General features: G+C 44.8%; 5 protein-coding genes and 1 long non-coding RNA gene across 15 annotated transcripts; 2 read left to right on the top strand and 4 right to left on the bottom strand.

Annotated features, from left to right (window-relative positions):
* Positions 1-1,721: 1,721 nt before the first annotated feature.
* On the top strand, positions 1,722-56,469 carry TPX2 (TPX2 microtubule nucleation factor). 6 transcript variants are annotated; one of them, XM_063106669.1, is made up of 18 exons: positions 1,722-1,794; positions 4,791-4,948; positions 14,637-14,811; positions 17,472-17,594; positions 23,037-23,163; positions 29,471-29,596; positions 30,704-30,832; positions 33,323-33,444; positions 34,324-34,475; positions 35,791-35,962; positions 40,495-40,636; positions 41,319-41,535; positions 49,004-49,099; positions 50,165-50,341; positions 50,927-51,073; positions 53,327-53,438; positions 54,119-54,306; positions 55,706-56,469. In XM_063106669.1, the coding sequence occupies exons 3-18, from the start codon at positions 14,706-14,708 to the stop codon at positions 55,814-55,816; spliced, it is 2,247 nt and encodes a 748-aa protein (XP_062962739.1). In that variant the 5' UTR covers positions 1,722-1,794; positions 4,791-4,948; positions 14,637-14,705; the 3' UTR covers positions 55,817-56,469. The 6 variants fall into 6 exon arrangements, with proteins under 6 accessions (XP_062962739.1, XP_062962733.1, XP_062962772.1 ...); XM_063106663.1 differs by having other exon boundaries at positions 1,733-1,809; XM_063106702.1 differs by having other exon boundaries at positions 1,733-1,809; positions 54,140-54,306.
* LOC134384904 (uncharacterized) lies at positions 33,589-71,635 on the bottom strand. Its single transcript, XR_010024267.1, has 4 exons — positions 71,262-71,635; positions 58,895-58,984; positions 36,787-36,865; positions 33,589-33,765 (listed from the first exon to the last, which is right to left on the bottom strand). It is a non-coding gene; the product is annotated as an uncharacterized LOC134384904 (long non-coding RNA).
* Positions 71,636-71,641: 6 nt separating this feature from the next.
* On the top strand, positions 71,642-86,123 carry MYLK2 (myosin light chain kinase 2). 2 transcript variants are annotated; one of them, XM_063106650.1, is made up of 13 exons: positions 71,644-71,822; positions 71,927-72,026; positions 72,506-73,115; positions 74,065-74,363; positions 75,927-76,032; positions 76,703-76,796; positions 79,174-79,283; positions 79,368-79,509; positions 82,711-82,781; positions 82,905-83,033; positions 83,618-83,770; positions 83,921-84,053; positions 85,169-86,123. In XM_063106650.1, exons 1-13 carry the CDS (start codon positions 71,658-71,660, stop codon positions 85,247-85,249), a joined length of 2,193 nt encoding a protein of 730 aa, XP_062962720.1. In that variant the 5' UTR covers positions 71,644-71,657; the 3' UTR covers positions 85,250-86,123. The 2 variants fall into 2 exon arrangements, 1 of the variants encoding a protein (XP_062962720.1); XR_010024266.1 differs by lacking the exons at positions 83,921-84,053; positions 85,169-86,123 and adding an exon at positions 83,410-83,477 and having other exon boundaries at positions 71,642-71,822; positions 83,618-83,707.
* A 9,097-nt stretch (positions 86,124-95,220) lies between these two features.
* On the bottom strand, positions 95,221-96,408 carry FOXS1 (forkhead box S1). The gene has a single exon (XM_063108356.1). The coding sequence runs from the start codon at positions 96,355-96,357 to the stop codon at positions 95,365-95,367; it is 993 nt and encodes a 330-aa protein (XP_062964426.1). The 5' UTR covers positions 96,358-96,408; the 3' UTR covers positions 95,221-95,364.
* Positions 96,409-99,012: 2,604 nt separating this feature from the next.
* On the bottom strand, positions 99,013-108,231 carry LOC134372322 (interferon regulatory factor 4-like). The gene is made up of 8 exons (XM_063089821.1): positions 108,058-108,231; positions 102,845-103,034; positions 102,430-102,527; positions 101,430-101,541; positions 101,263-101,328; positions 100,135-100,509; positions 99,381-99,499; positions 99,013-99,141 (listed from the first exon to the last, which is right to left on the bottom strand). Exons 1-8 carry the CDS (start codon positions 108,229-108,231, stop codon positions 99,013-99,015), a joined length of 1,263 nt encoding a protein of 420 aa, XP_062945891.1.
* Positions 108,232-111,306: 3,075 nt separating this feature from the next.
* Positions 111,307-119,949, bottom strand: LOC134385184 (dual specificity protein phosphatase 15). Of its 4 annotated transcripts, none has more exons than XM_063107104.1 (7): positions 119,784-119,949; positions 117,064-117,146; positions 114,987-115,036; positions 114,294-114,405; positions 113,976-114,050; positions 112,612-112,783; positions 111,307-111,795 (listed from the first exon to the last, which is right to left on the bottom strand). In XM_063107104.1, the coding sequence occupies exons 1-7, from the start codon at positions 119,802-119,804 to the stop codon at positions 111,523-111,525; spliced, it is 786 nt and encodes a 261-aa protein (XP_062963174.1). In that variant the 5' UTR covers positions 119,805-119,949; the 3' UTR covers positions 111,307-111,522. The 4 variants fall into 4 exon arrangements, with proteins under 4 accessions (XP_062963174.1, XP_062963182.1, XP_062963190.1 ...); XM_063107112.1 differs by lacking the exon at positions 114,294-114,405 and adding an exon at positions 118,985-119,018; XM_063107120.1 differs by lacking the exons at positions 113,976-114,050; positions 114,294-114,405 and adding an exon at positions 118,985-119,018.
* Positions 119,950-123,831: the final 3,882 nt, after the last annotated feature.

Below are 123,831 nucleotides of genomic sequence, written 5' to 3' on the forward strand. Positions count from 1 at the left end.
AAGAGTTCAGATCCCCTTACTCGCCAGCCACAAACAAAACAAAACAAAACAAAGTTAAAAAACATCTTTAGGGTTTTAAATTCCATCTGAAATTTGTGTTTGTAAATGGTGTGGGATAAAAATAGAACATTTTCCCCAAAAGATAAACAAATGCCTCAACTCCATTACTTAATTGTCTCTTTCCATCTGATTTGAAATTCTACTCAGCATTTACTAAGTTCTAATATACATGAGTCTGTTATTAAACTTTGTACTGATTTTTCCCCTTTCAACTTCTACAGCAATACCACAGTTTTAAAAAAAACCCAAACCTTTTAATTGTGGAAAATTCAAACGCACACGAGAGTATATGTATGTACTTATGCATCATGAAGCCATCACTCAGCTTCAACACTTACCAACTTGTGACTAATTTTATTTCATCTAAACTCCCACCTACTTCCCCCCACTGCCTATTCCCAATTATTTTCAAGTAGGTTCCAGAGCCATTTCATCTCTACCATTTCTATATGTATCTTTCAAACGCAAGGACTTTAAAAAACAAAACAAAGCCCTAGCAGTTTACTTTTTGAAGAAGCTAGATCTTTCATCTTGTAGAGTTTAGATCTTTCATCATGTAGAGTTTTCTTGTCTGGATTTTGCTGATTTCTTCAAATGGTGTGAATTACCCAAACCATAATTTTAAAAACACTATATATGTTACTATGTACAAACTTAATTATTTTTCAAAATTCAGATCCCACTTTTTGTGCCCTTCTTCTTCTATGTGAAGTTTAGAATCAACTTGGCAAGTTCCATGACAAAATGTATTACTATTTTAATTGGAATTGCCTTGAACTTTTAATTTTGAGAATTAATATCTTTAAAATATTTTCTCTCCATCCGTTAACAAGGTATGTAACCTCATTTAATTTTTTAAATAGTTATTCAAGGAAGTTTTACAGTTTTTAATTTTCCGATAAAGGTCTTAGGCTTAATTTTTGAAACTTTGTAGATTTTGTTGCTATTATGTACGGGATCTTTTTGTTGTTCTCGTTGCTATTATTTTCTAATTGATTATTGATGATGCATAAAGACAAACTCTTCATTCAAACCCCATCTTCTCTACTTATGTTACTCAACTTCTCCGAAACTTTGTTTTCTCTTTTACAACATGATGATAAAGCCAGGGATGCAGTTGGGATTAAAAGGGAAGGACGAAGCACCCAAAAAACCGCGGCTTTCAGCCAATAAGATCAGGGCAGGAACTTGATAAAGAGTTTGACTGTTCCACGATTGGGAGGGAAGCTGGGAGCGAGTCTATGTTGCATGTAGGAGACTCCATGTTAAAAAGAAGTGAATTCCTGTGAGCATTTAAAGCACAATGCACAACCACAGCGATAATAATTTTTTAAAAGTAAGAGTTTTCTTCCGTGAAAGTTTTGTGAGGTCCAGGACGTACTCCATTCTGTGATATAAATCGACTCCCCACCTCTTCAGTTGATACCACCTTTCCTAAATAGTTTGAAGCAGAGTATTCTGGGCTTTGTAGTAATGCACTTGTAAGAGTTGTTCAATAGGCTCCTGTAGGCTCATGAGACTACATTTCCCGAGAGCCTCCCGGGCCGGTTGTACACTTGTCCCGCCTACTGGCTTCCGGCGTCCCTGCGATCTCTGGGGCCAATCGGGAGGCTGGGATTGTTTGTTTCCGGCGCTCTGATTGGTGTATTTACTAAGGTACCTGGGTTCAAATTTTCAACGGTACTGAAATGAATCCCGCGGCTGGTTAGCTGCTGCTTGGTTGTCAGAGCCGAGGTGAGGCGAGCCGAGGTGAGCCATGGGAAGAAAATGGGGAACAGCTGGAGTGCAGGGCTCCCTTTTCCCTGATTTTCGAACGTCTAGAGGTCGCCTCCCAGCCGCTAGCGCTGTTCGCGCCTCTAGGCCCGGCCTGTGAGGCGGTCGGTAGTGGTGCTGGGACGCCGCCTAGGCGAGGCAGAGTGGGAGCGGGGGCTTCGGGCCCACCTTTCTCTTCGTGACAGGATTTTACCGTGAAGTCTGTCCGGGAAATAGGGGGAAAACGGAGTTGCGGGAGGCTGTCGGCTAATAACAACGGTATTGTCGTAACCGTGCTAACACATAATTAGCACTGTCGGCTAAGCATTCTGCGTACGCTTTTTCTTTTACTTTCCTTTCTTCTTGGGGGGGGGGGTCGGGGTGGGGGGCTGACCGGTACGGGGTCTTGTAATTTTCGCACTAAGCCAGTGAAGGAGGTGTTATTCTTAGCTGCACTTTACAGAGGAAGAAACTGAGGCCCAGAACCTAGATAAATTGCGAGAAATGGGTGAAATTGTAGCCCGTTCTCAGGAAGTGTGGCGTTTGGTGGAGGAAAACAGACGTGGTCACAACTATATTTCAAAACTATTATGTAAGATAGCACGGTAAATTAGGTGGTGTGAGAACATACTACAAGGAGAGTTTAAGTCCTTTTGGAGTTGTCTTCTATTTGGGATTTGAGATTCATTCTCTGTTACCTGTATTTCCCCAGCCCTCCCTCTTTGTATCGAATCACTAGGTATTATTGCCTTTCTAATATCCTTAGAACAGTTACAGATTGGAGGGGGAAGGAAAACGGTGAACCAGGTTATAATATTGTAGGATTGGTTTACCCCCTATTTTCTTGATATATGGTTTCTTTTTCTCACATATAATTTTCTTTCTACTACTTCATGAGTAAGAACTCCCCCAAATCAGTACCGTCTTTTTTTTTTTTTTTTTTTTTAAAGATGACCGGTAAGGGGATCTCAACCCTTGGCTTGGTGTTGTCAACACCACGCTCTGCTAGTGAGCCAACCGGCCATCCCTATATAGGATCCGGACCCGTGGCCTTGGTGTTATCAGCACCGCACTCTCCCGAGTGAGCCACGGGCCGGCCCCAAATCAGTACTGTTAAGGCTAGAAGAGGATTTTTGACTCGCGGATTTTGCTGTAAGTTCGTTCCTTGGTGTACTCCCTGGTTCAGCCTTACCTTGTTTTGACATCCTATGTCCTTTCTTTGAATTTCTCTCACTTATCAGATGTCAAAAATGGGACTATTTGCTACTGTAATAAGGATATTCTTGTGATGTGCCTTGAGTGTATCACACCACCTATCAAGCCACCCCCAAATCATACTCGAATACCCGTGGTTGGTTTGGATGTGACAGTTCAGTGTTAAGTTGTCATTCTTGGATCAAAATTTTTGTGGCTGCCAGCTAACTTAGCCAGTTAGACCTTTGAGGGTGTAGTGCATGCACAGATTGGTGTTAGATACTGTGGGTATACACATGTGTGAGGTACTCAAGGGTTTTCTGGTGTGTTTGGAGACAAAAAGATTGATTCAGATCGACAAGTGACAACCAGAACAAGACATGACAGCATCTGATTGCTCTGTGTTTTTTTTGTTGTAAGTGTCCTGGTGATTTAGAGGTGAGGGAGATCAATGATGCTTAAAACAGGCAAAAGTGGCTTTGTGAAGCAGGTGGGATATAAACTGGCTCTTGATGAGCAGTTTGATTAAACTAGGGACTAGAACAGTGCTGGTGCATAGGAATTACCCACTAAAAATCTGATTAATTGGGTAGGCAGGAGGGCACTATCTAAATAGACTACAGAATTGCAGGTATGAAAAACATGATCTTATTCACCTAGGTTGGTAAATTTGTTCAAACTTTCAAATTATTTAAATAAAATAGGGTGTTTTTGTAGTCAGCCTTTTGCTTAAATCTGTGTTCCAACCTCAATAAAATTAATTTATCCTACACAGTTGCAATTAAGCTTGTCCAGGAGAAAGGATTTTGTGGGAAAGTCCTTCATTTCTTGTGTAGGTACCAAGAGAGGTTCAGAGTTCTTTTTTTTTTTTTCCCTTAACTTTTTATTTTACCTCTTTGGCAGCTGGCTGGTACAGGGATTGAACCCTGGACTTTGGTGTTATCAACACCCTGCTCTAACCAACTGAGCTAACTGGCCAGCCCCCAAGGTTCTATATTTTTCCTTCAGCCTTTCCTGGGACTCTTCCCTAATTCTTTTTGAATTGCAGGGTTAGAAAGGAATAGGAAAGATTTAAATGTCCTTTGATAAACTTAATTTTCTTTGCCATGGGTAAAGTTAGGAAACAGGAATATTGAACAGCCCAAGTGATTATGTGACTAGATCTGTATTTGAGACAGCAACAAGAGATCAGCAGCCCAAGGTATTTTGTGAAAAAAGGATAGATAACTGAGGAAGGATTCTGTTTTTGTTTGTTTTTCTAGGGAAACTTTGTAAAGGGGAAAGATTAAAGATTAGTGAGAAAGGTGTAAAATTGTATCAAGTCTCCATACTGGCTAGCCACCAAAAAAAAGAAAAAAAAAGAAAATTGTATTTAGGAGGTTACTTTAGAAATTAAAAAAACATGCTATTTGTACTTTTCTTTTAAGTAAGAGAAAGTAGTAAAAGTTTGTTCATATTTTAAGTGAGCTTACCGTTTGTCCTGATGTTTGAATAAGGGAGAAGTGCACACTACCATAACTTGGTTTCAGTGTTCGTAAATTGCAGGCTTTGGAGAGGTTGTTTTAAAGTGAGAGTATGTAATATCAAAGACACCAGGAGACAGCAAATGTACAATAAAAAATTTAGGAATACTTTCACACTGATGCGACAACAATCTGTTAAGAAGTTTGGAATGTTGGGGATCCATGCTATTTAGCTTTCAGAAGCACCCTTTGGTTTTGAGGGTGGGTATCATTGGTCTTTTATGGCTTCTTCCTATTTTCTATTCACCTTTTTTACTACAGGGACCTTGAACCTGTCTCATCACCTTTCTGCTTCTTCCTGGTTCTTGAGAAGAAGTATCTGCCTGATATCAATATTTCAGAAAAGAGATGCAAGAGTATATTTACAATTTTGAGTCAAGCCTATAGGCAAGTGGACTGACAGACTGATTAAACCACAGGTAAACCTGGGTCCACAGTGAGTCACATGAAAAAGGGGTGGGGGGGGCCGGCCCGTGGCTCACTCGGGAGAGTGCGGTGCTGATAACACCAGGGCCATGGGTTTGGATCCCATATAGGGATGGCTGGTTTGCTCACTGGGTGAGCATGGTGCTGACAACACCAAGTCAAGGGTTAAGATCCCCTTACCAGTCATCTTTTAAAAAAAAAAAAAAAAAAAAAGGGGGGTGGGGGGCTGGCTGGTTAGAGCGCAGTGTTATAATACCAAGGTCAGGGGTTGAGATCCTGTACTGGCCAGCCCCCCCCAAAAAAAAGGGGGGAGTATAGGGGAACATTCATATGTCAGCTTCATAAGTGTTTAAATAACTTAATGTATTTTTTTTTTTTTTTTTTTTTTTTTTTAAAAGATGACCGGTAAGGGGATCTTAACCCTTGACTTGGTGTTGTCAGCACCACACTCAGCCAGTGAGCGAACCGGCCATCTGTATATGGGATCCAAACCCGGGGCCTTGGTGTTATCAACACCGCACTCTACCGAGTGAGCCACGGGCCGGCCCAACTTTAATGTATTTTTATAAAGTAACATATTTTGGAAGGAAATTTATTTATTTATTTATTTATTTAGGCAGCTGGCCAGTATGGGGATCCAAAAGGAAATTTATTTAATACAGAAAAGCAAATAATAATAATAATAATAATAATAATCAGTCATTATCCCACCTCTCAGATAAATTATGGGTAACATTTTGACAGATTTCTCTATAGTTTTTTTTTCTCTGCCTATAACGTTTAAGAAATCATATACTAAAAATGAGAAGAGATAGAAAATATTTGCTTGAGGTTTCTGGACAGTGATGAATTAGAACATGTGTCCATTTGTCCTTGCTGACTTCTGAATGTTTGGACAGTGAGGGATTGTCATTGGATTTTAAATTGACCCAATTCTGGAAGCTTCATAGATCTGTTTCTGTAAACAGATCTGATTTCAACATAAAAGTTAGCAACATAAATGTGGAAACACAAGGTCCATTAAACTTTTTTCAGACTTAGTTTGTGACTTTGATTAACAGTTAAAATTGCATGCTGGATTATGTTGCCATTTACTGACTCCCGCTAATCCCTTATGTACAAGAAAAAAAAGTAGGTGTTTTCTCCCTGAGTAAGATGAAAATAACTCCACTCTATTTTACTTGCAGTAATGTAACAGGATCTCTTATCCCTTGTGAAAGTAGGAGACGGTGTTCCTGGGGAAATGGCACTGCCTGGGATGGGACCATCTTAACTAACTATACTTCTAACGAAGTCTTGACTTACTCTGTTTATTCTATTGCATTACCAATTGTTTAATTCATGATTTTCTCTCTAATAGAAATAGACAAGGCACATCTCACAAGCTGGATAGTGAAGTGCTTGCAAGCATCTATCACACCAATGTCTTTGTTTTGTTTAGGAGCTGCTAGTCCACTATTTCAGCCCTGCTTAGAATGCACCCTCTTGCAGCTTTTCCCCCACCCCCACTGAACCTGCACCTTTTGATTTATAGAGCTTGTCAAGGCTAGTTATTTTTGGTTTGAGAATGAAGAGAGACAGGAGGCAATGGGAGGTTAATTTCAGATGAATGTGGAAACAGGTTACATTGCTGCTTCTGCAATCTTCCTCATGTGTACTTGACCCCACTGGTATCCCCTTTCCAGGGTTTATCTATTCTTTCAGAAAAAGTCAACATTCATTCTTATCCTGTAGAACTCGGCAAGACTGTATCTGTTAGGTTTCACTTCCAACAGGAAGCCTTCTCTGGCCCTCCTTCACTCTATTCTTCTCTCCACTTCCAGAGTGTCCTCTGTTTATGCCCTATAACAGCAAGGATCACCCTCTATCATAATTATTTGTCTATATTCACCTTTCAACTGCAAGTTCCTTAGGGAAAGGGGTTGTTTTAGGTCTTTGTTTTATGGAAACAAAAATGGGCTATATGATATGGTGGATGGTATTTAATAGGCAGTTTTGAAAGGAACCTAAGTAGCTCATAGTATATGGGATAGGCTTTTTCCTCAGATTTTTTGCAGGATTATTGGTCATTAATAGCTATTTCTCCATCCAGAATGTTTCTAGTTCTGTAGGAGTCTGAAGATGTGGTGGATTCAGATAATTTTGAAATGTGAAGCTGATTCTCTTGCTTGGCAGCTTGGTGTGTTTGGGGGAATGTGATTGACGCATGTGCTTTTTTTTATTTCCCCTTTCAGTGAGACCTGTTGACAGAAATTTAATCTTGATTAAGGGGTGCAGGAAGGCATCCAGTTCCCACCGTGCCTGAGGCTCTCATTTAAACAGTTGCCTTTGGCTCTGGCCTGTTCCATTTCCCATTAGTCCCTGTGGACTTTAATTTTTGAAGGTTTTAGATCCTGGTACGAGGGTACTTCAAAAAGTTCCTAGAAAAATAGAAGCAAAAGATAATATGAATCCTTCCATGAATTTTTTTTTTTTTTTTTTTTTTTTAAAGATGACTGGTAAGGGGATCTTAACCCTTGACTTGGTGTTGTCAGCACCACCCTCACCCAGTGAGCTAACCGGCCATCCCTATATAGGGATCTGAACCCATGGCCTTGGTGTTATCAGCACCATACTCTCCTGAGTGAGCCATGGGCCGGACTCTTCCATGAATTTTTTGAAGACCCCTCATATTTATTATTTCTTGGAGAGGCAGTGTGGTGGAACTGGTATGACCCAATAGTTACTTTGGTTTTCTTCATGTACTTGTGCTGTCAGCCTTCACTGAAGAGAATCAGACTTCTCAATGGATACGTATTTGTGTATTTGTTCCCATTTTTCAGGGAGGTGGGTATAGTCTCCTGAGCTGACCAAAAGATAGCTCAAAAGAAGCTTCTTTAAAAAGAGGTCATAAGGCCGGCCCGTGGCTCACTCGGTAGAGTGCGGTGCTGATAACACCAAGGCCACGGGTTTGGATCCTATATAGGGATGGCCGGTTTGCTCACTGGCTGAGCGTGGTGCTGACAACACCAAGCCAAGGGTTGAGATCCCCTTACCGGTCATCTTTTTTTAAAAAAAATAAATAAATAAAAAGAGGTCATATTAGAAAAATAATATTTTGGTTTTGAAATTTTACCTAAATAAAGATTAGGTGTACTTAGGTTTGTGCCCCTCACCTTTTACCCCCTACTAATCAAGTGCAGTCCTAGACCTCAGAGGACAGCCCTTCTTCTTCTTCTTCTTTTTTTTAAAAAAATTTTTATTGAATCAAAATTGATTATACAAATTTTGGGTGTTCAACATTGAGATGTGTTGATCAAATCAGTATTACTAGTATATATATTGTTGCAAATCATAATTATTATTTATGCCCCTTATCCACTCCTTCCCCATACCCCTTTCCTTCCCCCCTCTAATCACCCTAGATTTCTTCTCACCCTCTGAAAGAATAATGGTTACTCTGTTGATTTGCTGCCCAAATAATCTGTCCAATGCTGAGAGGTATGATCAGGTCCCCCAATACTATCATAGAGCAGGTGTCTCTTCCATCACTCTGAAATGGGCTCTGTAGAGGGAGACATCCTCCTCCTTTCTTTACCTCTGCTGGTGACTCTCCTTGTGTTAATGCACTCCAGTGCCTGGCAGACCATCTGCATGGTTGTTGTGGTGTCTAGCTGCCTTGGCGGCAGCCATGGTCATTGTGGTGGCTCTGGTGGGCCACCCACATGGAGGAGATGTTTTTGGCATGCTCCTTGGTGCTGGTAGTGTGCCTGGTTATGGAGAGTGTCCGATCCCCAGCTCCATATCCCAGGTCCCTGAGTGGGTCTCGAGGCACTGGCATGGTGTGCCTGGTTGTGGGAGGGGGGTCCGGTCCCCTTCTCCATGCCTCGGGTCCCCGGGTGGGCCCCAAGGCACTGGGAGGACAGCCCTTCTGATGTTTGAAAACCCTCTTCATAGTTTCTTTTATTCTAGAATATCAGCCGAGAGGTTCTCACTAACCTACATCTTTCTTTTATTTATCTATTACTTATTTTTTATTTTATTTTTTTTACTTTTTGGTTTGTTTTGCTTTGTCTTTGTTTTTGGCGGCTGGCCAGTACAAGGATCGAACCCTGGACCTTGGTGTTATCAGCACCATGCTCTAACCAAGTGAGTTAATTGGCCAGCCCAAATCTCCGTCTTATATAAAGCAAAAACTTTATATGCAAAAGTACACATTTGGAAAAAGAAGAATTAAGGGATGATGTTTTACTTTATGGGAAGATTCAACTCAGAGCTTTCCCAATATATTTAGGATAGGATTTGTAATTTACCAAAATTTTCTTTATGAGTAGCTTGTCAGGGGTGCTTAGTTTTTGTATAGAGCAGAATTTATTTGCATTTGTCTAACAGGCTAGTATGATTTGGTTACCTATCTCCTTTTTGAAGGAATGTTTGTAGAACAACCCTGTGCATTAGAGTAAAAAAAAGACCCCAGATTTTGGAATCCTACAGACCTGGTCTTTTCAAAGACTACCACCTATTAAATGGTGATCTTGGAGTAGCTTAACTTATCTGAGCCTATTTATTTATAGATATCTACCTTCTATATTTTTAATGCAGTTTAAATGAGATGATTTATGTGTAGTGTCTGGTAAGGTGTTTGACCTGCAGTAGATAGTATTTAGAAGTTATTATTTATAAATGGTTTTGTCTCTTGCATTTGTTATTTATCTACTTAAGTATCCATTTTTAAATAAATATGGGAGGCAGTAGATAAGAACACAACCTTTAGTGCCTTTCTAGATTCAAATCCTGCCTCTATTACTTCTTAACTATGTGACCATGAACAAATAGTCTCTCTGTGCCTCAGTTTCTTCATCTGTAAAATGAAGATAATAACAGTACTTACTTTATAGGATTATTGTGAGGATTTAGTGAGTTAATACATGTAAAATACTGCCAACAGTGTCTGGCAAGTCATAGCTACTCAGTAATTAATAGCTCTTATTTTAAAATTTTTTCATGTTTATATACCTTTTTATTAAGTTGATGCTGAGGAATCATTTTTATTTCTATATAGAAATATTAGAAAGAGAATATGTAACATTTGGTTAAGTTAGTAGCCAATTTATAGACCATGTAAATGGGAAGGAAGCAATATATCCAAAGATAGAGATTTGACAATTATAGCTGGATTATCAAGAATATTTAATAAAAATTCCAGAAAGCCCAGTACAAGCACAGATTTATGGGGAGATAAATACTGCTTAACTAGCTTTTTGAACTGAAAAGATGCATTTAAATAATAATAAAACATATTCAAAGAGTATAAAAGTTCATATAGGAAGTCTTCCCCTAACCCAGACCTCCCAGTTCCCTTCACAGACCAACTACTGTTAACATTTGTGTCTCCTTCCGCAAATCCACAAATAATCTATGAATATATATATGAACATTTACCTAACATTGAAATTACTTGGCTGGCTGGTTACTCAGTTGGTTAGAGCATGGTGCTGATAACATCAGGTCCAGGGTTCAATCCCTGTACTGGCCAGCAAAAATAAATAAATAAATAAATAAAATTACTTAATATTTTATTATATAGTTGTGCCTTAATTTATTCAACCAATCTCCTATTGGTGGGATTTGAGTTTTCAGTATTTTTGGCTTTTATGAACAATGCTATAGTGAACTTTCTTACACTTACACATGCATTAGTACATGTCTGTAAGATAAATTTGTGCATTTGGCAAGATCTATCAAAAGGAAAAATGCAAATTGCCCTACAAAGAGGTAGGCAGTGTAGTTTCATAATTAAAAGAAAAAAAAAAGAGTGTGAGGGGTTAAATTTGAACACTTTCTAGGTGGTTTTCAGCAGCATGCTTGGTGGAATCATGGTTTTTAGAAGGCTAAATGGGTTACTGCACATTACATTCTTGCCTCTTTCCTCCCCCAGCTTTAGTTGTATTCATTACATTCCTGCCTGGAAAGTATTCACAGTGACCTGGGTTAGGCATTAAGATCATGGGAATCCAATATTTTCCCATGTCTTCCAGCATGTTTGTTCACAAGAACAGGAAAACTTGCTCCTTGCACCAAGGGAATTTTAGTCAGTCACTAAGGAATCTTTCACTAAGGGTCCTTTGGATAGAAATGTGGTCAAGGAGAGGAAAGATATCAGTAGGTCAAATGGCAATTATAATACCAAAGTGTATTTTATAACACTTGAAATACCTTCTCATTTGTTTATGGGAAGTAGGTAGTCAGAAAAGTAGAGTGACTTGCTCATTGTTATATACATGTAGTAAATGCCAGAGAGAGGGCTAGAATTCTGGCCTTCTGTGCTAGTTGGGATTGTTTTTGTCTATAAGCTACAGAAAATGTGACTGTAATGGCTTATACAAAGAGTATTATTTTTCTTATAGGAAGTCTGAAGGTAGATGGTTGCTGATATTTGATCATCAATGATTAGTAGCTCAGTGATGTCAGGGCTTATGTCAGTTATTCTCTTGGCCATCCACTCATATACACAAGATGGCTGTTATAGCTCTAGCCATTACATCTGCCTTCAGGGTAAAAAGAAAGGTGAAGGTGGGCTGGCTGGTTCGCTCAGTTGGTTATAGCACTGCCTTGTAACACCATGGTCAAGATCCCCATTCTGGCCAGCTGCTGAAAAACAAACAATTTTTTTTTTTTTTTTGTCTTTTTCGTGACCAGTACTCAGCCAGTGAGTGCACTGGCCATCCCTATATAGGATCCGAACCCGTGGCCTTGGTGTTATCAGCACCGCACTCTACCAAGTGAGCCACGGGCCGGCCTTCCTATGTCAATTTTAAGTTCCTTTGTGTCTGGGACTGGATCTTCTAGTTTTTGTGTGAGGACATAGTCTTATCCTTGAATATTAGTGAGGAAGGGACTCAGATATCATCAAGCCCACATCTTATGGCACCTAGGCAGCACACAATGTAAGTGAACCATTAACAAAAAGCTTATTGAGTTAAATTGAATAATGAAAGTAGAAATGAGAGTGAAAAATTTAGAAAAGGGATAATAAATAGCCCTCTATTCAGGGCAAAAGGCTATGGAGAGTGGATCTTCCTGGAAATAAATACAGTACTATTTCTATGCAAATAGAGACTTAAACTATTTTAACATGCTTCTCTAATTCACCAGGTGAGAGGGTGTAGGATGTGGAAAGAGCATTGTACTGAAGTCAGGAGCCTCAGTTCTGGATCTAGTTCTGTCTTCACATAACTGTGATATTGGGCAAGTCATTTAATCTCTCCGATCTTCAGCCTCCTCTTCTAGAATGAGGATAACAGTTGGTGTTTTACAGGGTTGTTAATGAGCTTTAGAAAGAATATGTATTTAGTTCTTCACAGTGCCTGGCATGTAATGAGCACCTCTGGTAACTTTTTTTTTTTTAACCATGATAATTAGTATTATTCTCATGTGATCTTGGAGAACCCCTTTTTGCTTTAATTAATCCTTATCTACAAACCACAAAAGTTAGGTGTTATCTAAGATTCTTCCCAATTTTGAGATGTTATGTTTCTGCACTAAGCACTTCATTCATTTCAAGCAGCATTATAATGGTATTTGTGGAATTCTGGCTGCAGTGAGTTCATAGGAGAGACCATGGGACGATGAAGTTCTCTGGTGTGTGGATCGATGTCACTGTATAAACCAAATATTTGTTATAACAAATGTTTCTGAGACACTGTGTAAGCCTAGAAGAACTTTCTGCATTACCCCAGTCCACTGAGAGAAGCTAATGAAATTCTGGCCAAACGAATGAGTTAGCAATGTAGGTTGGGTGTGACTAACCTCATGATATATCTCAGAGTATAGCTATAGTGATATTTTAAAGAAAATAAGCACTGAAGGCTACTAGTGCTCAGGGTTTGTGAGGTTTTGGGGAACTGGCACACTCCTCTGGTAATGTAAGTGGTTATTGTTCTTCGGAGGAACATTTTCACAGTATGTATCAAGGGCCTTTTACACAGCAATTCCAACTCTTAGGCTTTATCTTAAGGGAAGAATTATGGGTGTGTACAGAAACACAGCTATAAGAATGTTCTTCTAGCAGTATCTTTAAAGTGAAAATATTGGAAAAAGGCCAAAAATAGGCGATCAGTAATTATGGTACTGCCATTAATTGATGATATATCTACATTTATTGACATAGAAAAATGCTCACAATATGTGAAGCAGATTCAGAATGTCAATGATCATTTATTAAAAATAAAATAATAGTTTGTATATATATGTAGGATAAGAAGTCTGGAATAGTGTGGCATTACTGGTTTTTAGCAAAAGCTTTTTTATTTTATTTTTTAATGAGCATGTATTTTATAATAAAATAAGGGTTTAAATAAACGTATTAATTTAATAAATGTTTATGTAAGTGATTACTGGTATCTACTTCCTTTCAAAGATACAGAATATATATATATATATATATATATATATATATATATATATATATATATATATATATATATATATATATTTTTTTTTTTTTTTTTTTTAAGATGACCGGTAAGGGGATCTTAACCCTTGGCTTGGTGTTGTTAGCACCACGCTCAGCCAGTGAGCTAACCGGCCATCCCTATATAGGATCCGAACCTGTGGCCTTGGTGTTATCAGCACTGCACTCCCGAGTGAGCCACAGGCCGGCCCAAGATACAGAATATTTTAAGTACATGTTGTTCCTTGGATAAAGAGAAATGGCTTATTGGGTTTCATAGGCAAATTATTTGTCACTGAGTGTGGACTTTAGGCTATTTTTCAGACTACTTTTAGCTATTTTATTAACTAGATAGGGCTGGAGTGGGGGCTGACTTTAACCCTGCATGGGTTTCCACAGGGTAGAATCCAAAATTAATACATTGGAATAGGGGTGGGCCCATATTTTTGACTTGTTCCTTTTACTTATTCTGCATGTTGTCCTTTCTATGTGTATTTCAAAGTCATTTTCTTCATGTCCAGGAATAGTACTTTTTGAAAATATTTCTAAGGAAAGAAAACTTGTACTTGGCAAAATCGTATTGAACTCTTGCTATGTGTAAGGTACTGGGCAACTTGATTTATGGATGAGGTATACACAAGTGAGTAAAATCTAGCTTTGTCTTTAGGAACTTAGAGTCTACAGGGAGAGACATTTGCATAATTAACTAATATAAAATTAGATGTAATATAAAATTTTATAGTGAAGATATAAACAAAGTACTGTGGCTTTGTAGAGGCAACAATTACGTATGGTAGGTGGAAATTGGGAGTTTGTGGAGATATGAATTGGACTTTGAATGATGAGTAAGATTTTGGTTGGTAGGTATAACAGTTTTATGCTGTGTTTTAGGAACTGGGTTATTCAGGGCAGAGAGAGAGAGAGAGAGAGTAAATTTGGTGGGGGAGGCTAGAAATGAGAAAATGGTAGATTGAGGGGAAATAATAAAATAATGAATGAAATATACTTAGCACAATACCTACCGTATTGTAGGTACTCATCAAACTTTGCCTGTTTCTAATTCCAAACATATTTCAAGGAGTGTCTTCAAATTACCAAAAAAAGAAAAAAACCTAACTTTTAGGTTGATTTAACAAAGTAGGGCATATTGTCTAGGTGATTTTCAAAAATGTAGTGGCAAGATAATAATAAATGCTAAGGAATCAGTACCCTAATGTGCCACCAAGTTTCTGAACTGTTTCTTTCCTCAGAAGGTGACCTGTTGAGAAAAGTGATAAAAGTATTGGGAAGAACTTGCTCTTCTGGATAAGAGGGTGACAATGTCACGAGTTAAAACTTCTTATTCCTATGATGCCCCCACGGACTTCATCAATTTTACATCTTTGGATGATGAGGAAGATACTCAAAACATAGACTCATGGTTTGGTAAGTGTCAGCTTTCTCTGGCTATTGTAAAGTTTAGTTGCTTGCTTTGTGCTGAGGACTTTTCAAAAATAGAAAGGGTTGTAAGAAAATATCTAAAATGTAAACTTCTAGGGCTGTCTCGTGGCTCACTTGGGAGAGTGCAGTGCTGATAACACCAAGGCTGCGGGTTTGGATCCTATATAGGGATGGCCGGTTAGCTCACTGGCTGAGCGTGGTACTGACAACACCAAGCTAAGGGTTAAGATCCCCTAACCGGTCATCTTTTAAAAAAATAAATAAATAAAATAAAATAAAATATAAGCTTCTAGGGCCGGCCCGTGGCTCATTTGAGAGAGTGTGGTGCTGATAACACCAAGGCCATGGGTTCGGATCCCTATATAGGGATGGCTGGTTGGCTCACTTGCGAGAGCTTGGTGTTGACAATACCAAGTCAAGGGTTAAGATCCCCTTACCTGTCATCTCTTAAAAAAAAAAATAATAATAATAAAATAAAATATAAACTTCTTTTTGTACCTTTGTCATCCATGATATGATAGAAATCATTGAAATGTCTGATATTTTAGGAATGGACTATAAGTACAAATCAATGTTATTTTGCAGTTCAGAATGACAAATATTTAGGCATTAGGGACATATGGGAAAATCCAGATGAAACAATGTATAGTGAAACTCCAGGACTCGAACATGTTTGTAGTGATGACAGCCACATAAAAACTTGCTGTATGGGCCGGCCCGTGGCTCACTCGGGAGAGTGTGGTGCTGATAACACCAAGGCCCCGGGTTCGGATCCCATATAGGGATGGCCGGTTTGCTCACTGGCTGAGCGTGGTGCTGACAACAGCAAGTCAAGGGTTAAGATCCCCTTACCAGTCATCTTTAAAAAAAAAAAAAAAAAAAAAAACTTGCTGTATTATCATTGGAAATAGAGTATAAAATCACAATTAAGATATTGACATTGATAAAATCCACCCGTCTTGCCTAGATTTCCCCAGTTTTACTTGTACTCATTTTGTGTGTGTATATGTGTATTTTCCTTGCAATTTTATTACCTGTGTAGGTTGGTATCTCTACCACCACAGTTAAGATATTGAACAGTTCTAACATCACAGGATCCCTTGTTGTTGCCTTTTTTTTGGATACACTCACTTCCCTCCTGCCACCCTTCCCCCCAGTTCTTTTTTTTTTGGCAGCTTTTCAGTACAGGGATCCAAACCCTTGACCTTGGTGTTATCAGCACTCCCAATTCATTTTTATTTATTATTTATTTATTTATTTATTTGCTGACTGGCCAGTATGGGGATCTGATCCCTTGACCTTGGCATTACAACACTGCACTCTCACCAACTGAGCTAACTGGCCAGCACCCCCAGTTCATTTATAAATGGAGGAATTATTCTACTAAAAGAACCCAGTCTACAAACAGATAGAATTGCCTGATGTTGGATCATGTGACATGGCACAAATCCTGAAACCAGGCCAATAATAAATGAGGATGTGGTTATGTTTTTACATTACTTTGGAATAATATATGAGACCAGTGAGTGATATGTCAGGCTAGTTGTTAATGGAACCTCTTCATTTTATTTTTCTCATGTCTCCATCCTCCTTATTAAGAGAAATCAACATCAATATGTGATAGGGGACAGAAATGAGTCTATGACAGCTGCATTTATCATTTATAAAGCTGTCTCCAAATATGATGGCTTAGGCCATTCTCTTGGAAAATGACTTTAATGGTATCTGGTAGGGATCCTGAGAGGAGGGGTATATTGGAATGGTTTGAGAGGAAGGGTAGATAAGAGGGCCATCTGTCCTGTAGGGGTCTTCCCCATGCCCTTGCTTCACTGGAACCTGGAGGAAATGGCTGGGCTGTCTGAGGATTTCTTTTTCCATGTTTTTCTTTAAAACAAAAAAATAGGAATATTAGCATAACAATACTATTAAGTACAGTTTGGAGGAAAAAATTAATCCCACTATTTTTCAAAACTGCCTTAGTTCTAAAATATAGCTTTTAAATGTTCCTCCACATAATCACATCTTTTTACACAGTTGCAATCAGAGTGTACTTGCATAGAGTAGTTATTGCTGGGACTCACTACATTCCTGAAGCTCTATCAATAGACTGTTGGTAGAATAGACCTTTCACAGCTTTCTGCGACTTTCGGGCACAGCCGAACCTAAGGTAAAATTCCTTGAGAACCTAGCTCTGCTCCACTCTCACACGCCTCTGCTCCACTCTCACACGCCTCACACTCCCCTATCACCAGGAGGTTTTATAAAACTGTAAAATGTCCCTTGTGAGCTCTACAGATCCTGGTGGCTACAGTTTTCTTTAAGAGGAACATGATGTATTTAAGTGGTAGATAAAGCGAGTTCATAGTTGTATGTCCCTAAATGTTTATTAAGCAAAGATAAGGAACTGTACACAATGCAGAATCTGTACTTTTCCTTTTCTATAATACATTGTTCAATGTTGCCAGGTTTTTAGTGATAGCTTTTATAGCCTCTCTCTCATGTGTAATGTGTACTCATTTCCTTTTGATTGCTAGAATTTTGTAGTTGCCAAATGAGTTGGGAGTCTACTGGTAGGGGGCTTTAGTCCCCATTTTAAAGGGATTTTAAAATGCTGATTGGATGATGATGATCTTACTGTTTCACAGAGGAGAAGGCCAATTTGGAAAATAAGTTTCCTGGGAAGAATGGGACAGGAGGGCTTTTTCAGGGCAAAACTCCTTTGAGAAAAGCTGATCTTCAGCAAGCTATTGTTACACCTTTGAGACCAGGTAAGAAAGCATATCTTCGAAAAAAGCGCATTGACAGAATGGTGGAACAGTGTTTTAGGAGCGTGAAAATCTGGGGAAATTATCTAAATGCTGTATCCTTTGTTATCAGTGAAATGGGCTAATTCATTTCATGATGAATGTAAAACTAATGATGTGCTACACTTAAAAAAAAATATTTTGTAATTTAAGCTAACATAGAATTTTATTGTCAGATATGTAACTGTTTTCTTTTTATGACAAGATTTAATGTAACCTAACGTGGGGCTGGCTGGGAAACAAAACAGGAGAGAAGAGTGTACTTCTTGCCATTGTACAAGAATTCTTTGAGTCATGTATCTTATTTTAAAAGATGATTGACATTGAAATCGGTGGTTACTAAATCTGCAGAATATTATCTATTTGATCAGAACATGAAAAGCATTCTTTAAGAGGTCATAAATCCCTCTTGAAAATGATTCTTTTTTTTTAAAAAAAAAGCTCTGTTTAGATACAGCTCACATATGTAACTTACCTACTTAAAATGTACACTTCAGTGTTTTTGTAGTGTATTCACAAAGTTGTGTGACCATCACCATAATCAATTTAGAACATTTGAAAATTACTCTATGGGTAAATCTGAAACTGGCCTCAATCACACTATTAACTAGAAGGGCCATATCAGAGAAATAACTATTTTCTTTCTTTCTTCCTTTTTTTTTTTTTGTCTTTTTTGTTTTGTGTTTTGTCTTCTCTTTTTTCCTTTCTCTGAAATAACTGTATTTTCAGTGAACTTTTTAGTTTGCAGAGTCTAAGCTGCTAGGCTGATTTTCAAATAATTCATGAGTACAGGTGACATCTGATGAATTTGGGATCTGGACAAGGATCCTGAACTCCGGCATCTATCTTTCTTGAACATGGGGTTAGAACTATTTGGCATGTTTCACCTGACATCCTTGGAAAAGCTGGTGGCCTGAATGCCATATCTTCAAGTGAATTTCATTAGTTCAGTATGGCAGGTTTTCTGTTCTGATGATCTTTGTGCTCTTCTTGAATTGAAGGACGATACAATATTACCTAGTCTGGTCCACTTTTAGTTTAAGACTATTTTATATCCAGAGGTTTGTATCAGCAATTAGAACAGTAAACTCCAAAGCAAGAGACCTCTGCTGAATCCACTATGTGGCAAAGGTCATACATACTACTTACATGCATGCCCCTTAGGCCACTCATGGTCTTTGTATTCTTTCCCATTACACATTCTCACTTCTCTATTAATGCTGTTCCTCTGTTTAGAATACCCTTATCTGACTGAGAAGTTCCTACTCACCTTTCTTTTTTAATTTTATTTATTTATTTATTTAAAAAAGATGACTGGTAAGGGGATCTTAATGCTTGACTTGGTGTTGTCAGCACCATACTCTCCCAAGCGAGCTAACCAGCCATCCCTATATAGGGATCCGAACCCATGGCCTTGGTGTTCTCAGCACCACACTCTCCCAAGTGAGCCACGGGCTGGCCCTTCTACTCATCTTTCAAGGTCCAACTCAAATATCCTTTTTTCTGTAACTGGTTCCCCTTATCTGTGATCTTAAAGCACTTTTCATGCCTGTATTTTAATTTCAATATCTCATTGTGTAGCTAGTACATAGAAATATAATTAATTTTTATATATTGATCTTTTATCCTACAACCTTCTAAACTCAATTATTAGTTTTGGTAGCTTTTTTGTAAATTCCATCAGATTTCTCCATAGATGATCATGCCACCTGCAAATACGCCTTTCATTTCTTTTTCTTTAATATTGATCTGGCTAGGAACTCTAGTAGGATGTCGAATAGGAGTGGAGAGAATAAATGTGCTTCTTACTCCTAATCTTAGGATGAAAGCGTTCAGGCCTTCACCATTAAGTATGATCTTAACTGTAGTTTTTTCATAGATGCCCTTTATCAAGCTGAGGAAGTTCCCTTATATGCTTGTTTTACTGATATTTATCAGCAGTGGATGGTGGATTTTATCAAATTTTGGGGGGGCATATATGGAGTTGGTGATGTGATTTTTTTCTTTTTAATTTTGTTTTTTGGTTTTTTGGTTTTTTTGGCATCTGGCCAGTAAGAGGATCTGAACCCTTGATCTTGGTGTTATAACATAGTTCTCTAACCAGCTGAGCTAATTGGCCAGCCTGTTTTTTTCTTTTTTTAGTCTGTTAATATGGTACTGTTAGTTTGGCTGGTTAGTTCACTCAGTTAGAGCTGGTGCTGGTAACACCAAGATGAAAGGTTCAGATCCCCATATTGGCCAGCTGTGCAAAAAAAAAAAAAAAAATCATCTATTTGATCTAAGTTGTAGAGTTTATAGGCAAAAAGTTGTTTATAATATTTCCTTATCCTTTTAATATTTGTAGATTCTGCAGTGATGTCACCTTTCTCATTCCTGATATTGGTAATTCACGTATTCTTTATTTTCCTGATCAGTCTGGCTAGAGATTTATCATTGTTATTGATCTTTTCAAAGAATCAGCTTTTGGCTTCATTAACTTTTTTTCTGTTTTTCTGATTTCCATTTTGATCTCTATTATTTCCCTTCTGCTTACTTTGGGTTCAGTGTGTTCTTTTTTTAGTTTCTTAAGGTGGCAGCTAAAGTTATTGATTCGAGATCTTCCTTTTTTAATTTAAATGTTTAGTGCTGTAAATTTCCCCTTAGTACTATTTTGGCAGCATCTGACAAATTTTATAAGTGTTTCCACTTTCATTCCATTCAAAATATTTTAAATTTTCTTTTGATATCTTCTTTGACTCAGGTGTTATTGAGAAGTTGTTATTTAGTGTCTGTATATTAGAGAGGTTTCCAGAAATCTTTTCTATCATTGATTTCTAAGGAATTTAATTCCAATGTGGTCACAGAATATACTCTGTGTGACTTGAATCCTTTGAAATATATTGAGACTTATTCCATGGCTCAGACTATGGTCTGTCTTGATAAATGTTCTATATGCACTTCAAAATAATGTGTATTCTGCTGTCTTTGGGTGGAGAGTTATATGTCAGTTAGGTCAAGGTGGTTGATAGTGTTGTTCAAGTTTTCTATTTCCTTATTGATCTTCTTCTATCTAGTTCTATCTGTTAATGAAAGTGGGGTATTGAAGTCTGCTACACATATTGTTGATCTAGTTCTTCCTTCAGTTCTGTCAGTTTTTTCTTCATTTATCTGGGGCTCTTGTTAGGTGCATATAATGTTTATAGTTGTTATATCTTTTTGATGGGTTGATCGCCACATATTTTTGTATATTGTTTTATTGTAATACAAACATCCCATTTGTTTATATATTATTTGTGGCTATTATGTTCTTATTAATTTTTCTGTCATTTTATTTCATCAGTTAAAGAGAAAGGTATTGAAATCTCAGACTATAATTATGGATTTGTCTATTTCTCCTTGTAATTTTTGCTTCATGTATTTTGAAGCTGTTTTTAGGTATATAAATGTTTAGGATTGTTATGTCATCTTGATGAATTGACCACTTTACCATTTTGAAATGATCTTTTTTACCTCTGGTGATATTCTTTGCTCTCAAACCTACTTTGTCTGATATTAATATAGCCACTCCAGCTTTCTTTGGATTAGTGTTAAAATGGTGTGTCTTTATATTTAAAGTGTATTTTTTGTAGTCAGCATTAGTTGGGTCTTGCTTTTTTATTCAGTATAATTATATCTGCCTGTTTCTTTCTTTCCTTTTTTTTTTTTTTGGTGGCTGGCCAGTAGGGGATCCAGACTCTTGACCTTGGTGTTATAACATCGTGCTCTAACTGACTTAACCAGCTAGCCCCTATCTCTGCCTTTTAGTTGGAATAAATGCCTCTATTTTATCCTTGACATAATATTCTGTCCTTTTTGTTTGTTTGTTTGTTTTCTCTGCTCTCCCCCCAAAAAAAATTTCTTTAGAGGGTGAACCCAGTGATTGTTCTCTGAAATGGATAATTCATGAAATGTGTTTTCATGGCCTGTCTTTTCTTTCCTGTCACCTTGTTGCTGTTTAATTTCTTTATCAAGGCTAAGTTCATATGCTGTGCTATCAAATGCTATTTCTTCCATGTAGCCTTTACTTGATTGTTCCTTTCTCAGTATTCTCATAGCGCTTTTTTCTGTTTTCAAAGTAATATATGGTCATGGTAATATCAGAATACTTCATGTTTACGATAAAATAGAGTTTATGTTAAAATCCTCCTTCCACTTCCCACCCTTACACCCAGTCCCTTTTCTCAAATGTTACATCTTTTAAGTCTTACTGTTTTAAATTGTGCTGGTGATTATATTCATAATGCCTGATGATATCAGCAATATTTATGATATATGATTATGTAAATATTGTTAGATAACAGGTAGTTAGTGTGATGCAACTGCATTCCTTCTTGGTTCTCCTTTGTTCTCTTCAGTTCCATTGTCACAACCCCTGGGCCACATAAAGTTGATTCTGACATCAAGATCAGATGGATTTTCTTTTCTTTAAACTTTATCAATTACATAAATTTTTGTCACACTTTAGTTTGCTCCATATTGGACAATGATCCTTGGAAATTGTATCTGCTTTTTGGGGAGGTTGTTATTTTTCTTAACATTTTCACTGCCTTGTTTTCTGGATCTTATATCTTCTTTCTTGATATACTTGTTCATTTTGCAGGAGTATATTTTTAAGGAACTTCCTTGGATTAGGTGCAGGAAAGGAAGACTTTGAGTTCTCAGATGTCTGAAAAGATCATTGTTCCACCTTCATATACAATTAAAAGTTTGACTTAATAAGAATTAATAATTGTGGTTGAAAATTATTTTTCTTCACTACTCCAAAGACATTGTTTCTTTATCTTGTATCATCCTGTATTGCTGGTCAGGAATTCAGTGCTTATCCTACTCTCCTTGCTTCTTGTGTGATTTCTTTTCTATGGAAGCTTTCAGAATTTTATCTTTATTAGTATTCTGAGATGGCTTGAGGATGTGTTTGGGATGCTTTTTTCTGAGGTGGTGCCTTAGGTTGGCAAGAGGCTGGCAAATAGGCAGAGCCCTGGATACTTCATTTCTGCTTCAATTGAAGTAGATTTTATAAATTGGCCTTCTGAATAAAATTTTGCTGGAACTAAGGGTTCCATTGTTTAGGAGGGACACACACGCAAGGGGTCACCAGAAGTTCATGAGGGCTGGCTGGTTAGCTCAGTTGGTTAGAATGTGGTGCCGATATCACCAAGATCCAGAGTTTGATCCCTGTACTGGCCAGCTGCTAAAAAAAAAAAAGTTCATGGAAGGAGTCTAGTTATCTTTTAATTTAGTTTTTCCACAAACTTTTTGAAGTGTGTGTATATATATGAGCATACGAGAATACTCATATGTATGAGAGTGTATATGTATATCTTAATCTCCTATCTCTAACTCATTTCCTTGGGATTTGAGTGCTGACTAGTTTTTGTTCTCCTGCAGTTGACAATACTTATTACAAAGACGCAGACAAAGAAAATCTTTTGGAACAATCCATTTCATCAAATGCTTGTTCTTCCCTGGAAGTCAAGGGAACCATATCAAGAAATACTCCAGCCCAGCCTCAGAGGTAAGACTGTTTTGGGGGCTCAAAAGTGGTGGTTATAACAACAGTGTTCAGAGAGTAGTTACTGGATAGAGTACCTAGTATGTGTCTATTCTGCATTAGACTCTTTATGTTACCTTATTTAATCCTCATAACATTTATGAGTTGAAGGTAATATGTTTAATTTGTACATAAGAGCTCAGAGACATTAAATTGTTTGCCCAAGGCAAGCTTCAGAGCTGTGCCAAACCCTGATCAGTCTGGTACCAAAAGCCTTGTATGGGGGCCGAGTCCGTGGTGCACTCGGCGCGCTCCCGCCGCGGGTTCGGATCCTATATAGGAATGGCCAGTACACTCACTGGCTGAGTACTGGTCACGAAAAAGACAAAAAAAAAAAAAAAAAAAAAAAAAAAAAAAAACCAAAGCCTTGTATGGTATAATTGTTATTACATTATCTTGATGTCAAATGTCTCTCTTTGTTCTTCAGTATTACTTAAGCTTTCTTATGGTTATGTTTGCATAATATCTTTTTTCTGTCCTGTTACTTTCAACCTTTGATTTAAAAGTGTGTCTATTGTAGAAAGCACTTAGCTGGGTCTTGCTTTTTTTATCTGATAATTTTTGCTTTTTGCTTGGAATGTTTACAATTTGTGTTTACTATACTTACTGATTTGGTTAGATAAGATCTGCCATTATATTCTTTGTTTTGTATTCATCTCATCATCTTTTTGTTATTATTCCTATGTTTTTCCTTTCCTGGTTTTGTATCATTCAAATATTTTTTAGTATTTTATTTTAATTCATCTATTGGCTTTTAAAATATATTTCTTTGCTTTTTTCTTTTAAATAATTATTGCAGAGATTATAGTATGCGTATTTTAACTTCTCACAATTTATTTAAAGTTAATATTGAATTAATTACTTTGAGTAGAATATAGGAAACTTGCAATGCAAGAGTATATAGTCCCCCTCCTACCCTTCCTTTGTGCTACTTTAAATATTTATATGTCTTTTGAAGAAATTAAGAGAAGTGTATTTATATATATAAATGCACTTACTGCATATCTGATCATTTCTGGTGCTCTTTATTCCTTCCTATATGTCCAAGTTATCATCTGGTGTCCTTTTCCTTCAGCCCAAAGACCTTTTAGCATTTTTGGTAGTGCAGATCTGCTGGTAGTAGATTCTCAGAGTTTTTGTTTATGGAAATGTCTTTATTTCACCTTCATTTTATTTTATTTTTTTATTGAGGTGAAATTTACATAACAAAATTATTTTATTTTATTATTTTACTGAGTCATAATTGGTTATACATATTTTTGGGATTCAGTGTTGACATATGTTGATCAAAGCAACATTACTAGTGTGTATACTGTTACAAATTGTACTTATTCTTTATGCCCCTTATCCAATCTCTCCCTGTCCCCCTCTCCCTCCCCACTCCCACCACTGATAACCCTAGATTTCTTCTCTTCTTCTGAAAGAGTAATGGTTATTCTGTTGATTTGTTGCCTAGATGATTTGTCCAATGATGAAAGGTGTGTTCAGGTCCCCCAATATTATCATAGAGCAGATGCTTCTTCTGTCACTCTGGAATGGGCTTTGTGGAGAGAGACATCCTCTTCTTTTCTTTATCTCTGCTGGTGACTCTCCTTGTGTCAATGCGCTCCAGTGGCTGGCGGACCATTTTCGTGGTGGTTGTGACGTCTAGGCACATTTGTGGCATCCGTGGTTACTGTGGTGGCTGTGGTGGGCCTCCTACATGGAGGTGATGTTTTGGGCATGCTCCTTGGTGCTGGTGGTGTGCCTGGTTGTGGGTGGGGGGGTCTAGTCCCCTGCTTGATGCCCTGGGGACCCCTGGGCGGGGCCCCAAGGCGCAGGTGGTGTGCCTGGTTAAAATTAACTATTTTAAAGTGAGCAATTCAGACACTTAGTGCATTTACAGTGTTGTGCAACCACCACCTCTTTCTAGTCTCAAGACATTTCCATCACTGCAAGAGAAAACTTCACACCCATTAAGCAGTCACTCCCCATTTCCCCCTCTCGCTCAGCCCTAGGCAACCATCAATTTGCTTTACATCTCTAGGGATTTACCAATTGTAGATGTTTCGTATAAATGGGAATCATACAATGTGTGACCTTTTGTGTCAGGCTTCTTTCACTTGGCATAATGGTTTTGAGGTTCACCCACATTGTAGCATGTATTAGTGCTTCATTCCTTTTTATGGCTGAAAAATATTCCATTGCATGTACTAGAGTACTTCAAAAAATTTATAGAAAAATAGAATTCAAAGATATCATGAATCTTCCCATGAACTTTTTGAAGTACCCTTGTATATGGCATATTTTGTTTATCTATTCAGTTTTATTGGTGGATACTTGTTTTTTCTTGTATTTTGACAAGGTCATCTCAGTGTCTTATGGCTTCCATTATTTCTGGTGAGAAGTCAGACATTCATCTTATTTTTGTTTCCTTGTAAGTAATGTACCATTTCTATTTCTGGTTGCTTTTGAGATTTTCTCTTGATCTTTGATTTTCAGCAGTTTGGCTATCATGTGCCAAAATACAGTTTTCCTTGCATATGTCTTGCTTGAGGTTCATTGGCTTCTTTATACATTAATGTTTTTCACCAAATTTTGGTTGTTTTTCCCATTCTTCAATTAGTTTTCTGCTTCTTCCCCCCACCCCCCAAAATCTGGGCCTCCCATTACTTTGTGGGACTGCTTGATATTGTCCCATAGGACTTTAAGTTTCTGCTTTTTTTTTTTTTTTTCCAATTTTTTTATTTCTTTTCTTTGGATTGGGTGATTTCTATTGATTTATTTTCAAATTCCCTGATACTTTCTTTTGCTGTCTCTATTCTGCTGTTGAACCCACCTAGTGAATTTTTCATTTCTTTTATTTAGCTCCTGAACTTCTGTTTGGTTCTTTTTTTTATGGTTTCCATTTCACTGTTGAGAATCCCTAGCTGGTTACTCATTGAGACTGTATTTTCATTTAATTCTTTGAACATGTTTGTGATGACTGAAATCTTTAGCGCAACCAATATCTAGGCCCACACAAAACCAGTTTTCACTGACATATGTGTCATAGTTTCTTGGGTTTTTTTTGCATGTCTTTAAAGCGTTTGTTGGAAGACTTGGATACTACATTGTAGCAAGTCAGGATTCACTTACATTATGAAGGAGGTGATGATTGTTTTGGCTAGCAGGTATTTAAGTTGCCTGGATTCAAATACAAACTCTTGCCCCTCAGTTGTACAGCAGCTGATTTCTGCTCTCTCTCTTTTTAAGCTTCTAGCTGCTGCTTTTTTAGTTGGCTCACTAGAATCTCCTCTGTCCCTGCAGAGGTTAGTGGGTGAGCCAAGACTCTGAGTAGAGTTTATTCTTAAGTCTTAGAGTTCACCCTCTCTCCAGTTCTCTTAATTCCGGAGTTTTACTCCAAAATTTTCAGCTGTTCTGTCAACCCTAAGGTTTGTCTAATAATACCTCAAACTAGCAAGACTTCAGTTTTGTGCCATCCTGTTATATACTTGTTGAGGAATGCACTTAATCAAAAGAGCAGGAAACTCATCAGACTTATCTAGTGCCATAAGTCTTTTAAGGATGGGTATTTTGTTAGTTTCTGCCTTTTTTTTTTTGCTGGGCCCCCTCAATCTCCCCTAAACATGCATAGTTTAGTAGTCATGCAGGGATATGTGCAGAGTTTTTGTTCAAATTTTGGGTAGCACCTTTTCTGCAGCTTTCTCACTTCAGATTTCCCCCCTAAATTTCCAGCTGCTCTATTGGCCTTGATTTCTGTCTTCTGTTATCTCTAGCCAGGAGACTGCTGTTTGTGCTGCTGGAGCTGCTGTGTTTGAGGAGTGCCCTCAGGCAAAAAAGCTATTAACTCGTAATTCATACTCTTTGCAGTTACTGTTTTTCATGGATAAATGCTCCTCTATTTTCTGCCTGCTTTTGGTCACTATCCAGTACCTTCAAAGAGTTGTCTTTTTGTGTTGTCTACGTTTTACAGTAATCTGCAGGAAGATTTGCCTGATAAATTCACTCAGCATTACTCCATGTATGTTTTTTATGAGTAATTCCTTCTAGAGACTAATGTTACAGATGAAAGATTCAAAATTTGGGATTTGCTTCAAAATTTAGGGAGGTGGATGGAGGGAAATTTGATACAAGATTGGCTATAAGTTGATAATTTTTGAAGCTGAATGATATGTACCTAGAAATTCATTGAATTATTTTCTTCAATTTTGAATATGTTTGAAATTCTTCTTTGTAAAGATTTAAATATTGAATATATAATAATGTTTTACAGTATTTAGGACTTTTACATAGAAAGTGTTGAGAGAAATTAAAATCTAAATAAATGGCAGGACATACCACATTAATGGATTGGGGGACTCAATATTATAAATGATGGTCAATTTTCCCTAACTGATCTGTGGATTCATTGCAATCCGAATAAAAATCCCAATGGTTTTTATTTTGCATATTGACAAGTTGATGCTAAAATTTATACAGAAATGCAAAGATCCAAGAATAGCCAAGATACTTTTGAAGGGTTTAGTGGATAGCAGGGCATATTACCCAAGATAGCAACAAGACCAGTGAAATCAAATAGAAACTCACTCTCACATATATGGAACGATATATGTCAAAAGTGGTACTGTAGACCTATGATGAAAGGTTGTTTTTTTTTCCTTCAATAAACAATGCTTGGGCTGGAACTTGGTTCCTTCCTCCCTCAGTATAAAACAGTCAGTTCTGTGTAAATTATAGATCTAAATGTGAAAGCTAAAGCTATAAAGTTCATGTAAGTAAATATAGAATATCTTCATGACCTTGGAATGAGGGAAGATTTCTTAAATAGTACACACACAGAAAAGCACTGACCATAATGGAGGTAGAGGAGGTTGATAAATTCTAGCACATTTACCTAATCAAAAGATATAAAGTGGGCCGGCCCGTGGCTCACTCGGGAGAGTGTGGTGCTGATAACACCAAGGCCACGGGTTCGGATCCCATATAGGGATGGCCGGTTGCTCTCTGGCTGAGCGTGGTGCTGACAACACCAAATCAAGGGTTAAGATCCCCTTACCGGTCATCTTTAAAAAAAAAAAAAAAAAAAAGATATAAAGTGAAAAGCCACTCCCCAGAGTGGGAGAAACTGTTTGTAACACATAAAACCCACAAAGGGCTCATATCCACAGTACATAAAGAATTCCTACTAATGAATTAGAAAAGAATTGACAGCCCAGTAGAAAACAGGCAGAAAATTTGAACTCACACTTCATGAAAGAGGATGACCAAATGTCCAAAAAACATGTGAAAAAGTACCCAATCTGATTATCAGAGAAAAACAAATTAATGTCCTATGCCCCAGCAATCTTATGACTTGATATACCAAACAGCAGTGTAAGAACATGTGTACCTAGAGACATGAAAATTATAGCAGTACTATTTATAAAGCTAAAATCAGGAAATAGTCTGTCAACAGCACACTGAATAAATACTGGCACGTTCCTATAATGATTATACAGCAATAGAAATCAGTGAATTAGAACTATGTGAATCAATGTGGTTGAATCTCACAAATGTGTGTTGAAAGAAATAAACCAGACAGAAAAGAAGGCTTGCAGTAATATGATTATATTATATAGTTTTTGGTTTTCCTTCAAAACTAACATACCATTTTTGTGGAATGCATGTTTATTTGGTAAAACTATAAAGGAAAGGTAATGATTATTGTAAAAGTCAAGATAGCTGTTGTCAGGGTTCTGTTTCTTGGCCTAGGAAGCGATTTCATGAGTCTTTACTTTGTAATCATTTAACTACTTACTTTTGTGTAATTTTTGGTATGTGTTATATTTTACAAAAAAAAGGGGGAGCAATTAAAAAAAAATAAAAAAATAAATACTACCTTGGTCAATTTCCAGGAGATCTGATCTCTAAATTTACATCTGACAGTAACTATCTATGACTAGTTGCTAGGGTGTCTAATAAAAGTCAAGTCACCATCTCTATTTTGACTTTTACCTATCAAAGGAGGGAGTTTTACTAGGTGATTGACAGGAATTTTTTTTTTTTTTTTAAAGCTTTATTGATTGAGGTCTGATTTACAAACACTGGTGTATTTAAGTACCAAAATGTTATGGTTGAATTTCAAAAACAATCAGCAAGACAAGAGAGATTAGATTGTTAGAGTGGAGATAATAACACTAAACTTTTTTTATAGCCCTTTGTAGTTTGATATACAGTTCTGCGAAATATCTGCATATCTGTGGTAGATGTATCCATTATAAATAAATTTTTGTCAATTCCTCTACTATAGAAGATCTGTTAGACTCTCTGCTCAGAAGGATTTGGAACAGAAAGAAAAACATGTAAAAATGAAAGCCAAGAGGTGTGCCACTCCTGTAATCACCAGTGAAATTCCACCCTCCAAAAAAATGAAAGTGTAAGTAGCCACAGCTTCTTACTGTCAAGGGCAAACATACTATGCCTTATATACCACTTGTAAGGTAAGATTCTTTCCTGAGTTTAAATTTTAGTGTGAATCAAGTAAACTTACGAATGGGTACATTTGCAGCCTGTTTGGTGCATCTGGAGCTTGGGAAACTCCTAAAGCTGTGACCATGATGAGGTGAATTGTTTGTTACTTGTGTCTTGGAGGGTACTCAAATCTTAGTTGGCATAGGTTTTACCTCTCTTTGCTTCAGTTGTTAATAATGTGCTGAATGTGTGGTGCTCATTCTTATATTTATTAATTAGGAATTATTTTGCTGCAATAGTTGATTCAACTAGAGTAGTTAAAGAATAATGATTTATTTTCTTCAAAGAGGGCTAAAAGTTGTTTGCTGCTGGCTTTGGTTCAGTGGCTGAACAATGCCAGGACTAATATCTCTGTGATTCTTAGCTGTTTTTTAATAGATAGCCCAAGATGGCTGTTCTTTGTCTCTTAACTTTTTTCTTTTGCTTGTTGCCTCATTGTCACAACATAGCTGTTGTATCTCTAGGCATTGCATCCATGTTCAAAAGAAGGAGGGTATAGTAAAGGAAGGGAGGCAGCACCCATATCAGGAAAGTGAAATCTTTCCCCATAACCCTTAAATTATATCTCAGTTGCCTAGACTGTGTCACTTGGATTCCCCTAGTTGCAGTAAAGTCTGTTGAAGTAAGTACAGTACTTACTGTAGCTTGGTACATTGCTGCTTCCCTCCAAATTGGGATTCTACTAATAAGAAAGAGATAGAATAGATATTGGGAAGGCAGTTAGCCTTCTGCCATTTGTTCATTTGATGATGAGCAGATAGACTCCCTCCTCACCCTCCTAAACAATCCCTGGACAACTCTTGACTTCTTTTGGCTTTCTCAAAGTTTACTCATTTGAACCATTGATACATATGATCTGATGATACTATTAAAAGAATGTTGTTGTTGAAGCATGCCTGTTATCCTAAAGAATGAGAAAATATAAACTGTATGTGGTAGATTTGGGGAGTGGGTGGTGTGGATATGCTTTAGGGAACTGAGAGATATTTTTTTGGGTCCTTTTGAACTCAAGTTCTAACAATGAAAAGAAGCCAAAGGAAGAGGAAGAAAGCAGTGCTCATCAAGATACTTCCGAAAAGAATGAATGTTTCCCAGAGAAAGCCAAGGGCAGACATACTGTTTCTTGTATACCACCTGTAAGGTAAGTTTCTTTCCTGAGTTTAAACTTTACTGTGAATAGAGTAAAATTACAAGTGGGTACATCTACAATCTGGTGCACTCGTGCACCTGGAGCTTGGGAAACTCCTAATGTTGTGACCATGGTGAGGTGAATTGTTATGTGTGTCCTGGAGGATGCTCAAATCTGAAACAGAAAAACATACCATTAAAGCAAATTTAAAAGATATTAAAGGAAAAAGTAAAGGTTCTTGCTACCTAAATCAAGCAGTTTTTATTTTTCCAAGCTCCCTTCTGGCCTTTACCTAGGAAAACATACACATTTTCACAATTAATTAATAAACAACCTTTGGGTCATGTTTTATTCATCTGCCATGAGACTATTTCTTTTTTTCTTTTTTCTTTTCTGTGCTACCACAAAATCTTCACATTTATCCTTTTTTTGATAGATTGTTAATATTTTACCAAGTTATATTTAACCCTTTTCTTTTGAAAATATAGTTTCCAATTTTTCACTGTATCAGTGAACAACATATAGGCAGAGCCATTTCTTTGAGTAGTCTCCTTGAATAAGGAAAGACATTCCTTGATCAAAGGGTATTACTGATTTTATGGGTGTTGGTATTTATTGCCAGTTTTATTTCTGAAATGAAAGTATCAGTTTACAGTGCCATCAGCTTTTTTTTTTTTTTTTTTTTTCTCTCTTCCAAAAAAAATGACCGGTAAGGGGATCTTAACCCTTGCCTTGGTATTGTCAGCACCATGCTCTCCCAAGTGAGCTAACCAGCCATCCCTATATAGGGATCTGAAACCGTGGCCTTGGTGTTCTCAGCACCACACTCTCCCAAGTGAACCACGGGCTGGCCCTACTGCCATCAGCTTTGAATTAATTCTTTTTTTAATTTTGGCAGCTGGCTGGTACAGGGATTGAACCCTGGACCTTGGTGTTATTGTTATTGGTACCATGCTCTAACTGAGATAACTGGCCAGCCCCTGAATGAAGATTTTTATTTTATTATAGTCTCATCTGCATTGTTTGTTATTGTTGTTGTTTTTACTTTTAAAGTTGCTTTAAATGTAATTGATATAATGTTGATGTCATCAAATTGTTTTTAAAAATTTTATTATAAATTGATTATTTATAATTGTATATATTTATGGGATAAAAAGTGATGTTACGATTTAGGACTGTAGTGTGGAATTATTAAGTCAAGGTAATTAATATCCATCAACTTAAATACTTACTTCTGTGGTGAGAATATTTGAAATTTATTCTCTTAAGCAATTTTAAAATTTACAATACACTGTTATTAACTATATTCACTGTGCTGTGTAATTGATTTTTTTGAGAAAAACTTATTCCTCCTGTCTGTGATTTTGTACCTTTTGACCATCATATCTCCGTTTCTTCCAGCCCCCAGCATCAAATTATATTAGTGTTTATTTATTTGCTGGCAAGATTGTATTACTGTTATTATAAAACATCTTTTCCATATTTCCTGGGTGAATTGTCTATTTTTTATAAGTGGTCTTAGTGATACTCTCATTATTGAGAATGGCTACTCTATGTTGAACTTTACTATATGTCAAGCACTTCAGAAACATTATCTGATTTAACAGACACAAGTATCTTGTGAGCATGAGTACAGTTGTTCCTTGGTTTCTATGCGGGATTGGTTCCAGGACCTCCCACAGATAGCCAAATCCATGGATGCTCAAGTCCCTTATATAAAATGGCATAGTATTTGCATATAACCTATGCACATCCTGCTCTATAGTTTAAATTATCTCTAGATTACTTATAATACCTAATATAATGTAAGTGTTATGTAAAGAGTTGTTATACTATATTAGTTAGGGAATAATGACAAGAAGAAAATGTCTGTACATGTTCTGTACAGATGCAATTATTTTTTTCCTGAACATTTTTGATCTGTTGGTTAAATCCACAGATGTAGAACCCATGAATACAGAAGGCTGTCTACATTTATATTCCTCATTTTACAGTGGAGAAAACAGGCTCAGAGAGGTTAAATAGTTTTCTCAAGATCATATAGGCAAAGAATGAAATGACAGGTTGGGATTTCAACTCTAGTTTGCTTTACTTCTAAGTCTGTCCTTTCCAAGACACTTATTTTATATATATTAGTTCTTTGCCATATTTGTCGCAAATATTTTCTCCATTCTTCTGGCCTTTTTAGTTTTTCCTGTGGTGTAAAAGCAAATCACGTAGTTAAATTTGTGGGTCTTTTGTAATTTCTTTTATAGTTTGCTTAGCTATTTTTTTTCCTGAAAAATTTTCAATATTTTGATAATAAAGTATTTTGATTTTTCTGATTTTTTTAATAGTGTTATCTAATTAAGTTAGTATCTGTTTATTAGATAATACTTTTTGGTTTTTACTGGTTATTTTATAACAGATTAAAAACATATTGTATGTAATGCCTTTAGATTCCTTTGAATCACTGAGCCCCTTTCTTCTCCATTCTCTCATCTCCTTTATTTTGCCTTTTAGGCAGAAGGTTCTAAAAAGTACTGAGGAACAAGAGTTGGAGAAGAGAATGAAAATGCAGCAGGAGGTGGTGGAGATGCGGAAAAAGAATGAAGAATTCAAGAAACTTGCTCTTGCAGGAGCAGGTCAGCTTGGCTCTGGTTGAGTCTGATTTATGAAGGTTGCTTTTTGTAATCTTGGTAGGGTTTTTTTTGAAGTCTCTAAGGCAAAAAAAAAAGGCTTTCTCAGTTAATAGTCAGCATAAAAAAAGTATTTATTTAGAAGCCTGGATGTGGATTCCACTTATATACTAATAATCATTCCCTAGAACATTTTACATACATTGGCTTTTTCTTAGAGCATGCTGTTCCTCTCTTTTCTATCAGAAAAAGAAGGAACTAGGGTTGAGATGGAAGACAAAGCAATTGGGCAGTCCTGTTTGTTGTTGTTGTTCTCCCAATTTTATCCTAAAGGCAGAAGAAAAGAAAGTTGAGTCAAATTTAGTTGCAACTATGGAAGAAAAGTAAGACTGAGGGAGCTGAAGGAGGGGGTCACAGTTCCGTTTTGCTCTGGCATAGAGTTGTAATTGGTAGAGTCAAAGCTATAAAGCCCTGCTTACTAGGTTCAAAAAGCAGCCCTGGAGTTTATAGGGTTTCCCTCTTAGAGATGCTGAGTTAAGTGTGCTTTTGAAGTCAATCTACAGCTTTTCCTATCAAAAGTATTCTAGTTACTCTCTCTCTCCAAAACTATGACCACACCTGGGAAATAGGATTCTTCTTTCCTGTGCTACCTCTTTATAGTGTGTATCTGACTGAAGGGCTTTAAACCCAATAATACTCAATGAATATGACACATATATTTATGTCCCTGAAGACTGTTTCAAGTTTTGGATTACATGTGGATAGTGAACAAAGTTAAAGTTAGATCCATGGTTATAGAGATACCAAAAGGACTGGAGTAAAGGGATTTACTAATAATCTCTATTCTTAATATCAAATATGTGTTTTACTCTGCTTCTCGTTCAGGGCAACCTGTGAAGAAAACAGTGAGCCAGGTAACCAAATCAGTGGACTTCCACTTCCGCACAGATGAGCGAATCAAACAACATCCTAAGAACCAGGAGGAGTATAAGGAAGTGAACTTTACGTCTGAACTACGAAAGCATCCTCCGTCTCCTGTAGGTTGATGGACTAAATGAATATTCCCATTACTAATTCAGTTAGGATTTCAAGTGTAGCATTTGTGGTCACTTTATAATAGTGTAGTTGAGAGAAGCATATGTTTCAAATTAAAATAGATCTAAATCCTCACTTTGCCTCCTGCTAACTGTGTGATCTTGGACAAATCACTCTACCTCTGTGGGAACCATCTTACCAAGTTGCTGTGAAAACTGAATAGAGAATGTACATAAAACATAGAATTATGTATGGCAAATTATAGGTATAGGCATTTCTGCTGTTAAAAAAAATTCTTTTAAAAAACCTTATGTTTGCAAAGTTGTGCACAAAATATAATAGGGCTTATGGGAAAAATGGGGTTGGGTCAGACCACTCAAATCCTGTACATTTATGTTCCAGAGCACCAACAAAAACAATAACAACCCTAAATAAAAGTCCTAATACTAATAATCTCTAATAGTATTTGTAGGTAGCATCATCATTTTTTGAAGTTAGTTCTTCACAGTCTTAAACCATAGCATTGTGCTTTGTCCTTTGAGATACAGGTCCTTGAAGAGTTTTACTTTCAGTAAGGATGTTTTATTAAAATTAATGATTCAAGTAGGCTTCTTTATCAGTCAGTTGGGAGATATATAGATTCTGATTTAGGCAGCTGCCTGATCTGATGCAGACCCGGAAGTTCAATCAATTTTATTTGTTTGTTTTGGTTTTTGTTTTGGTGGCTAACTGGTATGGGGATCTGAAACCTTGACCTTGGTGTTACAACACCGTGCTCTAACCAATCAAATGGGCTTCGTGGTAGGATACCTTTGCAGCTTTTTTTTTTTTAATTCTAAGAAAGCTTGTTCTTGATTGCTTCAAAACATTGACATTCTTGGGAAAAACCACCTACATATTTTGTCAGAACAAATAATTTAAGTGCTAGATCCTTTTATTTATTTTTTAAAAAGATGCGACGAAGGGCTGGCCCGTGGCTCACTCGGGAGAGTGCAGTGCTGATAACACCAAGGCCACGGGTTCGGATCCTATATAGGGATGGCCAGTTTGCTCACTGGCTGAGCATGGTGCTGACAACACCAAGCCAAGGGTTAAGATCCCCTTACCGGTTATCTTTAAAAAATAAAAATAAAAAAATAAATAAAATAAAAAGATGGGACCAGACTTCCTTGCTTAAGGACTGACAAACTTCAGAATAATAATCTTGGCTTTACACAGGCCCTTTTCATTTTGATCTTCTGTGCTAAATATATGTCTTGTAGTAGATCTAAGCTCTTTCATAACATTTCTTTTGTGGAACAACTTTTTTCTTTACAGGCCCGAGTGACTAAAGGATGTACCATTATTAAGCCTTTCAACCTATCCCAAGGAAAGAAAAGAACATTTGATGAAACAGCTTCTACGTATGTGCCCCTTGCAGAGCAGATCGAAGCCTTCCATAAACGAACACCTAACAGATATCATTTGCGGAGCAAGAAGGATGATACTAGTAAGTGTCCTACCAGTTTCATACTTGGCTGGAGACTCCCCTAGAATTCTCTTTGTCTACATCTTAGGCACAAATTTGTCTTTAGTTGAAATCCTAGGTTTTAAACTAAAGTATAGCATGTGAGTATATGTAGCCAACAGATAGACAGTTCAGAATTTCTCACACCACCTTGCTATCTGTCCACTTACACCTGTCAACCATCTTGATCCTCCATCATTGGATCCTTGGTCCATTAATTGGCCAAGGGGAATAAATCAAGATAACCTGAGATGTCATTGCCCATTAAACATATCCGTTAAGGATATCTTTGCCCTTGTGTGTCACAGTGTCACGGTGCATTTACTTACCTGTGAAAATGAAGGCATTTCATTCATTCAAGGTCGTATGCTTTTTGTTCAGCAATTGAACACATTTTTTTTGACTACTACAAACGAGGCACTGTGTTGAGTGTGGAGGATATAGGTGAACAAAATGGACTTAGTGCTACTCGACATTAAGTTTCTAATTCAGTGAGAGAGATAAATTGGTCATTAAAAATTATGGGCCGACCCCATGGCGCACTCGGGAGAGTGCGGCGCTGGGAGCACAGCGATGCTCCCCGCAGGTTCGGATCCTATATAGGAATGGCCGGTGCGCTCTCTGGCTGAGCGCGTTGCGGCCGACACCAAGCCAAGGGTTGCGATCTCCTTACCGGTCACGAAAAAGACAAAAAAAAAAAAAATTATGGTAAGTGCTGTGGATGTTGTATTAGTCTGTTTATGTTGCTTATAACAAAATACCTGAAATTGGGTGACTTATAAAGAAAAATGACATTTATTGCTTACAGTTTCTGAGGCTGGGAGGTCCAAAGTCCATCTGGTGGTGGCGACAATGACTCGGGGGTCGGTCTCACATTGCAAGATGCTGGAAGCAGAGAGTGCAGAAAGAGAGAAAGACAGACTCTCCTCTTCTTTTAAAGCCCTCAGAACCACACACCTGATGACCATTTTTAATCCATTCACTACTGCATGGTCCTACAATCCAATCACCTCTTTAAGGCTCCACCTTTCAGTTACCATAATAGGATTTCCCACTCTCTTAACAGTCACAGTGGGGGCTAAGTTTCTAATACATAAAACTTGGGGGACAAAATTCAAGCTTCAGGGAGTTTTGGGGGGACATAATTCAATCCACTACATTCTACCCCTGGCCCCCCCAAACTCATGTCCTTTTCACATGCAAATACATTCATTTCATCCCCAAAGTCTTAACTTGTTTCAACTCAAGACTCCAAAGTTCAAATTCCTATCTGTGAAATCAATACAAGTTATCTATTTCCAAGATACAACAGTGGAACAAACATAGGGTACATATTCCCATTCCAAAAAGGAGAAATAGACCAAAAGAGGTAACAGGTTCCAAACAAGTCTGAAACCCAGCAGGACATGCACTGAATATCAAAGCTGGTGAATCTTGTAACTTGACTCCATGTTCAATGTCCCCTGCACACTGGTGTGGGGGTTGGGTCCCCTAGACCTCTGGCAGCTCTCTTCCTATAGTTTTCCTGGTCTCGGGTGATGCTTTAGCTCTCTCAGGCTGGCGTTGCACACGGGTAGCTCCACAGGTCTGGGGTCTCCAATGGTGGTCCCACTCTCACAGCTCCACTAGACATGGCGCTGATGGGGTTTCTCAGCTGACACTCCAACCCCACATTTCCACTCAGCATTTCTCCAGCAAAGGTTGTATGCAGTGACTCTGCCCCTGCGGCAGATCTGTTCCTGGGCCCACAGACTTTTCCATTCATCCTCTGAAATCAGGGTGGAGGCTCCCAAGCCTCCACAGCTCTAGCATTCTGCAAGCCTGCAGACCTAACATCACGTGGATGCCTCCAAGGCTTCCAGCTTGTATTTTCCAAAGCTGCATGTCCAGCCACACCTGGGCCTATTTATCCACAGCTGGAGTAGCCAAAGCAGCTGGGGTGCTGGTGCTGGAGACAGCTTCCCGAGGTGGTCCTGAGCAGTAAGCCCATGGAAGGCTCCTCAAACCTGTTCCCTAAGACTATTCTGTCTCCCTAGGTCTTTGGGCCTGAAATGGAGGGGTTGGTCCGAGAGACTTCTTCAATGCCTTCAGGGCCTTTTCCCCCTTCTCTTGATAATCCCGTTCTTTTGTGTTAATCTTAGTACCATTGCATTTTCCTTCTTAAAATACTCTCTACTTCTTTACCATGTGGCCAGGCTGCAAATTTTCCAAATCTTTATGCTCTGCCTCCCTTTTATTTAAATCCTGGTATTACATCATGCCTTTGCTGCCATAACTCAGCACAGGCTGTTGCAGGTAGTAGCCATGCAGCTTCCTTAATGCTTTGCTGCTTAAACATTTCTTACGCCAAATGCTCTGGTTCACAACTCCTAAGTTCCAACTTCCACAAAGTCCCAGGGCATGGACACAACCAGCCGAGTTCCTTTCCAGTTGATAGCAAGGGTGATCTTTGCCCAAGTTTCTGAAAAACTCCTTCTTATTTCTATCTGAGACTTCCTTAGAATGGTCTTTACAGTCCATATTTCTGTCAGCATTCTGCTCGCCACCATGTAACCAGTCTCTAAGACATTCTAAACTTTCCCTCGTCTTTTTGTCTTCTAAGTCCTCCAAATTCCTCCAACCTTTGCCTAACACTCAGTTCCAAAGCTGCATCCACATTTTCAAGTACTTGTTATAAGCAACACCCCACTCCTAGTACCAATTTTCTGTATTAGTCTGTTTATGTTGCTTATAACAAAATACCAGCAACTGGGTGACTTATAAAGAAAAGTGACATTTATTGCTTACAGTTCCTAAGGCTGTGAGGTCCAAAGTCCATCTGGTGGTGGCAATAGTGACTCAAGGATCTTACATTGCAAGATGGTGGAAGCAGAGAGAGAGAGAAAGACTCTCCTCTTTTTCAAAAGCCCTCAGAACCACACCGCTGACCACCATTTTTAATCCATTCACTACTGCATGATCATACAATCCAATCACCTCGTTAAGGCTCCACCTTTCAGTTACCATAATAGGATTTCCCACCCTCTTAACAGTCACCGTGGGGCTAAGTTTCTAATACATAAAATTTGGGGGACACAATTCAAGCTTTATGGAGTTTTGAGGGGACATAATTCAATCCACTTCAGATGTGGAGAGAGATGCAAGAGTCAGATGAGGTGGGAGATAGGTAGAGCATGTCTGAATGCTGAGAATTCCCTGGTAGAGATAAAGGCATTGAAAAAACAGGTGAGAGAGGAGATAACCAATAGATTAAGTACCTGAGCAAGCAGGTGGGGTAGGATACTTAGCACAGGGGGAGTGATTGTTCTTTGAAAGGAGGATGAAAGAGTGAGAGGAGTGAGTGTAAATGCTGGTGGGTTTGTAGATTTGGTGGTGAACAGATAAGGAGATTCTAATCTAATAATTTCTATCTTTCTGAAAATAATTTCTATAAGAGGTAGATAAAGAAGTCTGAGGAGTGGAGTTGATATAAAATATTTGTGGAGAGTATAGGGCTAGTATTTGGGATAAAGCAGAATCTGGCTGTTTTGCCTTTGAGAGTCTCTACATTTTTTTCTACCCTTGCATAGGCATTGTTTAGTACTGTGTTAGCTAGCCAGAGAAGTTCCTTTAAGTATAGCATTTCTTAATGTTATTATGTTCTAATAGCCAAAATGGTTTTGTGAGATTTTATGAAAATAATGAGATCTTTTTGATCCTAATGGAAATTTAAATATTAAATATGACTTTTAAATAATATAAGATTCTTAGATATGTCCTGCTTTTAGAATCCTAGTTTGGCAAATAGAAAGAAAAATTCTCTTACGCAAATTTTTATTTAAAACTTTGTACAATTACAGTTAAATAGTGATTATATATATATCTGAAGCATGGCTTATTTCTAAAATAAATATATTTTGTTTGATCTCCCACTGTTATGTGATAAGATCAAAACTGAAGGACTCATTCTATATAATTATGAAAATTGACAATATTACCCCTGGTCAGATAAGTCTTTACTTTCTATGAGTGGTGGTGATGGTCTTAATATTGATGCTTTCGCATAGTTTTTTTACTTTCTCCATTTGACTTTCTTTGAGAGGTGGTTGATGCTTTGGTGTGGATACTTTCAGGAAATTCATAGAACAGGAAGTTATTACTTGGTCTTTAGAAAGGCCTTAAATTTTAAAGCTAAAATAAGCAAAAATCTTATCAGTAAGAAGCAAAATAGTTTGCATTGTCAAGAGAAAGTATGGGCCTGTGCAATGATAAGGCACCTGTCAGACATGGATAGATTTTAAGTTCAGAAGATTTTAAGGTATCTAAAGGCTACTTTAATTATACCCCTCAGTAAAGAGTGATAGGGAAGTAGGAACTGAATGTTTGTCAGGTTAACTGATGTTAGCTGAGCTGATTGTGGAGGCCAGCTACTCCGTAGTTTGTTTATCCATCTCTGGGCTGCCTAGTTGAGTCGGCACTTAGAGGTAAACTAGATCTCGGGGAGCTAGGTAAATGTCTGTGTTCTTGGTTTACAGGCCTGTTACCCTCCAAATCTTCTGTGACCAAGATCTGCAGAGACCCACAGACTCCTGTACTGCAAACCAAACAGCGCTCAAGGCCTGTGACCTGCAAAAGTGCAGTAGATCAGGAGGCTGAGGAGCTTGAGAAACTACAGCAGTAAGTCCTACTGGCAGTGTCTCAGGAAGAGTTTAAAGATTTTGCCTACTCTCTTTTCCAGTTCTATATGGGTGACAATTGCTATTTTTCCTTCCATGAAAATTTACAGCATTTGAATTGTAGGTCCTGTATGCTGTGCCCCTGCCTCAGTGGTTAAAGGACTGAAAGTAGGAATATGGAGATGTCCTAGAGTATAAACAGAGTTGAAGTGGGAGAACTTACTTAAAATTCCAATTAAGGAAGAGTCCTCTGAGGTTAATTTAGGTAGATCCTACCTTTTTATGGCTACCTAAGCCATTTATAGCCATTATCAGTGGGAGAAACCAAAACTTAATGTGCTTAGCATTGGAATTTGTTTTGTAAGTACTTGTTCCATTCTTTTTTGTGTTTCTTTCGAGAAGGGAAAGCTTCCTCTGTTAAGAGAAGCCCCAGTCTTTAAAATGGTGGGATCATCTCTAAGAGGTCTGAGCAAAAAAAATAAAGTGGTTGGGATGTTAGAGCTGTCTCATTCTTTGTTCTAGAGGTAAAGATAATGGCTATAGAGAAAGTTGAAATTTTACTGTGTATGATGGGTAATCTTAAATGATTATTATTTTTTATTTTTGGCCCACTTCGTTGTTTGTGTAGTTTTCATTTTAATTAAAATTTTTTTGTGGTTATCATTTAAATTCCCACCTTACAGATACAAATTCAAAGCACGAGAACTTGATCCCAGAATTCTTGAAGGTGGGCCCATCTTGCCCAAGAAACCGCCTGTGAAACCACCCACTCAGCCTATTGGTTTTGATTTGGAAATTGAGAAAAGAATCCATGAGAGAGAGTCAAAGAAGAAATCAGAGGATGAACACTTTGAATTTCATTCCAGACCTTGCCCTACTAAGATCCTAGAAGATGTTGTGGTAAGAATAGTTGAGGCTCTGCATACTGGCACAAGTGTCCTGCTCATGACCAAATCTCCACCCATGCACAAATGTTTGAGTAGATACTATGAACAGGGCATCATGTTAGGAGCTATAGGTGATAAGGAGACATATCAGAAGTAGATTTTGCTCTCAGACTACTGAAAGTCCAGTAAGGGAGACAACATATTTGTAAATAATATAAAAGTGTGTTTCTTTCAGAAGTGTTCTGAGAGAGATGACAGTTAAAAGTACTATAGGAATTCAGAGGAGAGCATGATTTCTTCCAGATAGAAGGTTCAGGGAGTGCTTTGTGGAGGAGGCAGCATTTGATCTGAGCCTTGACAATGTGTTGTAGTACTTGTCATGATGGTGTCATTGTTGTTGTCATAGTACCTGACAGTCTTGTTATGTGCCAGACACTGCTCTGAGCCCTTTACATAATATTAGCTCGTTATTTTTGACAACAGCCCCTTCAGGCAGGTTACTTTAATTATCACCCATTTAATTAATTAATTTATTTATTTTAATTTTATTTTATTTTGTCAATATACAATGTGGTTGATTATTGTGGCCCATTACCGAAACCTCCCTCCCTAATTATCACCCATTTTAGATGAGGTAATTGAGGCACAAAGAGGTAAATGTAACTTTCCTAGGGCATTCAGCTAGTACACTGTAGAGCAAGTATAAGAATTCAGGCACTCTGGCTCCATAGTCTGTGATTTTAATACTTAATTATATTGCCTCTCCATTATGTAATAGAATTAGGACTTGCAGAGATGCAAATGAAATGGACTGGCAGAGCATTCCAGACAATGAGAGTAATAAGAAAAAATCCTGAAGTTGGAAAACATGGGGCATAACTAGAAGCTCTGAGTGGGTCAGTTAAGCTAGAGAAAAGAAACTTAAGAACAAATGGAAACTAGATTATAAAGTGAATTGTGTAGTTTTTATGGTAGTCTCACAACCATGATTTTAGAGAAAATATGCAATCAGGAAGAGAAGCCACAGTCAAAGAATAAGTAAAATAATTAAGCACCTGCATAAGTGCAAAGGTGGTATGCAAATGGAGACCCCCCCCCCATTTGGATTGACTTATTTCCAGGTTAACACTAGAAGAACTGTACTTTCCTGTCCTCTTTCCTCTTTTCGCTTGTTTTAGGTGAAACAACACCAAAAATTACCTTCACCTAAGTACCTAGTTTTATTTATTCTGTTTTCTTAGCACCAAGTCAGAAGCAACTTGAAGTTAAATTTTCCAGGCTTTACAAGAACTATGCCCTTTTTCTTTTTCTTTTGCTATGTTGCATGTGTACTCTAGGCCAAATTCTGTTACAACAAACATTAAGAAACCTCCCCTATTCAAGCAATTAGTCTCCAAGAGCTGTGCCTTCTTTGTCATTACCTGCTAAGGAAACAGTGTTCTGATAGAACAGGGGAAATGTAGCTATATGCAATCCTCAGAATTCTAGAGCCAGAAGAGCTCAACTTTTTTCATTTTACATATAAGGAAACTGAAGCCCAGAGAAGAGAAATGATTTCCTCAAGGCTTCTATAGCAGTCATTTGACACCTTGCTTTTAATAACTTTTTTTTGTCCAAGCTCCTGCTTTTCTCCCTCTTTAAGTTTTTGTTTTTTTATTTAATTCACATACTGCCCTCTCAATTTTTACTATATCCTTGTATCTTATACACAGATAGTGACTTTATATATGTTTAAAGTCAACTCACTTTGTAATTTAAAGTAATTTAATGAGAACTTTTAAATAAAAACATAAATGAAAACCCATACTTTTGCCATGAATAACACAACAATAGTAAATACTTATATAAAGCTTGTTATATACAAGGTTTTCTAAGCTACCTACTTTTATATAATAACTTAATTGTAACAACAACCCTATGAGGTAAGCACTTGTAGGTACTTTTATCAACCCATTTTACAGTTGGGAAACATAGAGGTTAAATAACATCCCCAAGATCAAAAACTAGCCAATGGCAGAGCTGAGATACAAATCTTAGGTAGTATGGTTCTAGGGTCCATGCTCTTGTAGGTTTAAAATAGAAGATTCTTAGAAAATATATAATTATTTTTTAAAAAAAATCTACGTCCCACCTAATCTTCCATATCACCAGTCATGTCAGAATTCCAGTTTTGGAAACACTGATTAGGAAATTGGTTTGTCAGTTTGTTGTACTCTGAAAATGCTAGGCTGAAGTGGTAAGTGGGGAAGGGTGACTAGAGTTACATTAAGACTTAGTTAAGTGAGATCTTATAGAGTAGCACTGTACCAGATTATGCCTGTTGAGAATTCTGTATAAACAGATCTGCAGATCACTAGGTAAGTAAGGTGTGACTGAATCGGTGTGGTATGCTGAAGGGAAGTGTTTGCCAAATCCATCTCATTCTCAGAATCCTCTGGGGCTCTTATTACACAAACAGATTACTGGGCCCCAGCACTGGAGTTTTAGTTTGTTGGGTGCAAGGTAGAGGGAGCCCAGGTAAAGAACTTAGTATAGTGCCTGACACACAGTAAGCAGTCATATTAATAGTAATGACTATTTTGTTGAGTGCTTACATTGTCCTGAGCACTTTATGTAGATTATTTCATTTATTTCTCATAGCAACTCTAAGATGTAGTTTCTATTCTTATCCCTATTTTTCAGACAAGGAAATAAACACTAAGAGGTGTCTAGTATGCAGAACCAGGATTTGAGCCCATCATCTCCTTAAATACTATATTATTCTACCCCATAATGCTTACTGTTAACATTGTTTGTTTTGGCAGATGCAGTTTTTGAGTTTGACACTGGCTGTTTGCAGCTCTACCTACTAAAATTTTAGTGATTTCATGTCAACTCTTGATTTCTAGATAAGCAAAGCATGGAAGGAGACGTTAGATGTCTCTTCCACCCTCTTCATTTTTAAGAAAGGGAGGCTTTGAAAGGAGAATGTGGCTTGCCCATAGAAACATTTTCCAAAGTTGGTGGCAGAACCTGAGATTAGGTCTTTTAACTTTAGTTTTGGACTGTTACTGCAGAACTGAAAAGCCTGACTCCCAGAGTCTAATGCATCTTGTCTCTCTGCCACTATTGTTCCCCATCCTTGTCCCTCTAGTGCTGAAGTTCTGTTTCCATGTGTTGTTACAGTGTTTTTTGTGCTCTCCCACTTGTGGTTGATAGGTGGCAAGGAGACAACAGGGCTGATGAGAGATGGGCTTGGGCAGCAGTGGGCCATGAGGCAGAGATGAAAAGAGGGCTCTTGGGGCAGAGGTGGAGTGATGAAAGCCTTGAGCGTGAGGGTGTGAAATGTGAACTTGGTGCCGACATCTAATGGGGAGCTGGGGCACCAGAGAGGTGGATGTGGTGTTGGTGAGTAATTTTAGCAGAGATATTTTAGGGATTACTTGGGGAGACCAGAAGGCTTTTTTTTCTCTCCTACACACTCTTTGAAATAACATTTCTTCACAGTAATTTCCTAACCTGCTCTGGGACAGGCCTGAGAGCTTGTCTTAGGACATTTGGGGGCATATCCTGTCTTAGAAGTGTTCACCCCCAACATTCCCATCCCCCATACTGGCTGCTTTTCCTAAATGCATCATTTGTCCACCCACATTGTCCACTTGTAATCACACATCACCTCTTTAGAGAGACCTTCCTCAAATGTTCTCATTGAAGGATTTTCCTCCTAATAGACTTTAGCTCCACATTCTGCTGCGTTTCTTGAGAGCACTTGTGAAAATTAGGAAGTATTTGATTTGTTGTTTATTCATTGTCTCTTTCCACCACTAGAATGTGAGCTCCCTGAGAACAGTGACTGGGTATATTACATCTATTTGTTTATTCTGTATCCCGGCACCTAGCATAGTGACTGTCATGACACAGACACTCTGATGCTGGTTAACTGAGTGAGTGATGGTACAAGCTGAAATGGACCAGCCTGTGTTTCTAGCCTCTGTTAGACACTGGGAATTCAAAGACAGAATAAGACGTAGCCCTTGTCCTCAAAACCTCCACAGTCTTGTAGAGCAGATCAGCACGTAAACAAATGATGTCAGCCAACATATATTCATTGAACAGTTACTACCAGATCTTGTAGGTGCTGTGGAGAAGGAGGCAAGGGAATGCAAATGGCAGTGTTCTGGCCCTCAAGGAGCTTATAATTTAAGAAACTTAAAATAGCAAAACAAGAAACCTTTTGTTTCTGGAAACCAAATTTCCTTCTTTTTAATTTCTAATTGGGCCCCCATTTAGCTTTGATTGCTGCGATGATGGGGTGTGGGTAGATAGTTGCTGCAGAGATGATTTTCATAAATCATCTTTTCCTTTCCCCCAACTAATTATGAGAGTTGATCCCCCTCAAATACCTCCTTCATGGCCTACTTATTACAGACTTCCATTGCTTCTCTTTTAAAATGCAGATCTCTGCTGGGTAGAGGCAGAGAGAGGGGGAAAAATAGGAAAAGAGGGATTATTTTAGAACTAAATGAGTCCTCAGATATTTATTTCGATTATTTTATGAAAAAACGCTGAGGCCTAGAAGACCACCTGACATGCCTAAGGTTATACAGATTGGAAACAGAGCTGGGCTAGCACAGACCCCTTCTCCTTGCTCACTGTTCTTTCCACTTCCACATACCCCTGGTGCATTCAAGCAAGATGCTAGTGTCTACCTGTCCAGGATATTGTAGAACACCAGATTTTTGTTGTTGCTGTTTTATGGTAAGCATCGTTTAAAAGCTCATTTCTTGGACTTTTGTCACTCTCTTTACAAGATCTGCTATATTTCATTATGCCAGTGATTCTAGTATTCTTTTAAAAATACATGAGAAATTTCATAGCAGAATGAGCATTCTCTTCACAGTGGTCACCTTGAGAGGCTATAAATCCTTTTCAGTGATTGTGATACTGCACAAAAAGCATTTTGGAAAAACCACTTGTCTTGGATCCTGAGCCACAGTCTTTTGGATCCCTTCAGTGATGGCAAATCTTCATATTTTAAAAATTAATTTGCTTTTAAAAGCTAGTCTGAAGTTACTTGGAGCTAAAACTACTGAGTAGTCCAAGATAATAGAGGCGGAAACAATTTTGTTAAATCAAAAGTAAAGATTGAGCAACTGCCTTGCCTGGTCCAAAAAGTGTCTTTGAAAGCCACTCCAAGAAAGACATTCTGAACATATTTTGAGCAGTTGCAGCATTGTTGGGATTAAGGAGAAGTCTCCCAAGGTATCCTCTTAGAGTCCAGGATATAAATTCTGTTACTCATGTGTTCATTCATTCTTACTGCATTCATTCGACAAACATTTACTGAATGCCTTATACTTGCCAAGGTCTATGTTAGGTGTGGGGATTGATGGAATAAAATAGTCTCCACCTTCAAAGCATTCATAGGCTAGCAGGCGGAGATGAACATCTAAATTAGTGAGTAAATAAAATTTTGTATGTACTGTGATAGAATATAGGTCCTGGGAGTGGAGAGATATATTGAAAGGCTTTAATGGAGGCTTAAAAAGATTAGTTGGGTGCTTTCAAACATCTGGGGCATTTCAGACATAGAGAATACAAATGAAGGTATTGAGATAAGAACCAGTAGTACATTTGGGGAGCTGCCAGTAGTTAATTGTGGTTGGAAGGTGAGGTCTAAGGAGGGGTGAGAGGTGCGCTGGAGAGTCAGGCAGGGTGTCAGGTTATAAAGTGCCTTACATTTCATGACAAGAAATTTGTCTGTTGTAGGTAGGCAGTAGGAGTCACCAAAGAATTTTAAGTCAGAAGTAACATGATCAGATGTGTTTTAGAAAAATAATTCTGACTAAATGCAGAAGATTAATTGGAGGAATTAGAGGAGAAGCTGAAAGACTATTAGGAGACTAGTGGAATAGTGCAGGCAATGTGGATAGTGAAAACTTAGAGAGAAAGCAGAATGTGGATGTGAGTGTGACAAATATAAATAATATGTAAAAATAAGGAGTTCCTGAGGATATCTTAGGATTGTTTATTTTTAATTGATCTGGTTATACATTTTATTCAAAACAACAGCCCAAGAGATACCATTTTGCAGTTAAGATTAATTGCCAGATTTGTGATGGAGTATAAATTCTATGAGAATCAGAAAATGCTTGTGGAACAACTTTGTAAAATGTATTAGTTTTGAATTTGTGCATAGTGTGGTGTATGTAATTCATTCCACAATGATTTAAAGTGTTAGCAGTGTTTTGAACTCATTAAGGGAAAATCTTCAGAGTAGTTGAATGTATTAGAATTATGGGATATGAAACTTAAATTCCCTTCTTAATCCACTTTCAAAGAGATGTGAGAGTTAGCAGTTTGCTGTTCTTTCCAGTTTTGGTGTTCCCTTATTTTCTGTACTTAGATTAATTATATGTACTTTTAAAAAATACACAAAAATGATTTCATTGTATTTCAGCAACTTGTTCCTTTCCCCCAATATTATGAACACTGTTTTATGTCAGTAATAAAGATTTATTTTGTTTTTGGTGGCTGTATAATATTCTATTGTGTGGGTGTACCACAATTTTTGAAAGGCTGTACTTGATCCTTTCTTGATAATAATTGAATTATTTGCTATTTTTTACTCTTTTGAAAAATGTATTGACTGTATACTTCAACGAAACTAAACCCAACAAGATCAAATACTAGAAGTGTAATATTGGGTGAAAGTGTATGACCATTAAAAAATTTAATAGATAATTCCCAAAACATTATGCCAGTTTATATCCTGTACACTCATTCAACTGTATGTGAATGCCCACTTCTCTTCATGCATGCCAAATACTGATATTAATCAGTCTTTTAAGTATTAGTCTTATCGATTAAAAAGATCTTGTTTTAATTTATATTTTAAAAAATTATTAGTGAGATTGAGCCTCTCTGTATCTTTGTGAACTGCTTGTTCTTATTCTTTGCCCATCCATTTATTTGGCTAAAGTGAATAAAACTAACCCAATACATTTTCCCATTTGCCCTTTGAGATGTTTGTGAATATAAATTCTCATTGTAGCACTGTATACAGAATAGGGTTAAGATAAGAGAATAGTCAGAATCTGTTCTGATCCTAGACATGGTTGCAAATCTTTTTTATGTTGTTTTGAGGGACTGGGGATAGAAAGGGAGAGAAACAGTAAACTATTGACATTAGTTTGTTTTCTGTTGTGGTATGTGTTTTTCCTAATACCAAAAAAGACTTTTGGTAAATCATATTTTTACTGAATATACAACTCTACCTATATTCTTGTTATTTGCTGCTCTTATGTCATGATAATCTACCTTTGGAGTACTACTACATACCAGATTTCCCTTTGTCCTGCTTGGCTAACCCACATACTAAACTACTAGCCTTTTTTGAATCCTGACACATGAACTTCTCTGTAAGAGAGGGATTTAATCTTTTCACACAGCCTATTGGTGGTTGTTCTGGGAATTTTAATTGACTTGCTTACTCCTTGCAGGGTGTTCCTGAAAAGAAGGTACTTCCAATCACAGTTCCCAGGTCACCAGCTTTTGCATTGAAGAACAGAATCCGAATGCCCACCAAAGAAGATGAGGTGATTCCCTGGGAGTAAGGGGTTTCTTTTTCCTTCTGCATAGACAATATAAGCCTTATCATTTAAAAAAAATTAATGGAGTTCAAAGGCAACCACTCTTATCTGAAGTTGTCTTTAAGAATGGGTATGAACATTTGATCATGTTTTTTTGCTCCTCTAATAATGTAGACCAAAATAGTTGGTAAGGGTATGAATCTTCTGGCTTTCAGTAACCACTGGTTACAATTTATGGAAGCAACGAGGAGGACTTAGGCATCGGAGGCTTGTGTGTTTCTATGGCAATCAGCTTGTGTTTGTAACATGGATCAAAAGTTGCCAAGCCCTGCATTTTATTTTGCCTGAGTTACTGTCACTATTCAGTGAGTGACTTTTAAAAATTCATACTAAGCAGTTACATCCACCTTGTCCTATCTCTCATAACCCAAGGATTGCAAAAGTGACTTTGTAGTGATGGCTCATGGAATTGTAATATATAAACTGTCATTGATCAGGCTAGTTTCTTGTTACATCTCCTATTTTATCTATAAATATCCAGAGTTAGGGTAATTTTATAGCAGATCTCAAGCATAAGCCTTTTTATAGGTTCATTTGACACTAAAATACACAGTAATCTTATGTTACCAACTTGAACCCAAACAGTTTACTTGGTCCTATTCTGGGTTTGGCAACCATTAACTACCAGTCACATGTTTTAGTGTAGTCTGGAGGCTGGGTCAAAGGAGAGGTTAAGGTATATGCTTGGTTAGTACCTTTCCTCTGGTCTTCATTTTATTCATACCTTTTGATCTCATTTTGTTTTTATAACATTCCTGTGAAAAACCTTAGATCTTGTAAGAGTAGTTGCATTAGTCCTTTACCAAATGCTTTCACATTGGTCTCATCCCTGTGAGGTAGTAGATGACTTAGGTATTATCCCTCTTTGATAGAAAAGGAGGCTAAGACATCTAAGAGGCTGAGTTACTGGCCTTAATTAACGACTTGCCTCATAATGTCTTCTGACTCCACATTCTGAGGAGATGGGAGAGAATGAGGAGTCTTATTTCTAAACTGCAATTTTTCCGTTAGGAAGAGGATGAACCGGTGGTGATAAGAGCTCAACCTGTGCCACATTTTGGGGTGCCTTTTAAGCCCCAAATCCCAGAGGCAAGAACTGTGGAAATATGCCCTTTTTCCTTTGATTCTCGGGACAAAGAACGTCAGTTACAAAAAGAGAAGAAAATAAAAGAACTGCAGAAAGGGGAGGTAGGTGTTTTCATTTCTGCAAGTAGTATAATGCTAGTCTTTGATCCCTCAAAGGTAATCTTTTATGTAGCACTTTTCACAGTAAAATCACTAACTTGCTTTGATACCTCTAAGAACCCTATGAAATATAAATATGGCAAGTAATTTAAATCTTCTGGCACAAGGATATTAAGGGGTTTGCCCCAATCACGCTGCCAGTTATTGGCAATACTGGAAGGAATACCTAGATTTACTTTTGAGCCCATTACTCTTTTCCGACAGATTGTGCTGCTTTGAAAACTGACTGGCCTTCTCTATTTTTCAGATTTTTCCAAATATTTTGGAGCAGCTATTGATTTTTTGTTGTTGTTGTTTAAAAGATGACCGGTAAGGGGATCTTAACCCTTGACTTGGTGTTGTCAGCACCACACTATCCAAGTGAGCTAACCGGCCATCCCTATATCGCTATATAGGGATCCGAACCCATGGCCTTGGTGTTATCAGCACCACACTCTCCCAACTGAGCCATGGGCCAGCCCTGGAGCAGCTATTGCTTTCTGGCTAGAGAGGACTTTATCTTAAATATCATGTTTTCTTTTCCATTAGGTGCCCAAGTTCAAGGCACTTCCCTTGCCTCATTTTGACACCATTAATCTGCCAGAGAAAAAGGTAAAGAATGTGACCCAGATTGAGCCTTTCTGCTTGGAAACTGACAAAAGAGGAGCTCTGAAGGCACAGACTTGGAAGTACCAGGTGAGGGATGTGGCGAGCAGCCAAAATGTGACTTGCTTGATTGATTGATTAGACAGGCAGAACCCACTACACTGAAATCATTTGGTATAACATACTAGATTATTTCAGGGGCTCTCATGCTAAATCAGGGGTTAGCACATTTTTTCTGTAAAGGGCCAGATACTAAACATTTTAGTTTTTTTAAGTTACATATGGTCTCTGTCACATAGTCTGCATATGTGTGTGTGTGTTTGTTTTTCAGCCCTTTGAAAATGTAAAAGCCATTCTTAGCTCAAGGGCTGTACAAAAACATATTGCAAGCTGGATCTGGCCTATAGGCCAAAGTTTGATGACACCTACTCTAGGTGATCACCTGGGAAATGTGAGAACTAATAGACTTTTTTTTGAGTTAGGACTCTCTTTAAGATCTCATCTATTCCATCTATTAGTCTCATTTATTAAGCGTTCACTCCTTTCTGTTGGTGCTTTCGTAGGAAACAGTATGGGAGAATAAATTCTCAATATGGCATGCTATTTTTCTTAGCATGGGAAACTATTTGCTCTTTATAGGTGACAGGTGATTAAAAGCAATTACAGGGCTGGCTGGTTGCTTACTTGGTTAAAGAGTGGTGTTATAACACCAAAGTCAAGTGTTCAAAACCTTCTACTGGCCAGCCACCAAAAAATAAAAATAAAAAACAATTATAGTTGGCCCTCCATGTCAACCAACTGTGGATCAAAAATATACAAAAAAAGGTTGCATCTGTATTGAACATGTGCAGACTTTTTTCTTGTCATTATTCCCTAAACAGTACAATATAACAGCTATTTACATAGCATTTACATTGTGTTAGGTATTATAAGTAATCTAGAGATGATTTAAAGTATATGGGAGGATATGCATAGGTTATATGCAAATATTATGCCATTTTATATCAGAGACTTTAGCATACGTGGATTTTGGTATCTGTGAGAGGTCCTTGGTATCCCTCAGGGGTACCAAGGAACAACTATAATTGGTTATTGGCTGGTTTAATTGAGATCTAATTCTGCCAAGCTGGAAAAATATTACCTTGAATCTGTAAGTTTCTCAGTATTTTTGTGTCATCACTTATCCCGGACTCTGTCCAAAAAGGAGCTCTGAGGTAATCTTTGTTGGTAGGCATCACCCCTCTTGAAAGATGTGATCGCTTACATGACTGAACAAAGGTTTCCAGTTGGCATTGTTCTCTAGGAAACCTTAGGATTGTTGGTTTGAAAGTAGTCGTGCATCTCCCCTCCTTAAGGACCAAGATACATGTCTGTCTAGGCATTTTCCATAAAAAAAATTTTTTTTAAAGTTTTTCAGACATGTGCAAAAGTAGAATGAATAGTATAATGAACTTCCATGAACCATTACCTGGTTATATATACACGGAAGATCTTATTTCATCTGTACTTCTACTTACATATCCCTGCACTGGATACTTCTATCCTATGCCAGACTACTTTGAAATAAATCCTAAGTAACATCTCTTTTCATCCAAAAATACTTGTGTGTGGATATTTAAAATATTAAGGACTTAAAAAAAAAAAAACACAATAATATTATCACACTTAAAAAGATTAACAGTAATCCCTTAATAGTGACAAATAGTCAGCATTTAAATATACCCAACTTTTCTCATAATTTTTTTGAGTTGTTCAAATCAAGAACCAAATAAGGTCCACATTAGTACATTTGTTTGATAAATCTCTAAATCTCTTTCCATTTATAGGCTCCTCTCTTTGAATTTTATTTGTGGAGTAAACTGAATTATTTATCCTGTAGATTTTTCACAATCTGGATTTTGCTGATTGCATTCCCGTGGTGATGTTTAACATGGTCCTCTATCTCCTATACATCCTATAAATGAGTAGTTAGGGACTTGATTAAATTCTGGTTAGATTTTTTTTTTTTAGGGGGTGGGAACAAGAGTACTTTATTAGGGATATTGTGAGTTTTTAATAAATCACATTTAGAGGCATGTAATGTCGAGTTGTTTATTTTTGTGGTATTAAGATAGGTCTTAAAAGTATCTTAAAGATACTTTTCTAGTTCTCAGTGGGTTCAGATACTGTCAGACTGATCTGTTCATTGTAAAGTTTGTGTGAAGGCTTTTAACTGGGGTTTATTTTAAATCATCTGCTGTCTTTATTGATAAAGTCATTCAGAAACATTAGAACTTGAGTTATTGAGGTGATAGTCATGGAAAGTTGTATAGTTCCTTATCTGACAGACTTTCTTTCTAATAGCTGGAAGAAGAACTGAAACAGCAGAAAGAAGCAGCTTGCTTCAAGGCTCGCCCAAATACCATCAGTTCCCAGGAGCCCTTTGTTCCCAAGAAAGAGAAAAAATCAGTTGCTGGTAGTATTATATGAATTCTTGGGGGTTGGGGCAGAATTGTTATACTTCCCATGGGGGTGCTGGGACTCAGTTGTGTCAGTACAATGCTGTGTCATCTAGAGCATTTAATTTTAGAGGATGGTAGCTTTCCTTCCCCCAGACTCAGTCTTTTGCCTTTGTGGAACCCAGCAGCTGTGTTGAGTTGCAGAATGTGTTGAGGCCAGATTCATATAACACAAGCTTTGGCATGAGCAGCTGGCATTTCAACAACAGTTGTAAGCTTTCCCCACCCATACAGTAGCAAGTAAATGAGGGGGTGAGAGCCAGGATGTCTTTCTGGAGTTCACCCTAAGCAAGCCTTAGATACAGAACATTTGATTCTTTAAGCATTGGCAGTGTATTTGAAAATTGGGATTCTTCTACATCTGTCTCAAAATCACTATGTTGTTTTGAGCAAACTACTTTACCTCTATGGTCTTGCTTTTCTCCCAGTTACACTAGATGATTTACAGGGGCCCTTCCAATTCTTAAAATTCTAAGACTTTTTGTATGTGGTTTACTCCACCTTTCTCCCATCAGGGCTTCCTTACAGCTCAGCCTTTCTGCTGCCTCTCATGTCTATGCCACTCGCCCTATCCATAAAGCCTAGGTTTATGTAAGTCCTGCTTGTGCACCAATGTTCTCTCTGTTTCTGTACTCAGAGGGCCTTTCTGGTTCTCTAGTCCAGGAACCTTTTCAGCTAGCCACTGAGAAGAGAGCCAAAGAGCGGCAGGAGCTGGAAAAGAGAATGGCTGAGGTAGAAGCCCAGAAAGTCCAGCAGTTGGAGGAGGCCAGGCAACAGGAGGAAGAGCAGAAGAAGGAGGAGCTGGCCAGGCTACGGAAAGAACTGGTAACTGGGTAGCATGAGCACTGACTAACCCAGAGTTGTCTCTGTTTTGTTTTATCTGTACCTTGCCTTTTTCCAGACAGGATCTAAGGTGGCCCACAAGGCTACATCAAATACAAGTAAAAGGAGGAAATCACACAAACTGAGGGTGGTGGTAAAGTTGAGACATGAATGAGGCTAAAGATGTATACATTGTGATCTTGGTATGAGCTTTAATTTTGGCCCTTTTTGGGAACTCGCATGTTAGTTACAAAAATCACAATGCTCATGAGATATAAATAAGCCAGTTGTTAAAAAAAAAAAGACATTTATCCTTGATACTGAATTTATACAGAATTTCTTCCAGGGGTCTTTATAAGGAGGATGTCATGTGGTATAACCATGCACGGTGATGTATTTCCTAGGACTCTTTTTCATTTGTTTATTTTATTTATTTAACTTATTTCCTTCTGGGCTTAAGAAAAACTAGTCTCTTTTACAGTTAGACAAGAATACGTAGGGTAGGACATGGGAATTGTGTGTCAACTGTATTTTTGTTTTCCTCTTAATACTTGGCTCAAACTCCTTGGAGTTATAGTGCATATTGGTCCAGGTGATCCTCCATGCTAACACGAGCATAATGATTTAGATATTAGTTATCCAAAAAGAAATCTTTTTTTTTTTTTTTTTAAAAAGATGACCGGTAAGGGGATCTTAACCCTTGACTTGGTGCCGTGAGCACCACGCTCAGCCAGTGAGCGAACCGGCCATCCGTATATGGGATCCGAACCCGAGGCCTTGGTGTTCTCAGCACCGTACTCTCCCGAGTGAGCCACGGGCCGGCCCCAAAAAGAAATCTTAATTCACATTAAGGACCCCTTTGTTGGGAAGGCAGCAAGTTGTGTTAACTGGCAACATTCTAAAGCACAATTCAGTCAATGCTGGTTAGCTGACTACTAATCTGGTTTGATTCAGGATTGATTTTAGACTACCCAAAAAGATGGATGGAACCATGCCTTCTCCAGCAACCTTACCTGGTTATTGTTTTGTTGTTGTTCATGCTTTTGGTAAATATTGAGTCAATTAGCTTAAGATCGTACTTTGGCAAATTCTTAACTTATAACTCTTCTCTGATGCAATTGAGTACAGTCCCTTTACACCCTAGTAATTCACACTGGAGATAAGTTTGACATTCTTCAGTGAAAGCTGAGGGACTTGGCAAAGACCTGATAGAAACCTATTTGAGCTCCAAAGCTCATGCACTTTTCCACTATACTGTGTTGCCTTTTATCCCCCTTTAAATTAGCGACTGGTATCTGTAAAACTATACAACCATTTTCTCAAAAAGAAAAAATAAAAACAACTAAAAGCATAGTTCTCTAACGTCCCTCTCGGTGGTAACTTTGTTTTCCTTACTCTGCAGGTGCACAAGGCAAATCCAATACGCAGGTACCAGGGTGTGGAGGTAAAGTCAAGTGACCAGCCTTTGACTGTGCCTGTATCTCCCAAATTCTCCACTCGATTCCACTGCTAAATTTGGCTGTGAGCTGCAGACACAGCAGACACCGGAGCTGCTATTTACATCAAACCTAGAGCCTTCTTCATTTGTTACCGGGTGTGAAGAGAACCAATTTCTCCTACCTACTCATGCCTGACAGAGCATACCTGACAGCTGTGGACTCCAATTTTGTTGAGAATTGTTTTCTTACATTATTTAGGCTAATAATGAGACTCAACTATGCATGTCTCAATCAGATTTTATGTAGTTATGTCCTTTAAACCATCAGTTGTACTTTAATATGGGTCTTAACTCTGACTAGGATTTAAAGTCTCTGTGTCAGCACAGTGTAGTCTCTATTATTACCCCTTACCCCCTCCCTTTCTTTTTCTATTTTAATCAGAAAATAAAGATAGCTAAATCCCGATATAGGGTTTAAGTCATGGTTTAAGTGAGGAATAATTGATATATTGGATTCTTTCCTCACCTCTGCACAGAGTGAATTTATAGTTAAGGAGCCCTTTGCTTTGAGTGTAGAAAACCTCATTAACTGCACCAGTGAGGAAAAAGACTGCACGGACTCATGGGGAACCTTACCACAGCCATTTGGCAAGCTTTGGGCAGAGCTGCTCATGATGGGATGGTGCAGCGTGTATTAAGACCCAGCCTGGAATAAATACGTTTTGTCTTCCCCTCCCTGATTTTGTTATTTCATGTTTTTAAATATGTCAGACCCCTTTGGAGTTCCCATCTTCTTGGGGAAATGGGTAGTTTGAGAGGTGGGTCCAGGAACTTTTAAAAGCACAAGCTCTGTCCTTAAAGTGCTTTGTAATTTTTTTCTATTTTATGTCAGAATATCCTTCCATATTTTGTTAACTCCCTCCCAGTAGCTGCCCAGTCGTGTATGTATGCCTTTGCACAGACTGTGCCTTTTTCCCTAAATGAGCCTTTTCTCATCTAGCAAATTCTTCCTTATAAGACTCAGCTCAAGTAAAATCTTTTTTAGAAATTTCTCCTTGACCATCTGAGCTCCTCAGGTAAGGATGGTCACTTCTTCTTCATACCTCCCAAATGTGTCTTGTATATATCTCTAGTAGAGAAATTATACTATATCTGAGTTTCTTGCACTTGTTCACAAACTCATAAAGATACAGATATGTAAGTTCCTTGAAAACAAGAATTATCATAATCATCTCTGTGTTCCTCATGGCTGGCACAGAACTGGCTTAAGTCCATGTAAAATAATACGTTTTCTTTTAGACTACACATTATTTTTGAATATCTACTCTGTCAGTTATCTACTTGTGCCAAGAGATACAAACTCATCCATGTTCTGCGAGGCCAGTCCTAGGCATCATATATGACATCAAAGTTATTTTATATTCATTTTTTTATTGGTACAGTGAGCATTTCTGTATCTTCTATTATGTACAAGCCATTTTATTTATTTATTTATTTATTTATTTATTTATTTATTTAATTAATTAATCAATTAATTAATTAATTAATTAATTAATTTTTAAAAGATGACTGGTAAGAGGATCTTAACCCTTGACTTGGTGTTGTCAGCACCACGCTCAGCCAGCAAGCTAACCGGCCATCCCTATATGGGATCTGAACCTGGGGCCTTGGTATTCTCAACACCGCACTCTCCCGAGTGAGCCACGGGCCAGCCCCTGTACAAGCCATTTTAGATTTAGCAGTAGTAGACAAAGCAAGATAGTGTTTCTCACAGTATGATTTACAGATCTCTGGGCCTCCTAAAGGCTCAAACTGATGCAAAATGCAGTTCCTTTATTCATTTCTCCCTGTGTCGGCTGGCCACCAAAAAATATATACATATATATTCATTTCCTAGAGGTATGTGGTATATAGTTTTATAACCACTTATTTAATTAACAAATATTTATTTGGTGCTAACTGTATATATGCTAGTACTGTTCTAGTCGCTGGTAATACAACAATGAGCAAAAAAACACCTTGCCTTCGTGGAACTACATTTTAATGGGAGAGATAGACAATAGCAAATAACTGTACACTTCTGTGAGGTGACAAATATTACTCTGACTGTTGTGTGGATAAATAGACTGTATTGGGAGCCAGGGGGACATGTGAGATTGTAACTGGGAAGGTGAGGATGTTCTTGGCTGTTTGTTCAGGTGAGAGCTGATAGTGACTTGGGCTAGGGTAGTAGTAGCAGTGGAGGTAGTGAGGAATGGTTGGATTCTGAATGTATTTTGAAGTTGTAACTGATAAGACTTGCTAACATTAGATATAGAGAGTGAGAGAGGAATTATGGAGGGGGCATCCGGGCATCAGTCCAAACAGACAGGGTCCTCCATTCCTTGCACTGTGAGAAATCCAGTGCTTTAGCCCTTTTATTTCTTATGGGTTTCTAGAAATTTTGCTTCAGCCCTTATATTTCTTATGGATTTTCGGGCACTTTCATTTTTTTTCTGGTCATAGCTTCCTTTGGGTTTTCTACTTCTACTCATCTTTTGATCCCTTCTATATGTCCTATGTAGTTTATCTCTCTACGAGGATACTTTAAGAAGTTCGTGAAAAAATAGAATTAAAAGATAATATGTCTTCCCATGAACTTTTTGCAAAGTACTCTTTATTTATATTAGCAGTTCTCCTCTAATAGTTCACTCTCATTCATATGCGGTATTTCCATCTGGTATCATTTTTTCATATATCTTGTCTATTTTTTGGTTTTGGTTGTTTCAGGTAGGAGAATAAATCTGCCCTTAAATTGAGAGTTTTGGAAAGAGTGTTATTGAGAATTATGGACATATAGGATCCTTCTACCCTGTTTGCTCCATTCTGGATTATCCCCTGCTCATACCCATGTTAGAGTGGTAATGTGTGACAGTCTTTTAGAGACAGCAGATAGGAGTTACATTACCTCAGAGCAAATAGAATAAAATTGAGATGCAAACATCTAGTGTCTCATCCTTCCCCAAATTACTCAATTTCCCAGTGGCTGTCTGTTTCTCCATAGCACAGCCTCTTGTGTAGTATTGAGTTGTCTCTTTCTGGACCACCTCATATCACCTTCATTTTTCAAGTACACCCTCCCATTTTCCCCAGACACTCAAACTCTTCACTTACATTTTACAGAGAAATTCAGGTACTTTATCCTTCAGGCCATGTCCTAGCAAGAGCTTCATCCTTCCACTCAGAGGTCACTCAGGGATTTTCCTAAGCAAAGAACGTGTCCTGAGATAAGAATTTACTGAATTCTACTAAGAAATCTGACTGCCACATTTTGCTTGGCAGTTTTGCAAAGCTACCACATGCATACTTGCAGATTGTCAGAATTCCCACAATTTCTGGGAAAGACATTTTGTTTTCAGTTTAGTTTTGACTTTGTTATGGTTCCCCATTGCTAATATTCTTGTACTAATTAATATTCTGATAAGATTATTATTCTAAGATTACTGTTCACTCTTACTTTGATTGATAATTTTGTCCTTGTATAATTGCTTGGTTACCATTTTGATGCTGTTTTATTTCTTATTGGTTCTTTTCTGTAGAGTTTTGTCCCTGGAAAGAAGAGCCACAATGATAGACTGTAGATGCAGTTGTTCCATTCTTTAGCAGAGATTAGATCTGGACACAAGTAATAATGCAAGATGGGATATGATTCAGAAATGTGAGACAGTGCTGTGGAAATTTAGGGATTCTTGTTGGAAGTGAGGTTGCAGTTTGTAAAGATGTTTTTTCCTTTTTTTTTTTTTTAAAGTAAAAGTTGCAAAAGTAGTACTGTCTTTTGGAAACAAATCAGTACAAACTGTATAAAGTAAACCATGAAAGTCTCCTTCCTTCTCTTACTCTCACTCCCCAGGGGCAACCCATGGTTCACAACTGTGTATTCTTCCAGAATGTTTTCTATGAGCATACACATTTATAGAGCATTTCTTCTTTTTCTTTTTCTTTTTTGGCAGCTGGCTGGTATGGGGATCCAAACCCTTGACCTTGGTGCATCTTTTTTTTTTTTTTTAAATGACAAGATTATAGCATTCTGCATTTGTTTTTAATTTGTTCTTTGAAAGGTTATACATTTACATGGTTTAAAATTCAAAAGATAGAAAGATCAAGTCTTCTACCTTTTTCTCCCAGCTGTTCAGTTCCCCTCCCTAGAGAGATAGTCTGGTGCTGCCAGTTTCTCCTGTTCCCTTGCAAAGATGGTTTCTGCATATACATATTCCTATCTCCCCACCTCCTTTTGTTTTTTACACAAATAGTATTATACTCTACACTCTGTACCTTTTTTCATATGTATTGTGCATTTGAATGATATAGTTCAGGTGCTACCTCAGGCATATCCTGACTTCCTTCCTATCTGAAGTATGAAGCCTCTTACGAGAATCTAGTGACATGAAGACAGACCCCTGCATGATGTCCTGAACTAGTGATCGGAGGTCTCAAGGACTCGAGGGCAGGTCAGCAACACCTGGCCTTTAGCACCTTCTGGCTTAGTTGAGCTTTGGGGGCTTGCTTATTGGCTTGAGTATCTGTTTGAACCTGTGTATTCCATTAGATAAATCTTGATATTACTTCCTGTTCAGTTCCCCTAAAGAAGGCCATCTCACTGAATCCTGTCTGCTGGGGAAGTTCCTCACTGCTGAGAGTATCAGTTAAAAAAGCTGTTAGCCACGTGGCTGGGCTCCTATTTCTGCATAGGCAGGCTGAGTTACAGCTTGGTGATGTGGATCCAGTTAGGAATTGGTCAACATTCTGAATCCTGAGTTGCCATCTGATTGCAGCCTGCTGGGATGCTCAGTTTAGACAACATATAAAGTTTCCTGGATACTAGACAAACCCAGGCCTATGGAAAGAGCAGGAAGGTTAAAGTGTGTAGTACTTTGAGCAGTGACGAAGGCGTAACCAGGGAGCTGACATGTTTGCTCCAATGCCAAGAATTCCAGGACAATTTGTTATCCAGTTAAAGCCAGTATAGTTGCTACAAAAAAGAAGCCTGGGGATGAAAACATACTTTTTCCTTGTTTCATTTGTCTTCTTGCATACCTACTCTATTTTCTAGTGCTGTAGTAAAGGTTGCTGTTATTGGAAATGTCTGATGGTTTTTGCTATTCTCTTTCTTGTAAGAGAATAAGAGGCTGGGCTCAGGCCAAACCATTACTGTTATGTGCTGAAAGTATCATCTTCCTGAAAGGACTTCACAAATGCTGACATTTCGCTCGGAGAAACCATAGTTGGAGGGTCAAGGGTAAAAGACTTAACGGAAATACTAGGTTTTGTCAGGAAAGAATGATTTCACCAGAATAAACCTGGCCTGAAGGCATCAATTGCCCTTCTCCCTTTTTTTAAAAAAAAGTTTTATTGGACAGAGAGGAAATAAAAACCTGGCCTGTCTGATCTGCAGAGGCCCATGTAGATATGGGAGTGGTATCCCAGAACACTACAGGCAAGTGTGTGACTGCCAAGAATTGTAGCCAAGTGCCATTGCTTAGCTTGTTTTGGCACTCTTGTTATTCACAGACCTTTTAGGAGCAAGGGTGGGAGAAGTAGTTTACAGTGGGTCTACACTAAATATTGGTCATAACTTGTAATGTGAAAAGCAGTTTGCAGCAGCATTGTTTTTGGCCTTGCTTGGTAGGAAGGAGAGATGAGAAGTCTCTAGCCACACATTGACGTACCCCCATCACAGACACTCACACATACACTTTGTCACACAGATCTATTTTTTTTCTCATGTGAAACTTTAGTCTGTTTTTATACATCGTAGGGTTTTTCTGTGTGTGTGTGTGTGTGTGTGTGTATGTATATATATGTTTTTTTGGGGGGGTATTGTTTTTTCATTTAGTATAGTAGTAACTCAAATATTTTTCCTATATTGCATACTTTGTAAATAACCAATTTTAACATACTATTTCATTGTTCTGAGTTTGCTTCTCCCCACTGAAAACACTTGTTTTACAAAGGATTTTTCTGGATTCTAATTCTGTTTATAGTACAGAATTATCTAAATTTGCTTCCCCCTAATGTATCATGTCTGTCTCTAAACTTTAAATGGCTGTTTTCAATCGACTTAGCAGTCGATCTTTATAATTAAAATACAAGCTCAAAAGGAAACACAAGCCCCTCCTGAAAGCATAGTTAATGACATTATTCTGGAATACACATTTACAAATTAGAACGCTCCTTTTGGCTGATTATAATGTCAACATTACTAGCACCCATGCCCAGTGGAAGATTTTATTACTACTTAGTAAAGCCTTTCTGGAGATAATTCTAGTTGTGTTATTTTAAAGTCTTGGAATACTATATTTTCAAATAGATTTACACAGTAGATTTATTGTCTCTAAACCTTCAAATAAGATTTGAAAGGAGAAAGCCCTTTGTCTTTCTTAACTCTGGCTGGGGCTGTGAATGTGTCTTTTGGGAAGGATGGGGGCCAGGATTGTAATCTCACTTTTGTCGGTGACATACTGTGTGACATTTAACAAGTCATACCCCTTTTCTGAGCCTCAGTTTTCATATCTACCAAACAAGATTGTGCTAGAACAGTTAATAAGGCTCCTTTTAGCTTAAATATTTTCAGGTTTTTTTTCTAGGCAATTTGTTTAAACCACATTAGCCCTACCTTCGTATTTATATTTCTTCTATAGCCAAATGCTCACTCGCTGCAAGAGTGAAGCCACTGCTCACTCACTCTCTAGCAGGCTCTCCTGCCCCTGTATTTCCATGTGGACTTCAATGAATATGTTGGAGACCAGTGTGCTACCTTGTTGAGAACTTTCCAAGGGTTGTTCTGGAAGTGGAAATGTAGCCCAGATCACTCCAGGGGACTAATCCCTGAATAATGTTGTCCTCTGACATGCACAAATATTTTCTGATGTTTCTCTTGACCTTGGAACTGGTTAAAGACTGCACAGAATGTTCAGTGAATTCTTAAACACTACCATAAAGAAATCTCTCCTATTCAAGATGTGATTTTTTTTCCAAGATGTGAGATTATCTTGGAAGTGATCCTTCTACTGTTGGAGGTGGTTTAAGAATGTCACAGTAAAACTGACAGCTTGCTTTGCTCCTCTTCTGTTTCTGTCCACTGAAATTTAGTTTTTATAGTGTTTGTGGTCAAGGAGACTTAGATTGTTTTTGGATAATTGGCACAGGGTCAGAAAGAACACAGAATTATTTAATGGAATAAATCCTAAATTGGGAATTGGGAGAGCTGCTTTGGCTTTGTGACTTTGAACATGTCATTTGAATTCTCCGAGCCTCAATCTCAGAAATATAATGATGTTTCTAGAAAGGACACTTCCTCTGGCTCAATGGAGGAGAATTTTCCCCCAGATTAAAAATGACCTAAAGGCAGTAGGCAGCAATGATGACTGTCACATTAGGTAATTATTCACCCCTGTTGGCCAGTGTGACCATGCTCAAGTCACATATTCAGTATTAATTGTCAGTGGGTATGTGTCACCAGGGTTGCCAGAAGCCCCTGCTGTTTACCCACAGCTAACAACCTGACAGGACAAGGCCAGAAGCGGCTAGTCAACAGTCAGCTGAAAGCAGCAGGGAGACTTCTCTGCAGGGGAGGAAGCTCATGGGGGTTTGTGTAAGCAAGAGAGGAGAGGGATGGATTTGTTTTTTTGTTTGTTTGTTTGTTTAAAAGATGACTGGTAAGGGGATCTTAACCCTTGACTTGATGTTGTCAGCACCACGCTCAGCCAGTGAGCTAACTGGCCATCCCTATGTGGGATCCGAACCCGTGGCCTTAGGTGTTATCAGCACCGCACTCTCCCGAGTGAGCCACAGGCCAGCCCCAAGAGGGATGGATTTGATTTGAGCTTGTAGAAATCTCATTCCCAGTGGCTGGGGGTTTATGTCTACACTGTAGGCTCTGTAAGCTTAGGGTGGCCTCTTTTTTTGGGCTTTCTTATTATTTGCACATTAGCCTTTTTCTCTCTCTTACTAGTTTGTTATGGTAGTGATAGGAGACTAATGCAGGAAGCAGTACATAGTAAATGGTTGGATAGGAGTTGGGAAGGGCTGCCAGTACTCCGCTCTTCACTAAATGGCTTAACCTTTTGTGCATTTCTCTCTCCTTGAAACATTAGCTGTCCTGACGTTTGGGTCTGAGTGTTTCTGTGTTTTACTCACACATATACCAAACCACTGCTGTTGTCTACTACCCAGAGGCCTCATGAAAATGAGTAGGAACTGGAAGCTTGGCATCTTGGGGTGTGAGACTTCTTTAGGACAGTGGCTCCGAGTTTGGTCTGCAGATCAGTAGCATTAGCATCACCTGGGACTAGAAATGCAAATTCTTCTCTCCCGCTCTGGACCTACTGAGTCAGAGACTGGATGAGGGGCCCCGCAACACGTGTTTTAACAAGCCCTCCAGGGGGCAACGTACACCCAAGTTGGGGATTACCGTGCCAGGAGAGGGACTTGCAAATCCTGATAGACAATAATTCTCCTTACTCAGATGTCCATGGGCCAGGGAACCTGCAGCCCTTCTTTCCTGTGACCCTTATTGCCCAGGCCAGTCTATGGGCATGCTGCCAGTATGAATCTGGCCATCACATCTGGGGCATGAGTGGTGACGATCAGCTTTGTACCCCATGAATATTCATAACCAATAATATATATGTGTATATATATATATATATATAGCACTAAAATGACACTTAAAAAAATAAGAGCCTATCTGAGGGTGAGAACTTTCCTCCCTTCCACCTGAAGAGTCCCTGAAGCTCCCTGAAGAGTCACCTTTGTGCAGTCTGTTTGTATTACATAGGAGAGCTGAATTTGTTGAGTAGGTATGTATCTCCTTAGCCAAGCCTCTATTCCCAGAAAGAAGATGGAGGGAAGAATGCTTTTCCATATGTCCTAACAAGTCATGACAGATGACGAAACTGAGGCTCAAAGTTTTTTTTTTTTTTTTTTCCTTTTCGTGACCAGCACTCAGCCAGTGAGTGCACCGGCCAGTTCTATATAGGATCCGAACCCGCGGCGGGAGCGTCGCAGCGCTCCCAGCGCCGCACTCTACCAAGTGCGCCACGGGCTCGGCCCCAGGCTCAAAGTTTAAGTTACTTACCCAAAGTCATGCTGCTAGTAAGTGACAGTCAGAATTTGGACCCAGGTCTGTGCCTTCATGTGCTCTTTCTATCATACCAAGTTGCATCACTTTAGTAGAGCCAGCTCTAGGGGATGGGCAGCTCCAGGAGGATAGGGACTGACTCTTTGGATTTGAGCTGGAGCCCTCGCAGAACTCTTGACCTTGCAGTGGGAACCTCCAGCTAACCTCCAGAAGCTGGGAGACAAGTCCTCTCTCCTCACTTTCACCTGCCATAGGCACAGCAGGCATCTCGGAACATGCCGGATGCCTAGGTTCCTGTGAGGGATGTGGTAGCTGCCGTCAAGTAAGTCACAAGCCTCAGCAGGCTGGAATGATAGCCAGGGTGGTCCAGGTGTCAAGCGGACTGCAGCCTGGAGGTGCTTCTCCCCGGCCCACTCCTTGTCGTTTATTTGGATGCCCCTCACCACCCCAGGCAGGGCTCTTCTCCTAGAATCCACTCAGAGCTTACCATGTACCCCCTCATTCTTACGGTAACCCAGTTTAGCAAACGGACCTGGAGTTTTATAAATAGCACAATGGCAGGCTGGGAAGCTGTCCTGTGCAACAGGACAGAACATGCATTCCCCACTTCTTGAGCCATTTCCTGGGATTGTGTGACAGGAGTGACTTCTAGGCAGATAAAATCAAATTATTCTTAACTCCTGGGTCTGTGCTCCACACTTCTGTCTTGCATCTACTCTGATGTGTCTGTTTGTCCCCCGCCCCCACTTCCTCTGCCTTCATGTAGTGGTGCTTCCAAGTCTGTTCCTGGGACGTTTCCTGTTCTTGGAACAGCTGCACCAGCCTGGGGTACCCTCCTGCTACTTGATCCTATAGGGAGGTGTCCAGTGGCTGTGGGCAATTTTCAGATGACCTTGTTTCTCTGACGTCATTAGATAGCTATTTTTGGCTTTGCTGTTTATGCTGCAGAAGTTGGGCTGGGATGGGGGAGTAGAAAGAGTGAAGGAGGGGCCAGTCTTGGTTTCCCATTGTCCCAGGGCCTTACCAAAGTAGGAACATTTATTCTTTGACATTTACAGAGCATCTACTGAATGTTAGGTTCTGGGGAAACCAAGTTGACACATAGTCTAATTATTCATCATTCACTCATAAATTCATTTTTTAGTGCACATTACTTTGTGATATGGAGTGGTAATTAAGCCTGAGAGCTCTGGAGCCAGACGGTTGGGGTTTAATTTCTGGCCCCTCCATTTACTACCTCTGATACCTTGGATGAGTTACTACTCTGTGCCTCAGTTTCCTCTTGGAAATGGGAATGATTATAGTATCCACCACATAAGGTTGCTGTGAAGATTCAAGGAGTTAATATCTGTGTCTGGCATATGGTAAATACATAATAAATATTAGTGGCTATTACTATTAACCACAACAGCACCTCTTATTGTACCAGGTACTTGGGATACAAAGTTGAATGGACATGGTCCCTATCTATTCTGAACTGGCATCTCGGTCTCAGATATTGGGATGGTACACACAGTCAACATAAGTTAGAAGGAACACTGCCATGTGCATCAATTTATCCTAACTTGTGGGGGGACATTCAAGGGAAACAGAAGATGACATTTCTGTCCTGGGAGAGCTTTAGGGCAGGTACTCTCAACCCTGACCACACATCGGAATCTTCTGGAGAGATCTTAAACATACCAATATTCTGTGCCCCACCTCCAAAGATTCTGATTTAATTGGTCTGAGCTCAGGAGGGGTTCAGGCTTCAGGTACTGTGAAAGCTCTCCAGATGTTTCCAATGTGCATCAGGGTTGAGAAGTGTGACCCCAGTCTATAGGGATATGTGTCCTCGAAGCTCTCCACTGATGGCACCAATGCAACTCTTTCAGAAGAGTGCCTCAAAGCTGGTCCTCTATCAGGGCTCAGGATGGTTTCCAGTGAGTTGGCCCTCTGACTCAGTGTGTCTCGAACTTGTGTGTGCAATGCTGGTCGTAGAGACAGATTCCTGGGGCGCTGTTCCAGGGAGGCTTCATTTTAAGCAAACTCTCTGGGGCTCAGGCACTGAGAAAACCCATAGTAGCTGAATTGCCAGTTTTCTGAGGCCCTAAGCCACGTCTGTGGCTGAGAAGTCATCCCTGATCATCAGTCCCCAAAACTGCTTCTGAAATCCCACAGTTTTATATCTCATTATCGCTCTTACCATTTCTGCCTTGAATTGAAATCTGTGTCTATATTGATATGTTTTGAATTATTTATTAATCTGATGAATTACAAAGAGCCATTTTTTAAAAAAATTGGAAAATCCAGGCAAAGAATAAAAATCATCTCTATTCCCATTCCTGTTAATGTCCATTTATATCCTTCCAGATATTTTCTCTATAAATATTTTGTAACGAGGGATTCCACTCCATGGATAATTTTTACAACCTTTTTCACCTAAAATGCAATATTAGGTACTTCAAAAAGTTCATAGAAAAATAGAATTAAAAGGTAATATGAATCTTTCCATGAATTTTTTGAAGTATCCTTGTATATGGTGATTCTGTATCTCTCCTCCAACTTCATCTCTGGGACCCCAAAGTGACTAGTTTAGTCCTTGCCACAGAGCACAGTACTCAGTAAATAGTCTTAACAATAAAATTCTATAGTTCTGGGACAGAACAGTGTGTCAATTGGGCTTCCAGAGAAATCAGTGTCTGGTTTGCCACACAGGATGCCCATAGATCTCTGCTTCCCGGCCTTGGTGGGAACGACAGGGTTGCTATAAGGAAAGCAGCCTTACTTAGGGCTTTTCCAGAGGCCTGAGAGGTACTGCCAAAGTCCTGGGCTCAAGGGCCCAAGGTGGGAGAGGGCAAGAGCAAACAACTTGCTAATGACAGCCCTGAGTGGCTCTCAAATCAGGACTAGAGGAAAAGTTGTGAGGGGAGTTGGCTGCTCTCTTTGGAGTCAGAAAGGTCGTTGCTCAACTCCTTGGATTTTCCATCACAGCCGAGCAGGGAGAGGGTCAGGCAGGGAATGTCTCCTCTGAGCAGGTCCTTTTAAAGCCTCCTGTTGGACCGATTTCCTCTCAGGAGCCAAGGAAGCAGTGCCTAGTTGGAGTTAACCACTTCACTCCCAACCACTTCATCCCCCAGAGATGGATGAGCCTGGGAGCTCAGGCTCCTGGAAGGCATAGCTAACCAGGGCAAGAGGCCTAAGAAGCTGTGAACTCTGGCTGGAGAAACCTTCCCTTTGGCCTTGTTAGATACAACAGGCATAATTGCATTCTGCTGACCTTAACTCCCCTGGCAGGTTTAATTGGTCCTGGCATTGCCCCACTTCCTGACCTGTCCTTGTAGAAGCAAAGAGGGTGTCTGCATAGCTGGTACAGCACGGGGAAGCCCCTTCTTTAGGGTGAGCAGGGGCTCTGGCAGCCCCTAGCTGGGTGGAGGAGGTTTCCCCATGCCCCACCCTGGTGCCTCCAAGGAAGCACTGAGAAGAAGCTTGGGGACTCCCAGGGAGCAGCTGGCTGCAGCAGGCAATCCTGTGGATGCGGAACCAGGCCAGCCTCCCATCCCAGTGGGAGGAACTGAGGGGGAGCCAGCAGGAACAGCTGAGCCCTCTACCTGAAGTGTCCACATTATTGAGCCTCCAGAGTGCTGCGGGTACTGTGCCAAGTACTCTACATACATGTGCTGGCTAAATGCTATGAGAGGGAAGCATGGGGCAGAGTGATTATGAGCTGAGTCTTGGATCAGATGATTCCAATCCCAACTCTGTGACTTTGTCCTGTGACTCATGTTTCCTGTCACATCTGCGAAATGGGGATGAAACAGCTGGCATTTATGTAGCACTTACTATGCACCCATGCACTGTTCTAAATGCTTTATATACCTCCACCTGTGAGGTACGTGATCGTCTTTCAGACAAAAAAAACATGTGAAGGCATTTGTTCAAGCTCACAATTTTTGGTCCCAGAGCTTCACTGGCGGAGCTCCCAACAACCATACAGTAAGGCTGTTGTAAGGATTGAACAAAGGACACTCATAAGGTTGCTCACTCCAGGGCCTGGCCCATTTTAGTAAAAGTTCAGTCAGTATTTGTCAGTATTTGGGAATCATAACTGTAACAAAAGTAGCAAATAAAGCCCCTTAACTCATCCCAGCCTGGATTTTGGTCTCATCGGGAGGTGGCTCTGGTTTGAATCTGGATAGTTCAAAGTCACTTACTAGCTACTTACCCTCTCTGAGCATCAGTTTTTGCCCTTAAAAATGGTCTAACACTTGGCCCCTAGAGTCCCTTGTGAGGATCCAGTGAGCCACGGAAAGCCCTTGGCATGGTCAGCCCTGGTCCTTAGTGGGCACTCAATAAATGATCGCTATTGATAACCGCAATAATAACAAGGGGATGTCAGCAAAGGCCACCATAGTAAAGTAATCCCACAAACTCCTGTCCACAGCCTTGCTAGTCACTCAGTTATTTACTCATCAAACACTAGTTGGCAAGTACACTCTGTGCTGGGGACACATGTAAGCATCACAGCCCCTGCCTTCAAGGGGCTCACAGACAGTGTCAACTGACAGTGGGATCATCCGAGGGCACTGAGAGACCAGAGGAGGGGGTCCAACATTTCAAGCTAAACTAGAACATGCTGTGGAGACAACCACATAGAAGGCCAGGAGGTCCCAATAATAGGCTTGAGCAGGAAACACTGCAACATTTAGAATGCTACAAGACCCACAAAAAGGGGACCCAGCAGGGAGAAGGGGGCGGCGCACAGGCTGGGAAGTTTTAGGGAAGAAAGAGGACTTTGGACTTTGAAGAAGGACATTCCTGGCTCAACTCCCTTCCTTGTTGAGTGACTTTGGGCAAGCTACTCATTGCTTTAACTCTCCTTGTCCTCATCCAGAAAGTGGGATGAATGCTCCCCACAGAGTTATCATCAAGATGATGTTTAGAGACAAGATGGATAAAGCTAATAGTATGTACTTGGTAAATGGGAGCTCCCTTCCCTTTGGAAACCCTGGGTTCAGATCCCAACTCAGCCCTTTATAAGTTGTATGGCTTTGGGTAAGTTACTTAAATGCTCTGTGCCTCAGTTTCCCCATCTGTAATCTGCTTCCCCAACCTGTGAGAGGGAGGCATAGAGCAGAGTGATTATGAGCTGAGCCTTGGGTTAGATGGTTCCAATCCCAACTCTGTGACTTTGCCCTGTGACTCAGTTTTCCTGTTACATCTGTGAAATGGAGATTAAACAGCTGGCACTTATGTAGCACTTACTATGCACCCATGCACTGTTCTAAATGCTTTATATACCTCCCCCTGTGAGGTAGGTGATCATCACTACCTCACTGGGTAGATGAGTGAATCTACATAAGAGCACTTAGAACAATGTCTGGCACACTGCGAGTGCCATATAGACATTAGTTATTCCTTTTGCTACCTGGAGGAGGCAGGCTGTCAAATGGACCTTGAAGAAAAGACATAGAATAGAGGAGGGCCAGGACTGGAGAAGAGGGTCAGACATGGAGGAGAGGAACAAGCAGAGCAAAAATAGTCAAGATTGGGGAAGGAGCTCCAGCTCTGGTTTTTGCTAGCCTATACCAAGAACTCTCAGCATTTGCTCACTTAAAAAAAAAAATCACACATTTTGAATAGTAATACATTCACATAGTTCATAGTTCAAAAAACGTAAAAGAGTACACAGTGACATCTCCCTCCCAGCCTTATCCCTAGTTTCTTGTTTATCTTGCCAAGAAACTCTTATGTGTATAAAGTGAAAAATTGTATAGTATTATTCCCCCCCATCCTTTAGACAAATGATAGCATGCTCTGCATGCTATTCTGCATTTTTTTTCTTCACTTTGGAGATTGCTTCATATCAGTTCATTAACAGCTTCCTCAACTTTTTTTTACAGCTATGTGTGTCGCCATTGCTTAGAGGTGCTGCACTCTCCCTTCTTTCATCTAAGGGCAGTGGTAGAGGAGCCGAGGCCATGGAGCAGAGTGGAGTTTACCACGGAGCAGATTGGATGGTTTACCACAGTCAGGACCTGAACGCAGACACTCACTCCACAGCTGCTTCTGAGGCACATGACTCTTGGCTAATTCTCAGGGTCCCCTCAGAGAAAGGCTCTGGGCAGACAGCCCCGGGCAGTGGAACGTCCATCCCATCTCAGCTTGAATACCTTGGGCTGTACTGCCCCGCGGTCACCATTGTAGTGGAGGAGCCTAGAAAAGACTCTCCACCAGCCCCCTCCTTCCAGGTGGGCTATTGGAGAGACCTGGATCAGCTCAGGGGAGGGGCACAGAGCACTGACCATCTCCCATGGCCACTCGGACAGCCTCCATCTCTTCAGGAGCCCAAGACATTTTCCAAAGAAAATGCTTTCAGGCCTGTGGACACATTGAGCAAATGCACCTGAGACAATTTCTTACCCAAAGATGATCCAAGTAGGTCCGGATGCCAGGGGCACATAGCTAGGCACTTGGGCAGGGTGATTATTCCTGGGCCTGTGTGGCTCTAACCAGGTTCTAGGGATACCCAGAAGATGTGGCATGCAGGTTGGCAGAGCCAGGGCCCAGCCTGGGCATAGGCTTGCCCATCAGCCTTGCCTGAGAGCCCCTCTTCTTCCACGCCCCCGCTGATCCTGTCCAAGTTAGGGATACTGGGCAAGACCTGGGAAAAGGGCTGCTCCCCCAGGGCCCCAGGTGCCCCCTCCCTTTTCTCTTCTTGCTTGTTCCAACACCATTCTTCCCCAGTCAGGCTGTGGGAAGAATGCCGTGTCCTCTGAACAGGGGCCAAGAGTGACAGGTGGTGGCAGTCTGAGCTACATGGCCCCTGGTGTAAGAGATCCTCTCCTCCGTCCCCGCCTCTGCTACTCGCGCCCCTGCCTCCGCCTCTGCCCACCCGGCCCAATCCCTTACAACCACCCCAGGATTGCTTGTGAGCAGCCACTGCAAGACAGACGGGCACCAGGTCGCCCCTCTCAGCTCCAGGTACCTCTCTCCTCTCAGTCAGCTGGTCTCGGCCTCTTTTCTCTCCACAGCCAGACAAGAGGAAGAATACGACAGCCTGACACACCCCACTCTTCTTTCTGCAGCTAGAAAGACTTGAGTTAGACAAGCAGAAGCACATACCTCCCTACCGCATGGCGAAAGAAAATGGAGCAGCTGAGCTGAGAATCCAGAGCCTGTCAACAGGTGCCAAGAGGGAGGGAGGAGCTTGAGGAGGGGTGTTTGAATCCAGGGTTGGGCAGGTTCCTCAGTGGGAGTTCTGTGCCTGAGGCTTCTTCGCATGGCCCATGGGGGACTCAGAAATCAGAATGATCTCTGGGTAGGGTTGGGCTGGGTCCAGGGCCTGAATGTAGCCCTCCCGGGAGAGCCTGGGAAAACGTGAAGCCTCCATGGATGGCCGTTGGGGATGCACCTAAACACTCTGGGCAAGGGATGGCGGGGCCATCGAGGCCCACCCAAAGGGTCAGAAGCCTCTCACAGAGGGCCTCCAAGATGCCAGCAGCCCACCTCTGGGCTGCATCAGGTGGCCTCAGAGACTCAGGGAAACAAACATTTGTAAGTAGTTGCCTGAGTGGGGCTGGGCTCAGAGGTGGTCTCTGCCCAGCCTGGCTGGAGACGGAGGGGAATGAGGGTGGATCCTAATGGGTGTCTCATCTCCTTTGCAGACCAAGCACCTAAAGGTGCTGCAGGTAAAGGAACTCCAGCTGCAGAGAAAGACCGTGGCTCCCCAGACCCAAAGAAAAATCCTGGCCCTCCAAACCCAAAGAAAGATCCAGGCCCTCCAGACCCAAAGAAAGATCCTGGCTCTCCAGACCCAAAGAAAGATCCTGGCCCTCCAGACCCAAAGAAAGATCCTGGCCCTCCAGACCCAAAGAAAGATCCTGGCCCTCCAGACCCAAAGAAAGATCCGGGCCCTCCAGACCCAAAGAAAGATCCGGGCCCACCCACCGTGAAGAAATATGCCAAAGCCTCTGCCCCAGAGAAAGGGGATGGTGCCTTGGCCCAACCCTCAACTAGCAGCCAGGGCCCTGAGGGAGAGAGGAGCAAGGGTGAGGGGCCTGCGGAGGGCAGTGCTGGGCAGCCAGCTGCCCTGCCCCAGAAGTCTATGACAGCCGAGGCTAGTGTCAAGAAGCCCAACGCTAAACAGGGAACCTCAGGCAGCCAGGACCCTGGAGAGCCTAAGGTGGGCAAGAAGGCAGCAGAGGGCCAATCAGCAGCCAGGAGGGGCTCACCTGCCTTTCTGCATAGCCCCAGCTGCCCTGCCATCATCTCGAGGTGAATGCCCCTTGCCTGGGAGTGGGGATGGGTCCTGTGCCTCTGTCCCCAGGGGTCGTGCTTAATTCCCCTGTCTTGGGCATCACTGTCATCATATTCAGTGCTGCGAGAGTAGTTTTGATGTTCAGTTCCCTCTGTCCTGGACATTGGCTCTACCACCTTGTCCCCTGCAGAAACAAGGACTTTGCCATAGTTCACGGAGGCCTGGAATATCAGACAGAAGAGGTCTTCAAAGACCACTGAGGCTGAACTCTTCTAGGCCTCCTGGGTCCAAAGTTTTCCATGCTCCATGGGTTTGGGTCTAGGCAAGGGCAGGGCTGACATGTCAGGCAGAAAGGATAACCCTTCTTCTTAGTATAATTATTGGTATAATATGAAAAAGATGATTAATAACCAAATTGGCGGATCATTACTAATACTTTCATAACCATAATACAACATCAGTTAACCTGAATGCTAATGAGGTCACTAATGATATATTGGTAAACGACAATCATAACATTTACCATATCTTTTTGTTTTTTAATTATTTTTTGTTTTTGTTTTATTATTTATTTAACACTTAACCATATCAATTTGATAATTATGTATTAATATCAATTACATCACCACAGTTTTTATGAATCAAGAGCTAGTTGTATCCACATGATGATTAACCATATCAACAATCCAATTAATAATTATTAATGATCTATTAGTGTGTTGATGCTCAAGATAATAACCACAGCCATTTATGGTGTTAACATCCCTTGATTTTGTACAAAGTAAGTTTGGATGTATTACCCCACCCCACGCATTTGGGGTAGTGTTGGGGGGTGGGTGGAGTGGTCAGGGTTGTATTAGCTCCAGATTGCATATGAGGCTTTGGAAGTGAGACCTGCCTGAGGCCTGCCCAAGGCCACAGGTCTGTGGCTGCTGAGGGCTTCATCCCTGTGTTCTTTCCTTCTAGCTCTGAGAAGCTCCTGGCCAAGAAGCCCCTAAGTGAGGCATCAGAGCTCACCTTTGAAGGAGTGCCCATGACCCCCGGCCCCACAGATCCTGGGCCAGCCAAGGCTGAAGGAGGGAAGAACAACCTGGCAGGGAGCCAGAAGGAAGCAGAAGAGAAAGACCCAGGCCAGGCTGGCCAGGCTAAGGTGCAAGGGGACACCTCGAGGGGGATCGAGTTCCAGGCTGTTCCCTCAGAGAGACCAGAGGTGGGGCAGGCCCTCTGTCCCACAGCCAGGGAGGAAGACTGCTTCCAGATTTTGGGTAGGCCAGGGGAAGGTGGGGGCTGGGGATGCCCTGGGGCTGGGGGAGAGAGAAGGAGGCTACCAGTCCCAAGTCTTGCCATTCAGAGAGCTGAGCCGCCCTGAGCCATGCCTCACCCAGACCGATTCATCTAAGTGTCACACAATCCCAGGAAGTATTACCTTTTCAGGGATGGGGAAATGAAGGTTTAGAAAAGGGGAGTGCCCAAAAACATACAGTGAAGACAGGATTTGAACCTGTCAGAACAGCCTGGCTCCAGAGCCCACTTTTCACTTTCTTCTACTTTGGCTAAAATGGGGTTCAAAAAAATTAGGCAGGTTATTGGGGCAACAGGAGCTCACTGGATGGTGGAATTTAAGGACAATCTGTAGAAGGGTTCAAATGCTAGGCTTTGGTAGTTAAACTACATGGTCGGGGGAGAGGGGTTATGGGAGCCATAGAGGGTTCATGAGCTGAGGAGCACAAGTGTCTGTGTGTGGGAGCAGTGACCAAGGAAACGTGGCATGTGAGACGGGGCAGGACTGTGGAGTGGCCCTCACTGATGATTAGACAAGGAGCTGGTGGTTTACTCAGTGGGGAGCAGAAAGCACTGAGCATGAGGGAGCTCAGCGAGCAGGTGAATAGGGAAAGGGTCCCGGAGGGGGTGCAGCACAGCTGGGGGTGGGGTGAGATGGGGTCAGAAGAGCCCAGAGTGTCCTGACACCCCCCTTCCTCCAGGCCGAGGTGCTCTGGGAGACTGTCCAGCCTGCCTGGTGAGCGGCATAGTGCCACCCAGACAGGGTGGGAGGACTTGGCGGCTGGGCGGCAGCCAGGAGCCATGCCTCCTCCCTCCAGCAGCGGCAGAGACCTCCGCTCCGCCCCACCCAGAAAGCACATCCTGGGGTGACGGGATCTGAGCCACTTCCAAGGGCCGTTTAATTTATCACCAGCCCAGCTTCCCTGCCGCCTCTTACTATTTATAAAGAGGTTTCCGTTCCCGATGACTCAGTCTTCAGGCCTTGAGGGTCTGCTGTTCCTCTCACTTGCCGCTAGGTGGCAGTCTCTCCCCACCAAACATCTCAGTCCCTGTCCCGCTCCCACATGGCCCTGACACAGGTCTGGCCAGCATGTGGCGTTATTAGAGGGCATGGTAGGCAGATCGCACCACCTACCGCATCATCCAGACACAACAATCCCACTATCTGGCATTCCACTTCATAGCTGCCAAGTTTATTTGTTTGATTTATTGTGTTTAGTGGAAGCACAGACAGCTTGGGATGGAGTCCTCATACCTTATAATAAGGGAGGGTCGAAGAGGAACAGTTGTCCTCATTGTTCTGCTGGGAGAAGCTGGATCCCCTCTGATGGGGCAGAGGCCTCCCAAGGCATTTTATGTCTTGGTGACAGAACTGAAATTGGAAACTGGGCCCCCAGCACCTCTCCTGGAGCCAGGGGTTCCCCATTTGTCACTTGGTGAACTTAACTTCCCTGGATGGGGCTAGGTCAGGTAGGAGGGGGTGGAGCCAAGGTGAATCATCAGCAGCCACTGACACTGACCATGAGGGCTCTGCTCTGCCTCCCCAGATGACTGCCCACCACCCCCGGCCCCCTTCCCCCACCGCATCGTGGAGCTGAGGACAGGAAATGTCAACAGCGAATTCAGCATGAACTCCAAGGAGGCACTTGGAGGGTGAGAGCTGGGACCCCAGGCTGGCACCCGCAGTGGGAGACCACCCAGCCCCTGTAGCCTCACATCTTCCCATGCAAGGCCCAGACACACCCCACTTGGACATGGCCCACATGAACACATTCACTTCTATGTGGTCACACGTCGTGTGCAAGCTGTCTTGGGCTGATATGCACTCAATGTCATGTCACTCACACAGATACAACATTGGTTATTGAGTGTTTCCCATAGGAAATACACAGTATTTTCCTGTCTTTCCCCATTCCAGGCACCACACTGACCCCCTCTTGGTGATTCCTGCTTTGTAAAAAGCCCTGACTCGGTCTTGTACCTCTACAGATAGCTTCCTCCCCACTGCTTGAAGGTGCCTTCCCCCAGGGCCCTTTCCTGCCCTAAACCTGTGGGGTCGCATCCCAGGGCCTCCTCCCAATGAGCCTGCCCTTCCTGTGCACATGGTCTGTGTGGTTCAAAGAACCTGCTTTCAGCCATTGTCCGGGCAGTGCAGCTCACAGCTTCAGGAAAGAGCCGGGGCTGGCTGGGGTGAGCGCTCCCGTGTCACACAGGAGGATCCAGAGCACTATTGGGTCTAGGGCCAAGAGGGGATCAGAGCACAGGATGCTGCTGACCCCTGTGCTCCTTGGAGGCCCCTCACTCCAGCCTCTTCTCTTTCCAGAGGCAAGTTTGGAGCAGTCTGTACCTGCACAGAGAAAGCCACAGGCCTCAAGCTGGCAGCCAAGGTCATCAAGAAACAGACCCCCAAAGACAAGGTAGTGGAGGGGGGCTGGCTTCTCAGGAGGCGGAAGTGATGCTTGGAGTGGGCACCTCCCACCTCCCTCCACTCAGGCTGCTGAGCCAGGGGCCTGGTGTGGGAGCCTTCTTGTTGTCATAAAGATGCCATACAGATAGATGGACAAACAGACAGCCCTGCTGCCCCTAACCCGAAACCGGGCACCTCAGTTAGTGAACTTATCTGGGGACTTCCTCTTCTAAGCATGGGATATTCATGCCCTCTGGTTCAACTCAACAAACCCTGATGAGTGTAGGCTCTGGGCCAGGTCCCGTGCTGGGCATTGGGAGTCCCAAAGTGAAGTGGATGTGGTCCCTGTCCTCAGGGAGCTGATGGCAAGTCAAACAATACTGGTCTAGAGCTTTGCCTCTAACTCCCAGCGTAGGCCAGGTTCAGAGGAGGCCATGAGCAGTGTTTGTTCAAGTGATGAATGAATGAATATAGGCAGGCAGAGGCTCCCATGGAGTGAGGGAGTCTGGTATGTGAGGAGGTGGTGATGACCTGGCTAGTGTGATCAGAGCTGTAACTCAGGAAAGCTGGAGTGGGGAGGCAATAAGATGTGGGAGGTCAGGGGTGGCTCCTGACTCAGCCCAAGAGGTTAGGGAAACTTCTTGGATCAGCTGTTTCCTAACTGAAGGCTTTGAAGAATGAAGAGAAGTTCCAGTGGAGAAGGCAGGGAAGAGAGTTTCAGGCAGAGCAGACTATGAGGGTAAAGGCCCAGAAATAGCAGGAGGTGCTGCTGACTGAGGTTGTGGGCATTCCAGGCAAAGACAATGGCACGTGCAAAGTCCCAGCACCCAGCAACAGCATGAGAAGCAGCTCCAGAGTGCTGCAGCCCTGAGTTTCCCATCATAGTCTATGTACATTCGGAAGGAATGTATTTTCTAGGTGACTACATCCTTCTCCGTCTCCTCCAGTTGACAGGGCCTGGAGAGGTGTTATTGACTGATGGGTCTCAGACCTGTATCACAGGACCTGGTTCCACACAGATGTTCAGTACCTTTGTGCTGTACAAATTAATTGGAGTTAGCAACTGATTAATTAATTACTGAGCCCCTTTTTTGTGCCATTTACTGTGCCAGGTGCTAGGGAAATGTCAGTGAACTATAAAAGTCCTTGCTCTCATGGGGCTGACTTGCTAGAGTAGAGGGACAGACAAGGAAAAAACCAAACAAAATAAAAAGCATTTAGTGTCAGGTACTGAGAAGTGCTAGAGGGAAAAATAAAGCCAGATAAGGTATAGGGAGTATAGGGCCGGGGGAGGGGGGCTGTTTTAGATAGGGTGGTGAGATTAGACTTCTCTAACAAAGTAGTATGTGTGGGAAATCTGAGTGAAGGAATGGAATAAAGGGAGAAGAGGAGCAATTCAGACAGTGATATGATGGTTCATGTTTAACAACTGGCTCTGGGTGGGGCAGGTTGGGGGAGAGGCCTGATTTGTATCATTTGCCAATTTCCGTGCTGTAAATATTCCCACCATAGCTAATATCAACGTACCAATGTGACAAAGACTTGCAAGCTTTTTGAATATTGGTGGCATAGGGCTGGCTGATAAGCTCAGTTGGATAGAGGCTCGTGTTGATGAAACCGAGGTCAAGGGTTCAGATCCCCATACTGAGCAGCTGTCAAAAAAAAAAAAAAAAGAAAGTGGTGGCTTAGACTATGAAGGCAGTGTTGGAGGACGTAAGAAATGATTTGAATTATAATGTAGTTTGAAAGTATGTGGGACATGAGGAAGAGAGGAATCTGGATAGCTTCTAACTTTTTGTTCTGCACACATGGTGAAGCGTGGTGTCCTTTCACTGATGGGCAAGCTGAAGGCAACTCAATTGTGGGGAAGGGTTTAATTTTAGACATGATAGATTTGAGATGCCTATTAGACAGCCAAGGGAAATGGCATATAGGCAGTTGGATATATTGGAGCCTGGCACTCAAGGGAATGCTCAGAGGTAGAGATATGTATTTGAGAATCAATTTCATTTACTTGGAATGTAAGTCACGGGCATGTAAATTCTCCCTGGGCATTCTCATCCAGTCCCTCTCATCAGTTGATGAAAATGCCCAGGAAGAGAGCAGAGGGAGGGAAGAGATGAGGGGGATGGACAGAGCCCTTGGGCATGCCAGTATTCATTCAGGAGGAGGAGAGCCAGCAGAAGGAAGGAGTTCCAGCAGGAATGGCTGGGAGCAGTGAGGACAGCAGACTTATGGGTGGAGGAGAGATGGAGGCAAGATCAGCAAGGAGGCTGGGCAGTGGTCCAGGCAAGGCCCACCAAGTCCGGCCAAAGGTGTAGGTATGGAGGGTGGAGGACAGGCAGTGATGATGCTTGACTGGTACCCTTGACTTCCCTGGTCCTCAGGAAATGGTGATGCTCGAGATTGAGGTCATGAACCAGCTGAACCACCGCAATCTGATCCAGCTCTATGCGGCCATTGAGACCTCACATGAGATCGTACTGTTCATGGAGTAGTGAGTGCTGGCAGTGGGGGTTGGGGGCTGGGCGGGGGTGCCTGCAGGCCCAGAGCAAGCCTGTGGAAGGGTCTGTGCACACAGCATCGAGGGCGGTGAGCTCTTCGAGAGGATTGTGGATGAGGACTACCAGCTGACCGAAGTGGACACCATGGTGTTTGTCAGGCAGATCTGTGATGGGATCCTCTTCATGCACAAGATGAGGGTTCTGCACCTGGACCTCAAGGTACTGGGGTTAGGGCCTCCCGGGAGGGGTCAGGAGCAGCATCCGACCACCTGAAATCTGTTGGAACTGGCCATCCCTCCATCCTCCCATCCCTCCTTCTCTTTTTCCAGCTACCCTCCCAACCAGAAATTCAAAAAGGGTTTATCGAGCACTTAGTAAGTGCTGATAGCTAGGGATACAACAGAGAGAAAAAAATGGTCCCAGCTTTCATGGAACTTCTTAGTCCAGTAGTATTTGTTGAAAGGGTCATTTGCAGTCCTATGAGCCCCAAGCTCAGTGTCTCAAACATACAAGTGGCTAATAAGTGTTGCAATAGCACCTACCTCAGTGTTGGCCTGTGATAGGTGCTATGAATGTTTGTTTATTGATTCATGCCAGGCAGTGTTCTAGGTGGTAGAGATCCAGTGGTGAACAAATAGATTAAAATCCCTGCACTCACAGAGCTTACAAATAAGTATGGTACCAGTGCAGCTATGCGCATGAGGCAGGTGCTAACAAAAATGCTGAAGGAAAGGATACTTACATCCCTCTTCTGACCTTGCTCAGCATCTTGCACATAGTAGGTCAGGAAGAACAAATAGATTTTATGTACCACACCAACTTCGATCAGGTGATAGCGGCTGCCTGGAGCTTAGAGACGTCTGCCCCGGGCATGGAGTAGGCAGGGGCAGTGCCAGCGCCAGGTGTTCTCCATCCTGATGGCAGATGTTAATGCTTGTGGGTTAGGTGGCAAGACTAGGTGGGTCAGCACCTGTCAGCAGAGTGGATAGTACCTTTATTCATTCATTTCATAAATATGTACTAAGCACCTGCTACTGGACGGTACCTTGTTAGGCATAGGGACTACAAAGGACATGGTCCCCATCTCATGGAGCCTACAGGTTAGTGGAGGAAACAGACATTCTTAAAATAATGACTAAATATACAAATCAACTATTAAAAGTGTTATGAGCAAGTATGGGGAGACGTACAAGGTGAAATTGGAGAAGTAGGCAAGGGCCAGAGCATTCGAAGTGTGAAGCAGAGCAGGGAGATGCTGCTGCTGCCTCCAACCCCAATCCTGGGTTTACCAGGCATCAGACACTGCTCTGAGTGAGTGAGTGCCTGATCCTCCCAACAGCTCACTGGGTTAGGTGTGCTCTTATCATCCCCACCGACAGATGAGGAAGCGAGGAGGGCAAGGAGATGAGTTTCAATGGGGCCAAAGTGGAAGCAGGGAATTTAGGAGGCTGTTGTGTAGGCCAGGAGAGAGCAGACAGGGGCTTGAGCTAGAGTAGCAGTGGAGGAGATGGGACGCAACCAGATGACAGATACATCCTGAAAATCGAGCCAATTTGATTTGCTGATGGTTTCATGTGTGGGGGTTAGGGAGAGGAGAGAGTCAAGAGTGACTCCTGAGATACGGGGCAGATGGTGGCCCTGTTCACTGATCTGGGAGCAGCTGGTGCCTCATGGTGGCATTGGAGGCCTGCCTTTCTCCCGTGAAAGCCAATTTCTGTGGGAGTAGAGCAGGGTCCCCAGTTAAAATGCAATGCCCTGGGAAGAAGCACAGCCTTAAGCCTCTGTATCCTAAAATGTGTTTTTTTTCAGGATAGCAATAAGTTTTTCATCAGAAAAGGTTTTCACAGTCAAGTAAGTTGGGTGAACTCCAGCCTGAAGGTCGTGTCCAGGTCTCTTGGCCACAGGACTTCTGAGGACCTCCTGTGTGCAGATTGAGAATCTCCAAAAGGAGATTTGTCTGCCTTGTTTCCCCAAAAGCTTGTACCCTGGGACCTTTCTTTTCTTTCCCTGTTTTGGTGGGACACCAGGCTGAGCTATTAAATCATTAATGTCCTTCTCTGAATGAATGTATCAATTCTAAAAGGGCCTTCAGAAAGTGTTTATTGGAGGCCTTAAGAGTAGCAATGGGGGAGGGAATCAAATGGCCACAGAACCCAGACAAGTGACAGAAATGTGCTGAATGGGCCAGGTTGAGGTGATGGAGACCACAGGAGAGCTAGAGGACTTTCGTCCTATCTCAGGGGCAGTGGCAACTTACTCCAAGGCATGAGGCCCATGTGGCCAGGGCTTCTGGTTTTTCAGGAGGTGCTAGAAATCAGGGATTTTGTGCAAAATCTCCTGCCTTTGAACCATTGTTAACTTTAAAATGTTTATACCCTGCAACCTCAGATTAGTCCTGTGTCCTTGTGTTACAGGAGGAGGAAATGGTGGCCTAGACTGGGGAGGAAGTAGCTTGCAGTAGCTTCATTCACATGTTCACTTGTGCTTGGGGCACAAGTTTTCTCTGAGCCTTGGCTGAGCACCCACTGGGTGCCTTTGTTAGACACTGACGGTGGGGACCAAGGAGGCTGGGAGAAGATGGTCCCTGCCCTGGAAGAGTCAACCCAGTGGCATTGTGTCCACCCCAGCCCCCATCCTGTAGAATGCACTGTGGGTCCTTGCTGGCCAGCAGCAGCAGGGGGACATCAGGATGCCAGCGCTGGAGTCAGACCATCCTGGGTTCAAATCCTGGCTCTATGACTTACTTGCTGGGTGACTGTGGCTAAGTCACTTCTGTATCTGAGCCTCAGTTTACTCAACTGTAAAATGGGGGTAGATGGTAACAATATCTCACTGTAACAGTTTTATCTCAGATAACAGTATCTGCCTTTAGAGCTGTTGGGAGAATTGATGTGCTAAAGCATAGAAAGGGAGTGACACACGGCTGGACTGTTTTGTAGCTTGTTGTGGTTAGCTAACTGAGGAGACAGAGTAGCCCATCTTTGAGCATATCTGGAGCAGTGTGAAGCCCTCTCTTTTCCTGAGGGGCTTTCTCTGGCAGCCCTGAGCTGGTGTTTTCTTTCTCTGGTCTCTGGAGCTCTACATATCTAGTGGTGGCCTTGCACAAGCCTCCCAGCCTGGGGCACACTTCTCCTCTGCAGCCTTCAGTTTCTCCATCCTCAGAATTGCTAGAATGTTGTTCTTTCATGGCCTTAAATGGAAGGATATCCTGCCTGAATCCACACTAAGAGGTCTTGTGCTTTGAGGTCTGGTACAAATCCCTCTTGGGGCCTCGGGATCCTTATGTATGCCCAGAGCAGGCAAGCCTGGAGACTCTCTGACAGCTGCCCATTCTGGGGGCCTGGGACTTGGATGGGCTTGGTGGGGGAGAGAGGGTGAACTGGGTCAGAGGCCAATCCAAATCACCCCCTTTCTCCTCAGCCAGAGAACATCCTGTGTGTCAACACCACGGGCCATTTGGTGAAGATCATTGACTTTGGCCTGGCACGGAGGTACCACCTGGGTGGGTGGGGAGAACAAAACCAGCCTCTGAGGTCAGCAGGGGCAAGGGAGGGGTAGGGGGTGGCTGGGAACAGGCCAGAAGCTTTGCTCTGAGCTCTCGGTCTTACCCCCAGGTATAACCCCAATGAGAAGCTGAAGGTGAATTTTGGGACCCCGGAGTTCCTGTCACCTGAGGTGGTGAATTACGACCAAATCTCCGATAAGACAGACATGTGGAGTTTGGGGGTCATCACCTACATGCTGTGAGCCCCGAGGGAGGGTGGTGTTTGTGGGCTTGGTTGGGGCATGTGTGCGGGCAGCTGAGGCCAAGATTGGCCTTGGGGTCCTGGCGAGGTGATCCCACCTCCCCAATCCCTCAGTCAGGGGTTTTCTGGGGGTGAGGAATTCAAGGGAGAACCAGGAAAGGGGAACTTTATGCCCATTTTATAGATGGAAAAACCAAGGCCCCTAAAGGCATAGCATCCCAGCCTAGGGCTCTGGACAGCTGATATCAGGTGACCCAGGGTGGGGGCAAAGGAGTAGTGGGGATTTTTTGTACACTCACCACGTACTTTGCACTCATCATTCCTCATCTTCACTGTAACCCTGGGAAGCGGGATGATTATGCCCATTTTACAGATGAGAAGAGTGAGGCACAGAGAGGGGAAGTGACTTGCCCAAAGTCACCCAGCCAGATACAAACCCAGGTCTGTCCCACTGGAGAGGCTGGGGGAGTTTTCAGCTCATGGTGCTGCCTCCTAGGTTCTGCCCCCATTCCTTCTCCCCCCAAAGGTGACTCAGCATCTCTGATCTCACCTACCTGCCCCCCACCATCCCTTCCCTCTAGGCTGAGTGGCCTCTCCCCCTTCCTGGGAGATGATGACACAGAGACCCTAAACAATGTCCTATCTGGCAACTGGTACTTTGACGAGGAAACCTTTGAGGCCGTATCGGACGAAGCCAAAGACTTTGTCTCCAACCTCATCGTCAAGGACCAGGGGTGAGGCTCACCCAAGGATGCAAACCCTGTGTGTGCAAGCTTAGTGCGTGTGTGTGCCCGCGGTGTGGGATCCAGGCCAGGAAGCCAGCTGGGCTCCGGTGCCTCACAGGCGTGCTGCCCACCATCACCACACTGCTCCGCTCCCCACAGGGCCCGAATGAGCGCCGCACAGTGCCTTGCCCATCCCTGGCTCAACAACCTGGCAGAGAAAGCCAAGCGCTGTAACCGACGCCTCAAGTCCCAGATCTTGCTTAAGAAATACCTTATGAAGAGGCGTTGGAAGGTACTGCTGGACCTGGGGTGGGGAGGAGGGAGGTGTCATCGGGCAGGAAGAGGTCCTAGGTTTCACCAGCCCTGCCTTGGCAGGTTCTGTTGATCAGGTCTGGTCCTGTCTGGGAAATAGGGTTGGCTTTTTCCTCTTTGTCTTGAGCTGGCTCCTGCTCTGGAACCAAGAATCCACCCACACCCTCCATCTTGGGAAGGGGCATCTATCCAGGACTTGAGCTCAAGAAAATATCTCCGACCCCATCACGGGTTACCTTCCTTTATTTCTCAAATACTTATTGAGCATCTACTACTTCTGGGATGATTATGCTCATTTTACAGATGAGAACAGTGAGTCTCAGAGACCAGAAGTGAATTGCCCAAAGTCACCCAGCCAGATTCAAACGCAGGCCTAGACACTAGGATACAACAGTCAGCAAAAGAGACAAGGATCTCAGTCTTTGCGGACTTACTTTTGGTGGGAAGTGGGGAGTTATTAGAAGGGGTTAAGAAAGGGCTCTAAAAAAATAAAGGTGGTCAGGAGTGCCAGGGGAGAAATTGTACTTTTAAATATTGGGTCAGGGAGGGCTCACTGAGGAGGAGCTTGTGAACAAAGACCAGAAGGAGGTGAGGGCTGAGCCATGCCAGTACTGGGGAGGAGTGTTCCACTGTTCCAGGAAGAGGGAACGGCCACTGCATAGGCCCTGAGGCAGAAGCACAGTTGGCAAGTATGAGGAAGAAGTAGGAGGCCAGTATGGCTGGAGTGGAGTGGATGAGGGGGTAGGCATGAAGTCAGAGAGGAACAGGGGGACAGGGTGTGGAGGGACTCACTGGCCATGGCAAAGGGACTCACTGGCCCAGGCCTGTCTTTTACCTGGAGTGGAATTGGAGCCATGGGAGTGTTTTGAGCAGAGCAGTACTCAGTTCAGGTCTGGCTGACATGTCTGTTGAATGAGGGAAGGAATCCTAGACAATGCAGTGTCATGGCGCCTCCTGTGGCCATTTTGGGCACTGCACCCTCCCTGGCCTCTGACCCTCCTGAAATGAAGGGGACCTTAAAGATGACACTCAGCTGTCCCACAGCTTCTCCTCTGCTCCAGTGTTGACTGGGATTCCCTTTCCCTCATCCTCCAGAAAAACTTCATTGCTGTCAGCGCTGCTAACCGCTTCAAGAAGATCAGCAGCTCAGGGGCATTGATGACTCTGGGGGTCTGAGTCCCAGGAGCAGCTGAGGCCTGGATGCAGCCACACAATGGCCAGGGCTGAGGCCACCCAGCCCAGAAGGCCAGAGGAAGCAGGCCAGATCCCTGGGGCCAGCTGGCCAAGAAAAGGCTGCACCAGGCTGGGAGGCTCGGGGCCCCTATGCAGTGACCGCTTCCCCAACATGAGCTGCCTCGGAGCATGGCCTGGATCCATCCTGCTAGTGCCTCCCTAGACAGTGCTCTGGCCTGTCAGCTACACCCCAGACTCCATGGGCCCATTGAAGCTGCTCCCTGTCCCTGCCCAGCTCCCCCTCTTTGAACTGCTGCCCTGGTGATCCCTGCTTTGCCCCACCTGGGGCATCCCCAGCCTAGGCTTGCTCCTAGCTAGGGTGGGATGGCTGGGGGTCCCAGCATGTAGGGCTTCTGCAGTTGTGGATGGGAGGCTCATGGCAGGGCAGGAAGGCAGCAACTCCAATTCCTAAGGCCCAGCTGCCAGGGAAGACAGAGCAGGCTTTGTGAAAGAGGACCTCCATGCTCCTGCCGCCTCCCCACTCCCAACCGATAAGGCCTAGCACACACCATCTGGCCCGGGCCCGGCCCCCACCCACCTTCCTTGCGACCACCAACACACAGGAACTCTGTGTGAGAGAGAGGGCGCCCAGCCCAGGCCTGGCTGAGGGGGAGGGGAGAAGCCTGGGGGACACAGGAGACCACCCCTGAGCTTGCCTCAGGGCCAAGCAGGCCCAACCCAGACACTCCGGGCCCCCGTCCCAGGGGTCACCCATGGCCTCAGATGATGGGGGCAGCAGGGCCAGGAGTGGGAAGGCCATTGGGTGGCCCCCAACCTGCTCTCAGCTTGTGCCTTGTAAATAAATGTACAGGTTGGATGTGGTCTCCTTCCGTCTGTGTGTGCATGCACTTGTGTGAGGTCATAGATGATGGCTGTTCACTGAGCACCTACTGTGTGCCAGGCACTTCAGTCACATCCATCAGCTCGCAAGGTGGTAGTTACCCAGGCAGGCTCAGGAGCCAGACTGCCCAGCGCATGATCCAGACAAGTGGCTTCCCTACTTTGTGCCTCAGTTTCCTAACCTGTTGAGAGGCAGTTCACAACAACAGCCAACATTTATTAGGTGATTACTGTGTGCCAGGCTTTTTAAAAAGTGCTTGTACATATATATATTAACTCATTTACTCCTCACGGTAAGGTTATGAAGTTGATGTTATTGTTCCTATTTTACAGAGGGGGAAACTAAACCAGAAATACTGGACAGTGATAAGACCTACCTTATAGGGTGGGGTGACAGCTGCATCAGTCAGATGGAGGTAAAGCATTCAGGGCTGTGCTTGGCACAGGGAAGCGCTCACTCGACGGATGAGGAAACTGAGGCTCAGAGAGGGGAAGGAACTTGAAGACTACTCAATAAGTCAGGGGTTGGGACTTAAATAAACTCTTCTGTCTCCCAGAGCAGGCTCAGGGCTCTGGCATGAGCTCATTCTGCTTCTCCCCAGACAAAGTGTTAGCAGAAAGCAGGGTCTCCAGGTGTAAGCCAGAAGACCGGGTGGGCCTGCGATGCCTTTGCTGGGTCTGCAGTGATGGGGGTCTCCTGGGAGGCCTCGGGGGAGAGGGCTGTCCTCTGCTTTTCCCACTGGCCATAGCCAGCCTCACCCCAGGCCAACAGTGCAGGGGGTGCTCCATTTGCTGGAGGGAGGGTCAGTCTGGAGGGCAAGAGAGCTCAACCCTAATAGGGTGCAGCCTTTCAGGCTGTGAGCACAGCTGACTCAGAAGTGCGACTGTCCCTCTGGGGGCATCGGAGTTCCAGAAGGAAGAGCAGAGACAGCAGTTAACACGCATTGAGCACCTGCTGGCTGCTGGCCCTGGGCCTGGCACCATGTTCATGATCACATCAACTGCCCACAGTCACCCTGTGAGGTGAGTGCTGTGTCTATTTCTCAGAGGGGAAGCCAAGCTCAGGGAGGTTCAGCTACCTGCTCAGGGTCACACAGCTAGTCAGTGATGGAACAGGATTTGTGCCCAGACAGTCTGGGTCCAGAGCACTTGCTCTTGAACACTACACTGCCTGCCTCCTGAGAAACCTTAGACTTGCCCATGGATGGAAACCTTGACAGTTCGTCCCATCCCTCTCCTTCCTCCATGAACACTGGCCTGGAGGGTGAGGTCAGGGTCTTCACCCCGATCCCTACCCTGTTCCACAGGTGGGTACAAAGTCACGTTGCAGCAGGTGCCACATGGGGTGGGGTTTGGGGACTCTGGAGCCTGAGCATGACCCTTGCAGTCAAGGGCTTGAGGAGCCTGGGGAGCCTGGCTTGGGCTTTTGGTGAGAGGTGTGTTTATAGGCAGGGCCCCCAGGGCTGTGGATCCCTGCCTGCCTGCCTGCCCACCACCACCTGCCAGCTGGGCCAGGTCTGTGGTTTCCTCTAAGTGGTTCTCTCGGCCTTGCTGGCCCCCACCCAGGCTGAGTCTCGGCCACACAGCATGATGATGAGGGATGAGTCACCACTGTAGGGGGAGGGGAGGAAATGATGTCCAGCCAGAGCAGAAATCCAGGTCTGGATCTGGCTGGGGAAATCGAGGCCAAAATCAAGAAGGCTCCTCATTAAGAGACAGCAACAGCTGGGACTAGAACACAGGACTCCTGACTCCCAGCACAAGCCTTAGTTTCCTCCTTTGTAATGTGAAAATGACAACCTCAGTTCTTCTCTCCTCTGCCAATCCTAGGGCCAGTGACAGTTGAGAGAGATGGGATAGAGATGCTTATTTACCATATTTCACAGGTGAAAAAATGGGCTCAGAGAAGGAAAGTGACTTGTCTAAGGTCACAAAGAAAATTAACATGTGCTGGGCAAGAAGCCCACCCAGAATCATGAAACAGGGCTGATCACTGTACTTAGCCCCATCTTCTCCCAGGAGCACATCCTAGAAAACTCTTTTTGAGTCATCAGGTGCCTCCTTTGGGCCTCCCCTGGCCCCTGGAGGCAGAGAATATAGACTCAAGAATATAGATGGGGAAATGGGGATTCAGAGAGATTGTGTTCCCACCTGAGGGCCATAGAACACACTGGGGCAAAGCTGGGGCCACAGCCCTCGGTGTAGAGCTGGGCCTGCCTCTCTGCATGCCTGGGCCTCAGCCCCATTGCTATCAGTAGAGCTCTCATCCCTGGCAGCTGCAGGGAAAAAATATTTTTCACTCTAGGAGTTGCCTGATGGAGGGAGTGAGTCTACAACTGGTTTGGGACCGCCAAGCTAGAGCCAGGACTGAGCAAGGGTTAGGAACAAGGCTCTGGGTCTGGGGTTCTGCAGTTCCCAGCGTGCTAGGCTATGAGCTCCCCTTCCCTTTGCATGGTCTGCTCTGCCTGCCACAGTACCAGGAGCATGGGCTCCTCCTGCACAGTGTCCATCACAGTGCCGATGCTGTGATCTTCCCCTACAAGGTTCTCTGGGCCTTCAAAGCACCAGGGCCATGGGTCCTTGGTCCCCCTTGTGGGCTAAGAAGGGTTAACACCCTCAGTGGGACCGTTCCTCCCAGCTGGTCCCAGCACAGAGAGCTCTCCTCCAAGACCATTTCCTGCCTCTGGGCCTTGGCCAGGCCCTCAGTGACCACCCCCATGGGTCTGGAAGCCACTGAGGCCACATCTGGTTTGGATTACATCAGAGCTGGTGACGCTGCCTTTTCCTGTCTGGGTCCAGTGGCCTTGAATTCCACCAGCCACCTTAGACCCAACAGGGCAGTGGTGGGAAAAGATTTAGCCAGTGACAGGGCTGCCCCAAGGGTCTGAAACAGCAAGAACTATCTTAAAGGATGTGCCCACCCGGACAAAGCTCCTACCTGTGCAGCTGCCCACACGCCTCTCCCTCCCTCCCTGCCTCCCTCCCTCCCTCGCTAGTGGGTAATATTTATTGAGCACTGGGAACTGTACCGAGTGATTCCCATGTATAAACCATTTCATCCCTACCCTGTGAGTGGGTATTTTCATAATCGGCCTTTCACAGATGAGGAAACTGAGACACAGGGAATATATGGACAAGTCCATAGGCTTCCGGCTGGTAAATAGTGAAGCTGGGATACGAGGCAGGGAGTCTGACTTCCTACACATCCAGTGTTTGTTGGGACCTGCTCTGGACCTGGCCTCAAGCCAGAGCTGGAGATAAATTAGTCATGGTCCCTGCCCTCAGGGAGCTCACAGCTCTGGAGCCCTGGTGGGAGGGTGGGGATCAGGGTGGAGCTGGAAGGAAACTTATGACACCACGAGGATAGGAAGGAGACGCTAACCTCTACTCTCTTCTCTCCAGTGGCAGTGACACCCAAGCTGAGGGCACATAAGGAGCAGGGCTTTTCCAAATAGCGAGTGAGGTGTTCCAAGCAAAGGGATGTGCATGTCCAAAGACTTACAGCTGAGAACAAGCTTGTCCTGTAGGCCTTTTGCATAAGATGAAGCAAGAAATAAGTCTGGAAAAGTTAGCAGGAGCCTCAAATGGCAGGCTGACTTGGGGCAGTAGGGAGCCATTGAAGGGTTTTGAGTAAAGGAAGGACATTGTCAGATCTATGCTTAGAAGGATTCCTGCAGCCAGGGTGGTCAGTGAATGCGAGAGACTGGAGGCAGGGAGACCAGGGGGAGACTGGGCCATGTCTGCTTGTTGAGAGGGTGTAAGAACTGTGGGGTCAGCAGGAGGGAAGCACAGATTTCAGACTCCTCTGTGACAGGCTGATGACCGAGAGTGGGTTCCAGGTCAGACAGAATGGGGTTCAAATCTACTTATTTGCCCTCTCTGAGCCTCAGTTTTCTGTCTGTAAAATAATACAGTACTTGCTTCCCAGGGTCGATGTGAAAGTTACATGAGAAAGTTATGTTTGTTTCACAACTATTTCTTGGGCCCCTACTATGTTCCAGACTATTCTAGGTGCTGGGGACAAGCAGTGAATAGATAAAAATCCCTGGCTTTGTGGAGCTTCACTCTGGGGTGGTGGGGCAGGGAGAGGGGAGCAGACACTAAACAGCAGTAATGAATTTAGATGTGTTGGCAGCAGAAGGTGGTGGTCAGGGAGGGCTTCTCTGAGGACGTCTGAACAGAGACTGAAGAAGGCAAGGGATGGACCCTGTGGGTATTAGAGGTGGGCCGTTCCAGGCAGAAACAGAGCAAGTGCAAAGGCTGCTTGGAGTGAGGGGGTTGGGGGCAAAGGGAGATGAAGCCACATCACCTGGGCCCTTGCCCAGAACGACTTGGACTTTTGCTCTGAGACAGACAGGGAATCTCTGGGGGGTTCTTTTAAATTTAATCCATGGTCAGTGGATCAACCATGACTCCATTCGCCCACTCAGCAAACCTTTATTGAGGGTCTACTATGTGCTAGTCATCAGGTTAGGAAAGTGACTAAAAGGAATGAGGCGGGCCTAACCCTTTCTCCCTGGAGCTTACATTCTAAGGCAGAGACAGCATAAAAAATGAATACACGAACTGATGCATAATTCCACATTGCAACAAGTGTCGTGTGGAAGAAACAAATAGGATGCAGAGAAGGAGAATAATCTAGGGCATCTATTCAGGCAAAGGGGGTGTGAGGAGGCTTCTCTGGGGAGGTGATACTTGATTTGGGCTCTGGATGTTGAGAAGTCAGCAGTGGGGGTAAAGCATTCCAGGCAGAGGGGACAGCTAACTGGGAAGTCAGGAGCAGGAGGATCAGTCTCTCTTGTTTGCAATCAAGTGAACTCAGAGCGGCCTCAGGCCTGGCGCTGAGGATTGTGGTTGGGAGGAGGCAACCCTGGCCTTTCCAAGAGGCGCCAGGCCGGGTCCTGGCTGACTGTGTGGCCAAATGGACCTCTGGCCTGTTTTTAGCCATGAAACCACGCTTCCTTCTGCCCCACCAGCTGCCTCCCTGAGTTCCCACCCAGTTACCAGCAGGGTGGGAACAGGGGATTAGGCACCTCTGGACCTGCAGGGATGTGGGGTTTGCCATGTGCAAAGGAAAGGGCAGAGAGGATGGGGCTGGTGGTAGGAGGCGTTCCAAAATTCCATCTTCATTCCTCTTCACTGAATTCTGCAGTGTGCAGGACCAGGCTTCCCACATAGCAGTCCTGGGATTTGAAATCATTACCCCCATTTTACAAATGAGGAAACAGACTCGGAGAGGTGAATCCACTTGCTCAAGGTCACATAGCAAGGAAGTGGAGATGCCAGGAATTGAGTCCAAAGCCTTGTCTACATAACAGATCTTCCTCCCACAGCTTCCACAGCAACTAACCACTCCTCTAGGGGTAAATCAGGTGAAGGGGGACATGCCCAAGACTCAATTGCCCATTTATTTTACTTAACAAACACGTATGTTGCAGTTTCCACAACCCCACGGCGATAGGTACTGTTAGTGTCCACATTTGACAGTTGAGGAGAATACAGACAAGGGAAGCAACTTGCCCAAGGTCACACAGCTAGGAAGCGGTGGAGCTAGGATGTGAACCCGGGCAGTCAGCCTCCAGAGGCACCTACTGCCTCTGCCAGCCTGTCTGTGGGGTGACAGGAGTCTGTGGGGAAGGGATATTTGTCCAAGGCTTGGATTCCTGGGTTTGGCCCAGCAGGCAGACATGCCACGCTGGCCAAAACAACCTCCTCCTTCTTCCTCATCACTGCGGCAGCCTCAGAGTGCCCCCCTTTGAGGCAGAGGGTCTCCCACCCGGGCCAAGGTGCTGTCTGGGGTATGGGAAGGAGTGTCTAACTCTGGGCCATGGAATGCCATAAACCGGGAAGGAAGCGATGAGTGGGAGAGCAGGAAGATAAGATGTGGGGGCGGAGGAGCCGGCCACCCGTGGAAGGCCAGCCCTGTGAGTGGAGGTGCCCTCCTCGGAGCAGGGAGTCCTCTCCACCCTTGGGAGAGCAGAGACCAAAGACCCAGCAGGTGAAGAGCTTCCTGACAGAACTTCAGAGCTGCCAGACTTTGGTGGGAAGGGGTCACCTCTGAACACAGTGGGCTCCCCTTTCCTAGAACTCCATGTGATGTCGACCACTGGATATAGAGGGCATTCAGCAATTGAGCAGGAGACACCCTTTCAACTCTGATATTTCAAGAATATGAGCTGCTGTCGTTAAAAACTCTGGAATATTCTGAAATACCACTGATTCTACCATTATAGGATTTCATTTAGCCTAACTCTGCAAGGCAATCAGTATCCTTTTTTGCTATAACTTTCTGAGGAGGAGGATTGGGGACTGGGATCCTCTCCTGGAAACAGACAAGCCACCAGTGAGGAGGGACCTTGATGTAGAGTCAAATGCAATGACCCCTGTCCCCTAAGAGCTATACAGTTAAGGCAGCAGAGGGGGTACGATAGATGGACTGAGAAGACAGTGCTGCTGCTGCCTTGCTGTGTGACCTTGGGCATGCCACTTACCCTATCTGGGCTTGGGCTCTCCATTTGTGCCAAGGTGCTGTCTCTGGGTCGGCCCAGATTAGGCATTCTGAATCTCTGCTGAGCACTTGCTGCACAAGGTCCAGGTGGGGGTGGTCAGGCAAGAGCCAGAGGTGTCTGTTGGTCATGGAAAGAATGTGAGGGCAGGAGGCCCAGTGGGTGGAGTGCTGGCTGAGCAGCTAGCAGAGGGCAACATGAGATCATGGCGTCTAGGCCTCCTGGCCCGGCACCCCAGGGATGGGATCTCTTCCAGGCCCTCCCCCCAGCCCGACCCTCCCATGGGATTCAGACCCAAAGAATCAGGCAGCCCATTCCCCCACCCACTGGGCAAAGGGAGTGAAACCAAGGCCCAGAGAGGTGGGCACTCATCCAGGCTCATGTAGTGAGTCCAAGGCAGGCACTGAGCCTGGGGTCCTGCTTGGGGATTGGGGCTGAGGGGCCTGTCTTCACTTCTTGACTATGTTGAGGGGCCAGAGAGAGGTGTGCAGCGGGGTCTCATGCCTAGTACCGAGTCTGTGCATCTGGGTGTGCTTGACCCTTTTCATGTTCTCCCAGGGCAAGGGGTGAGCAGGGGACTCAGTCTTCTCCACAAGTGCCCCCTCCAGTTCAGAGGCTAAACCTCCTCAGAGGTAGGGGACAGGATGTTGGGGACTGTGGCTGCAGACTCAGTCTGGCCAGCTTTTTATCCTCCTCCTAGCTCAGGACACAGGCTGGGAAGGGACTGGGGTCACCAGGGCTCCACAGGAATGCACAGCAGGGAATGATGCCCAGCAGAGACCTCCTTCCCTGACCCAGCTGAGAAAGAACCCCCACCCCCTCAACCATCTCTGTCTCTGTCACTGCCTGTCTCTTTGCATCTCTCTCTCTCTCTCTCTCCCTTGCACACACACGCACGCACACACACCCCAAGACCTATTGACCCACACCGGCACACACCATCATACAAACCCACATGAAAGCTCCTTCCCCCTCCTCACCCGTGCCCCTCACACATAGAGGGCCTTTCTCCTCTCCCCTCTGACCCATGAAGCTGCCATGTAAGGCAGGACAGACCCTCATGCCTCCCCCCACTGGTGGATGGGTTCTGAGCCAGGGTTTAACAGGCATGGTGGGGAGGGACCCCACTGCTGGCCAGGCATTTTCCCAGCCTCTTCTGCCACATCAAGCCCCCGCCCCGCAGGTCCCCCTCCACCCCGGCTCTGGAGTCTGTGGGAACCAGACAGTTCGGGCTGTCCAGCCGGGCCGGCTTCCTCCCAGGCCCCAGGAGACTTGCTGAGGGAGGAGGGAGCCACAGAAGCTGAAGCCAGCGTGGCTGCCTGCCCAAGGGAGGGGACTGGGCTGCCTGCCCAGTGAAGGGGTCTCCAGACTCTAGTGTCACCTCCAGGCCCCACACCAAACACCAGAATGGGGGTGGCCCCAGCATCCTGGCCTCTCTCTTTTCTCCCTGTACCCATGATCCAGAAGGGATGACTGGCTTCGGGAAGAAGCCACTTGCCTCTGCTACTCCAGTACTGGGGGGCTATGTGCATAGTGAAGTTTTAGGTTCCTATGTCTGTTCCTCTGATGGGAGTCACAGATGCCCCCATTTTTCCTGCTTCCTACCAAGAGGGTAGCAAGAGAAGGCCAGAGGTCAGTCTTAGTCACTTCTGATCTGCACTCAGGACCATAGACCCTGCCCCTGCCCTGAGAGAAAAGCTTTCCTAAAGAGTCACCAGGAGACCTTGAAGAGTCAGGGGCTCAGGAGAGGTTCGTCATTGGTATGGGAAATCCAAAGAAGGGGAATAGGTACTACCTTGGGAGCCCTGGGTGTCCTGCCTCTTCAATGGTAAGGGGTACCTTTTGAGCCTTAGCACTCTAGGATCTCAAAAAAGCCCTCCCTCCTCTGCGGCCACCACTCATTCTGTTCTGGCCCTGTTCTCCACCTCTGTAGGTCAGGGCTGGAGGGTAGAGCCACACAGATCTGGTTTTGATGTCCTCTCTGCTCCTCATGTGCCATCTGGAGTTGGAACTGGTGAGTCCCAAACTCTCTGAGCCATAGTTTCTACCACTGTAAATGGGGCTAACATTCCATAACACACAGGTGAGGATAAACATGCCCAGGACAGAGTAGATGCTGCAGATGGTCACGGTTATTACGATGGCTCATAACGGGGGGTGCTAAGAGTTGGGGGCTGGAGGGTCAGCCCCTCAGGACAGCCCAGCCTCACCCTTGCCCAGTCTCTCTCTTGGTTGTATCCCTCCTCTCCCTGCCCCCATTCTTCCCTGCTTCTCCTTCCTCTGCCTTCTTGGGAAACTCCCTGAGAAAGTCCCCAGCTGGAGAAAGCCACATGTGAGACATTTCCATCCAGGGTCCCCTGCCCCTGCTGCACAACCCCACAAACACAGCCACCCCGCACAGAACCAGGCCTCCTGGCTCTCAGCCCCCAACCATCCAGCAAGCTGACCCTCATCATCACACTGGCTTTATTGGCCCTGAGAGCCACAGAGTAAATCCGAAGGGGCCCCAATTCCCCTCACCCCCAAGTTTGTCCGGAGGCCCCTAGGGCCTGGCTGAGCATTTGCAGCTTCGATCCTGGCTTCCTGTCCTGGTTGTCCTTGGCTTGCCAGGGCTGGATCCTTCTAGAGCTCTCCCGGTCCTAGAGCCGGGCTCAGCCTGGAGGGTGCATTTGGCAGGGGTCCTGTCAGGTACTGCCCGAAGCAAGGCTGCCTTCACTCAAAGAAGAACATTCCTGGCGTCCGGTATAGGCAGGGGGTCAGCCCCAGTGGGTAGCTGGAGCCTCCCTGGACAGGGAAGCCACCTGCCACCCAGGGTTCCTTGGGGTCAGCTGGCAGGGGCAGCGGGGCCCGGAGTGAGGCTGGAGGGGTGGGTGGTGCAGGAGAGGGGGCTGCCGAGGCCAAGAGGTGCTCAAGGCCTGGGTCAGCGCCCATGCAGAAATTCAGCGCCTGCAGCCGGCACTGGTAGCTGCTCCCGATGCCTGCTTCAGGGGTCAGGACAGGCGTAGGGGCCTTGCTAAAACCCTCAGGCTCAGAGAATCCAGCAGGAAAGCCAAATGCCGGGCATGGGGACGATGAGGTGGCCAAGGGGAGTTCTCCTGGGCCTGCAGGCTTGGGTGTGGAAATCTCTTTGGGTTCTGCAGGCGGCTGAGACCTGGCATCAGTGGTTGCTGGGCACATGCTAGATGGCAGGGTGCCCACCAAACCCCCAAAGCTTAGGCCCTTGGAGTCTGGCAGTTCTGGTGGGAATGGGCACTGCCCGGCAGTTGCGGTGTTAGGGACTCTGGGGTCCTGGCTGGATGCTTTGAGGGGTCCGCGGCGTGTTTTCGCAGGGCCCTTGGTGCCCTCCGCACCTGTCCGCCGGGTGAAGCGGCGGCGGCGGCGTAGGAAGCTGCCATGCTCAAACATGTCGTGGCAGTCGGGGTCCAGCGTCCAGTAGCTGCCTTTGCCTGGCTTGCGGTCATCGCGAGGCACCTTGACAAAGCACTCGTTGAGTGACAGGTTGTGGCGGATGCTGTTCTGCCAGCCAGGCCGGTTGTGGCGGTAGAAGGCAAAACGGCCCATGATGTAGCGGTAGATGCCACTGAGTGTGGCTCGCTGTCCTGGTGAGCTCTGGATGGCCATGGCAATCAGGGCTATGTAGCTGTAGGGAGGCTTGGTTGGCTCGGCTGCAGGGGCCAAGGGCCCGGGTGAGGGCTGCTGCTGCATGCTGGCCTGGCTGCTGGGAGCACAGGGCCCAGGCACGGCGTCCAGGGCTGGCGTCTGGGACAGCCTGCCCGGGCTGGTTAAAAGGCGCACTGGCCCAGCCTCCCGGCCTGGAAAGGCAAAAAGGGGTGGGCCCGCCAGGCTGTCCGCCCTTCCTCCACTCCCCCAAGGCTCGAGAGAGGCCAGCACTGGGAAGCTGTGAGCAGCTTCCAGGCGTGATGAGGTAGGAGGGAAGCGATGAGAAACAAAAAGAAACAGAGAGATAGAAAAGAGAAAGAGACCTCTGTAGAGACATAGTGAGAGAGAGAGAGAGAGAGAGAGAGAGAGAGAGGCAGACCTAAAGAGAGACAAAGATGACACAGAGATGGACAAAATGGACAGACACACAGAGCCAGAGAGAGAGACACGTACACACACACACACACATACAGAGAAAGTCAGAGGCACTGAGAGACAGAGAGAGAGAAAGGAGATACAGAGAGAGACACAGGTACGGACACAAGAGGGGAGGAGTAGAGAGAGGAGAGAGACACAGAGTATAAGCCGAGTCCCCATCCAGTGAGAAAAGCGCAGGGGCCTCTCAAATTACCCCCTCTAGTCCCCCTTTTCCTTCCCTCCTCTCAGCCCCGTGGTTGACTTTCTGCTCCCTGCAGTGCAGAGAGAGCCCTTGGGCCACACTATTCTCGGTCCTCCTAGCACTGGGGTGTATGCCAGGAGGGGCGCCTAGGATGGTGGTGAGGGCCAACGGCACCCGGTTCTGTCGAGCCCCTGGCGCCCCCTAGTGACTGGTGTGAGGAAGACATCCGTCTGGGCAGAGCTCTTCCCTGGGAAGAAGTAGCTCAAGACCCTGGCTGAGGGGGAAGCCGGGAATCTGGAGTTTGTGTTTAATGGGTATATAGAGTTTCTGTTTGTGATGATGAAAAAGTTCTGGACATAGATAGTGGTGATGGTTACACAACATTGTGAATGTCATTCATGCCACTTAATTGTACACTTAAAATGATTAAAATGGCAAATTTTATGTTATGTGTATTTTGCCACAATAAACAAACACCCCACCCCCCAAAAGACCCTGGCTGAGCCTCAGTTTCCCCAACTTTTAAATGGAACTGGTGACTCTTCAGCTGTCTGGGCCACACTGAGGAAGCAACAGGCTCCCTTACACAGAATCTAGCACCCTTGGAGAGCCTAGCACAGAGTAGGTGTTTGAACAAGGCTGTGGACTGTCACCCTGAACTGAGGCTCCCCTAGCTGAAGCCTCGGCCTGGGAGGTACAGTGAAGCCCAGTACAGACAGGTCTGAAGGATGGGGCAGCATCCTCCAGCTCTCCCAGTCCCAAGTCAGTGGTTACCTACTCTAGGCCAGGCCAGCTCACTTCCTCCGCCACATTTACTCCTCAGATCAACCCTGCTCCAAAGGTCTTCATAGCTTGTTGTGAAGAGATGAGGGATCTGAGGCTCAGAGAAGTTAAGAAACTTGCCTGAGGTCACACAGCCAGCAAGTGACAAAGCTGTGATTTTAACCCGGAATATTGTAACACCTTAACATACCCCTTCTGTGAGGGGTGGGGGTTAGGAGACAGTCATTGGATCCCTAATGGAAAGCAAACTGTGAACCCCAAGACAGTAGGAATCATGCTGTTTTGCTCTATCCCCAGTATCCAGCACTGGACACTGGAACAGAAGCCTGGAACAGAGTAGGTGTTCAATAAATGTCTGTCGAATAACAAAAAACAGCAATTAATTGACTATCTTTTGTCAAATCATACAGTTTCCTATTAATATATCACTAAAAGAGATTTATTACATTAGTGTCTGTAAGAGGATTTGTATAAACGAAGTCAGAAATCAGAAAAGAAAAAAGTTCTGATATCTGGGGTGGGAAACAGTTACTTTACTCACAAAGGCAGGGGGAACCAACTTTATGGTTCTCAAGAATTCCTTATAACTTACAGCTTGCAAAGATCAATGGGACTCGCAGAGGGGATGGACTCCCACTTTGGCCTCTGCCTTAGGGCTATATTTGGGGGCCTGCCTCAGTTTCTCCAAAGAGAGTGTCCTACAGGTGCTGGTGCTTTAGCAGGTAGCATCCAAAGCCCAGAGTTCAGGCCAAGTCCTCTGTTTTGGACCCCTCTCCCCAAGCCCCCAAAGAAGAGAGACTAGTGGCAGGTAGGAGAAAGGGTCTGGAAACCCAGAGCCCCTCAGAGGCCAGGCAATTTTGTTACTGGTTGGCCCCATTCTAAACAGCCCTGAGGATCTAATTATTGGTAAACTCAGCTTTAAGCAAGCATTATAATAGACAGAATTGCAGGTTAAGGCCAGCTTAAAGTAAACCTGGTGTTGGCATGTTGGGCTCTCAACAAGAGATGAAGTCTTGTTTCTGCCCCAATTGTTACGTTCTGGGGCCTCAAGCTCTAGTTCGGTTTGGGTTGATGCCCCATGCACAGCTGCCTGGTAGCCACCTGCTCGCCATGTTCCAGGACAGAGAGGTTGAAGGCCACCATAACTGACTTCTGTCCCGCTGACCTGGGCGAGGGGTTGGTGGGGGGATGTGGGGGGCAAATCCACTGGCTCAGTGTGGGCAGGGTTGGGGTGGGGGTAGGGGTCCGCACCCTGTGGGGGCTGCATTTCGGGGGTATCAGAGGAGGAAACCTCCCACCTAGGGCGGACTCAGCTGCGTCAGAAGGTGAGTGACACCATCAGGGATGCCGGGCTGGGGACCCAGTGGGGCGTCAGTGCCCAGGAGCTTTGAATGCAGGAGGAGCTCACGGGCGAAGACTGGCTCCACCTGTCAGGGTTGGGGGTGGGGGCAATGAGCCAACCCTCTCCATTTCCAGCCCGCAGCATTCCCGGTGGGAAGTCACAGCCCTAGTGACAGCCCCCTCCCCACATCCATTTTTCAGGCAGGATCATACGACCAAAGGGTCATACATGGGGGGGGGCTGGGACTGGGAGGAGTAAGTGAGGGGCCTTTTTGAGGGTACTTCAGGGTGTGGCTCTCCTGCTACAGTGGAGGAAGTGACTCACGTGGGCCATGATGAGCCGCTCCTCAGGCTGGTCTGTGGGGCCCGGATACTCTTCACCAAAGCACAGGCGGATCTGGTACTCTGGCTCCGGGTGGCCGTCCTGCAGGTGGGCACGCAGTTCTACGGGCACGGAGATTGTGGGGCTGGGCCAAGACCAGGCATCCTTCCTAGTGCCTACCTTGTACTTACACCCATGCCCACGTCCTGGAAGCCCACATCCCCATTGTCTTCCCGTGCCGTGTGCCTACTTCCACGTCCCTATGTTTGTCCTATGTCCCACATCTGTGTCCAGTTCCAGTGCTCATGCCCCTTGCCTGGTGCCCCTGTGCTCACTCCTATGCCTTTATGTCCACTGCACGCCCACTGCCTTTCATCTATCTTGTGCCCAATGACCCTGATGACCACCCTATGCCCAGCGCCCTATGGCAACTCATGTACCCAAGTCCCATGCTTATGCTCCACACCCAACGCCCAATCCTGTCCCGCGCCTACACTCCGCATACGCCTATGTCCATATCTGTGCCCAGCCCTCCTGGCGCCCATATTCTCTCCCTCTCTCTCCCAGTGCTTCTGTGCCATATCCTTTGTTTCGGTGCCCACCCCATGCCCGACTCCCTTAAGCCCATTCCCCCACGCCCACATCTCGCGTGCCCACTCTCCTCTGTCCACGTTCCTTTGCCCGCCCTGTGCCTAAGCGCCCCGGGCCCACGCCACTCTGCCCCATTCCGTCCGCCGCGCTGCGGTCGCGCTCTTACCCTCGAGGAATCGGCGCGTGTCGAGCAGCTGGCAGGTGCGCTCGCGCTCCAGCTTGTTGGGCCGGGCGCGGTGCGGGGCGAGCGGGCCTCGCCAGTACACGCGGCCCTGGCACAGGCGCTTGGCGAACACGCCCTCGGGCGCCACCCACAGCAGCACGCCGCGCTCCAGGTGCGGCAGCAGGCGCCGCAGCACGTGGGCGCCGGCCGGCGGCTCCGGGAAGCGAAGTTGGGCGACGCGCGGGGGCGGCCCCAGCAGGCGCTCAGCGGCGCAGGCGGCGGCCACCCGCGGGCTCAGACAGCAGCCCTCGGCGGCGCGCGCCGTGGCTTCGTGCACCAGCGCCGCGCCATAGAAGAGTCGCACGTGCAGCCAGCAACCTGCCGGGGCGGGGACAGAGGGGGCGTGGGCCCGGTGTCCCCCACATCACAGCGGGCAGGGGACCCGGAGATCCTCCCGGCCCTCACCGCGGGAATTTGGGGCGCTGCTTCCCAGAGATAATATAATCCTAGTAGTAGTACTAAGTCTTCGTCCTGAACAATAGCTTGCAGTATAAATGAGCTGATAGTCGAGCTGCGCGGTTAAAAGCACAGGCTCTGGGGCCGTCTATATAATAAGGGCATGACCCTGAGGCCTTCCTAGCCCAGATCTTTGGGATTTTAGGAGCTTCCTTCCAGCAAAGATTTATACTTGTAGAAATAATAACAACAGCAACAGCAATAACAACAACCTAGCAGCAGCCTCCCATAGGAGGCGCAGTGGTGCAGCTCAACGGTTGGGGCTCTGGAGCAGGCCCCTGGATTCTGTTCTCTCATTGCAGCTTCGGAACTGTGACCTGTTAGTAAGTTTTCCAGGGTTACTAGCTGTGCGACCTTGGGCAAGGTTCTTAACCTCTGTGTCCCAGTTTCTGCATATGTAAGTGGGGACAACAGCAGCATCACAGGGCTGCGGGGAGTGCTGAGAAGGATGCCTGGTGGAAACGAAGCCCTAGGCAATTGTTAGCTGCTGTTGTGGTTGTTGTGAGGAATCTGGGCTGGGTGCTTTGGGTGGGAGACAGAGGCTAGCTGGCCTCATCCCTGGGCCCTGCTCAGTTCTGTACACTGGTCAGAGGGTATAGCCTTTAGGTTTCTTACCAGGGTTGCTGAAGTCTTCCGAGAGTGTCAGGCTCCAGAGGTGTTCGGGACCCCGTGCCTGGTACCCTGGGGAAGGAAAGAAAGCAGCCAGGCACCACCTCACCCTGGCCCCCTCGATCCCTAGATCAAGGAGGAGGCAGGGGTGGGTAAGGAGACCCAGTCCTTACTGTGGTCAGCCAAAGGGCATGGAAGGAGAGCGGCTGGTGGCAAGGAACCCTGCTGGGCCAGCCTGGGGGGCTGCTCCTTGTCTTCATCCTGTGTGGCTAATCTGGAGCCATCCTGAGCATTGGGAGAGAGGGCTGTGAGGGTAGGAGAGGAGACCCGTGGGCCACAGGAGTTCCCAGACTATCCCTACCGGGGCAGAGGGAGGTCTGTGCAGATCGAAGGCCAGCTGGCGTCGATAGGAACTTTGAAGTTTCAGAGGGCATGACTCTCCACCCCCCACCATGGAGGCAAAGAGTCGATGGGGTGATAGTTGTAGGCGATAGGGTCAGAGATGGGTCACTGTGACAGGCAGAGAAGAGCTGGGGCTGAATGCAGAGGTGAAGGAGCTAGAGTTGATAGAGATGAGGGGACAGAGCCATGGAACGGATGCTGATGAGGGCACTAGGGACAGTGGGATGGATCAGAGCTGATGGGGGTGGGGTGAGGGCATAGCAATGAACCATAGGTATGGGGGCATGGTGACGGGGTGGAGACCATAGAGGTGACACAGACAGAGTGATGGAGATAGAGCAGATGATGGTGACGGGAGCAGTGAGGGAGCCCACGGTGATGGAGGTGAAGGGGACACGGTGATGGAGCTGGGTCCAATGGGGTGCTCAGGGGTAGAGTGATGGGCCCAAGGATGACAGGGGAGGGGTGAATGTGAAGAAAGTAGGGTTGATGCAGACAGAGCGATGGAACTGAAGATGACAGGCTGATGGCAAGAGCGAGGGGGCCAGGCAAACAGGACGATGGAGCTGGGCATGGTGGAAGGGACGGAGCAGAGGTAACAAGAGGTAGAGCCAGCAGGAGGATAGGGACAGCGATGGAGCTGGGGCTGCTGGAGGGATAAGATAAATGACTGTGCTGGAGACCACAGCCAGAGAGGGTAGGGCCAATGGGTGCCTCAGGTGACAGGTGACTGAGCTGACAAGGCTGCAGGGGCTGGAAGGACACACTGACCTGGCCTGGTCTGCAGGTGGGCTCACTCACTTCCCCAGGGGGTTCCTGCTGGCTCGGGGGAGTGCCCTCCTCTTCAGGGGGAGCACAGGCCCTGGTGGCTGGATGGAGAAAGAGCAGCCTGTTGTTCCCTGGGCCCCAAGAGGAACCCCCTCAACTGAGGTGACCCCAGACAAGAGGACCCCAGCTCACTGCATAACCTCAGATAAGACCTACGTTCTCTCTCTGGGCCTCATTTTCCTCCTTTTCAAATGGGGGGGGGGATAAGTTGAGATGGTCTAAGGGTCCTTCTAAATCGACCAGCCCATGAGTTTAAGCTCACTGAGTCCACCACCTCCCATTTTACTGATGAGCAAAGTGAGGTCCTTACTACCCAGGGATCCATCCTCGGCCACTGCCTCCAGGGGCAGGATAGTACCTGGGCCATGGGCACCATCAGACACAATCTGGTAGACCTTGTAGGGGTTGGAGATGTCCAGTTGGCTGCGCTCACGGACCTCACGGAAGTCGGCACTCTTGTTGAGGGCGCAGCGGAGCCGGGTCTTCCAGGTGGAGGGGTCCTCCTTGTCAGTGCCCTCCAGGTGCTTGCCCTTGTATACGGCCCAGGCCTGGAGAGGAGCAGGGGAACGTGCAGAGGGATGGCTGGGGTAGGGGGCTGGTGCCATGCAAGGGGATGAGGAGCTGCCTTGCCTCCCACCCTCTTTCTCTCTCCCTTTTTCCTCCTTCCCTCCCTCCCTCCATCCAACAGGTATTCTTTGAGCTCCTATTATGTTCTAGACCCAAGCTAGGGATGGGGATTGAATGGGGAACAAGACAGACATGATCCCAGCTCTCAAGGAACTCAAGCCTAATGAGAGAAGACAGCTTCAATCACCTAAACACAAATAACTATGTTTCAAATTATGGATTGTGATAAGTAAAATAAATAAATAGGGTGATGGGATATAAAATAATGGCAGTGGTTTGCTATCTGGAGAACCATAAAACTAAATCCCTATCTATTTCCACACACGAAGTAGACTCCAGATGATTTAAAAAAACCAAAGGTAGGAGGTAAAGCTATAAAATCAATAGAGAGTTATAAAGGAGAAAATCTGGGGCAGAGAACACTTCTTAAAGGAAACTTAAAAGGCATGAACTATAAGGCAAAAAAGAAAAAGAAAAAAATTACAAAGTCTGAAATCAGCAAGGGGCTAAGATCCAGAACATGCAAGGAACTTCTGCAAATCAGCAAGAAACAGCATCCCCTAAAGAAAAAATTCTTATCAAAGGATAGTAATTGATTGATGGTTTACAGAAGCCCATGAGCATATGAGGAGGTGCTTAAACTATTAGTGTCAGAGAAATGCAAATAAAAATGTGAGATATCACCTCTAAACTGACTAAATTGAGCAAGTTGGATAGTGCCAGGAGTTGGTGGGGATGTGGACACTGCTGGTGTGCATGGAATGGGAGCAGTACTGCTGGATGGTAATCTAGTGAAATGAAATAATATAAACATGACCTGGGAACAGAAATCCCAATTCCAAAGGAATTCTCACAGGGGTTCCTAAGAGGGGTTCCTGGTTGAAGAAATCCACAGCAGCATCGTTTGTGGTACTGGGAGCTGGAAGCAAACTTGTGTCTATCCCTAGGAAAGTGGATGGGGGTGTGAATGTGATGGATGCCCACTGTAGAGTCTACGCAGCATCTAGAAGCAACAGAGTAGATCTACAGAGGACGAGAACAAATCTTCAAAGCACGGTTGTGAGTGAAAAAAAAGTAAGACAGCATGAGATCTACAACACAGTAGGATGTGCACAAAGTAAGAATATACCCCAAACAGCAATGCCCGCTTTGCAAGAGTACATACAAACCAAAGGTATTCATAAAGCACATTGGAAGGATCATGTGTTATAGTAGAGGGACTCACTAAATAAAAATAAAAATAAAAATCAGGGGCTACTTTAAAGAGGGTGATCAGAAAAGGCCTCTTTGAGGAAATGACATTTGGCTGAAGTCTGAAAGAAAAGAATGGAGCCTGACAAAGAGCTGGGGGAAGGGTGTTCTAGATAAGAGGAACAGCAAGGGCAAAGGACTTGAGGGAAAGAGATGGATAAATCTGAGCAAGGGCAGTGTGTCTGGAGCAGTGTCGTCACCTTTGAAGCCATTAAGAGAGATAGTGCTTACATTTAGCACAACCAGGGCCAAGAGGGACTTAACTGATGAATTGCACTCAATCACTGTCTTCAGAGACTCCAGGTCTAGTGGAAACATAGACACCGAAATAGAAAAGCCACAGATCCTTTGTCAATGCCAGGGGTGAGACCTTTTGAGGCTTGATTTTGTTGTCTGGAAATGTTGTGTGTAGGTGTCAATAATACCTAAACTCATGTGGTTGTGGTGGGTGTAAGATGAGCTGGTGTATGTAATGTGCTTAGCACAGTGCCTGGCACACAGTCGGTGCTTATTTATTACAGCATTTATTCATTGTATGAAGGTATTTCAAAAAGTTTATGGAGAAATAAAATTAAGAGATAACACGAATCTTTCCATGAACTTCTTGAAGTATCCTCATATTAAAGATACTCTAGGGATGGTTAGTTAGCTCAGTTGGTTAGAGCGTGTTGTTATAACACCAATGTCAAGGGTTTGGATCCCCTAATGGCCAACTATCCCCCTCCCCAGAAAAAGATACTCTAAATCAAAAGGTAACAAGATACTATCACCATGACAAGAGGGATCTTCGTCTTGTTCACTGCTCTGTCCCCAAGCAGAATAGTGCCTGGTACACAGGAGACATTCAATAAACGTTGAATGAATTGAGCCAGGCCTTAAAGGGTGAGTAGGAAGTTGAGAGGTGAAGTGACACTCCTGGCAGAGGGAACAGCTTGAGCAGAGGCCTGGAGGTGTGGAAGGGCATGGTGCATTCAGGGAGCAGCGAGCAGCCTGGCGTTGCTGTTGCTGGGTATGTGTGTCTGAGTGTACGTGTACAGTCGATTCACGTTATTCTCAGTAGTTATGTTCTATAAAGTCTCTGCAAACATTGACTTAGGGAATATAGAACTGTTGCTCCTAGAGGAAATACAGGGCTAGGTTCCTACAAGCCTTTGGTCACACCGTTTTCATCAACAGATCAATATATAACCTGTTTAATGTGTTTCTGTTTAAGGACACTTTATTTAATATATACTGTTGATTCATTAACTTGAACTAGTGGTCAACAGCACTATATCTCATGGCTGAACAAAGTTTGTTGAACATACATTTTCTCCAAAAGGCACATCACAACCTTGCCATACTCAAGAACACTAGACAGCTCTTCAGCAGGATGCTCGAGGATCCTTTTACACAGTGAAGTCACCAAGAAAAAGCTCAAAATAAATATATATATTTCAAAGTGGCATTAATAGACTGCAAAAAGGGCACTTGTTTACAGTAGGAGAGCCAAAATAAGAAGGCAGAGAGTTGCCTTGTTTGACCTCAGTTTTGAATGTTCTTGTTGGGTGACAAATTGTTTGTCATTCTGTACTTATCTATGAATGGCCGCAAACATGACTCAAATATTGATTTTGGGATTACAAATAAATTTTAGCGAGTAGGAGAATTTGCAAATATGGAATCCACAAATAAGGAAGATCAACTGTATGTCGTGGGAGAAAAGGAAACACGAATTAAGGAAGAAGCAATAGGCTGAAGCCAGATCTACAATGTCCTTGAAAGCCAAGCTGTATGCCATGGGCTTTGGGGCTCCAGAAGGGTTAGGAGCCAAAGAGTCACATGTTTGTGTCAGTGGTGGATTTAGGGATGGGTCAGAGCATCTAGAAATATGGGGAGAGCCAGCTCCCAGAATCTCCCTCTGAACAACAGCGTATAAGTTTTAAGAGACAGACCATGCAACCACCCTTACTGAGCACTTACTGAGCACCTACTGTGTGCCAGGCACTGTGCTCAGAGTCACCATCCTCAAGCAGCTCATGGTCTACTGGGGGACAAAGACTCATACCAGGCACATAAAATTCACAGGGGAAATGTTTCCAATGGGGGAAGAAGGAGTCAGGGATGACTTCGGAGAGACACTGAGTTGGAGTTTAACAAATGCATTGAATAAACGAAAGTATCAGGGAAGGCTCTCTTGAGGAAGAGATGTTTCAGCTGAGGACGATGGGAGATGGCCAAGTGACGGCGAAGAGGAGAAGGTGTTGCAGGCAGAAGGAACAGCGTGTCCAAAGGTCTGATGGTGGTAGACACATGAAGCGCTTAGAAATGGAAAGAACTGAAATTGCGGAGGGGAGGGAGTGGAGAGAGACGAGGCCAGGGAGGGACATTTCATGCAGGGCTTTGATGCTGAGGTGAAGAGTTGGGAATTTACCACAAGAACAATGGGGAGCCATAGGAGGATTCTGAGTGGAGGAGTGTCGAGACCAGATTTGCATTTAGAAAGATGCCTCTGGAGGACTGAGGGGTTGCTGAGGGACTGGGGGAAGCAGGGAGCCCAGCAGGACACTTCAGTTGTCCTATGAGAGAGGTAGAGATGGGTTCGGGTAGGTGGACTAAAGAGATAGTCTGCAGGGATAGCCAGCAGCAGGCCTTGGTAATGGGGTAGAATGAGGTTGGAAGAGGGGGAGCGGCCAGGGTTTAGGTGCCTGGCTCTGGTCCTGGTACCCAGGTGGCAGAAGGTAGTGGGGGCAGGTAGATGAGTGTGGTATTGGGGATGTGCTGAGTTTGAGGGGCCTGGAGACCATCCAAGAGACAATCCCCGGGAGGCAGCTAGACCAGCAGGCTTGGGGCTTGGAGGGGAGGCCCGAAGCCTCTATGCTGAGGCCATGGAGGGCGAGAATGGAACTTGAGGATGGAGGTCCAGGAGTGAGTGTTGGGAGCCCCAACAGAGGAGGGGACAGGACGGAGGCTGAGAAGCAGGGGCCTGGGAGGTAGGAGGAAAAATGAGGGTAGGAGCAGAGATTCTGGAAACCAACTGAGTGTTTCCAAGGAGGAGGGAGGGTCCACCAGGTGCGGACCCACCCAGGAGTCAAGGAAGATGAAGACAGTGGTGCACCCTTGGATTTGGCAACTAGAGATATATTAGCAGGAGGAACAGAAGCCAGACTGGGGAGGGGACTGGGGAGGCTAGAAGAAGGGGGTTAGGGAGGAGGAGACTCTCCAGGGGATTCACATCGTGAAAGAGGAGGCAAGGCCAGAGAAGGAGCTGGAGGTGACTTCCATGTTTAGGGTGGCTGCTTATCGTTCAGGGGAGAGATCCCAGAGTTCAAATGTTCATGAAAAGGAGCCAGTTTGGAGAAGGTTAATAATGATGGCCAGGGAAAGGAAGGTCATCCTTGCAGGAGGTCCTTAAGCAGAGCTGGTGCTGGGAGCACAGACAGGTTCCCAAGCTGCAGAAGTTAGCAGTTTCGGGGGCGGGAGGTTGAGGGGATTCCCAGTCTAATTTCCCCGCGGAGTAGGAGGAGAGGTGCAGATGGTGCCGCTCACCGCAGGCCTGGCTGGCTCTGTTTTAAGAGGGTGTCTGAGGGTCTCCTATATATGGTGGACACTACCCTCAACCCTAGAGGCCAAGCGAGAGTGACACGAGGTCGCACAGCTCCTAGGTCGTCGGGCCCTGGGGCCGTGCGTGTCCCGAGTCCTCTGTCGCCTTACCCTGAAGAGCGCCGCGTCCTGCTGCGCCTGGTAGCCCTGCTTGGCTACGTGCTTCCAGGGGATGCGGAAAAGGGTCTTGCCCGCGTCCTCCCAGCGCAACCCCGCGTAGCGCCCGCTCTCGATCTGTGCCACCAACCAGTCGCGGAGGCGCAGAGGACCCCCGGCTCCCGCCATGGGTCGCCTGCCGTGGGGACGCGATGTTTCGGCGGGCGGGGGGGGGGGAGTGCGCGGAGACTGGACCCGCGCGCGTCCGGGGATCACAGGGCCACCTGGATGGTGCGCGGAGGCGACGAAAGCGAAAGTCTGGGCGGATGGGTTTCACTTTCCATTCTATCCCCTCTCCCGGGAGGCCCTTTGCCTTCGCCCCTCCCGGTGGCAGCCTGGCCTGGAGGGCGTTGGGCCGCGCGTAGGGTGCAGCGAGGGGGACGCCGTGGGACGCCACGACCCACCGGAGCGGACGGGGTGGGGTAGCCTGGGCTCAGCCGGTAGCAGGAGGAGGGTCCCCAGGGGCACCCAGAGACGCAAACTTGTCCCGCCACTGCACCTGTTGTCTGCTCTTCTCAGCCCACCTGGAGACTAGTCCTTCTCTCGTCAGGACCCGGACTATGGAGGTTAGAAAGGCATAATGCTTCCCACACTAACTCCCGTCAGAGCTGGGAGGCAGGGCCTGGTCTTCCAGGCAGACTCCTGACCTCCATCCCACACCTGCAGAATCAGACTTTCAGGCCAGGAAGCCCAGGAACCTGCCTTTCAACAAGTTCCCACATGGGTTTCTGGTGCGGGTTGTCCACACTTATTTCCTTAAATATTGGGAATCCGCATTTACTAACTGCTCATCACTGTGCTGGGCCTGGCTAAACCCTTTCCGGCAGTGTCTCTGTTGGTTCTGGCAGCAGCACATGAAGTGGGTGTAATTATCCATCTTAATGTTAAGGCTGAGGCTCACAGAGGTTAAAGCCCTGTAACAAGGTCACAGAGGTAGTGGGTGGGCGAGCCAGGATCCAAATTTGTCTCTCTCTGTCGGCCAGAACCCAGGAGCCTAAACAGTGACCCACACTGCCTCCTGACACTACACCCGGAGTTTATGGGTTCCTGGTGGGGTCTGTGACCCCTTGAAAGTATATGTAATTTTTTTTCACATCTGTGCATTTTTCTGGGGGTTATATCTTTCATTAAATTGCCAAAGGGGAGTTGTGATATGAAAGAGGTCAGGTAGTTCAGACTGCTCTACGTGGACCTTCCTGTGTATGTGGGAGAAATGAGCCTCTACTGCAGTGGACACAGAGATGGGTGACCAGTCACCACTGGCCAGAGGCTGGAAGCACTGTCCCTCATGTGTACCTATTAGGAAGGCTTTCACCTTCTCTTCCCCTGCCCCCATATTCCAGCAGCCACCTGGTTCTGACACTTCTAAAGACACAGCTGGGATTCAAACTCAGGCTCGTAAGGCTCCCATGGGGACAAAGCATTTCATATGGTTAAATACAAAAGTAACAATTACATTGAAGTAGGACTCTTTAGGGTGTCAGATGATCCCTTCATTTTTCTAGGTGATGCAGGGTAGTAATTAAGAGGGTGGGGTGTGCAGTCGGACTGCCTGAATTCATACCCCAGCCCCACCGTTTGCTAGCTGGTGATCTTGGGCACCAGCCTCAGTTTCCTCATTGGTTAAATATCAATATGTACTTCATAGGGTTGCTTGAGGATTAAATGAGATGCAGGAAAGTGTTTGGCACAGCACCTGGAGTGAGTGCTCGGTAAATGAGTGGTATATTGCTGTTGTCAAGTCAGAGTGTGGTGAGATAACGATGGACCAGGGAGAGAAACCATCTTGAAAGACCTGGAACACCAGATCAAGGTGCAATGTTTTGTCCTATAGATGATGGGAGCCATGGAGGTTTTTAAATAAGGGAAGGCACCATCAGAGACGTAAGGGTGTTTTAAAATGGGTAGGTGATGGTACCACTAACTAGCCAGGAGGACCGCATCTTTGAGGAGTCACCTTGCTCTTCATACTCAGGGCCTTTTGATTTTCCTGTTCTCTCTGCCTGGAATGCTTCTGCCAGATAGCACTCTCTCACCATCTGGATATATTTTCCTGTTTATCTGGTGTCTTCCCCACCAGAATGTCAGCAACACAAAGGCAGAGGTTTTGCTCATTGCTGTGTCCCTAGTGCCCAGAACAATGCCTGGCACACAGTAGGTACTCAGTGAGCATTTGTTGAATGAATGAGGCATAGGAGGTTGAGCGGCAGGTGAAGATTTTTTTGTTTATCCCCCTATCCCAATGCTGGAATCTGTGCTTTTCCCACAGCCCTGAGCACAGTGCTTGGTGCATAATAAGAACGCCGTACAAGTGCCTATTGGGTTATAGCTATTTCAGACTCTTCTCACTTCCGGTTAATTTTAATTTAGGAAAAATCAGCTCCAATGACCTCTATTCATCCTCGAAGTTAGTTGCTGCTTTATAGGGCTGCCCTGGCCTTTAAACTCTTGGTGTGAAGGATCATTCCCATTGCTGAGGGGTGGTCCTCCTTGCCAGTAAGCTCCCAAACCAGAAGGAGCTACTTCCTAACAACATGGTACTCAGACTGACTAAGTTCACATCCGACCATCCCTGCTTTAGCTGTGTGTCCTTGGGCAAGCTGCCTCACCTCTCTGAGCCTCAGTTTCCTCCCTGAGGATTAAGTGAGCTCATGCAGTAAAAGGTCAGGTGTGAGGGGGGCACTACCTTGCCTTACTAACTAGTATTTGTGAATAGGGAATGGGAGGGAGTTGGGGTGCAGGAGAGGATTCTGGGAGGGAAGGGGCCCTCAGGAAGGTGGAGGGGGGCTCAGAGAGGTGGAAGGAGGTTCACGGAGAAGAAGGGACACAGGGGCCTTGTCAGAAGACTAGGGCTCCGGGAGAGATATACTTGGGGTACTTGGTGGGGGGCGGGTAGGAAGAGAGGGGCGCGTGGTCCCAGAGTTCAGCTCTGCAGGCTGCCGTCCTGGAGGGTGGTAGGCTCCTCAGGCCCCTAAGGGATGCAGCTCCCTCCTGTCCGTTTCCTGCAGGCGCCTGGCCCGTGGTAGCGTCCTGCGGCCCTGCCTTTGCTGAATGACTGGGACGCGCACTCAGACGGGCAGCTTCTGTGTCTCTTTAATATCCTCCAGGCTTGTCCAACCTCAACTCCCACCCCCACCCCGACTCCCGCCGTCTTTAAGGGTGGAGGCCCGGGGCCCCCTCCCCCAGGCCAAGGACTAAGGCACCAGGTGGCTGCAGCAGGCCGGCCGGACACAGAGACGCGCAGATGGAGGACACACTCACTGCAGACGCAGACAAGCAAAGGCGGGCATCGCGGGCGGGGACCAGGCCGCCGCGGGCTCCCGCAGCCTCTGGGCCCGTCCTGGAGGCCGCGGGAGACGCAAACAATTCCCGAAGGGGACCAGTCGGGAGGAAGAGGGGAGTCACGGCGGGGCGGGATCCTCACTTGCCGCCCTTGCGGGACAGGCACCGCGGGAGGCAAGAGAAAGTCTGCTTGACGCGCGCCAGCAGCGGCAGCGGCCGGTGGGCTTCGCGCGGCGTGCGCGGCACCAGGCGCTGCAAGGCTCCCTCGGAGGCGCTCGAGTGCGGCGGGGCGGAGGCGGCCGAGGTCGCAGAGCCCTGGCGGCGGCGCTTGCATAGCGGCAGCAGCGCGCGCACCTCCTCCTCGTCGCGGAAAGGGCTGTCCCCGAAGCGCTCCTTCAGCTGCAGGCGAAGCTGGGGGGGGTGGGCGGGCGAGGGGGCGGGGTCAAATCCCGGCCCGCCCCCTCCCCATCCTCGCGACCTCTGCCCTGGCTTCCCACACCTCGCTAATCCCCTCCCTTCCTAAGCACCCTCTTGGCCTCTCTTCTCGGAGTTTCCATCCCCTCAGTGGGTCCTCCTTCCCGTCTCTGAGCCCCTTCCCTCTCGCTGAACTCCCTCTTCCAGACCTGCTAAAGTGACCCCACCTGCCCAGTGAGGACCGCATTAATCCCTCCCCCCTGTGCCTCTGTGTCCCGTGGTCCCAACAACTCCACTCACACAGGGCCTCCTCCTTGCCTGCCTAAGGCAGCCCCGCAGATAAGCCTCTGGGTACCACCCGCTGAGAGCCTTTCTGCGGGCCTCAATTCCTGACATTTCCACGTGCCATCTACCCAAGAGGTATAAGAGAAGGAAATGTTTTGGCCTCATCAAAGACCCAGTGGTAGAGTAGGACATGGACAATCCTCCCCAAGGGGTCACTCAAATGCTTTCAGGTTCCAGGCAGGTAGAGCAGGCAGTAGGGGTGCTGGGAGACCTGGTCAAATGGAAGGACCCACTGTTCGGTCTAAAGGCTTTCAGATACTAAATTTGAAAAGAAAAGAAAACACCTGGCTGTTGGAAGCAACTACACCTTGGAGCTGGATTAGCTCAAGGGCCATGAGTTTGAGACCTCAGAAAAATCTTCTGCCAGGTTTGAAGCACAGACAATTCTTTCCCCTCAGTGCTCAGTTCAAATGGAAAGAAAGATCTCCCACCCCAGGCTCAACCCAGCTCCTGCCCCAGGGTCCCTACCTTCCGGGAACTGCCCCAGCCAAACTCTTCAAGCTGCTGCCTAAAACCTGGGTTGGGATTGGCGATGGGCCGGGTGGCTTTGATGGCTTCAAGCACGTCCAGCCAGCCTAGGCCCGTCACAGTCATCACATATGCTGTCACAATGGTGGTGCTGCGGGAGATACCTGCAAAGCTGGGATCCCCACAAGCCCCAGGCTTTAGGTAAGTCCCAATCTCCTCCATGCCCCGCCTCCCACAGGGACTCCATCCCCACTTCAGCTTTCCCACCAGTGCCTCCTGAGCACCAGCCATGAGGAACCTGTCAGGACCTATCTTCCCATCCCCGAGCCATTGCCCACGCTCTTTCCTCTGCCTGGAGTATCCTGTGGCATTCTCCCACATCAAAGGCCTGAGTGAATGAAACATCATTCATTCGTTCAACAAACATTTCCTGAACACCTGTTCTTTTTCAGGTACTGGGGATATAGTGGGGAATAAAACACATGGTCTCTGCTGTCCTGGAGCTTACAGTATGATTGGGGGAGACAGACACTAAGCAGAGAAACAATTTCAGATAGTGATAATTGCTTTGAAGATGAATCTGGGGCTAAGGGATCCACATAGGAAGAGACATTAATCTAATGTGGGGATGCAAAGAATGGCGAGCATTAGGGAAGGGGTTCCTAAGGAAGTGACATCAAGCTGAATCTTGAAAGATGGGCAAGGGTTAGTTAAGAATGTTCTGGGTAGCATATACCAGAGGTGGAAGCCTGGAAGATTTAAAGAACGGGGAGAAGGTCAGTGCAGCTGGAAGGGGGAAGGAAGGAGACGGGGTGGGAGGCAAGGCTTGAGAGCGCCGGTCTCACTGCTGGGCTCTGGCAGAGCGGCAGAGCGGGCCTGAGCCTGGCATAGGATAGGTGCTCAGTGAGCAGTTACGCAATGAATGACATCAGCAGGGCCAGGGGCACCAGGGAAGACTCAGAGGTCCCCTCTCCCAGCTGGGGGTTCCCCACTGCCCTGCACCATTGCCTCAAAGGCCTGGAGGGGAGGAAGGGGAACTGGAACTATTGGAGCTTGCTGGGATACCCACGTGACCTCACCTGTCCCTCCCAACAGCTCTGTCAGGTCAACATTCTTTTCCCCATTTTCCAAATGAGGAAACTGATTCTCAGGGAAAACAGCTACTTGGCCATGGCCACATATCTGGTAAGGAACAGAGGCCTGATTGGAGCCTCTGGTGGGCCTCTCCCAGCTGAATGGTGGACTGTCAGGCATAGTGACAGGCTGGAGATCTCTCCAGGTGGGTTCTGCCTTCCCCACAGGATGAGTGTGTGTTAGGATAGAGGACAGTCACTTTCTCTCCCCTGTCTCCCCTCTCAACTCACCAGTGCACAAGGCAGTTCCCCCCATTGAGGCGGCAACAATGGATGAAGTTGATACATTCTTTGAAGTGCTTTTTGCTAGAGAAGAAAGCAATAGGGTAGGAAGCAGTGGGGGGCAGGTCTTTTAGGAGCTGTCCCCTCCCTGTTTATGGGATAGCAAGGGACAAAGAGCCCTGGGGGTCCTCAGGCCAGCCAGCACATGCAGTGAGTAGGGGTCAGTACTATAGTACGAGGTGGAGGTGTGGGTAAAGCAATGATGGTGGCATTTCAGGCAGCAAGGAAGGCCAGCAGTGGCACATCCCACCGTCTAGGCAGGAGCACCTCTCCAGTGGTCCTGTGGATCCTATTTTCACAGTGGGCTTATTTTGGCTTTTCAAGGAAATCAGTGGAAGGAGGCACAGGGGTCCCACTCTGAGGTCTGCGATGAGAGCATCTGGGAAGAATCATGGTCACAATGGGCTGGGAACAAGATTCCCAAGGGGCAGGAGTGTCTGTCTGGGTTTATGCCATATGGGGGAGCACTGCTGCTAATAATCAAACAAAAGTCCCATCTCCTGAGCCCTTGTTACACACCAGGCCCTGTCCTAGAGCCTCAATCTGTGTCACCTGATCTTTGAAAGCCTCCTTGGCTCTGATCACATTTCTGTTTTACAGGTGAGGCTCAGAGAAGGGAAGTAATTTGTCCAAGGTCACACAGCAAGTAAATGACAAAGCCTGGCCAAGAGCCAGATGTCTTAACTCCAAAGTCAGGAACAGGCTGAGCATGACCCTTTCAAATCTGCTAGCGCATCTAATCCCAAGAGACAGGGTACTTTCTCCATTTCATAGCTGAGGAGACAGGCTCAGGAAGATTAAGAGTCTTAGTCAGGGGCATACTGCAAGGGCATGGTTGAGATAGAGGCAAACTCGGGTCTGGGTGACCACTTGTGACAGCTTTCTGGCCTGAGTACTCTCTGTCCTCCCTTAGGCCACCTCCCCACATCCCTATCTGTTGGCCCATCCAGGAGAACTTACATGGGTACCTCAGGGGTATCGGCCACCGGGATGCGAAGGTAGGTGATATCCTGCAAGTACAAAATACACTCAGGCAGGGGGCCTTGCCTGCACCCCTCCTGCCCTGGCCAGAGCTGCCCAAGCACTGTGTGACCCCAGCCCAGTTCCTGCCCCTCTCTGGGCCACTGCTGTCCTTTCTGTCCAAAGAAAGGAGACACCATCTCTGAGGACCTCCCAGCTCTGACCATCATGTGATTCCAGAACCTTGTGAGCAGATGATGTCCTAACCTCTTGGGTGACTTGGACTCAAGGACTTGATAAAAAGAACGCAGTGACCTTTTACCTAATAGCTGGGAAAAGGATGCTTAAAGTGACTCCCTTCTGAATGGGGATTACAAATTACATAGTAAAAAGGGCAAAGCAGATTTGATTATCTTGAAAAGAAACAAAAATTACAAAAACAAGTTAACATTTCATAAATTACAGTTATAAAACTAAGTGCTAATTATTAGAATAATCGAGGAATAAATTGTCAGTAATTTATTCAACAAACTTGCTGTGACATCCTTTGCTTCATGCTTAACCTCCACACAGTATCGTAAAGATTATTTTTGCCTGTGTTCTGAGAACCACACTGCTTTCCTCAAGTACCTCCCTCAATACTCTGATATTCAAATGGCTCTTTTCAGGTGCCTTGCCCACCACTGGCCAGTGGTTAAAGGGCCACCGATTAGGTTCTCATTAGTTCATGGCTTTGTGTGAGATTCCAGCCCTTCTCTAACTCACTTTCCCCAAGGACACGAAATCCTGCCTCTTGCAAGGTTTACAGTTTCACTGTGCAACACATTTGGCTTTGGGTTTGCATGGCATTATCAAACCCTGACCGGTAAATTCACTGATGGATGGAGAGAGAGGGACGCTTGTAAGAGGGGAGGGCTGCTGGGGCAGGGGCCCCTTTGTTAGCAGTTGTTTCATTAGTAAATATATTCATGCCTTGACAACCTTCCCCATGCAATCTGGTGACTGCTTACTCCAAATACTTCAAAACAAGGCTGTCCTCTCAAGCAAAATCAGTCTTCATTTACCTGGAAATTTCTTCTTTGGATGACACTGAGAATCACAGATTATTAGAGGTTGCTCTTAGAGACCATCAAATCTGACACATGGGAAAACTGAGGCCCAGAGAGGAGAGGGACCCTGACTGAGGTTGCACAGCAAGTCTTGGCAGAACCTGGTCTTAATCTCAGATCTCCAGAGCCTTTTCCCACCCACAGTTCTTTCTCTTTAGTGAATAACACAGACTCTAACAGATAAGGAGGAAGGGGCTCTGTTTATGGGATAAGGTTATTAACTTTGTTATTATATCAGTTGTAATTTTTTGAGCACCTACTATGTGACTCCCAACTATTCAGTGAGGTAGGTACTGTTATAAAATTCCCATTATACAGATCAGGCAACTGAGGCTTAGAGGGGTGCAGTCCTGCACCCAGGGTCACAGATAGCAGAAATGATGACGATGTGAACTCGGGTCTCTTGACTCCAGCACGTGTGGTCTGGATTATCTACTTTCCTCCCCTGGGTCTTGACACCTTCATCAACCTGTCTGGTGGGGATCATGCTTTACAGTGTGCAAAGCATCTTCACCCTCCTGCAGTCCTGTTGTATCTTCACAACAGTCCAGTGGGGCCAACAGGCTGAGGGAGCAAAGGCCCAGAGAGGTGAAATCACAGCTCAAGGTTGCACAGCAAGACACAGCGTCCAGAGTCATCCATTGGAAATCATTCATCCAGTTGGGCAATGGGAAGCCCATGTGGGGGACCTTTTAAGGTCACTGTCAGATCTTTGGGGCCAGATGACCTGTGTTCAAACCCAGCTTCCTGGATGTGTGACCTTAGGTGAATTAATTTATCTCTCTGGGCCTCAGTTGCCAAATAGGGATGATAATGTAAAACAGTCCAGTGGTGAGGACTGAATGAGTTAGCATGGATCAAGAAGGCAACATAGGAGATACTTAATAGCACATAGTAGATACTCGATAAATGGCCTGCAGCCCACCCTCCCCACCCGCGAAGTGCTCTGGGATGGGGGTAAGGAGTACCTGCAGCAGAGGCTGGGATGACTCATGGATAGAGATGATGTGTGTGATCTTATTCCGGCCCAGCTGATCCGGGTCTTTGGCATCTGAAAGAAACAGGATACTTGAGCCAATCTGGAAGGTGTGACTTATTTGTTCTCAATGGTCAAGTGCAGAGGGAGCTCCTGCCAGCTCCCCTCCTCTCCCTTCCCACTCCACCTTGGCTCACCCTCTGCTGGCTCCCTGCTCCATCCCCACCTCCTGCTCCAGGCCTGACAGATCCTGTCACTCCCCTAGGCTTCAGTCTTGCCTCTGGGGCACCCCCCCCAGTAACAGCACAGCACTTCGCAGGCATTGCTTATACTATTTTCATCCAAAACACCCTACTTAGCAAGTCCTTTGACACAGAAATTCTACTTCTAGGAATCTTGTCTACAGAAGCATGTGCTCACACAGGAAACCGTGTATAGAGGATGATGTTCTCTGCAGTACTGCTTATATCAGAAATAGTTAAAAAATGGGAACAACCTAATGTCCATCCAAAAGGGACTGGATAAATAATGGTATATCCATAGTTTAATATTGTGCAGCCATTAAAAAGATCTCTATGTGCTGATGTTTAAGGATGTCAACAATATATTTTTAAGGGAGGAGCACAGCTTCCAGAACGGTATGCAAAATAGGTTTCCGTTTTTGTTTTAAATATTATATCTGTATCTACAAAGATATATGAAAAACGACCCAGGGATATACCCCACACTACTATCAGCGGCCATCTCTAGCGGCTGTATATCCACTGTGTGTAGACCTTTCACAATCAGGATAAATAATACATATTTCCTCTTTCTATGTCCACTTCCTTCAACAAACATTTACTGAGTGCTTGCTGTGTGCAGCCTTTGGCTGGACACTGGGGGTCTGGGGTCACCTTCGTGGCTCCTGCCCTCATGCTACCTACACACTTAAAGAGGTTCAGACCTTACTTAGCCAGATACTCACAGAAATCAATGTGGCATGAGCTGCTGCGGTAGCTCCCAGGAAGGAAGGGACCAGGGTTTATGAGGCTGGAGCACCTGAGCTCCTCCCCCTCTGAAGCTTTCTCTGACTCCGCAGATGGAAGTGACTTTTGCTACCTGAGTCCCCCAAGCCCCAGACCGACCTGTCTCTTAGCACGTTTCCTATTCTGCAGCCAAAGGTCTGTGTTCAGATCTGCCTCCCTACCACCGACCTGGAAGCCCTTGAGGGCAGGGATGGGGTGTCTATCCGTCTGTGTCCCTTCCCCCTGGTTGAATATCGTGGAAGGGCGAGACGAGAGATGAGGAATGCGAGAGATGCAGGCTCGCCACCCTTCGGCACCAGCCCACCCCACTGCTCATCTCAAGGCTCCCATGGGCGGTGGGGTTGGTGCTCAGACGCTGCTTACTGGAGGTCCCAGCCCCAGTTTCCAGAGACCTCTCCTCTGAGGAGGAGGTTGTGGGGGAAAGGGTTCCCAGCTTCCCAGCTAGAAGCAGCACCCCCAAACAGACCTCACTCCAGAACCTCAGTGCCAGAAGAGCCCTTAGAGGCTGGTGGGCCTTGTGCTGAGGAGGAGGCTGAGGCTCAGAGCAGGTGCACACTTGCCCAGGTCCACAGCTCAGGTCCTGAGACCTTTGCTCTGTCCCTTTGACCTCGTGGGGTGACATTGGTGGAAGGTTGAATGGGGGGGAGGATGGCAGTGTCAGACCCCTACTGCTCCCTCCATGTCCTGTCAGGCCTGGGACACTCCCCCACCCATGTACCCACTAGTCCTCCATGAGCCCTTGCCCCTTCCAACCAGTTATGGCTTCCCTGCCCCCAGCCCCATTCCTGAGCGCATCTAAGGTGCGTGGGCCAGAGCATGAATGGTGGACACAGGCCTGCGACAGACAGAATGCCATGGCCTTGGGACAGAGTGGGCAGTGCTCACCAATGAAGTTTCCAAGGTAGAGTCCAGGAAGTACCTATAGGAAGGACAGGCAGGGGTCAGCGGGGCAGGGGCTGCACCCTCTTCCCACCCCGGCAGCTGCGAGGCCATAGCCTCTCACTGTCCCCTGAAGGGTGTTTGGACCTCGGGACTCAGGGAGCAATCTCCTACCTCTCAGGGGGCTTGAGCCTTCTGTGAGAAGAGTCTGTGACTCTGGGGGGGAGGGGAGGGGGCAAGTTAACCACAGGGAGGGACCAAGGAAGGCCACCTTGGGTATGATGAGAGGGAAGAAGAGGGAGGCTGAGGGGGACAGTGGAGGCAGTGGTGGAAAGCCCTGGGGGAGAGATAAGAGGAGCACAAAGGAGTGGGGCCAGGAGAGAGGGGGACCTGCAGGGTCAGTGGGGGAGGACTCTGGGATGGAGGCAGGCAGGAAGCCAGGGACAGGTGGAGGGTCACGCAGAGGCAGAGGGGCAAAGGGGCAAAGGATAGAGCAGCAGCGCCAGAGAGAGTCCGGGGAGTCAGAGACAAGGGAGAGACACAGAGAGGCAGAGGAGCGGACTCACTGAGCTGCACAGTCTGGAGTGACAGAGAGCCACGGAAGACCTAGCCAGAGATACAGTCACAGCAGGAAGGAGAGGACAGAAACAGGCAGAGACAGAGACGCAGAGAGGCAGAGTTAGAGACAGACACAGGCAGTCTGGGAGTCACAGCGAGACAGAGATGTAGCCACTCAGAGGCTCAGAGCGGGACCCAGAAGGTCGGGGGCGGCCAGGGGAGGGCTGCGCGGTCCCCGCCCCCCTACCTTGGTCATGCCATTCCCCATGATCCCGGGGGCGGGGGTCCGGGCGCACCCCCAGCTCGCCTCCCGGACAGCGCTCGGGTCACAGCTTCCCTGATGGCCCGGGCCCGGCGCCTGCAGCGTGGCGGGGAACGGGGCGCCCGGCGTCCGCGGCCGTGCCCAGCCCTGCCCAGCCGCCGCCGCCGCCGCCGCCGCAGGCTCCTCCTACCCCGCGGTCATGTGCGCCCCCCGCTGCGGGTCGAGGCGGGGCCCGGACAAAGCCCCAGTGTGCCGGGCGCACGGCCCGCGGGACAACGGCGGCTTGTTGGGCCGCGTGGGGCCGCCACCTCCGGGGGGCGCTCCCCCCACCCTGGCACCGTCAGGCGCGGGCGGATGGGGACATGTCATAAAGAGTCCCCCCGGCCGGGGCCCAGAAGCTCAGATCCCAGTTGCAGCTCTACCCGGACCTTCCTGCGGGCCCTGGGGCAGAGCACCCAGCTCTCCCCACTGGGTTTTCTAGTAGAAACGTGATGGGGGCTGGACCTTGATGGCTAAGGGCTCTCAGCTCTTCAGTTTCTATTTGTCACCAGAAAAGTGGGTAGTTCCTTCCCTTACATCCCTCCGCACCCATGCAGCCATCCTAGCAGCCAGTCCTCCTCCTCTCCTACTCACCCACCCGTCCGTCCTCCCATCCCTTCCTTCACCCACTGCGGTCCCTATGAGCACGATGCCATCTAGGAAAGCTCTGTTGGGACCAAGAATAACTGCCATTAGGGGCCCGAGAAATCAGAGAGTTAAACAGGGGCAGATGGAGGTGTTCCAGTCTCCTGGGTCCCTTGTAGTAAAGGAGACTACAACAGGATGTAGTTAGAGGTGAGAGTTCTGGAAGGTGAGTCTGTAGACCAAGATTGGAAGCTTTGTTCACCTCTGACCTGCTAGGTGACCCTGGGAAAGTCCCCTTGGGGCCCCAGCTGACCCTATCTGTATGTCTCAGGATGTTGAAGTGAGCCCTTCCTGGCTGCTAGAACCAAAGATGAAGAATGTAAAATGACGGAGACCAGACACCTCCTATGAGACAGAAATAGAAGGAACTGAACCCGCTTTTTCCCTCCAGCCACCCCCCCACCGCCCCTCTATCTATAGTAGTAGGTGACTGTGAGGCAAAAGTCCTACAGAGCAGGACAGAGAGTCCACAAATTCCATTTGAAATGCAGTGACTGGAGAAAAATAAAACTGTTCCCTTCATGTTTCTTCCTTCCTCAAGTTCACAGCATACATGTGGCTGCCTGTCTCAGCTCTCTCTGTGCCCAGAGTGCTCATAAAAATCAAATTATTCAGCAAACACTTGCTGAGTACCTACTATTTGGAAGGTACTAGGGGCACAGCAGGGGATAAGGGAGAGACGGTTCCTACCTTCGTTAGCTAACAGTCTATCTAGACTAGCACTGCCCAATAGAAATATAATGCCAACCACGTGTGTAATTTGTTAATAATATTTTTATTTAACCCAATATATCAAAAATATTATAATTTCAACATGTAGTCAACATTTTAAATTTATTAGTGAAATATTTTATATCCTTCTTATTAAGTCTTCGAAATCTGTTGTGTATTTTAAACTTAGAGCACATCTTAATTCACACAAGCTGCATTTCAATGCTTAATAGCCATGTGTAGCTAGTAACTACATATTGGACATTTCAGATCTAGGAGGGAAGGACAAAGAAAATAAGCAAATAGACAAAGCATTTACAAATGGTCATAGTTTTCTATGCAGGAAACAAAGTGGGGGAGGTGGTCAGAGAGAATCTCTCTGAACAGGTGACATTTGGGCTGTGACCACACATGTAAGAAGGACCCAGGGCACCAAGCTATATGTGGAAAATTGCACCAAAGATGTGCTGACATCTGACTTGATTTCCCCATAATGCCCTACCCAAGGATGGCATTAAAAAATGCTGATAAAGGAGCCTGAAGACTACTTCCTCATCATGGCCCTGGCCTTAACCCATGAACCTAGGCAGATGAACGAATGTTCCTGGGTCTGTTTCCTCATCCATAAAGGGGCAATTATAACAGGTCTTTGTACCTCCACTTGGTTGTTAGGGGAATAATCAAATCACATGTATGAAAGAACTCTGTCAGGTTAAAAGCCCTGAAAAAACAAATAAACAAACAAACAAACAAAAAACAGATGTAGCTATTAGACAACACATTTAATATCCATGTACTATTTAGCCTTTGAAAGTGTTAATTATTGCCATAAACCCAATTTGTCTTAAATAAATCATGAAGTGACTGTTTTACAAAACCAGTAATTTGAAGATGCTAAAATGCAGGTCTCACTCTGTCATTCCCTTGCTTAAAACCCTTCAGTGGTTCTTTGTGGAAGGCAAAATAGTGCCCCCCCCCCCCCTGCAAAGATGTACATGCAGTAATTCCTGGAAACTGTGAATATGTTATGTTACCTGGGAAGATAGAATTACACTTTCTAATCAGCTGACCTTGAGATTATCCTGGAGTATTCAGGTGGGCCCAATGTAACCACAAGGGTCCTTACAAGTGAAAGAGGAAGGCAGGAGAGTATGAATCACAGGGGATGACAGGAGTGGGGGTCAGAGGAGAGGCGTGATTGCTGGTTTTGAGGATAAGCAGGGGCCGCAAGCCAAGGAATGCAGGTGGAAAAGGCAAGGAAACATCCTCCGCTAGAGCTTCCAGAAGGAACACAGCCCTGCTGACACCTTCATTGTAGCCCAGTGAGACCCATTTCAGACTTCTGACCTGAAGAATTGAAAGATAATACCTTTGTGTTGTTTTAAGTCACTAAATTGTGGTAATTTACAGCAGCAGTAGGAAACTCATATACTCACCAATGCCCTTGGGAAAAAGTCCAACCTGCTTAGCATAGCACATGGGGCCTGTGGGATCTAGCTTCAGCCACTGTGACCTTGAGCAAGTTTATTAACTTCTCTGGGCCCCAGTTTCGCCATCTGTAAAAACGGAGGAAAAACTCCTTATAGGTCTGTAGTGAGATTAAATGAGAGGACATATTTGAAGTACCTAGTAGAGAGAATGGCATACAGTATCATCGCCATTATTATCACCGTTGTTACTATTATCAGGGAACAATTGAGGGAAGGTGAGAGGTCTGGGTTCTACTCTTCTCACTGGGGCTCTATTTTCACATGTGTAGAAAAGGAAACAAATAAAAGCATGCAGTTTTGGCAGCCTCATCTCTCCTCTCTTCTCCACACTTTCCTGGTCACTGATCTGCATTCATTTCCTCAAAATTCTTTGCTTTCTCTGACTTCCAACTTTGCACATGCCATTCCCTCTGCTTGAAATGCTTTTCCCTTCCCCTTTGCCAGGCTGACTCCTATTTCCTCCTGGAAGTCTCTACTGACTCCAGTTAGACTTGTTTAGACCCCACCGTTATGCATTCCCAAAGCATCCTATACTTCCTCCATCATATTGTTGTTACAGCTTGTGTGTTTTTCATTTGCAAAAAAAATAAATAAATAAATCTTGAATTCAAGTAAGGTTACTTTGACCTATTTGCTTCAACTGTGTTGTTTAAATAAAATAAAATAGCCCAAATAAACTTGAAGTAGTTGGAGTTCCCTTTTCTCTCCCCACTTGGTTCCACAGGCAACCATTATCATGAATTTGATGTGTATCTTTTGAGTTCATGTTTTTAAACTTTTAATTCCTGCATACACATAAGAATATAGAATATACTTTTGCATGTGCTTATAATTAACACACAAATTTCAACCTTTAAAAAAACATTTATCATTCTACAACTTTCTTTTATTCACTTGACAATAGTTTTGGGGGACATTTCCATGTTGATTTAGATCTGGATCATTTTTATTGCTGTATAGTGTTTTATTATTAGAACATATCCCAATTTATTCATTTGTTACCCTAACAGTGGACATGTAGATTATTTCTAATATTTTCCACTATTATGAAGAATATTGCAGAGAACATCCTTATACATATGACTTATATACAGGTGCAAAAATTTCTTTAGGAAAGTTTGTCACCTTGCACATTAGCTACAAGATGA

Source organism: Cynocephalus volans, chromosome 1 (genome assembly GCF_027409185.1).
Source record: "Cynocephalus volans isolate mCynVol1 chromosome 1, mCynVol1.pri, whole genome shotgun sequence".
Classification (NCBI taxonomy): Eukaryota; Metazoa; Chordata; class Mammalia; order Dermoptera; family Cynocephalidae; genus Cynocephalus; species Cynocephalus volans.

Bases quoted from the DNA above. Each gene is read 5' to 3' on its own strand.
- FOXS1 (XM_063108356.1), bottom strand. From the start codon at position 96,357: ATGCAGCAGCAGCCCTCACCCGGGCCCTTGGCCCCTGCAGCCGAGCCA.
- MYLK2 (XM_063106650.1), top strand. From the start codon at position 71,658: ATGGCCCCTGGTGTAAGAGATCCTCTCCTCCGTCCCCGCCTCTGCTAC. The intron at 71,823-71,926 runs GTACCTCTCTCC...TTCTTTCTGCAG, and splicing joins GTCGCCCCTCTCAGCTCCAG to CTAGAAAGACTTGAGTTAGA. The intron at 83,034-83,617 runs GTGAGCCCCGAG...CCTTCCCTCTAG, and splicing joins GGGGTCATCACCTACATGCT to GCTGAGTGGCCTCTCCCCCT.
- LOC134372322 (XM_063089821.1), bottom strand. From the start codon at position 108,231: ATGGCGGGAGCCGGGGGTCCTCTGCGCCTCCGCGACTGGTTGGTGGCA. The intron at 102,528-102,844 runs GTACTATCCTGC...TTCTCCATCCAG, and splicing joins TGATGGTGCCCATGGCCCAG to CCACCAGGGCCTGTGCTCCC. The intron at 99,142-99,380 runs GTGAGTCACTTC...CAACCCTGACAG, and splicing joins AGCGGCTCATCATGGCCCAC to GTGGAGCCAGTCTTCGCCCG.
- TPX2 (XM_063106669.1), top strand. From the start codon at position 14,706: ATGTCACGAGTTAAAACTTCTTATTCCTATGATGCCCCCACGGACTTC. The intron at 35,963-40,494 runs GTAAGTGTCCTA...CTTGGTTTACAG, and splicing joins GAGCAAGAAGGATGATACTA to GCCTGTTACCCTCCAAATCT. The intron at 41,536-49,003 runs GTAAGAATAGTT...TACTCCTTGCAG, and splicing joins AGATCCTAGAAGATGTTGTG to GGTGTTCCTGAAAAGAAGGT.
- LOC134385184 (XM_063107104.1), bottom strand. From the start codon at position 119,804: ATGGGGAATGGCATGACCAAG. The intron at 117,147-119,783 runs GTAGGGGGGCGG...TGTTTCTTTCAG, and splicing joins TGGGGAATGGCATGACCAAG to ATGCCAAAGACCCGGATCAG. The intron at 111,796-112,611 runs GTAGGGACCCTG...CACCCCCCCCAG, and splicing joins GCTGGGGCAGTTCCCGGAAG to CTTCGCCTGCAGCTGAAGGA.